Source organism: Cervus canadensis, chromosome 6 (assembly GCF_019320065.1).
Source record: "Cervus canadensis isolate Bull #8, Minnesota chromosome 6, ASM1932006v1, whole genome shotgun sequence".
NCBI lineage: Eukaryota > Metazoa > Chordata > Mammalia > Artiodactyla > Cervidae > Cervus > Cervus canadensis.
In genome coordinates this window covers 74,164,326-74,296,296 of record NC_057391.1, presented here as the reverse complement: position 1 = coordinate 74,296,296, position 131,971 = coordinate 74,164,326, and the positions used below count along the sequence as shown (strand labels likewise).

General features: G+C 47.7%; 3 protein-coding genes across 22 annotated transcripts; 2 read left to right on the top strand and 1 right to left on the bottom strand.

The window, feature by feature from the left end:
• The first annotated feature begins 12,713 nt into the window (after positions 1-12,713).
• PIGH (phosphatidylinositol glycan anchor biosynthesis class H) lies at positions 12,714-19,750 on the top strand. Of its 2 annotated transcripts, none has more exons than XM_043472359.1 (4): positions 12,714-12,983; positions 16,539-16,748; positions 17,202-17,282; positions 19,093-19,750. In XM_043472359.1, the coding sequence occupies exons 1-4, from the start codon at positions 12,774-12,776 to the stop codon at positions 19,183-19,185; spliced, it is 594 nt and encodes a 197-aa protein (XP_043328294.1). In that variant the 5' UTR covers positions 12,714-12,773; the 3' UTR covers positions 19,186-19,750. The 2 variants fall into 2 exon arrangements, with proteins under 2 accessions (XP_043328294.1, XP_043328293.1); XM_043472358.1 differs by having other exon boundaries at positions 12,717-12,983; positions 17,199-17,282.
• A 989-nt stretch (positions 19,751-20,739) lies between these two features.
• PLEKHH1 (pleckstrin homology, MyTH4 and FERM domain containing H1) lies at positions 20,740-73,982 on the bottom strand. 2 transcript variants are annotated; one of them, XM_043472352.1, is made up of 30 exons: positions 73,850-73,982; positions 73,510-73,685; positions 64,399-64,557; positions 50,887-50,949; positions 49,832-49,981; positions 45,546-45,629; positions 43,967-44,048; positions 43,092-43,834; positions 40,622-40,700; positions 39,907-39,998; positions 37,578-37,728; positions 37,265-37,407; positions 36,157-36,267; positions 35,129-35,215; positions 34,664-34,825; positions 33,501-33,581; positions 33,001-33,183; positions 32,490-32,598; positions 31,561-31,673; positions 30,790-30,966; positions 30,360-30,457; positions 29,714-29,891; positions 28,858-29,013; positions 27,700-27,800; positions 26,573-26,714; positions 25,335-25,477; positions 25,094-25,223; positions 23,443-23,529; positions 23,035-23,181; positions 20,740-22,129 (listed from the first exon to the last, which is right to left on the bottom strand). In XM_043472352.1, exons 3-30 carry the CDS (start codon positions 64,522-64,524, stop codon positions 22,019-22,021), a joined length of 4,029 nt encoding a protein of 1,342 aa, XP_043328287.1. In that variant the 5' UTR covers positions 64,525-64,557; positions 73,510-73,685; positions 73,850-73,982; the 3' UTR covers positions 20,740-22,018. The 2 variants fall into 2 exon arrangements, with proteins under 2 accessions (XP_043328287.1, XP_043328286.1); XM_043472351.1 differs by lacking the exons at positions 73,510-73,685; positions 73,850-73,982 and adding an exon at positions 72,806-73,292.
• A 17,646-nt stretch (positions 73,983-91,628) lies between these two features.
• Positions 91,629-131,716, top strand: TMEM229B (transmembrane protein 229B). 18 transcript variants are annotated; one of them, XM_043472338.1, is made up of 7 exons: positions 112,271-113,309; positions 115,943-116,064; positions 117,602-117,825; positions 118,009-118,190; positions 122,453-122,538; positions 122,751-122,906; positions 127,873-131,716. In XM_043472338.1, exon 7 carries the CDS (start codon positions 127,898-127,900, stop codon positions 128,399-128,401), a length of 504 nt encoding a protein of 167 aa, XP_043328273.1. In that variant the 5' UTR covers positions 112,271-113,309; positions 115,943-116,064; positions 117,602-117,825; positions 118,009-118,190; positions 122,453-122,538; positions 122,751-122,906; positions 127,873-127,897; the 3' UTR covers positions 128,402-131,716. The 18 variants fall into 18 exon arrangements, with proteins under 18 accessions (XP_043328275.1, XP_043328278.1, XP_043328274.1 ...); XM_043472343.1 differs by lacking the exons at positions 112,271-113,309; positions 115,943-116,064 and adding an exon at positions 91,780-92,108; XM_043472339.1 differs by lacking the exons at positions 112,271-113,309; positions 117,602-117,825 and adding an exon at positions 91,780-92,108.
• The last annotated feature ends 255 nt before the right edge of the window (positions 131,717-131,971 follow it).

Here is a 131,971-nt window from a genome sequence, read left to right as displayed (position 1 = left end):
TTTAGTACTATAAGGCAGGTTTTGTTTCTTTGTTTTTTGGCTGCGCTGCGGGGGCTTGTGAGGGATCGTAGTTCCCCCGACCAGGGGACCAGGGATCCAACCGGTTGTTGGCAGTGAAAACACGGAATCTTTCCCACTGGACCACCAGGGTATTCCTAAGGCGGTTTTATTTTTAAAGGATAAAAAATATACCTGTCTCCCCCTGCTGGTTTAGAAGAGGTGTCTTTGAAGCCTTAGCAAAATAAGCAGAGTATTACTGTGAGGCAGTGGTTTTGAAAGTGTGGTCCCAGATCAGCAGGGTCAATATTTGCATGCTTGGCAGAAATGCAAATTACTGAGTCTGACCGCCGACCGCCCCCCGCCCCCAAACGTTATTGGCTAAGTAACTCTGGGGGTAGGGAGCCAACGGCCTGGGTTTTAAACAAGTTCTCCAGGGTGGGGGAGTGCGGAGAGCCTGGATGGGGCTGTGGTCAGGGAGTCACTGATTTGTCACACTTGAGCAGATCCTTGTAATTATCTAAGTGCATTTTTCTTGCCCATTGACCCATCCATTTTTCCCCCCTTGCTATGTTTTCAGAAGTTGATACTGTCACAGATTACCTCAGGTTTTCCTGGAAACCTCAGCTCATGAGCACCTACTGTGAGTCACCAGATTGATTTTCTAAAGTATTACATGAATCCTGCATGTCACTTTCACTGGTCTTCCACCACCTACAGTTTACTCACAGGTAAATTACTAGTTTCACAATACTATACCTCAGGGGAGTGAATAGTAGATTTTTATATCACTATTATACTTTAAAATTATTAATTTTATATATCTGAAATATTTTATAATTCATTTCTTTAAAACCCAAAGTTCAAATAACAGGTCTGCTTTTATTTCCAAAATAGGTATTTATTTGCAAAATAAGTAATTAAAGATAATATTCTAACTTTACATAAAAGAATGAATTAAATTTTAGAAATTTATTTTAAGACTTGTAGTACTCTTTTATAGCATAGCTCTTGGACCTTTCCTCAGGTCCAAATCAGCTGGTTCTCTTTTTCTTCTTCCTTTGTAGGAGGACCTAGAGATTCTGCCTCTGCAATTCACTGGCTGCCAACACATACTCTATCCCTTGATAGGTTGCTGGGAGTGTGTGCTGGGGGTGATAGGTGGGGGCTGGTCAGTAGGTAAGACCTGATGATGGTGTTGAGAGATCTCTCTGGTGTAAATACTCCACAGGGGCTATCATTTCAAGCTACCATTGTGATGTCACTGAACATGAAACTGGGAAAATGTGCTGCTTATAAAATATTTTCACCATATGTATACAATCACCATAAATAACCTCAAGAGCATAAAAAAGTAAGATATAGTAAAATAATTAGGCATAAAGTTTTGAGTATATCTTTGTTTTTATCATGATTTACTTGTAAGTTTATATAATTTGACTTTTAATGATGGCAATGTTTAACAACTGGCTTGCAAAATTCCTGAAAATTTGACAATAGGGTCTTGTGTGTGCTTAGTCGCTCAGTCATGTCCAATTCTCTGCAGCCCCATGGGAACTGTGCCCCATGGGGACTGTAGCCCGCCAGGCTCCTCTGGCCATGGAATTTTCCAAGCAACAATACTGGAGCAGGTCGCCATTTCCGGCTCCAGCAGATCTTTCCGACAGGTGGCTAAAAGCGGTGTCCAGCACACCACTGTTTGCTACAAATCTAAGGGCACTCCAATGTTCTTGCCTGGAGAATCTCAGGGATGGGGGAGCCTGGTGGGCTGCCGTCTATGGGGTCTCACAGAGTCGGACACGACTGAAGCGACTTAGCAGCAGCAGCAGCAGAAAGGGAACTCAGAGAGGACTAAATTGCAGATTCTCAAAGGCAGGACCCATGACTCTTTCTGTTCATCATTTGATCCTTTCCAGAGTACAGTGCTTGGCACATAACAGAAGCTTGGTAATGAACAAAACTTATACTTTTATGAAGCCCTTATTCATGGTCTTTGGTCTAGGGCTCTGATGTGGTAAGTGGAAATTTCCAAAGGCTGAGCTCATTGACCACACCTTTTGACTCTAAAGTCTGTGTGTATACTCACTCAGTTGTGTCTGACTCTTTGCGACCCCATGGACTATAATCCACCAGGCTCCTCTGTCCATGGGGATTTTCCAGGCAAGCATACTGGAGTGTGTTACCATTACCTCTTCCAAGGAATCTTCCAAACCCAGGGATCAAACCCGAGTCTCCTGCATTTCCTGCACTGGCAGGCAGATTCTTTACCACTGAGCCACCTGCGAAGCCCGACTCTAAAGTTTAGAGCCTCTTAGTTAAACTATTCATGTATTCATTTATTGTCAATATTTAACACATTTAAATATTGTCAATATTTAAAGTGCAAAAAAAATTGTCTATGTGTTGTTGACAATTACAGATAAAATCTCATCACTCCCAGTACTAACATTCTAGTGGGGAAAACAGTTAAGTAGATACATAATTGAGCAAGCTCCTGGGAGATAGTGAAGGACAGGAAAGCCTGGTGTGCTGCAGTCCATGGGATTGCAAAGAGTCGGTCATGACTTAGTGACTGAACGCACACACACAGATACATAATTTCAGATGGCAGTAAATGGTATGGAGAAAATAATGTAGAGTAATGGAACCAGATGTACTGTTTTAGAGAGAAGGGTCAAGAAAGGCCTCTCCAAACTGACATTTGAGCCAAAGACCTGAATGATAAGGAGCTACCATAACAAGTTCTAGGAAAAGAGCCTTTCAGACTTATAGGAACAGCAAGATCAACAGCCCTAAGTTGAAACCGGCTTGTGGGTCAGAAGAACAAGAATGCCTATATAGCCCAAATGTCCAGAGCAGAGGAAACACGGTGACTTGGGTCATGTTGGTAGGTGGGGGTCAGATGTCAGGGGCATCGGTGAAGAACATAAACTTCAGAAAAAGAATTTTTACAGAAAGGCAGAAGATTAATGTTTCTGAATCTGCATTAGGGAAAATCTGCAGTTGGGAAAATGTGGTCCCTTCTTTCTTTGCTTTTCCATCCTGGAGCTGGGAGAATTCATACAATAAAGGTAAGGAAGCCAAGGATGAGTTCTAAGGAGGGTAAGACATAACAGTCTGTTTACCATACAGTGGGGATTCCTGGGTTCAGTAGAAAGCCTGAAGTGAGGGGAACAGAAGAGGGGAAGTAGGAGTAAATGACTGGTCTCACTGCCTGCCCAACCAGCAGTCCTGTGTGGAGGGAGGTGCCTGAGCCCCTCACATACTCATCACTCCCCCCACCCTCACCCCCACAACACAGAGGGGGATTTTATTTTTAGCCTTGATCAGTGATAAAGAAGTAAAAACAGACCAACAGCTACCATCAAAGGCCAAATGAAATTTAGGTGTGAAATTTCTTTTAGTGCCAGCAGAGGCTGGGGCTGCAAAGGACACCAGAACACTTTGTCCTTTGTCCAGGTCTACACTACAAACAACCTTCAAGCCCTTTGCACCTTACTGTTCTTTCTGTTTAGGACTTTACTTCCATTCCCTCCCTCCCTCCCTTCCTTCCCTTACTTAATTCCTTCTCATTCTTCAGGTTTTCAGTTTGAAGTCACTTCTTCAAGGAAGCCTTTCCAGACCCTCCAATGCTGAGTTAGACATGATAGTACTAGCTAACATTATTGAATGATTACTATAAACTAGATACCCGCCCAACGTGTTGCAAGTGTTATTTAAATCTTCGTCACAATGTAGTGAGGTAGGCACTGGTATTACCTCCATTTAAGATATGGAAACCAAGATTTGGTAAGGTGAAGTCATTTGCTCAGAGTCACAGAGTAAGTGGTCAAAAGGAGAATCCAAAACCAAGTCAGATCAAGAGTGTTGATTACCCCTCCCATGGTTCACTGCAGCCTCTGACTTACAATCATCCGTTAAGAGGATTCTCTCTTTCTCCTGCAGAGCAACTTCTCTGAGAGCCTGAATAGTGTCTTACTATCATTTAACACAGTGCCTGGTACAGGAGGGGTGTTCAATAAATTTTTATTGAATAAATAGATACTAAATGACATATGTAAGTGTCTTTTTAAATTGAAGTATAATTAATTTACAATGTTGTGTTGGATTCTGGTGTACAGCAAAGTTATTCAGATTATATATTTATATATACTATATTACATATAGTATATATAATATATTTTAATATTCTTTCCCAGTATAGGTTATTATAAAATATTGAACATAGTTCCCTATGTTATCCAGTAGGACCTTGTTAATTATCATAAGTGAGTTTTAAAAGAAGTCATGTCTCTGTACAGACTGCTATGCTTAAAATGGATAACCAACAAGGACCAACTGTATAGCACATGGAACTCTTCTCAATGTTATATGGCAGCCTGGTTGGGAGGGGAGTTTGGGGGAGAATGGATACGTGTATATGTATGGCTGAGTCTCTTCATTGTTCACCCGAAACTATCACAACATTGTTAATTGACTATACCCCAATACAAAATAAAAAGCTTTAAAAGATTAAAAGAAATTATGTCTCTTTATACTGTGAAAGTTCTGAGGATGTAATTACCACTCTTATATGGGGCAGGGAAGAACTCATGGAACTGGCATTCAAGCTGAGCTTAAGGATTTTCCAGGAGGAATCTGTAGGGTGTTTGGAACTTCAGTGATGAAGGTAGAGGGAGAGAGTCAATAAATATTTGGGCTCCCACTTTATCAGATAGTGTTCTAGGATCTTGGGGGTACAGTGATAAAGAGTCCAAGCTCTCCTTGAGACAGAGAATTGTAGGTATTGATCTGCATGATAAATAAAACATGTGTGATAAATAATATAAGGTAATGTGGTAGAGAGTATGTATGGGGGAGAACTTTGTCAACCAATGCCGTCAGGGAGGTGAGGGACAGAGGTTAAAAGTATGGAGCAACTGAAACACAGGGTACTGAGCTGCAGATTAGGAGAGGTTTTAAAGCCTGGGTGAGGAGGAGGATGGTGTACTAGAGTAACATGTATATAATATATATTATACAATATAGAGTAACAGAATGGTGGTGCTAGAATGACAGTTCTAAAAGAATGAATAGGGACTTCCCTGGTGGTCCAGTGGTTAAGAATCCGCCTGCCCACGTAGGGGACTCAGGTTCAGTCCCTGTTCCAGGAAGATTCCACATGCCATGCTGGAAGCATGCTAAGCCCTTATACCGGAACTACGGAGCCCACACCCTAGAGACTGGGCGCCACAACCAGACAAACCACCGCAGTGAGAAGCCTGCCTGCCACGACTAGAGAGGAGCTCCCGCTTGCCGCAAGAGCAGCAAGAAGACCCAGGGCAGCCAAATATAAATACAATTTAAAAGAGGGATTGTGTGGTCTTTTTAAAAAAAGATGAAGAGCCCACCAAAGTTGTATGAAAATTATTTTAATAATATCTGATATGAGCCATAAAAAGACATTAAAAAAAAAACTTAAGCAGAGCCTCCTGAAAACACAGTTGCCATTGACTCCCACCCCTCACTCCACTGAGGGATTTTCCTGATTGGGAAATGACTGACCTTTAACACCAAAGAGGGAACTGGCTGCCTATTGGCATCAAAAAGCCAAACAGAATTTTCCATACTTTGAAGTATGAAGTCCTCCCCTCTTCTCCTTTTGTTAAGTTGGTGTCTATAGCTTTACTCTGGCTATTCAGTGAGTTACTCTTACTAACTTCCTTTCCTCCTGTTAATCTCTTGTCAGTTAATTTGCAAGCCACGCCCCCCCCCCGCGCCCCGAGTCACTTGAACCTAAAATGGCAGGGGAAAATATTTCTCCCAACAGTTTTCGACCCTGGCAGCTGATAAAAAGAACCTAGGGTTCTTGCCTGGAGAATCCCAGGGATGGGGAGCCTGGTGGGCTGCTGTCTATGGGGTCGCACAGAGTCGGCCACGACTGAAGTGACTTAGCAGCAGCAGCAGCAGCGGCCTTTTTAAGAAATACTCAAGTCCCTATCCTCCCTCCCCCACCACTGATTAGTTATCAGAGATGGACTCAGACAACAGCTTTGAAAGCTCCCCAGGTGGTTCTAATATGCAGTCAAGATAGAGAATCAAGTATGAGGAGTTAGATCTTTCAGCGCTTCTCAAACTTTAATGTGTAAGCAGATCACCTTAGAATCTTGTTAAGCTCAGATTCTGAGTCTGCAGGCCTATGGGCAGGGATGGGGGATGCTTCCCAGGTAGCGCAGTGGTAAAGAATCAGCTGGCCGATAAGGAGATGCAGGAGACATGGGTTCAATCCCTAGGTTGGGAAGATCCCCTGGAGGAGGAAAAGGCAACCCACTCTAGTATTTTTGCCTGGAGAATTCTATGGACAGAGGAGCATGGAGGGCTACAGTCCATGGGGTCATAAAAGAGTGGGACACAACTGAGCACACACGCGTGCACACACATGTGTGCGCACACACACACATACAGATCTATTGTGAGACCCAAGAATCTGCACTTCTAACACGCTCTTAGGTGATGTCCATGCACCTGCTCTAACTACCACACTTTGAATGGTAAGGCTTTCTTTAACCAGGCTTTTTTTTTTTTTTTCCACTTTTCCTTTTAAATCTTCAGAATCATTTTCACATGAAGCTAACAACTTCCTAGGCTACATAGTTGTGGCTTCATCAATGACTTAAGTCATTGATACCCATCACTTGAAATGGAGCTGAGAATATAATGGTCTATCTGAACCTGTTTCTCAAGCCCTTGTGCTTCAAACTAGATCCATCATTTTAACTAAACTTTTCCACATTTGGTTTATTCCATTTAAAACTTTAGTGTTCAAGGATATATAGTCGCTTGATGTTTTAGGGGTGAAAGAAACCTCCCACACACACACAAAAAGGCCATTGTGTTCTTTGATTTAAATCAAAAACATCAAGCATTACTATCCTAAAGTGCCACAAGGTGGAGATATGACTCCAAGGAAAAAACCCCTCTGCTTCCTATGCTGTATCCGTTTCTGCAGGTTTCCTTCTATTTCTGTGTGTCTATTTTCCCTTTCTAGCTGTCTATATTTCCCCACTGTCTTCCTTATTTGAAATAGTTACTAGCCATTTTCACTGAGCAGGAAAACAACAGGGGGGTATGAAGTAAGTTATGGTTGATTAACAGGCTGGAACTCTATGTAGCTATTTTAAATGTATTCATAAATTCTATAGAAGTATGGAAAATGTTTGCCAAAACATTCATTTTTAATTCTTGTTAATTACACTGAGGTGATTCTAATACTTTTGCTGCCTACATAAGCAAACCAAAAAAACCTATAAATGCCTTAAGGTTAAGAAATCGAAACCTAAGGACAACCAATCACACATGGCTGACCAGGCTTTCCAAACACTGCAACCTTATGATATGGCCAATCAGATGATTTCCTTGTTTTGCTCCCACATTTTCTCTATAAGGGCTTCCCTGGTGGCTCAGTGGCAAAGAATCCATCTGCAATGCAGGAGACGTGGGTTGGATCCCTGCGTCAGGAAGATCCCTTGGCGAAGGAAATGGCAACCCACTCCAGTATTCTTGCCTGGGAAATCCCATTGACAGAGGAGCCTGGCAGGCTGTAGTTCACGGGGTCGCAAAAGAGTCAGACACTACTTAACAACTAAACAGCAAAAACAATTTCTCTGTAAAAGTCTTTCCCCTCGCACCTGTCAGTGGAATGACAGCTCTTACTTCTGGCTTGCTACTGCCCTATTTGAATTGATTTTTTCTCAAATAAACTCTTATTTTTTTTTAATGCTTCAGTTTATATTTTAACATTACAAAATGGTGTGTATTCTATCACTATGATATTTTAAAGTGCAGAAACTAAGAGAGAATGATGGAAAAGTGATATATAAAACTGAAAGGTCTTTAGGATTTGTGTAATTTTTTTCTCATTCACAAATTTTCTATATTACATCATTTTTTCAATACTTAAAAACATTAAAACAAAAGGACTCACATGCTTGAGAAATGAAGAGTGTTTGGGTGACAGGGTTAGGAATATATTTTCTTTTATAAAATTTCAACTTGATGTTTTTGGGAAAATAATGAACATATCTTATTAAAAGAAACAGGTAATACAATTTTTAAAATATATATTATTTGTAAGAGTATCAAAAAGCACCAAATACCTAGAAATAAGTGTGATGAAAGATGTACAAGACAACTGCAGAAGACCACTAAGAGAAAGTAGAGAAGACCTAAATAAACAGAGATATACAGTACCAGGTTCATGACCTAGAAATCTTAACATAAGTAAGATGTTAAAAAATAAATAAGCAAAACAAAAGTGAAAAAAAAACCAAAGCAAAAAAAAAATAAGCTACAAGAATATATTGTACAGTACAGGGAATATAGCCAATACTTTATAATAACTATAAATAGAGTATAATCTTGAAAAACTGTGAATTACTATGTTGTATACAAAGAACCTAGAACAGCCAACAACAGTCTTGAAGTAAAATATTTCAACAGTCTTGAAGTAAAATATCACAGTTGAAAGACTTAACACTATGAGAAATCAATGCCTACTGTAAAGTAACGAGACAGGTTGATGCTGGCATAAGGAGAAACAAAAGAGAACAACAGAACATAATGGAGTGTGAAAACTGGTGTCACAGAGAATTATTGTCCTTGGTGTGGGACCCCCTTCCTCAGCATTTGGTGTCAGAAGTATTGTGAGTGTGGTAGTAGTGTAAGAGTAAAGAAGAAATACAGTAGATCAAGTTTTTTCTAAAACAGTTTCATATACGTAATGTAGTACCAAAAGAAATCACAGTAAAAAAAGCTATATAAAGAGGCATATCCACACTACATAGATAAACCAAAATGAAATCCTGAACAAGATGAAGTGTGTTATATTTACCTTTTTTTTATGCAAAGTAAATTCTTTCTTGATCAATTTCACAAAATTGCAACAAGCTTTTTAAGTCCTTTTAGTTGGCTTTTTAAAAATTGAGGTATAATTTCAATATTTATCTTTTTAAAACCCTATTTCTTTGGAATTTCTTTTCGCTTAGATGGGCCTCTACTTTTTCTCCCCTATGAGTACGTGGTCCTAAATAAAGTCTACTGTGAGTTAACACAGTAGCAACAATCATTAATGTTATATCATAAGAAAAAAAAACAATAAAAACTATAGAATAAGACAGTATTCTTAGAAAAACTACGCCATCAATGAGTGTAAATACTAAGAGAAAGATCTATAGAAAGGTTTTAAGAATCTAGCATGGGGATTTCCCTGGTGGTCCAGTGGTTGGGAATCCGCTTTCCAATGCAGAGGATGCAGGTTTAATCTCTGATAACGGAACTAAGAGCCCACGTGCTACAACAACTGCGTCCACACACTTGAGAGCCTGTTCTCCACAACTAGAGAGCGCCCCAGTGTCACAATGAAGACCCATCGTAGCCACAAAAAAAAAAAAAAAAAGAAGGAATCTAGCATAGGCCATAAAAATAAAAAGTTATCTGAATTCTTTGGCTAGCTATTTTTCTTACCATTCATAAATACTCAGCTTCCAAGAACAACTTCAGCAGTTGAAGTAAGTACCTGTTTTATCAAAAGTAGGTCAGATTATTCCTGTTTATTGTCACCACAATGCTCAAATCACTCAAATATATTTTCTAGTTCTTGTAGCCAGAACTCTTTGGAAAGTGTAGCGAAGACTGGCCAGTCGTTCACCAAATCATTTTTCTTTCACCACTTGGCATACTGATAGACAGTGTTTCCCGGCCTCCTTTGAAGTTCCGTATATCCATGTTTATGAGTTCTGCGGGTCGAAGACTTGGCCATAAAACCCTCCCAGGAATGATCCTCTATGCTTGCCCCCTCATCTGTTAGATGCAGAAGATCCAATGGAAGGAAACATGAGGAAGCCCCAAGGGATTGGAAGCCGCTAAATAGAAGGTGTCTGGGTCTCTGAGTTACCACTAGGCAGAATGACGAGTCATTTGACCAGAAGCACTTAAATGAACTATAGACAGACAATAAACCAACATTTATTGTTATGCTACTGACATTTTATTTTCATAGCAGTTTTTGACATACACAGGGTATGTGTTTCTCATACTTCCTTTCTCTGCTTCTCCACAACTAAATTCACTAGGGAATTAGTTTGAGACTCTTTTAGTGACACTGCAAAAAGATATCATTAATAAAACTCCATGGAGAAACTTGCCAATTGCTAAGTTTGAATTCTTTTTGTCAGCCCGCCCTTCCTTGCTGTTATATTCCATCGACCTTTTTTTAAAAAAATTTTATTTATTTAGTTCTATTTATTTATTTGGCTGCATCAGATCTTAGTTATGGCACATAAACTCTTAGTGGCAGCATGTGGGTTCTAGATCTCCAACCAGGGATTGAACCTGGACCCGCTGCATTCGGAGCACAGTCTCAGCCTCTGGACTGCCAGGGAAGTCCCCTCCACCGAACTTTTGAGGCTGATGAATACTTTGAAGTCCAAAATTGAGAGCTAAAAAATATATATATAAATATATATATATATAAATATATATATCACTCCTTGCTGTCTTTACAGGGTTATGGTCGTGAGAACTTGTCACTTTATATCCCAGGCAGCATCTAAGCAAATGGCAAATACACAGATTTCAATTTCTACTGCAGATAAGCAAGTTAAGAATACGATCTAACAGAGCAAAGTGATTATAAAGATTGTGGAATTACATTACCATATTATTTGTCCCTAGAATTTAATATTTAATATAATAATTTAATATTCAAAAATTTAAGTACTTTAAATACATTTAGGTGTCTTAGGTGTCTTTTTTCTATGACTCTAGAGTGGTGAAACTTCTGAGCCTACACAGGTTCTTCACATTTTTTGTTGTCACAGATACACAATAATGTTTGTAAATGAACACATAGAATTTCAAACAAAAGTGAATTAAAATAGTTATCAGAATATTTTTTTAAATGTTTTATGGTAATATGTGTCTCTGTTGACACATTAAATAAGGAGATCTAGTAATTGGTCTAATAATTACTGCAGAAATTTTGAAGTAATGAGTGGAAATGACATTTTGAGAATATTATGAGATGAAAATATCTGTGGTTTCTATCAGTGACAAAAATCACAAGTATTACTAATACTAATTGGTTTGTTGCCGAATTCACAATCAAAAGAAATGCTAAATTTCAATCAGAAGTTAAGAAAATAAAGATAAAACTTTGATTTTATCTATGGTGTGCAAGTTAAGAACTCTAGGACTAGTGGTTCCCCAAAAACACTGACCGTGTTTATCTCTGAGTAGTGGAAATATGGATGGTTTAAATTTTTCTTATTTTTTATAACCATGTATGGTGACAATGTTTTTTTTTAATTTAATGGACTAAACTGGGTCTTAATTGTACACGTACATAATCTTCAATCCGTTGCGACATGCAGGATCTTTAGCTGTGGCATGTGGGATCTAGTTCCCTGATCAGGGATGGAAGCCAGGCCCTCTGCATTGGGATCACAGAGTCTTAGCCACTGGACTACCAGGGAAGCCTCTCTTCTTCTGTATTGTTCAAATTTTCCATAATAAGCAAACATCACTTTTACCATTATAAAAGACATAACATGATATTTACAAAAATGAAAGCGGTGTATTGCTTGGTAAGCTTAACTATACAGAGATAAAATTGGAAAAACAAAATAATGCTTGAAGAAAAAGGAAAACAAAATCCTGGATGAAGATGGAGAAACTGAAACCGACTTTCATCAGGACACAAGTTCATGAGACCTTTATACCATTCATCTTTATACACAAATTCTTTAATACACGATGGTGCCCCAGGGCTGAAGCGCCATAATTCTTTTAATGGGCCACACAGGCACTCTTGGGCCACATCCCAAGTAAAAAAGAAAAGGGAATCCACACCACAGGTCTCTATTACTCATGAGTTTAGTAATTTTATTATCCATACCTTCTGCATCCTCCACTCTTGCTAACCCTTCCAGCCAGGACTTGTCTGCCTACTCACTGCTCCACTTAGTGGTCTGGGAGAGAAAACTAGGCAATGAAACCCAATCTCCTTACCAGACTCTCCTGGTTCTGACCCCTTCCTACTTCCCCAACTTTCAACTGCATTTCCAAAGCATTCGCCTCTCTGACCTATTGATTCCTCCAATAGCCAATCCTGTTTCAGCCTCGGGGGCTTTGTCTTTTCTGGTCCTCCTTCCTGGCAAATTCCTCTTCCCGAGTTCCCAGAGACTAGTCTGGCTCCATATCCTTGCAGCTCTGGTATATTTTCTCTGAGACTTTCCTGACTCCCAAGCCACCCCTGCAGGTCATATTACTGCAACAGCACTCTCTGGAATTATTTCTATATTGTTTCTCAATAGGAAGGAAGCTGCTTGAAGCCAGGGACCTTGTCGATCCTGTTCACCTCTGTACCTTCAGCACTTAAAATGGCCTGGCACCGAAATGAATGAATAAATGAATGGTATGAACGAATACCTGCTGACTGCCTCCTGGGGGGCATACTCTAGTTTGTAAATAAAAATCAGTTTGTCGAGTGGAAAGCACGTTAATAGCGGTTTTCATCTGTCCGCTCAGGCACTGGCACCCCCTACGAATCTCGGTGGTATATACACTTAGAATCCCGGCCGCGCAGCGCGTGAAAAGACAACCCCTCAAGAGCCTTCGCCGCTGTCCGCGCCGAACTGCGGCTGCGCGCCGCCAGAGGAGGGGCGTGGCCAACCCCGCGGTGGGGAAGTGAGTCCAGAACCAGCGAGAGGACGCTGGAGGGCGCGCTAGAGCGGCGCGGCATGGCTGGGCCTGGGGCCGGCGAACCGGCCATGGAGGACGAGCGGAGCTTCTCAGATATCTGCGGCGGCCGTCTGGCCTTGCACCGCCGATACTACTCCCCTTCCTGCCTAGAGTTCTGCCTCAGCTGCCCTCGGATCTCGTTGCGCTCGCTCACCGCTGTCACCTGCACCGTGTGGCTGGCGGCCTACGGACTCTTCACCCTCTGTGAGGTAAGGCCGGCCTTGGAGTCGGGGGCTCGGGTTTGGAAGGATCTTTGGGGTCTTAGGCTCGAGCCCAGAGCTCTCGCCGGACCCTCCTGCAGGCGTGCGGCCTGGAGGGCAGAAACTCGCTGGTTCAGGGGACGCCATTCCGCTGCTGGACAGCTCTCTTCTTTCCTTAACGTTGAGTGAACTTTGCGCTCTTGTACTTTATCCCTGCTCTGGAGTCGCTGCTCTCTGCCCTGTGGTTCCACTCAGCATACATCTCGTCCTTGCTCGACAGCCTAAAACGTTAACTTCCGTGTGCTCTGTGTAGTACACGCTCACGGTAGTTCAGTTCCAAGAGTTCAGAGAACTAGGTGGATGATGGATCGTCCTTACCCATCACTTCCACTCGTCACAGGAATCACTGCTGACAATACCTTTTACAGTCTTCGAGAAACTGTCTTTGCCTCCGCAGTTCTCACACGCAGGTTAAGAATCTCTCTCTTTCAGGGCGGTCTAACCTCCCCCACCCCACAATCACTACCCCACTTCCAAGTATTTTCTAAAGCACTGTGAGATTTCAGAGATGGGTGGTTTCTGTGCTTAACTTCCAGATTCATTCCCACCAGTGTTTTCTCAGGTTCCGTTTTCACACCTCTAAAATGGAATTGATACCTTCTATACCAGCGTCACAGCATTGTGAGGGGTAGCAAAGAGTCGGACACGACTGAGAGACTGAACTGAAAGTAACCTTATCTTCCTTTAAACTCCATTGCAGTACTTCTTAAGGGCTCTGTGTACCAGAATTTCTATTTTTCCGCCTACTCAAAACTATTAATCAGAGTAATGAATCTCAGCTAAGATAAGAAGAAATCTGTTGGAGGAATTCATTAAGACATGTGGTTTTACTTCAATCCAAACCAATATTGAATTTTTAGAATTTCAGAAAGAAAAATTAAGTATAAAACATGCAGGGATAATAAAGTTTTGGGCAGTGATTATAGGAAAGCTGATATGGGTCAGACCCCCCTACGTAAGCAAATGAACTTACCTACAAAATAGACTCACAGACTTAGAAAACAAACTTATGGTTACCATAGGGGAAAGAAGGGGGGAGGGATAAATTGGAAGTTTGGGATTGATATATACACACTACTATATTTAAAATAGGTAACTAACAAGGACCTACTGTGTAGCACAGGGAACTCTACTTAATATTTTGTAATAACCTCAATAGGAAAAGAATTTCAAAATGTGAAGATAAATGAATATGTATAAATGAATCACTCTGCTCTATACCTGAAACTAACACATTATAAATCAACTATACTCCAAAATAAAATAAAAAATTTAAAAATAATATTAAAATCCCCTAAGTATATACTGTTCTTCATTCCTTCTTTCCTCCCAGTTTTTGAATTCACAGTTCTATTAAGATTCTAGGTTTTTACCTTACTTATTCCAACCTAGAATGTTCTTCCTCTGTCCTAAGTATATCTGACAGCTAAGTATATCTGTCAGTAATCACCACCTCCTCAGCACCAGTTTAATCCTGCTTCCTTAGAAGTCTTCATAGGATATTCCTGTGTGCTTTAATTAAACTCTCTCTTTCTTGCTTTTTCTCTTTCTCTGTTAATCCTGTTTTAGTCACTTCTATATTATAGTATTCTCCAAAAATATTTTATATATTTTAATCTTGCCTCTAATAAGTCTGTAAGGGCCAGAACTAAAGTTTATCTCTCTCCATTCTTCCATAATGCTTATTCAGTTCACACTATATACAAGACACTGTACTAGGTACTAGACATTTAATTAACTCAATGTAGGTATTTCTGGGCCCACCAAAGACCCAGCACATAGATTTCTCCATCCTCCATTTGTTAACTAATAAATAATTATCTAGTGCAGAGGTCAGCAAACTTTTTCTTGAAAAGGCCAAATAGTAAATATTTTCGGCTTTGCAGGTCTCTGTCTCATATTCTTCTGTTTCATTTTCTTTATCAACCCTTCAAAAATTGTAAAAAAAACCCCACAAAAACAGTCTTAGCTTAATGTGGACCAGACAAAAGCAGATCACAGGTCCAAATAGTTTCTAGATCTCTTATCTAACTCTTAACTATGTGTTATGTAGAAAGAAGTACCAGAGCTGGTCAGTAGTTAAAGCAATAAAAACAGATTTCATTCAGAAACTATTGCAGTGGGAGAAGAGAGACCTCAGTATTGAAGGTTGGGTTCAATTCTGAATACAGCAGGGACCAGTAGAAATTCATAGCCAAAGAGCAGGGTCAGTGGTCAACGGATGCAAAATTACTAAAAGGAAACATGAGTAAATGGGGGATTCTGGCTAAATTGATTCGACAGGATTCTTGCTGAAGGCAGGCCAGGGTGATCAGATAACCAAGGTGAGCGTCTTCTCTAAACTCACTTAGCAAGAGTCTTGCTACAACTTCGCCAACAAGGCCTGCATTGTTCAACAAGAGTCTGACAAGAGTTAGGTCAAAGAGGGTATCTTTTCAGTAACAAAGATTAGTAATAAAACACCTCCTGCCCTCAAGGAATGACAGCCATAAATTAGTGAATCTCTTGTGATTCTAGGTCACCAATGATTTTTTTCCCTGTGCCTTCCTTCTAAATAGCTTTTTTGGGAAAAAAAAAAAAAAAAGGAAAACAAAAAAACATACCTCGATAGAAAAACACACTTCAACTTCAGAAATATTAAAAGGTTGTAAATGTGTCTTAGAGTCAAAGAAATAATACCATTTTGGAGGCCCTTAACACAGTTATTTCAGCTAGTCAGTCAGCCTTAACACATCAGTCAGTCATAACCCAAAGCAACCAAAAGAGCCCTGAATAGTAAGATCTTTATTATTTAACAAAACCAGAGGGTATAAGAAGCTCTAGAGGGCATAAGAAGCTCAGTTGATTTAGGTTTTTTATCTTACCAATCTTCTAGTCTTTACCTGTCCTCAACCTAGCTTTCCACATAGCAGAGGCCATGTAGTTCTGGGCATCAAAACTTCAGGATGAAGGGGCCTTCTCTTCCTTGGATCTCTTTCTTGAGATGGACTTAGTTTTCTAGAAAGCCCTCCAGCAGACTTCCCCTTATATGTTATTGGCTAGAGTTGTGTCATTGGTCCATTTCTGAACCAGTTGTTGGCGGGAGTATTAGGAAGCAGGAGTGGCTGTTGAGTATTATCTGCTGCACTGTGCTAAGCATTTTATTACTGTTCAGTCTGAGATTTTGCTACATATTTTACTGATGAAAGGTGAGAAGAAAAAATCTGAGTCCTTAAGTTGCAATTTTGGAAGAAAAATCTCGGAAAGTAGTGTGATGGATATCCTGCTGAGGGAGGGTCTCCTCCCCAGACCTGTCCATTTGTTGTCTGGATGTGTTTTATCATGTGCTTCCCTAGCACTGCAGAGCCCAAATAAAAGTAGCTTCCTCTTCCTTCACGCACGTTCTTCCTATTCATTCACCTCACAGGAAAACAAAGGTTTTTTCCCACATTGTCTGGAGTTAACTTATTAACCAGCAGAGAAACACTTGTTAACCTTACCGCCTGTGTCTGGCTTTCTCTTCAGAACAGCATGATCCTCTCTGCTGCCATCTTCATCACTCTCTTAGGCCTGCTTGGTTACCTCCATTTTGTAAAGATTGATCACGAGACTCTGTTAATCATTGATTCCCTGGGCATCCAGATGACCTCATCCTATGCCTCAGGCAAAGAAAGCACCACCTTCATTGAGATGGGCAAGGTGAAGGATGTCATCATTAATGAGGCTATTTACATGGTAAGTATTTAAAGTGGTAAATGTTACAGGCCTCCCTAGAGGAGGCAGCCCATGGGGTGTGTCTGGATCTAAACTGAGTCTTAATACCTAAAGTCAGTGATGTCACAGAATTAAACTTGAGGGCTCCGTGTACTAGTACTTAGAGTGTTTTCTTTTTGGCTGGCATGTCTTTAAACCATAAAAGTAAACTTGTATTGAAAACAACACCCTTTATTCTTAAAGAGATGCAGTAGGTTTTCATGGATAGGGAGTTAGCATTTCAACTTTATTGTCTAGCCCAGCCTCAGAATCATCTCTGGTTGTTGTTGTTGTCTTTTTTCCTCTAAAGAATGAGAATATACCTCTCTCTCAGTTCAGAAGCTATCAAGTGTTATTTCATTTATGAAATGTTTTGAGGAAGAAAACTGAGTTTCACCTAGATCTCTCCTATTTGGTTTATTTTTCTTACAGCAGAAGGTGATTTACTACCTCTGCATTTTATTGAAGGATCCAGTGGAACCACATGGGATATCCCAAGTAGTACCCCTCTTCCAGGTGAGCACAGAAGACTTTTCTTAAGTTTTTTCTCCAGAGAAATCCTTTACCTTACTCCTTCTCTAAGCAGATCCACTGCTTCTTAGGTTCAGTAGGAATGTAATCTTCTGTTGTCAAGAATATTTGAGGATTCCTGAGGGCTATTTTTACTAAGAATTAGAATGTTATTTCAGAAATTCCTTTCTGAGGCAGATAAAACTTTCAGAAATATTAGGAACCTATACAAATTTTAGAGATAATAACACATGTGTAGCAGCTTCTGCATATATATCATCATTCACCTGCTTCGACTCTGTCAGTCTGCCAGGATGTGATTTTTGTTGTTGTTTAGTCACTAAGTCGTGTCTAACTCTTTGAGACTCCATGGACTGTAGCCCTTTAGGCTCCTCTGTCCATGGGATTACCCAGGCAAAGATACTGGAGTGGTTGCCTAGTTCCTTCTCCAGGGGATCTTCCCGACCCAGGGGTGGAGCCTGGGTCTCCTGCACTGGCAGGATTCTTTACCACTGAGTGACCAGGGAAGCCCAATATATGATTTTACACAGATGCTACTGATCTATACAGACTGCTGCACACTGTTGTGGTATCTTGCTTGTTTTCTTCAGTTGACTCTTTTTTTTACATCTTTTTTTTTTTTAATTGAAGGATAATTGTTTTACAGTGTTGTATTGGTTTCTGCCATACAACAATGTGAATCAGCCATAATTGGTTTTTTAATATATATTTTTTCATGTATCTACAAAAGCCATTATACTTAATTATTTTAAATAATTATATCATCATGTCAAATATCAGTTTATTTAGCCACATCATTTGCTAGCTTTTAAAACCACATCCAGATTATTTTTTATTTTGCTCTTAGAAAAAACATACAAACATAATTACAATAAACTATTTTATAGGTATATAAAGTTATATATGCAGTTAATTCTGCCTCACTGCCTTTTTCACAAAGGATTTAAGGCAGCTAAGCTAAAATTCTTTTGCATTATATCTCAAAATTTTATTAAAGCTTATGAATACTTTCATAGATTTTAATATAATAGTGTTTGAGATTTGGCTCTAGAGATTAGACAACTTTACTATACTTTTGGGAATTTGTGCTTGTTTTTATGTAGTCTTGTCTTAACAGTAGTTTTAGCTATTTTTTAGTTTAGTATATAGTTAAAGGAATTTAGAGTTACTAAATTTGTATCTCTTTAAATAACAGACTTTTATATTTCCTTGTAAGTATTACCTATCAGTATTTTCTCTTGTTTTAAGCTATCCATCTCCTCTATTAGTCAAGCAGATACTACATATTGATTATGCATTGTAACAATTTATTTTAGGTAGCCAACTTTTATTAAATATGCTTTCCACATACATTTTTCTCATTCTGTGGCTTTTCTTTTGATTGTATTCATTATACAAAATAATTTGAAATATTTACATATTAAAGTGCCCTTCTTGTCTCTGAGAGCTGCTTCACAGCTTGTGACACTTCCCAAGAGGGCCTGTCCTTGTTACTCCCCTTTCTTGCTCTTAAGCGGAGGTCATGAAATTTAGACAGATTAAAAACTGTCTTTTGAGCTCCTGCTTCCTACAGTTCACAGGCTGGGCTGTGGGCCTGGTTAGGGATTACTCTCAGCAAAGTCCTGTGAGGCCTGAACTTCTGCCTCTCTGAGCCCACACCTGTGCCGTTTAGACGTCCCCCCCGCCGCCGGCCCGGGTTGTGGGTGAAAGATCAAGGTTGCACATGGACGCAACACCACTAATCAGTCTCTTAACGTTCATCTTGACTCTGCATTTCTCCCCCTTTGGAATTCAGAGTGCCAAGCCCCGGCTGGACTGCTTGATTGAAGTATACAGAAGCTGCCAGGAGATCCTGGCACACCAGAAAGCCACATCAACAAACCCATGAGTCCCAGCATTCAGAAAGCCAGTAATGTCTTCAAAAGGAGATGACTCCTAAGCCACAGTGGCTGGCTTATTTTCTGTATTTTAAACCTTCAAGTGGACATAGTCTGAGAAACCAGTATGGATGTGGTGGATCTCAGAGTCATAGAGCAGGTGACTGGAAACCTAACTTATTGTGTGATATTGAGCAAAGTATTAATGTATATTTTAGTGTTCCTCTTGTAAGGTTTTATTTATTTTACCAATTGAGGGGAGACCTCGAAACTCTATATTAGGAGTAATGTTGACTAAACGCACTTTGTGAGCATACTTGGGCTTACTTTTTGTTGGAATTTATAGAAAATGGGAAACTGACATCAACTCTTTTGATAAAGATAATTTTTCCAACTTTGCAGTATCCCTGTATAAAAGTTAAGAAAGAAAAAAAGGCAAGCCCTTCAGGACTGGTTACTGGGAAGCAATATCCTACAAAAGACTAGTCTCTGTCCACCTAGCTCCTGGGTTCTGTACAGGGTTACTTTATGATGATTCTCTTAATAAACAGAACTTCTTCCGAAACATACACCACTGCTTGCTTCAGACAGCTGCTTTTTATTGACAAACATGATCGTGGCATTTCAGTCAAGGGTGTCAAGCACATTAATACTCTTGTTACTCAGCATTGTCTATGGCTCCAAAAACTTCTTTTGCCAAGAGGGATGAAACAAAAAGCCAGACAGAAATTTGACTTTGGTTCCCAGACATGTTGAAGAAGGATAAACATACATACTGTAGAAGCCTTTGTTTATAAGGCAGTTTCTTTTGTATAAAATCAACAAACTAGGGAGGATTCCTGAAGGGCGGGGAAGAAGACAGGGCAGGGGAAACAGCTTGACCCTCTAAACTCACTATAAACACAGCTCCATCCCTGCTTGCTTTTTCTTTGGGATTTTTTTTTTTTTTAACTCCTGAATCAGCTCTTTTGATAAAAGATAATTTTTCCAACTGTGCAGTATTCCTGTATAAAAGTTAAGAAAGAAAAAAGCAATCCCTTCAGGGACTGGTTAGTAGGAAGCAATGTCCTACAAAGGACTAGTCTCTGTCCACCTAGCTCCTGTGTTCTGTGCAGAGTAGTTCTGTACAGGGTCCTGGAGATGATAATATCCTTATTTGCCTTAGAGATACTCACGATATTACAAAACCAGAGCTGTAACTTCTGCCTTTTACACCAGCCCTGGAAGGGTTATCAGGAGCCTGTGGGACATGTGACATGTGACTTGTTCGAGGTAGAAATGTCTCAGCTAAATCCCAAATCCTGGGGGAAAGGGAGAAACCAAAATGGGAGGCAGCTATAAAATTGCCAGCCTGGCAAAGTCCAGTTCATTTAAAAGAGGCAGACACGCTGATGTGCTGCCTTTCTCATCATGCTCCTCAGTGTAAAGCGTGAGAGAGGGGAAGCGTACGGCAGCTGAGGTGTTCAGATAAATGAGTTCCAGCCTTGCAGTTTCAGCAGTGTGCCCCCACGACACACTTTGTTGGGGTTAAAGGCTTGGTTCATGGATGCTACTGCTAAACCATATAGTTTGTTCAGCACTTTATTGAAAAATGATAAGGCTGTCTTAGAGTTATGAAATAAAACTCAGTTTCTCCAGTGTTGGAAAATCAGAGTATAAATGAACTCTTTCGTCTTTTTTTTTTTTCCTGTCAGGGGAGGGCGGAGACAAGATCTTCTCTGCACTCAACAGCAGGTCTCACTTGGGGGGGTTGGGGAGATATTGGTATCATTGGGAAGACAAAAGGTGAAAGAAACTTTGAATTTCTTTCACCAGATGCTCTCAGGCATCAGATAACACATGTGTGTGCTCTGCCCTCAAACTAATTCCCAGTGCAAGTTCACCAGAAGTCTTAAGCAAATCCAGGCTCACAAGCCTGGAGGGGGGATCTTCTGTTTCTGAGTCATTTTTAGCAAAGAGCAGGATGCATTTGCTCAGTCTTTCAATGAGCAGGGGAATAAGTGACGCCCACCTTCTACAGTAGTAAGCACAGCCTTCACTGAGCCCTGTCCAGTCGTTAAAATGAGACAGGGAGAGGTCAGGGTGGACCCATCCCTGCCCTTGCTTGTACTCAGCTGGGCTGACGGTCCAGTGTGAGGAGAACAGCCTCACTCTCGGGGTAAAGCACCTTGTCCTGCAGGGACAGGGGCCTCTGCCCTGGAAGGGCGCCATTGATGCCTCGTGTGTAGCAGGGGAAGGGGAAAGGTGGGTCGACTCCTCTGTCTCCAGCCCCGCCAACACCTCTCCCATGTGGGAAAGGAAGTCTAGCCTGAGTGAGTTCCAGGCTTTTGCTGAAGTTCAAGTGAATTAGAAATTCTAGTCCTCTCCCGTTCAGGGATGTCAGAAAAACTTCAAGTATAAATCCCTGCGTGAGGACCATAGACAATATAAAAAACACTAGTCTCCCTGAGAACAGCAGTGCAGGGAAACTGACGTACAGCACTGATGCCCTCAGTAGTCAGGGACGGCGGGCCAACCCTGTGTCTGGAACCGAACAGCGTCCACAGCTCAGTATTTTTGTGGGGGGAAAAGTGGTTTTTACACTGGGTCTGGATTTCTAAAGGTTGGCCCTGGAACATGATAAGGCACCTGGAGAGTAAAGGCTTCATGGACACCGAAGTACACATTTCACAGAACAACCGGGGCGGGTTGCAGGGGGCTATCGGAGCCATCACAGTAGTATCACACCCAAGGATGCGTGTCTCTCATCCCAGAGGGACCAGGTGGTGGTGGGGAAAAGGACAGGAGGAATATTCACAGCAACGTTGGCCCCTTGGCAGCACAGGGAACAGAAGCAAAGAACTGTCATCCATGCAGTTCCCATGGCTGGCAGGCAGCAGTGGGGGTGGTGGGTGGGTTCACAGTTGTGGAGCAGTGGTTCATGTAGCTGGCCAAGATGAAGGTCATCTCTGCAATCTAAGGAGACAACAGAGAAATGAAGGAATGGAACTAGCTTTGGCTTGAATCCTGGCTCGCTCTCTCATTAGCTGTTGCACTGGGTACATAAGCTTCTTGGGCTTCGGTTTGTCTCTTAGATACCCACCCAGGGTGGAAATGTCCAAGGCGGGGGATCATTACTGGTGAGGGTCAGACAACCAGTGAAATGGGCGTCTGGAGTCCACAGTACCTCCTGAAAACAGGAGGACCAACGTTCTGCTCTGGTTGTCTCCAAGCTGGGGCAAGCGGCCTCCCTGGAGGAAGGGACCTGTGTGTCCTCTCCTTCGGCAGGGGCAGTATTAAAGGAGGAGGTTTGTCAAACTCCAGCTTTAGGATTAAAACAACAGGGTTTCCAGCTGCTCAGAAGGGAACCAGGAACTATAAATCAGAACTTCGGTTTCAGAGTCTCTGGAATTGTTATTTTTCCCAATCAACATTTCCTGTACTGAGTAGGAACAAAGCCCTTAAAGTGAAACAGGTCTTTGGGCCTTCTTCAAAACCCCAGGGAAAGGGGGGCCCGTGCTGACTGGCCCACTTGTGACCAGTGCTGGGACAGCAGAACCCAAGGCAAGGCGAGAGCGCCTGGAGGAGGAAGCCGCCCTGGGCCTGGGCCTGCTGCAAGGACGAGCAGCGAGAGGCCCCCCAGCTCAAGCTGCCCGGCGCGGTGGCTGACAGAATGGAAGTAGCGTGAGGAGTGCCCCCACCAGCCCCTCTACCTACCAGCCCAGCATCCTCAGGGGTACTGATGAGAGACAAGCCCAAACGTTTTTGTTCGGGCGGGGCCCTTCTGGAGTATTATCACAACCTCAGTTTCCTTTCTATGCTCCAAGCCCACCTCATCATACCCGATCAGAGTCAAATGTTTTAGCAGCTTTCAGGCCCACCTTGGGAGCAGCCATCCGGAAGATCAACTTCTCAATGTGACCTTTCCCAGAGCTCTGGTCCGGAAGGGATCTGATCACAAGCATGAAGTCATCTCGGCAGCCACCAAAGGTCGTCACCCAAGAGTAGGGATACGTGATGTGCACTTGCTGTCAGAAGCGATCCAGTTAGTTCCTGGGCAGCCTTCCCCCTGCCTCCTGAGCTGGGAGTCTCGTCAGACCAGGAAAGAGAAGTCTGAAGTGGCCACACTTTGGAGAGCTCCATTCAAATGTCTATAGCTGTGTCTAGACTAGAGGACAGTAGTGCTTCGGGGGGCGGGGGGAGTGGGGGCAGCGCAACCACGGTCACTCAGCTCAGGACTCTGAGTGCAGACAGGAGGAGCCAGGGAGCCAGCCCTCACCCTCCCATACCATAGTGTTGTGGTCCAAGATGCTGACTCCATCCTCATTCACAGCAATCCACACCAGAGTTCTCTCCTTGGAAGACAGCTGTGCAGGCTGGGGGAACAGGAAAATCCCATCAGACCGAGTCACAGCTAGGATTCTGAACCACTAGAGCTTTCTGAGGTAGAAGGCACATCCAGGGATCTCCTAGGCAGTGATTTCCAACTTTTTTCTCCTTTTGGAAAACACAGATGATGGTATTTGTGCAGCATGCTGGATAAACAGACTGCTCGTGGCGGGAGGCATCTGGCTTGGAGCTCTGGCCACTTACGAACTAGGCTGAGTGGGGAAGGGTACCACTTTCTTGCAGTACCCACAGCCCACCCTGCTACGGTACAGAGCAAGGCACACTGTTCCTGCTGCAGAGGCCAGCCCTGGCTGTTCCGTCACAGGCATGGAGAAGAGGCTGTCTTCTGGCTCTCAGAAACTGAAAGCATTCCACCCAGTTTTTCCCAGCACCAGTGCATCCTGCTTCAACCAATTTTCTAGGGACTATTTTTTTAAAAATCAGGAAAACAGTAATGCAACCTTAAAGGCTTTAGGCCCTACCAGGGAGAAAAGTGACTATTTGGTGGACAAGTTCTAGAATGACTAATTTTCCCTGCCAGGGTTGCATGAGGGCAATCTAGATTTTCTATCTCTTCTACCCAGAAGTCTGGGGGCAGAGATGGACATGTCTCTTTCATCAGGAGCTTTCCCCAACCTTCCAGGCCAAGAGGGTCCCCATGTTATATGCCTTTATAACACCCCTGTACTTTTCCTTCATGGCACTGTGACAACTTGTAAAAAAAATTATATATGTATTTAGAGAGAGAATTATTATTTGATTAATGTGGCCCTCCCCTACTAGATAGAAAGCTCCATGAAGGCAAGGACTGTGTCAGATTTGCTTATGTCTTATAACCGCAAACAACCAGCACAATGCCTGAGACATAACAGGAGCTCAACAGTTCTTCGTTGAATGAATGAGTGACTGTCTATTGTCTGATCTGTGTCCTCAGTGAACAGGGCCACAATCCACCATCGAGGACAGGACACTCTGTGTGGTTATGTACAAAGTTCACACATACCAGATACCCAGTGAAGAAAAGTTCCAACTGAAATTACTGTTGGCCACCTGGCCTTCATGCAGGAGAAATGAACTGTTGCCTGAGTAGTCACATCCCCCAGGGCCACTCCAGGTCAGTGGAGATGTGTTTGTTTAGGTTATTATACTAATACGTCCTTTCAAACTTCTTTTCAAATGAAAGCACTCTTGAGAGGGACGTCCACATCAAGTCTGAACCCTGCTGAGAATTAGTTGACCCTATCTTTTTTTTTTCTCCAGGGGTAGGATTGGGAAAGAAGTCAATAAGGAAAGTTGAGGGTCACCCAGAAATAATCCTGGTCCAAAAGCAGTAAGTCACAATTGCCCTGGATCAGGGAAAGCTTGCAGCAGGCAAGAAATGGGTGGAGAGATTGCGACCCCTAGTGGTTGCTAGTGTGCAGGCGGGCGCTACGGACTGAACTGGCTCAAACCTGATGGAATCCACGAGGAACTTAGGGGAGTTTCTGATGGGATGGGGGGCTTCCAGATGGGATGGTACCCACTCCTCCCACTGGAAACGCTCACACTCACCTGAGCAGCAAAGAGCTTAGCACCAAAGAGGGGCCATTTCCGGGCCACTGCCAGGTAGATGCGGACGCACTCAGGAGAGGAGCAGCCGTGCAGGGCCGCCCACTTCGTGGTCAGCTGGTCTGCCAGGAGCCTGGTTTGGACGGATGGAGAGACAGGGCGCCACGTTTCTGTCGCAGCTCTGAGGTCTCCCCAGCTCTGCAGCCCTCCCCACAGTGACTCCCTGCAAGACCCTGCAGCCTACCTCAGCTGTTCAGCGGGAGCCCCGTGTCTGTAGCGCCTTGGGTAGAACCTGTCCAGGACCTGCTGGAGGTGATGCTGAGCCTTGGCAGAGAGTGTACCCCCAGGTCCCGGCAGGATGGTCCTCTCCAAGTCCCCGTACTCTACCTGCAGTAGAAGCACGCGGAGGGACAAGTCAGGAAATTGGATGTGCATAAGTATGGGTGCAGGCCTGCTGAGAGGTACAATAAACCATCATTTCATTCCTTTATTCGTGAGGAGGGAATGGATGGGAAAAAAAAAAAACCAAAACATTTCTTGTGAACAGACCCTTTATCTCAAGTTTTACAGACACCAGAGAAAAAAATCTTAGGGTCCAAGAATATTAAAGATTGTCAAGTTCAACTTTCATTTTGCAGCTGAAGTCATGTGCCTTATCCAAAGACACAGCTAATCAGTGGCAGACAACACTACAGAAATTCTGACTTCTAATCCCAAACTATGGGATACAGGGCTGAAGATGCTACAGATCCTACAGTATAACAGTGTTCCAAATGTGGCCATGAGAGTCAGATGCTTGACTTAAATCCCAGTCCTGCCATTTACCAGCTTTGAAAGCACAATCAAGTTAAACTCTGTTTAGTTTACTCTCCTACAAAGTAAGAATGAGAACTAAACAGGGTAATGCATATAAAACACTCAGCACAGGGCCCTCTCTAGCATATTCAGTACATGTTTATTAAAGATCTACTATTATTACATCTCCTTCTTCTCCAGCATATAAATCCAGGCTCTTTCTTAGGGGAACCATGAAGGCATCCCAGATGCCTTTGGCAAGACAGCCTCCTAAAGGCAACAGGGAGAAGAGTCAAAGCCAGAATGCACGTTCCTTTTCCCAGTTCTCACTGCAGTGTTTGACAGCTGGTAAGTACACATTTTACAACATACATTACCTAAGAATCATAGTACAACACTGTAAGGATTTTTGCTTTCAAAATGCAAAAGAGAACTAAAGTATAGATAAGAAAAGTAAATTGGCCAAGATCTCACAGCAGTTAGGTGACTGGACTCAAACCTAGGCCCCTGGGTTCCGGCTCTCAGTATGTGTCTGCAGGGAGACGCTCTACTAGGTAAGGAGCCAGCAAGGCCACCCTCTCTGGCAGTTCAGATCCTGCAGAATCCTCTGTGTCCCCCGTGTGGTGCATTCCGCCTGCGAGTCCAAGACGGCCCCCTGACCCTCCTGACTCCTGGAAAGAGCCTCACCTGAGCCATCAAGGCAGCCATCTCCAGGGCCAGCTCCTTGTTGACAGGAAACCTCCCTGCCACGATCTCTCTGTTAGTTTGCGAGGCGAGCAGCAGACGCTCTCGCTCTGTCTCCCCTTTGACTTGACTCCGAAAATACAGCCTACGGGAGAGAGAAAGAGAAGCCAGGAATCAACTGGAATCCTGAACAGATGAGGCTGTCTCTGCATCTGTTTCTCTTGATTTCCAAAGAAAAAAACTACTCTTCTTATACCATTTGTGAGTCTGTTTTCCACTGCCTCCAGAAAATTTAACCAAGCAGGACACAGAGAAAATACAGGGCCACCAGATCTCACAGCAACAGTAGCGTGTGGTTAATTCTGAATTCACCTGTAGACTTACTGGATTAGGTGAGGGGAAGCTGGTACCTGGTGCATGCACGGTAAGTCACTTCAGTCATGCCCAACTCTTTGCAACCCTATGGACTGTAGCCTGCCAGGCTCCTCTGTCCATGGGGTTCTTCAAGCAAGAATTCTGGATTGGGTTGCCTTGCCCTCCTCCAGGGGGTCTTCCCAACCCAGGGAGTGAACCCATGGTGCTTTGCATTGGCAGGCAGGTTCTTTACCATAGCGCCACCTGGGAAACTCCTTTTTCACAGTTTACTAGGGAACTGGATAAATTAAGATGCCAAGAGACTAATGGAAATTATTTGCCTAGAGACATATCTGAGATGAAATTTTCTTACTCAAAGTGATATGGCTCAAAGTCAGGATGGCTCCTGTATTTCCTGGAATTGGTATAGGAGCAATTTATTCTTTAGCCTTAAATATCTAGTGCTCAAAATCTTCCTCTCTTAATGTAGCACATGTAGCCACCTGAGGAAGCTGGCTGGGGTTCAGGGGTGTGTGTGTGTGTGTGTGTTTGCATGCATGGGTGAGTGTGCAGATACAGTACAGGAACCGAGAGCCTGAGCTGTCCAGGGTCTCACAGAAACCAGCAGGGCCAGCCTGGGCCCCCAGCTCATGACCAGTAGGCAGTGTTATATCTGTGGGCCTGTCTGTGAAGGACAGGCCTCCAGTGAAAAGGTGAAGAGCTGCACCCCAGCAGCAGCCCTCTTGCTCGGTCCCGCCTTGGGCAGCCCTCAGGACCTGTTCTTGTACATCAGCTTCACAACACGTGTGCCACCCTCAGACTTTCCGGCATGCAGCTCCTTCAGGGCTTGTTCCCACTTGGAGATGGCATCACAGATCTGCAAGATGCAAAAGAGCAAAGTCAGAAAAGCCCCCGATGAGGGGAAGAAGGTCCAGTCATGCCTGCACCCAGGCAGAGCAGAATGGTCATTCTCCATCCAGAGGCTGACCTGAGGGGGCTTCATGCTCCTGGGACCCAGGGTGCCAGCGACTTCCTTACAGACAGAGGTGGAGCTCTGAGTGTGGTGTGGGCAGCAAACCACGGAACCCTGCCCCCCACTGCCTTAACATCTGAGACGGCCTCCCAAGGCTGGGCAGGCCCCAGTCAAAAACCATGGCCCCTTATCACCAGCTCCACTTTCCTTCCACCAGCCGCCATTCTCCTCCTCAACAAGTATTACCAGAGGCCTACTGTGTAACAAAGCCTTACAGATGCCAGGCATTTACAAAGAAGGTACATGGCATAGTTTTTCCAGGCAATGGTAAGAGACTATAGAAGCCTTTGTCCTGTCACCATAAAGAAAGCAGGCACCGAAGCCAAACCCTCATCCTTAGCAACTGCTCCAGCACATTCCCACAAACAGCCAGCATGCCCTGCAGTTCTAACCCCAGACCCTAATGCAACACAGGGCTCGAATCCCACTCAAAAGTCCATACAGAAGTACTATAAGGATCTACCTCCTTATGATGGAACTTGTAAGCACAGTAGGGGCCTTGGCAGTTGAGGTAAGAGCAAGTGGCCAGTGTGCAACACAACATCCGCTGGGTCCAGCATACAGTTGTCTGTCTACGCGTTTGTGTGCGTATAGAACTGGCAGGGGGCTCTGCCCAGGTGGGGCTGATGCTGACAAGCACCTCCCTGTCCTTCCAACACTGAGCTGACAGGCAGCTTTTCCCCCAGAAGCTGAAGAGTCTCTCAAGGGAGGGCGGGATGTGGAGATCTCTCCAGAGACAAGAGCAGAGACAATTCTGCCTGTATGGGCTCATTTTAGGATGGCACAGAAATGCTGGCCTGGGGGAACACCTCGGGCTAGTCTCCAACAGGCTGGGAACACAATCCTGATGGCCGAGGTGGAGCAGGAGGGACTCAGTTGGCTAGGGGGTGGGGGTAATCACCTTGACGCTCCCCTGCAGGCAGTGTTCCAGGTCCCTGCCAGCAGGGTCGTCCGTGAAGAGGGCAAAGCCGGAATGGGAGGCCTTTCTCATGCCTGTCTCCTGGTTTAGCCGCTGGAGGAACTCGTCCACAGTGGAGGAGCCATCAAAACCCACCACCTGCCGGGAGAGGGGCCAGTGGAGGGGTCAGGGCCCAGGAGGTGGAGAGGCATGACTGAAAGAAGCAAGTGAAGTGAAAGTCGCTCAGTCGTGTCTGACTTTTCGTGGCCCCATGGACTGTAGCCCACCAGGCTCCTCTGTTCATGGAATTCTCCAGGCAAGAATGCTGGAGTGGGTTGCCATTTCCTTCTCCAGGGGATCTTTCCAACCCAGGGATCAAACCTAAGTCTCCTACATTGCAGGCAGACTCTTTACCAGCTGAGCCACCAGGGCAGTCTGAAAGGGCGATCGCAAAGGCCAAAGGGAGCTGGTTTCCACGTGGAGAGGTGCGTGCTTAAGGGAGGAGCCTGCCCACAGTGAACTGCAGTCCCACATGCTATACTCTACTCTCTTGGGGGGAACTTTCCCAGGCCGCTCTTTCGGTCAGTGTCTCAGCATCCCTGTTCGTGCAGTGGGTTCAAGAGATCCACCTCCCAGGCCCCGAAGAGTGAAGCACCTCTGCGATTCAAGCTCCTTCCTCCCTCCACACTGGTGCAAGTGGCCCTGCTCGCCCTCTAAACCCCAGGCCTGTCCTTCGGCTGGTCTGCCTGTTAAGACCTGCTGGGCCTACGGAGGCTCAGCACCCTCTGGCCCAAAGGGGTTCTCCTCTGGGTCGGTGACATGAGAAGACTCAGCTCAGGGAGCGCGGCAGCCTGGTCACCTGGTAGGTCCCGTTGGCGAAGTGCACGGGGATGCTGAAGGGCAGGGAGTGGTGGAAGGGGTTCCGCAGCAGGATGGACACCACCTCCATGCGCGACGGCCTGGCCTCCCGCTCCCCGGTCTGCAGCGTCCGCTCCACCGCCCGCTGGCAGTACGTGGCGTACTGGCCGGTTTCATTTCTAAAAAGACAGGTGAAGGGAAAAAGGAACACTGGGGAACCCACTCACCCCTGGCTCCCTACTGACACGTAACCTGTAGGACTGAACCCGCAGCTGGGAGGCTGTGATAGGAGGCCCAAAGACTGGTCTGGGGTGTTAATTTGTCTTTTGGGATCTATTTGCTGCAGGCTGCTGGCATGGCTGTTTTCTGCAGGAGCAGAAAGAAACATGGCAACAGAGAATGAAAATACGGGGATGATGTGGGGGCATTGTAGCTTCACATGAGAGCCCCTACAGAGTACCCGTGCCTACGTGGACTGGCGTGTAGAGGAGCCCAGCATGCCTGGATCGCCATCTGCCCATCGGTGTACGTGCTGACGGGCAAAGTCTCCATGGCCACCACACAAATCCCAGGGAGCAGGGGCGATCTGATCCATCCCAGTCTCCCTCAGCATCCCTCTCGATCATGCCAGAGGGGCACTATCTCACCTGGGATCCGCATGGCGCTGGAGCTGCTGCTTGACGTACCAGAGGAAGTGGTGCTGAGGCAGGAAGAGGGGGGCACACAGAGCCAGGAGCTGCCAGCACTGCGGGGGGAAGGAAGTGCGGGGTGAGTGCTGGGTCTGCGCGCCACCGCCCTCACGGTCCTGAGCTGCAGAGCCGTCAGCAGCCCCTCCAAACCACAGCCCCCAACCTCCTGTGGGCACCAGGAGGGCCAGCTTGGCCAGGCTCCGTCCAGAACCGCTGTCACGCAATCTGTGTGCGGACGTCCAGGAGGGGCACGGAGAAGACAGCGGGACAGTTTTGTGCCCCGAGGCCACCTGCTGGCCGCCAGGCTCGGAGAATATGTGCCTCCTTCCACCTCTCCCACCTCCTGGGCAGCCCTGGCCCGCGGCTGTTCTGCCCCAGGGACGCCCACCTGCATGAGGGAGGACTTCTGCGGCGGGCGGCAGCTGGCCTGCTTCACGAGCTGGCAGTAGATCTCGCTCTGTAGCTCGGGGTGAGTCAGGCAGACCTGCAGCGCCGTCTGCGCCAGGGACACGTGGTAGTCCACCGAGGCGGCTTCCACGGGCACGTTGATGAAGAGCTGGCAGGACTGCAGGGAGATGACAGTGGGCTTGGGCGGTTCCTTGATGACTGTCCCCTGTGGCTGGGACAGATTGGGCTGTCCCCCCCACCCCCTCAGAGCTCAAGGGAGGCCCCAGTTCACTGCAGACAGTGCTTTCTCGGAGCAAGCAGTGTTACTGCTTGAGAATATCTATGCTTACTGAGATGGCTACTTTGGGAGAGGATCTTTCCTTCTTTAAATATTCCCATTACAAGACATATTTATTTTTTTTAAAAAATAGAAGATTCAGAGGGGAACAAAGAACATCCTAAAATAGGCCAGAACCTCTCAGGTCCAGAAGCAATAGAAACCTGCCCCTTCCCGCTGTGCACTCCAGGAGGCCAGCTTTTCATTTCAAGGGCCCGGGGTGACGTCCCAGAGCTTCCAGTGTCTTCCCCATAAAGGACACGGTGGGAACCCTGAGGGACTGTCTCCCATCCCTTCAGATCCCTCCGTAAGCCACCCCCTAAACTGCCCGGGTCTTCATCACCACGGTGGGCAGAACTGCTCTGGACAGAGCCAAGATGCAGGGCAAGGGTGCCAACCGTCAGACTGTGGGCCTGGGCTCGGCTCCCACTTTACCTTGAAGAGCTTGACAGCCTCCGTCTGCAGGGCCTCGGACGGCAGGGTGGTGAGGGAGGTGTACAGCCCGTCTGTGGTATAGCACAGCATGGGGTGCCTCCAGAGCGGGGAGTCTGCCCGGGGCACAGCACCGGAAAGCAGGGGCAGTCAGCACTGCGGAGGGAACAGGGAACGCGCCCCCCCCCCACCCCCGCTCTGATCTGCAGGGAAGACAGGGCTTTCAGTCTGGATACACGGGTTGTGCTGCGTTTACACCCACAGAGCATGGGCTGGGCAGGTGTGCGCTGCATTTGTTCAGCACACTCAGAAGCACGGCTTACAGGAAGGCGGCTACTGCTTTGCTCGTGGGGATGCAGTAGGAGTGAGTGTGCAATGCATGGGCATCTAAATGTAGGCATGTGTGTGTGTGTGCACACGTGCAGGGGAGGCCCCCTCCTTGCAGTGTCAGGTCTGGATAGAGGAATGTGTGTCAGCCTGGAATGAAAAAGCCTTGGAGCAGCAGTGGAGCAGGGTGTGTGCTGGGAACCCTTGGATCCTTAGGGTCCTGAGAATCAGCAGCAAAATACAGACTTCTAAATGCGCCAGGCTCAGGTCAGCCTGATCCTAACTTCATTTATTAACCACCTCTAACTACAGATTAACCAGCTACCTTCTTTCCTCAACCCTCTGTCCGGCCAGCAAAGTTGCAGGGAACCAAGTAAAACATTGACCAAGTGTCTGCTCCCCAGACAACTCCCCCAGATACTGAGTGGTCTCCCCAGTATTCTCTCCAGAAATAAAGCCCTGGAGCATGGGACACGAATGCCCTTCTGTGGCTCAGATGGTTTCCCAACAGCTTCAGGGTATGGTTGTGCTTTCTTGGGGTTCCCAACCACCAATTACTCAGCCACTGCCCTCCAGCCCAGCAGTGATGGCCACCCTTGGCTTACCTGGGTCTCCCTCACCATCCATCAGCTTTCCAATGAGCTGCTCATAGGCCGTGCCCACCTTGGCACTGCTGCCACCCGCAGCCACCGTGAGGTGGTAAAGCCACGTATCCTGGAAGAGGACGGAAAGCCAGCTGATGGGGCTGGGCTGAGACAGAATGGAGGCAGGACCTCCAAGGGAGCTTCCCTGAAGGGGCCAAGTCCAGGGTGATGCTCAGCCTGCTTGGCTGGCACAAGCTGAGGCCATCGGTCTCTAAGAGGAAAGACTTGGGATCGAATGAATGTGAACCTAAGTTCCTAAGCTTGTGGTACCCTCCATCTCATGGCCCGAGTGAATAAATGTTGGTCGCTGGGAATGAACCCAGTACAAGGAACATTCCCAATCAGGAAATACGAGTTGTCAACATGTCTAGGAAGAAAATAAATTTGAATCTTGGGACTCTCAGGGAAGATGGAAGGAAGATGAGGATCAAAGGGCTGAGCTTTGCCATGGAGGCCCAGTCCCCTCCCTCACCTTTTCATGCTTGGTGCCAATGAGGAGGTAGGTGGGGCTGTGCTCCGGGGGGTGGATCACCAGGGTGTAGTGGGAGGACAGCAACCGCCGGGTTCCTCCAGCCTCATAGTCCTCGTCTGAGTCACAGGATCGATCCACTTCCTCTATGTGCGCGTCCCGCACAGGCAGACGGCCCAGGGGTCGCTGCAGACAGGAGCCGCGCATGAATGGGAGGGCCGGCAGGGACGGAGGAGTCTCCTCCCTCTGAACTGCAGGGCTTATAGGGCTGGGGATCAAGGAGGTGGATGGACAACAGGATGGGGAAGGGGAGACAGGCCTGGAGGAGCACAGACACACCACACAAAAACAACCTGTGGGCCTTGCACACTGGTCACACACTCAAGAAAGGGATCCAGTCACTAGCTTCTTACTGGTTATAGGGTTTGGGGTGGGGCCTTCCATCAGGACACGGAGCCACAGGAATGTGGATTGGGGGAAGCTATTGGGAGGCCAGGAAGTACCTTGTCTTCATGGCTTCGATAGTAGTAGAAGGTTCTCCCAACAAGAGCACACCAGACCAGCTTGGAGTGGCCATGCTTGACCTGCAGGTCAGAAGTGAACCAGCATTATCAGAATCAGATGACCCCAGAAGTAAATCTGGGACCGGCAAAGAGAAGCCACAAGGAGACACATCTCAAAACCCCTGGTTCAACTCAGACCCTTGGGTCAATTCCAGGTCAAACTCAGATGCCACCCAGATTCTTGACTAATGGAACCAGCCCTTTCACAGCAAGGGTCCATGGCCACGACACTCCCATTCATCCTCATATGAGCCACCATTAAAAGGTCGACCTAGCCAACCAGATGTCCTGTCCCAGGAAGATGACCACAAGAAGAACTTGCTAGTCAGCAAGGGCTAGAGTTGGGAGGGCAGGGCCACTGTGGGTCAAAGCCCCTGGGCAAATGTAATCTTGAAGTGTAAAAACACTGCACCTGGGCAGAGGAGAGGGCCGTGAACACAGACTGACCAGGAAGGCAGAGGGAGAGCCCCGAGCACAGGGCTTCTCACACATCACTCCTGACAGCATCCTAGCCTAGTTACTGCACTTCCCTGTTAACGTCCCCTTCCTTGGGGTCAACAAGTGCTTCTCAGCTCCCTGCAACCAGAAAGGCCCTAATTAAAATGTCTTTAGGGATTTCTCTGGTGGCCCAGTGGTTAAGACTCTGCACTTCAGCTGCAGAGGGCCCTGGGGTCGATCCCTGGTCAGGGAACCAGGATCTCCCATGCCAAATGGCACGGCTCAAAAACAAACAAATAAACAAAAAATGTCTTAAGGGCAGCCTGAGATATTATGAGTCTTTGGTCACGCCTGCCTCACCAAGGTCACAGCTTCCCTCTATTCATACTGAGCTGTGGTGGGTACAAGGCAGGGGTGGGGGCAACTTCTAATGATCTCAAACTGGGTCCAAGACATTCCTTTCCCTCCTCTTTCTTGAGAACAGCTGTTGTTCTAACAACCTTGATCCCTATTTTTCCAGAGTCATTCACCATCACCTTATGTGGCTCAGACCATAGGTAACCAGTGCGAGGAACCTTCTGCAGAAAGCTGTGTCAGGAGGGGACCCACCACCTCTGGGACTCACTCCTGGCTCCCCTGACTCTCCCCCATCCCCCCATCCATACCTTGGTCAGCCAGCCCTTCACGGTGGGCTTGGAGCCCCCCTGAGGCGGGGCTGGAGGCCCAATGGCCTGGACCTTCAGCAGGCTCTGCAGGACACGGATCCACTCCTCCAGCAGGCTGGGCGAGTCAGCCGTCAGGTAGTAGGTCTTCTTCTCAGAGATGAGCTGGGGGGAGAGGGGTGGGGAGAGGAGGATGGAATAACAGGGGCCCGGCTATGAGGTGGTACAGAACTCTGGCCCCCCGGGCCTTCCTTCTTCTCCTCATTTCCTCCATCTCTCTCCTACCTTCACTCCTTCTCACATCCTGCCTCCTCTTCCTTCCTTGAACCCACAAATGAGGATCGATGCAAATGTCAATGTAATGTCTTTCATACATGCTCATCGTGCCCCATCTTTGTTTTCATCGGAGCCATATCCAAACCCAGCACCTCTTCTATCTAAAACACGAACTGCCAGGAGCGTGCTCACCTGGAATGTCTGTGCACCTTCCCCTCGAACAATCTGGCAACGGGAGTTTAGTTCCACTTGGCCTTGAGGTTTCCGGATGACATCACTCTGTAAAGAAAGGAAGAAGAGGAAAGAGGTTGGAGCCTTCCCAGAGCACACCGTTTCCCCTCAGATCTTACTCCAGGTCACAAAGGGGAAAGTGACTCCCAAGCGTTCCTGGGCTGCGGTATGATGGGTAACTTGTTCTGGATCCTGGTTCTAAGTAAATGGAGCAATGATTAGAGACATGGGTCCTGCTGATCCAGGCCTCAAAAGTATAGCTTGAACCTTTTTAAAAATTGGGCAAGAAGCCACTAAGTTATTCCTGAGTTATAAAGCCCTTAAATTCTTTCTACTGTATATTTTATAGCAAGTGTCACAAACAGGTGGCCTGTATATCACCATTACCCTTTCCAGACATTATTAATCAATCAGAGCATGCCTACTCATTGAGTGGTGCAGGCCCAGAATCTTTAACATGGTGCTCAAGGCAGGCACTAACAATCAATTGGAATTCCACAAGAGACAGGCCTTTTCACCTTCTTTAAAACATTGACATTGAAAAAAATTAAAACATTAAAAAAAATTTAAAAAAACATTAACATTGGTCCTCCAGGGAGATCCTGCCAAACTAGGTCCCAGGATCTTAAGGCTTCCTAATTCCAAACAGCGTTGGAAGGAGATGGAGGAAGTAACAAGCTTCCCTGTTAGAACAGCCCCGATCACATGAGAGCAGCCTGGGAATAGTTTATTTATAGGACCAGGCATAAGAAGAACTTGGCTTCCAAAGGAAAAAGAAATCACCAAGCCAAGTGGTCTAGAAGTGCCCTTGACTGCTCAGGGCTTGATTTCACTCCTGGTCCCATATGGGGCTCAGAGCCTCAGGAACCTGCCCAGGCTGCCTCTTCCACCTGCCAGACCTTCGCCCTCTGCCTGGCTTCTGGTCCCTCATGCAGTTCTGGGGCTGAGGTGGGTCCTTTTGCCTATGGTCCAGGGAAGGAAGGTCTCACCGGAGACTTGTAGTACATGAGCTGTCCCTGTCTCAGCACAAACCAGCGCCTCTTCCACGTCTTCACCTGGCTCCCCATTTTCAGCAAGTATCCCGACTTCTCCAGTGACTCCTGCAGGAGTGGAGGGGTGCAGGGTGAGAAGGGGAAAAATCCCTGGGGTTCCTGGACATCACACAGGCCAAAAGGGCCCAGCAGAATCACTGCTTTGTCATCAATTAAAACAAATTATTGAGTATCTACTGTGTGTGTTGGACATGATTTAGCGACTGCAACAACAACAATGTGTGTTTTCAGGGAACTGCCCGGCTAAGGGTGCAGAGAAGAATCATAAAGCATGGGTGGTCCTGCTGGCAGGGGGACACAACACAGGACCATGAGGAGGTGGTGGATCAGGGGCTGTACAAGCGAGAGGCTGGCCAGCGGAGGCTTCCAGCAGGAGCCAAATCTGAACCAGCCTTGGAAGGAAATCAGCCTTTCCTTCGAGATGAGCCCGGAGGAGGAAGGAGGCCATCCCAGGCAGCAAGGAAGGGCAAGAGAAGAGTTTGGGGAACATGAGCTGAGTCGGGGAGCAGAGTCTGTGGAGGGGGAGGGAAAGACAAGACAGGGCAGCACAGCGGTGCGGAGCGAGGGATGGGGAATGAGCCACCTGGATTCACCGCTGGCTCTGGAGCGCAACAGCACACCTGAGCCTCAGACTTCTCATCCGCAAGAGGGGGTAATAAGCCTGAGATGACCGTGAGGACAAATGAGACACTGCATGCAAAGCCCTGAGCATGGTGCCCGGAACACTAAGAACTCAATAAATACATTGTTAGCGGTCAGCATCCCCGGGTCAGCGTGGAGCTAAAGAGGCAGCACATGTAAACTCCTCCTGCCCCACTAGGCCCCCTGGGCCATAGTGATGGGGTCTGTGTGCACCTGACCTCCTAACTGCACACCCCCAGCCCACTCCCTGAGGCCTCACATCATCAGTGGCAACCCCCAGGCCCCGCTGTCCCTTCACCAGTCCCAGGGACCCCACAGCTGCTGCCTGGGTCTCATGCTGGAGGTCCGTTCCCACCCAGCTCTGCCTCGGCCCCGTGGGGTGGGAGTGGAGCTCCCAGCTCACCCCGCCTGGGCCCAGCCCGTCCGTGGAATAGGATGAGGTGCGCTGCAGTTTGTGCTCAGGTTCAGAGTAGTCACTGTCCAAGGAGTAGGCATCCGGGGGAATGGCATAGTCACCCTCGGAGCTCAGCGAGGACATGGAGACGCCTGTCCAAGGGAGGAGGAGTCCAGGCCTGGGTCCACACCCTCCCGGCTAGCCCAGCCTGGGAACTGCAGGGCCTTCCTCACCCATCAGGGACCCCCAAGTAGGACCACCCATGGGAGGAGAGGAGGGGCCCCTCATTGTTTCATATCCCTCCCACCCCCCTCCTCCCTACCTCTCTTGATGGCCCGGGGACTGCCCAGTCCACTGGTCTTCCTGGACTCAGAGCAGGGGAGTGAAATTCGGAAGCTTGCCTGGGAGCTGCAGTCATCATCGGACCCAGAGGACTCATCCACAAAGGGCACCGAGCTGATCTGCGTGGCTTTCTGCAAGACAGGCCCCCCGCTGCAGCTCCTGCTGCAAAGCAAGCCCCCGCCCACCTGCACTTTCACTCCAGCTCCACGTGCCCCCGGTGTGGCCGACACAGCCTGTCTAGCGCATGGGGACGCCTCCACCCAGCTGCAACACCCAAAAGACAACTGTCCCCTCCCGACCTGACCACCCTACCACTGCATCCTCACCTCTCATCTCTCTCCCCTACACACCACGTGGTCCCCAGTGGAGCTGCCCCACTGGGGCTGAACACCTGGCCGCTGGGACCCGTGCTCCCTGCCACTAGCAGGCCAGAAAACCACACCACCGCCAAGTGTGAGACACGAGCTTTAAAAGTGGGTGGGGATGAGAAATTGAGAGATCATGGTAAAAATTTTAAAAGACCAATTACTTCAATGTTGGGGAAACTGTGCAGAAAAGGATACTCTAGAATGAGATAAAATCTTTTAGAAGGTTATTTGGCACTACCTGTCAAAATTTAAAACATACATATTATCTACCCATAAATTCCACCTCTAGAACTAGGTCCTACAGAAATATGTATATGTAAGTGCACAGAGAAGTACTTGCAAGGTGATGTTCATCGTAACATTGATTTTAGAGAAAGACAGAGATGACCCATGTTGCGAATCAGGGGAGGACAAGTTAAAGTCGTTATGGGGCATCTATACCAGGGATACTGGACAGCCCTAAAAAGGGAGGCAGAGCTGTGCTGCTTGTGGGGGCGGGGCAGGAAGACCTGACACATGGCTGGGTGCACAAGCAACGGGCAGACTGACATGTATGACATCATCCTCTCTGTGTGTGCGTGTAAGAGAGGGACAGAAAATTTGTCAATGCATCAGAGGGCATTACAGAATAAACCCCAAACCATTAGTGATAGTTGCCTCTAGGGTTAGGAAAAAGGGAAAAGCAATGTAAAAGGAAATTTCACTTTTGGCTTTTTATCCTTCTACAAACAAGTTTTACTAAGTATTACTGTTATGATCTCAAAAAACAGTAACAAAAGCAGACCAAAATATATGAAAACATCATGCTGCAGCAATATCTGGTTTTTGTTTAAATATATATATATTAAAAATATATAGAGGGATTTCCCTGATGGCCCAGTGGTTAAGAATTCATCTTACAATGCAGGTGACATGAGTTTGATCCCTGGTCAGGGAACTAAGACTTCACATTGCCGTGGAGCAACTAAGAGTCCACATGCCACAATGAAAGATGCCACACGATGCAGTGAAGATTCCATGTGCTGTAACTAAAACCGGAGGCAGCCAAATAAATAAATGCTTTTTTAAAATGTAGAAAAGTTATGGGAGTACATATGGGAATACATGTTTGAACACATAAAAAATTCAGGATGGAACCCCACTGGTCTCTGGGACAGACATGTGAAAGGATGAGGAGCAGAGGTGGAGCAGGCATTGGTTTAACCTCTAACTTTTTACTTTGCCCTCAATCATAATGATTCACATTTTTGCAAATGTAGAATTTTTCTAATAAAAACCTAATAAAGATATTGCTGTGCACCAGGAACTCATATAGTGTTGTAGGTCAATTATAAATTATACTTCAGAAACAAAGAAACTCATAGAAAAAGAGATCAGACTTGTGGATACTCATGGGGCAAGTGGGGGAATTGGATGAAGGTGATCAAAAGTACAAACTTCTAGCTATAAGTAAGAACTAAGTATGTAGTGCACAATATGACAAATATAATTAACACTGTTATATGTTAATACATGAAAGAGTAAATCCCAAAAGTCATTATCACAAGGGAAAGGTATTTTTTCTATTTCTTAAATTTTATATCTATATGAGATAATGGATGTTTATTAAACTTATCATTGTAACCATTTCGTGATGTAAGTCAAATTATTATGCTACACACCTTCAACTTATACAATGCTGTGTGTCAATTACACCTCAATAAAATTGGAAGAAAAATTAAAAATAGATTTTTAAAAAACCTAATAAAGATAAACAGAACAAAATGATACATGCGGGGGGTGGGCGGGCACTGAGCTGCCTGCCCAGAGTTACATGTGTGTTCAGGGCCTGACCCTAGAGCTCGACTCCAGCCTCTGCCTGCAGATGCGGGTGGTGGTCAGGGGGTGAAGGGAAGGGCTCTCTGGAGGAGGACAATCCCGCCTCCAACAGCGGCTTCTTACCCCCTTCAGGGCTGTGTAGACAGGCACGGTGACGTTCTTGTAGACAAGGCCAGAGAACGGCCCGGGTGATGCAAGGGCAGGAGGGCTTGAAGCTGGAGGGGCAGAAGAGAGGAATGAGATTCACTCCGGTGACATAACTCAGGAAGGGGTGGGAGGGAGGCAGAGACCTGAGCGGCGCCAGGACGAGAGAGATCTGCATCGACAGCATTCCCTGAAACAAACAGCCCTCTGGACAGACCGGACAGACCGGGTGACAGATACCAGGACGAGGGCCAAGGTCTTCCTCAGTCCCACTCTTGCCAAGGTGAGCTACAAGCCATGTGACTAGGCGGCGCTCGCATCACTGTGGGGACGCTGTGGCGGGTGACTCCGGAGCCACACACAGCAAGGGCTGGCGGCTCCTTCAGCCCACAGTCCTCGCACCGGCCGGGAAAGCCGGCGCAGGTGGACGGCTGCTGGAGGGCCCGCCTCCAAAACCCCTTCCATCTCTGTAATTGGCTAGCGCTCCGGTCACGCCCACTCCCACCCTGCACTTGATGAGCAGAACCCTGCAGCTTCCTTCTCCCTCCAAGGGAGCCCTGGCCACGTGCTTTCACCTGAACCTCGCCTGTTGTGGGAAGGAATGGGCTGCAGGTGACCTGGCCTGGGCGTAGCTCAGAGTCCTTTCCTCCGCGCATGCCCACCCTGCCCACCACAGGAGGCACTTGGGACTCACCGCAGCAGGTGACATTACTTCTGACAGACACTTCAGACAGCCTCATGCCCGACGTGGCCACTGCGTAGATCCGGCTCTCCTGTAACAGGGTGGTGGCAGGGGGTCACCACCCACCCCTGTGCCCATCCCGGCCCTTGGCTTTGGAGGCGGGCAGGTCTGGGTCCACATTCATGCTTAGTGTGCTCCAAGGGTAGGGGCGGGGGGATCTGGGGGCAAGTCAACATCATTTCTGGACCTCATTTTCCGCGGCTCTAAATGTGGGCTTCCCTGGTGGCTCAGTTGGTAAAGAATCTGCCTACAATGCAGAGACCCAGGTTCGATCCCTGGGTCAGGAAGACTCCCTGGAGGAAATAGCAACCCACTCCAGTATTCTTGCCTGGGAAATCCTATGGACAGAAGAGGCTGGCGGGCTATGGTCCATGGGGTCACAAGAGTTGGACACGATTTAGTGACTAAAACAACCAACCAAAATGGACGTAAATTTTAAATAATACCTTTCAGGCTGTTGTGACAAGCAAATAAAATTATCAACATCTAACGCCTGGAATACAGCCAGTGCTCATCAGCTGATATTTATTCCCTCCCTCGCTGCAGCCCTTCCCCTTGGGGCAAGAAGTTCAGGAGAAGAGGGGACTAGGACCTGTTTCTCTGCATCTCAGAGCCCTAGACGTTGGGGCACTGACAATGAGGAGGTCAGAGTCCCATGGCAAGGACGTGCCCTTTTGTAAGCCAGTTGTTAGAAAACTGAGACATCTTTTTTCCCTATGGTAACAATGTCATATCATGGTTAGGCTTCGAGCTCAAAGTTCTAGCTCACCCAGACTCCTGAATCCCACCACAGAAGACAACAGGAATGCCCACCCCAACTCTTCCCTTGCCCCTCCTCAGGGTTCCCTGGTTCTGAAGCAGGCCCACAGATCTGGGGAGCTTGCCTTAGGGTTTGGATCCCTCCCAAACAACCCAGAAGCCCCACCTATCCTTTTCCATATCTCTTTTCCACTCAAGGTAAAGGGAAAACAAAGGCCCCTTCAGGTGACATGTGAGGCACGGGGACTGGGAAAGGTTGTTGGCCTGGTTCTTGGGGTTGGGGCGGGAAGCAGGGTGCATGCTACATCAAGGCCACTCCAGAGAGGAGCGGCAGTGCTGGGGCACTTGGGGGAGGGAGGAATGGGCTGGCAAGGGCTGGGATGAGGGCCTGCGGTACCTGGAGGCAAGGGAAGGGAAGTGACGGGCAGCAAGGAGGGATTACGGAGCGGGGGTGGCACTGGGCTGGGGCAGGGAATTCTCTGCTTATGTAGGGCAGATAAACTGGGTACAAGTGGTAAAATCAGGCATAAAAAAAATTATTCCTGCCAGTAGTGGTTATGGAATTCAACTACGGATAGGCCTCTGACTTCATAGACAGAAAGTGAAACTTGTGGGATTTAGGTTAAACAAATGCAAGAGTGTTTTACAGAAGGTTACCTGATGCCTAACTCAGGCTTCCCAGATGGCACTAGTGGTAAAGAAGCCACCTGCCAATGCAGGAGACACAGGAGATGTGGGTTTGATTCCTGGGTCGGGAAGATCCCCTGGAGGAGAGCATAGCAACCCACTCCAGTAGTCCTGCCTGGAGAATCCCAGGGACGGCAGAGCCTGGTGGGCTGCCGTCTATGGGGTCGCACAGAGTCGGACATGACTGAAGTGACTTAGCAGCAGCAGCAGCAGCAGGGAAAGGAACTCTAAATCAGCAAGTAAGTCCATCTGACTCCCTCAGATTAAGAAACCGCCTTCCCCCCAATTTTCAGTCTCAATTTTTCCCATGAGGTTACTGCCCAGCTGGTCCCACCCAAGAAGAGACGTTGGGTTTTCTGGCCATTATGGTTCCTTAAAGTGACAAGAGTGATCCTGTCTCAGGGACGGAAGCAGTTGAGCCCTCTTGCCGAATGCTCCCTTACTGCCCACCTCTGCTTTAGGACTCCAAAGCATCTGGATTTACAAGCTGCCAGTGAACAAGAGGAGGGATGGTTCTGGTGGTGTTCTAACCTCTCTTGGCCCCTACCCTGTTTCCAACAACCTCTCCCCTTGCTGTGAACTACTGCTGCAACTACTCACCAAATATGTATTAATACACTTCATCCTCAGGGCAACCTTGTAAAGCAGGTACTGCTATCCCCATTTTACAGAGAGGGGAATTGAGGCACAGAGGTTCAGTAGCTCATGCTGACTCTCAGAGCTAGTGATTCAGCCCTTCTTGTTTGATCCTAGGTGCTCTTAGCCACCAGATTGCACCTCCTTGGAGAGTCACAAAGATCACACGAGAAAACAGGCATGCAGCTTGGCTGTGGCCCAAGCTCAGGAAACAGCCGGCCACCATCTGATCATCAGAAATCTTGGCTCCACCCCTTGTGGGTGGGGTGGTCTGGGCACCAAAAAATTGGTCATATCATCAGCCAGGCCCCTCTGTCCTGTCCCTGGGGGAGCTTCTTACCCAGGATGGAAAGCGGTGCAAGGGGGGTGGCGGTGGTTTGTTCTCCAAATCCACTTCCTTCAGCTCTGCTCCCGGGGCCTCCTTCTTCCCCGCAGGGGGTTGCTCCTCCATCTCCATCTTCTCTGGTTCCTCCCGGGGCTCGACTCTGACCGCCCCCTTGGGAAGGCCAAGGGGGTGGAAGGCTGAGAGGGTCCCCATCTCAATGCGCACCACGTGGCTGAAGTGCCCAGGGCCTGCCTGAGGCTGGCTGTGGTGCCGCTTGGCCAGCTGGATGCTGTCCCAGAGGGCACTGGGAGCCCGGGCCTTTGGCAGGGTCAGGCTGCAGCCAGGGCCACCTTCCTTGGCAGAAGTCTTCGTCCGAGGGAGCGTCCCTCCCTGAGCAGTGACCAGGCCCTCACCCCAGGAGGTCAGACCATGCCTGGGGGTGCGAGGCCTCAGGCACAGCTGGCCAGGAGAGCCCTGTCTTCCCAGATGAAGTGGAAGGGTCTTGGCCTCTGATGTTGCTCCAGGGTAGACTGTCTGGGAACTAGAATCCTCCACAGGGCTTCCTGCTTTAGGAACAGAGTCTTTGCTCTGCAGGGCACCTGGAGAAGGTGCGGGGATAGCTGCATTCAGGGCACCCTGGGCCGGAGGACCACTGTCCTGCCCCGCTGGCTGGGCCCCTGGTCCCGAAGGGACAGACTCCCGCTCTGTGGTTCCCTGGGGGGCCACCAGCAGCTTCCCCGAAGGTGCCATCTTCAGAGCTGTGGTTGGGGCAAATACAGGCATATTAAGAGCTCCCCCAATTCAGCCACTACCCACCACATACGCAAGCACCCCCGCCCCCTCCACACACCCCCCACGCCCCCAGTCCCCGAGCAGGCTGGCCCACTTACCTTCCAGTGCATGTTGAAGGGCTCCCACCTGCTCCACCAGATGCTGATTACAGCTTTTCAGGTGCTGATTCTCCATCTCAAGCTAGGCATAAAGAAAAATGAAGATTTAGAATACTCAAGCCTACAGGTTTAGACAAATAATTCAAAACGAGATTAAAATCCTTCTCAAAGATCAAATCCTCAAAACAGAACCCGTGCTGCCCTTCACCCAATCCACTGATGACTCTTCTGGGAGCCCTGACCTCTGCCTTCCCTCTGGGCTCCCTGGTTGTGGTTGGGGAGCCCTTGGGCTTTCTTTTCTAGGTTGTTTTAATCTTTCAAAAAGTGGTGAAATATAACACAAAAAATGCATTCCACACCAATGAATATCTTAACAAATGATTGTGATGAGAATAGTCATATGACCACGATGCAGGTTAAGAAAGAGGAATCTGCCAGCACCCCAGGCAACCAAGACTCATCCCTCCCCAGTCACACAGTCCTCCCTCCCCACCGAGAAGACAAATCTTCTGAGTCTCTTAAACTCATTTCCTTGCTTTCTGTGTTTTACTGTCTAAGTATGTATCCCTACACACATTCATGTAGTTGTACCCATTAGAAATTTATCTAAATAGAACTCTTCGCAGTGAACTTCTGTCTGGTTTCTTTTGCTCAACACACCATCCCATGAGATCCAGCCTCAGAAGGGCTGCATTTTCTTGGAAATGAAAGCCAACACACTTTTACTGAGCTTCTTTTAGCAAGAGGTCAGAGCTGTGGAAGATGGAGTAACAGGCGTCAGTTCTGTCCCCAAGGACTAGTAGTCTAGCAGGTGACCCGAGATGTGTACCCACAGATGGGACAGGAGGCAAAATGAGCAGTTACCTCCCGCAGGTGTGGGTCACTTGTGTCAGGAAAGAGGAAGCCACGATGAGTGTTTACTCCTCTCCAAACTTTAATTCCCTTTCCTTTTGTTTAGAGCTTTTTTTTTTTTTCCCCACAGTGCTATAGCTTCTAGTCCTGAGTTTCCTAAACAAAGCTATATAGCAAGTAATGAAACTATGAAAAGAGATGGACAGAGGTGGAAGTAGAATGGAGACAATGGGGAGTTAGTGATTAATGGTACAGCGTTTCTCTCTGGGGTGATGAAGAGTTTTGGAAATGATGGTGATGCGTACACATCACTGTGAATGTACTTAATTCCACTGCATTGTACACTTTAAAGACAGCTCAAATGGTACACTCTGTATATCTGACCATCAAAAAAAAAAAAACAGTTAAAAAGAATGGTGAGGACAGAGGGTGGATGGTAAGGACCATGTGTGCTTCTCAGAGGGAAACTGATGGGACTTCTCAGAAGGGAAAATCCTTCCTTCTCCCCAGTCACAGAGCTAACCAGGAGCTCAAGGGAAACCCAACCCGGAAAACAGGAAGGGGAAAGTAAAGTGTCTCCGCATCTAAGCTGAGTGAGGGACAAATGGTTAACAACGTGAAAGGCAGGCAAGACCCTGAATACAGATGGAAGCAGAAAAACACAGGGGGACCAGAGCAACCCCACACAGGTTCCTCCCAGGTGTTCCCAGACCAGCTTTTAACTCACTTCTGTTAATTTCAGTGTTACCCATTCTTTGATCTTTGCAGCTTTTTCTTGAACAATTTTTGCCTCTTCAGCTCTCATCTGCTTCTGCAAGATGGAAAGGGCCTTTAGTTAGTCATGGCAGTCCCTGGTTTATTGAATAAATGGAGGTGGGAGGCCCTGAGAAGAAATATTACCAGACAGGATGGAGGTGGGCCAATATGGAAAATACATTCATTTATGAATTTTTAGAAAATATTCTTAAAGTGGGAAAGGCCTTCCTAAGCATAATACAAATCCCAAACAGCCATGAAGGAAAAGACTAAAAAATCTACATCATCACTATAAATTACTATACAACCAAAAAAAGATGCCCTTAAAATTAAAAGACTAACTGGAGGGCTTCCCTAGTGGCTCAGTGGTAGAGAATCCACCTGCCAATGCAGGAGACACAGGTTTGATCCCTGGTCTGAGAAGATCCCACATGCCATGGAACAACTAAGCTAAGCCAGTACACCACAACCATTAAGCCTGGACTCCATAGCCTGCGAGCTGCAACTACTGAAGCTCAGGTGGTCTACAGCCCATACCCTGCAACAAGAGAAGCCACTGCAATGAGAAGCCCGTGCATGTAACTAGAGAGGAGCCCCCACTCGCTGCCACCACTAGAGAAAAGCCTGCAAACTGCCACAACTGGAGAAAAGCAAGGAGGACCCAGCACAGCCCCTCTGAACAAAAAACCCAACTGGGGGATGATTTGCAACACAAATGATTTACATACAAAGGGGATAATTTGAAATGAACAAATGAATAAGTTATGCAAAGGATATGAATAGATCAACAGCAAAATAAAGGCCAGGAAACCCATGAAAAGCTGCTCAATCTTAATTATAATTTTAACAATGCAGATTAAAGTGACTAGACTAACACAACCTAAAAGTTTGACATAACCCCAAATTATCAAGGGTGTTGGAAAACAGCTCACTTCCTACAAACTGGAAAAGGCTTTTGGGGGAAACACTTGATAGTATTTGTCAACATTTTAAATGTCCATATCATTGATCTAACAAATCTACTGCTTAGGAATCATTAGTTCCATTATTATTTGATAAAGCAACAAAAACAAAAACCAAAAAACCCTAAAAACTGGAAATAACCTCTAAGAGTCTTTGTGGACTCCTAGGGTTTGGCTGAATAAACAAAATGAAAATGGAACACTGTGCTCTGATACACAGGAAATGGTCACAATGAACAGTGATTAGTGGCAAGGAATGGAAATGAAGGATGATGCCAGAGGGAAAAATGCTGTCATTTTATATCCTTCTGGTCCATTTGTATTTTTCACTATAAGCATATATTACCTTTATAGTTAAAAAGCAAAAAATAAAGGTAAATTAGCACATGAGTGCAATTCCCTAAAAATAATCAATAGTATACAGTGATCCCTCGATACGTACCAGGGTACTGGTTTCAGGACACCCTGCAGATACCAATATCCCTGGGTGCTCAAGTCATTAGATAAAAGGGTGGAGTACAGTCAGCTCTTCCTACTGGTGGGGTTGGCATCCACAGAGTCAACCAACTACAGACCTGATCCCACAGATGCGGAAGATCTGTATATACCCTTTTTTATATAAAAGGGCACTCCGCCCTTTTATATAATGAACTCCAGCATCCGTGGATCTTGTTATCTGTGGGGCGTCCTGCAACCAGTCCCTTGTGGATACAGAGGGGACCCTGTAAGGTAACTGAAAAGTGAGGTTTGCATGTAAAGAACAGCAGCCTAGGGAAGAACAAAATACAATCTGTGGGGATCTGCCTCTGCCTCTGCAGCTGATTTGCTGCTGGGCACTGCACAGGCTCCATCACCCCCTGGTGATGTCATCTCTAAACTAGGCAATGACACATCTCCCTTCCAGATCATCTTGAGGATGAAGGGACAGAACGTGTACAGCACAGCGCCTGAGGAGCAGGTAATCAACCCGTTCCGGAATGACTGCTAGTTCCCTGCTCTAAAGAACATGGAGGCAACTGGTATTCTCAGTTTGAAGACCACCTAGAACAACTTTGGTCACACTTCCAGGGGAAAACGGCCTCAAAACTGTAAGATGATGGATGTAAGCCCCAAACAAGAGGGTTGGTGGAAATGAGACGGGGCTATGAATATGTCTGACTCAGTATTTCAGAGCTGGAGAACTGGTAAGCTTTTCTAGTACAGTGGTCCCCAATCTTTTCGGCACCAGGGACCAGTTTCGTGGAAGACAACTTTTCCATGGACTGGGGTGAGTGGGTGGGAGGGATGGTTTGGGGATGATTCAAGTGCTTTATTGCGGGCTTTATTTCTATTACTATTACAGTAGCTCCACTTCAGATCATCAGGCACTAGATCCTGGAGGTCGGGGACCCCTGATCTAGCGGTTTGCAGACTGGCCACAGGCCAAATCTAGCCTTCCACCTGGGCCCTCCCCCAACAGCCCTGCCCATTCATTTCTGTGTTGTCCAAGGCTGCTTCCAGGCTATAGCAGCAGAGGTGGGTAGTTGCAACAATGTCACGTGGCCTGCAAAGCCAAAAATATTTACTACTTGGCCCTCTGCAGAAAAAATTTGCCAACCCGACCTAGTCTGATAACCTGATCTTTATGTGGCTATGGAAACTGAGGCCCAGAGGGTGAAATGAGTTGCCTCTGTTAGTTTATGGCCTGGCTGGGACTAAAACCAGGTCTCCTGACTTGCAGTACAGCATTTTTCCATTCTGATCTGGACCTAGTATCACCGTGAAAGGATTTTTTTCTTGACCTCAGCTTTAGCAGGAAGCATTTTGTCCACCCATGCCAGATGCTGCCACTTTTAACTACAGACCACTCAAAACAGAAATGTACATGAGTGCTAAGTTGCTTCAATTGTGACCCCATGGACTGTAGCCCACCAGGCTCCTCTGTCCATGGGATTCTCCAGGCAAGAATTTTAGAGTGGACTGCCATGCCCTCCTCCAGAAGTCTTCCCAACCCAGAGATTGAATCCATGTCTCTTATGTCTCCTGCATTGGCAGATGAGTTCTTTACCACCAGTGCCACCTGGCAAGCTCAGAAGAAGACAGGTACCTAAAATCAATGGGAAATTGATGAAAAATTCCATGTGTCAATATTGTATTTTCCCATGATTTTTCAGGAAGACATGGTACCCCACACTGTGGGAGGTACGCCCCACAAAGGAAATGTTCAGTGACTACTGGCAAATGGTTACGAATGCGCCTGCAACAGTGGGAAGGCATTAGCAGGATCAGCTGGGACTTCCATAGAGAGTACACATGTGGAAAATTGCAAGTTGTCTGGCCATGCTGTGAAGTTTTTTTTGTTGGAAACAATGAAGCTCTGGCACCAGGGAAAAGCTGGGTAGGTAAGACCAATGGCAGAAGGGACGGACAGAATTAGGATGAAGTCAATGAGATCGTGACGGGGAAGCTGGGTGTATGGGACTGTTGGCAGGGGGTGTCCTAGATGTCCTCTCTAGAACAAAGGTGCTGACTGTGGCTGCAACATTGGGCACTGGCCTCTCCTGAGTTCCATACGCTCTTCAGAGGAGGCAGCAACCTTGGGCTCTGCCTACTCAGGTGCATTGAGAAACTTTGGCCAACCGAGGCTGACGGTCCGGCTCTGTGCTGCTCCAAATACTACATGTCCCACAGGTTGGCAGGGCACGTGGTGGAGAAGGAAAAGTTCTCCTGACCAAACACCAACCTCGTGTCTGACACTCTACTCTGACTCCCTGAGTTTATTCTGCTGACAGCCCTATGACATATTACAACCCCCATTTTACAGATGTATAAAACGAGAATCAACAGGTTAAGTCATCTGCTCACAGGTGCTAAAGTGAAGGAAGGAAGTGAAAGTTGCTCAGTCGTGTACGACTCTCTGTGACCCCATGGACTGTAGCCTGCCAGGCTCCTCTGTCCATGGAATTCTCTAGGTCAGAGTACTGGAGTGGTAGCCTTCCCCTTCTTCAGGGGATCTTCCCGACCCAGGGATCGAACCCAGGTCTCCCACATTGCAGGCGAATTCTTTACCAGCTCAGCCACAAGGGAGCAGACAGGTGATACAGGTGGGATTCAACCCAGATGGGTCAGCCTCCAATTCCCTTTCCCACCACATCCCCTGCCTGGCTCCTCACTCCCCTTCCAATAAGTATATCTCCATGGGAATGAACAGTCTGGTGAGGGAGTGAGCCCCTGCCACCCGAGGCTGGAGAAGACGGGCTCAGCTCAGGGGCTGTAGGCAACTGTTCCAGCTGCTGCAAAGGGCGCTAGTACTTACCTGCTTCTCCAGCTGTGCCTCCAGTTCGCTGATGAGCTCATCTTTGCCCTGCATGGCTCTCAGCAACTCTTGGTACTTCCGGTGCAGGCTGCCTGCTGAGTCCCCGTTCATCAGATTGGACAATTTCACCTTCTCTTCCATCACACCCACCTGGAAAGTACCAATCGTGTCATACGGTAGGGATGTGACACCGCTGACATGGGATGGGATGCTTCCGGACGCCCCAGCCTGTGACTCCCAGGCAGAGTCCTTACCCAGGGCAATGGGAGCCAATTAATTCAGTGACCAATTATGAAGCCTCATCTGGGAAAAAGAAGGAATTGACGAGGAAGGAATAGCCAGGTGTAGGGCCATCTAACTCTGGGGGCCCCAGTAAGGACAAGCTGGGCAGGACAAAAAGCCCTGGAGAGGAAATGCTCCAACCTCATTGTGACAGAGACATCTGCTGCTCATTGAATGTTCATGAATTTCCTAATACTTCTCAGCCATCTTACAGTTAGGTGGCTGTGGAAGTCACTGAAGTCAATGGGTCGGAGTGGAATGATGCATTATTTCTGGGCTGAAGTATTTAAGAGCTACTGCACAAGCACCCAGCTCTCTTTCTCTGCCATGGCAACCAAGAAGACTGTATGTTCTAGCTGATTCAGCTGGAAGATGGGGGACTCTAGTCACCTGGATCCCCAAATCACTGTGTGAAGCAGAATCCCTGGCTGACCTCTCAGTGGACAGGTACCGTGAATGAGAACTAAATATGATAAACAGTGGACATGTCAGACTTCACTGGTTATCTCAGCATAACCCAGCCTATTTGGACTAAGCCATGTATCTGCTCACTGTACTGACCCTTACCCAAGATTCCCTCATGCCCATAGCAAGCCCCAGGCACCTTTATTTGTTCAGAAGGTCTAACACATGACTGCTGGTTTTCCTTGTCCCTGTAAGAAGCAGGTCTCTTTGGGTGGGACCACGTCGGTGTGATGTGTCCATGAGTGTTCAGGGGAAGCGTCAGGAAAGGTCATTCTCCCTGTACACTCCCACCATCTCCTTCCCGTTACCTGGGTCTCCGCGTTCTCTGCTCTCTGCTCTGCCTCCAGCAGCCTCTGCTCCAGCTCCTGCATCTGCTCAGCCAGAGAGGAAACGAGATATAAGTGCAGTGTCCCTGCTATGAACATGGAATCAAGGCAACACATGTGAATTTTGCAGACGCTACACACAGGCCGGGCTTAAACTACCCATTGCAAGAGGCTCAAGAATGTCAGGGTAAAGATGACCATGGCAGCCCTGGTTGTTGTTCAGTCACTCAGTCATGTCCGACTCTTTGTGACCCCATGGACTGTAGCAGGCCCGGCCTCCCTGTCCTTCACTGTTTCCCAGACTTTGCTCAAATTCATGTCTGTTGAGTCGGTGATGCTATCTCACCATCTCATCCTTCACCTCCCTCTTTTCCCTTTGCCTTCAACCTTTCCCAGCATCAGGGTCTTTTCTAATGAGTCAGCTCTTCACACCAAGTGGTCAAAGTATTGGAGCTTCAGCTTCAGCATCAGTCCCTCCAGTGAATATTCAGGGTTGGTTTCCTTTAGGATTGACTAGTTTGATCTCCTTGCTGTCCAAAGGACTCTCAAGAGGCTTCTCCAGCACCACAGTTCAAAAGCACCAATTCTTAGGTGTTCAGCCTTCATTATGGTCCAACTCCCACATCTGTACACGACTATAGGAAAAACCATGGCTTTGACTGGATGGACCTTTGTTGGCAAACCGGTGTCTCTGCTTTTTAATACACTATCTAGCTTTGTCATAGCTTTCCTTCTAAGGATCAAACATCTTTTAATTTCATGACTGCTGTCACCATCTGCAATGACTTTGGAGCCCAAGAAAATAAAATCTGCCACAATTTCCACTTTTTCCCCATCTATTTGCCATGAAGTGATGGGACCAGATGCCATGGTCTTTGTTTTTTGAATGTTGAGTGTTAAGCCATCTTTTTCACTCTCCTCTTTCACCCTCATCAAGAGGTAGCCCTGAAGCCTGGGGCATGTGAGGAGCCCAGAGGTGCCGCCCTCTCTACAGTGAGTGAGAAAACGTAAGGTCTTTCTCCCTCTGGGGGCACCGGGAAGGGGCAGCAGTACCACCATCTTTCTTCCTGGGGTGTCCTCGCCCCCACTCTTGCCTTCAGGCTCCTCTCCCAGGCCGTCCTCCTCGCAGCGGGCTGCAGGCAGTGCCCCGCCACTGCTCGCCACGTGTCTGACATGGAGCCTACTCCCACGTGAGCCGCCATCATCAGGATGAGGCTGTTCCTTCCCACTGGGAATGGCTGGGGACAAATACTTCCTCTCCTTCTCTCCAGACACCTCCAACTGCAAATGGCATTCATAGATATCCCCTTCTTGATTGTTTTAATCTTAAATAGAGGCTTAAGACACATTTCTTAAAAATTTCTCTTGCTTCCCATAGACGTCTGAGGATCACAGCAATTCTGGAATCTCATGCCAACCGGCCCAAGGAAAGGGGCCAATGCTCTTACACACAGAAGCTCATCAGGGAACAGATCTAAGCTAAAGCCTAAGGAGCAGCTCAGGAGCAGTGGGGGCATCTCTGCCACTTCTTGAGCATACAGCCTACCGAGTGGAGTGGATTTCAGCTCCCACCCTCCCCCTGGTCAGGGCTCAGAGAGCACTGCCAAAACCACACGCCATCACATAAAGGCCCTGCAGAAGCAGGGCACAGTCACACATTCCATTCTCCAACCAGATGCCACGGGCCATGGTCTGGTTGAGTCAATTCCTGCTTTCCCCACCATGCCTTGTCCCAGGGCAACAGGTATGCAGGAGAACCATACCAGAGGCGTCATGTCCCAGCTATGTCCTCCGTGAGACTGGACAGGCCTCACGTCCCAAGGTCCGGTCCAGTCCAGTCCTCGCCCACCTTATCTTTGCAGATTTGGCCTTTTCTCTAGCCACTCAACTTTCTCCATGTAGCATGGACCCTGGCTTGATATTTACCAGTGAACTGAGCAATTAATTTTCTATCTTTCCCAATCTCTCTTCTGCCTAGGTGAAATTCTGCTTTCAGGCCTTGATTAAAGGATGGAAAAGAAAAGAAGTCCCCCAGTCTGGTGCCAGGCAGTGAAAGCAGGGTTACCCAGAAGTGGTTCAAGTTAGAGAGCCTGGAGAAACTGCTCTCAGGACCGCCTTCCCTCATCTGTTTTTTCCTCCTTGGAGTTGGGGAGAGACAGATGTTTTCAGTACACATACCCTTTGAAAGGACAGAGGATACCAAATAAAACCTCAAGATTTACAACCCAGGGGACAAAAATGCTCCCTGGGCTCCCAACGGACAGGACCATCTTTGATGAGCATTCCTGTGCTCAGTCCAAGGATGTCTGCATCTCCTCTTTCCTTACTCTCCTGGGTTTAATAATCATGGTGGAACCTCTTGACTCAAGCCTGAGACACTGGGTTGGTTCTGGCCAGACTCAGGCATCAATTATAGCCAGATGGCCTTTCCAAAATCAAACAGTCCTCAGGCCATCATAGCTACGGGGGAGGCAACAGCATAGAATAAACCAATATTACAGTGATAGGCATGGTTGCATAGTGCAAAAAACATTCTACTTGGTGTTGGGGTGGGGTGGTGGTTGACACATAACCCAGTGACCAGGTTAGTACTATATAATCCTTCCCACTTGGGCACCAGAACCGACTCTTCCAGGAGCAAATCAGATTCTCTCTCCCCAGAAAGCCGAAATGTGGGATTAAGAGGCCAGAGATGAGAGTCAGGGGACTGCACCAGAGAACATGCACAAACTTTACCAAGTCATGATTATCAGGTAAGTCCCTCAGTTCTGTGATATGTCCCAGGTCTTTCCTAATAAATCCCCTGTCTGTTTAAGCTAGCCAGGGTTGAAATTTCTGCACACATCAGGAACATATCTAACTAATACAATTACTAGGAGCATTTAATTTTTAAGAACACAGTGAAACACTGAATGGGAAGGCTTTAGATTCTTGACAAGTTTCCTAGATTCACCTTCATTTAGATCTGACATCTGCTCTGTAGCTCAGAAGACATATGATTTCCATAAGAAATGATCATGCATATCTGTGATCTTACACAGTAAAGAAACCATGGTAGAGAGAAGAAGAGAATGCATTTGAGTCTTACCTCCCACTTGGGCATTTCCATTTGGGTCAAGAGTGGTCAATGACACTGGTCAGAGCCAGAAATCTGTTATTAACAATGTGGTGAGCATTCAACCCCCTAAATTTTTAATGTCAGATATCCTTTAGGGTAAGCTACCACTGAAGCAGATGGAAAGGAAGGCACCCCTTGGAACCTAGGGTCTCTTCCCAGCCTTGGCCTGACTGCCACGTGGTCCTTCCTGTCACCCATCCTCCAGCCATTCTTATCTACTGGGCAAGGGCACTTGAGACTCAAAGCTAAAAGCAGTCTGTAGTCACCTTTATGCTGGAGCACTCTCTTGTCTCTAAAACAAATTTCTGAACATTGAAACCATTTGGCACATCTGGTAGCTTTTTAAAAGAGAAGAGTATAAAAAACCATCTATGTATCCATGACTGTGCTCCAACAATTACCAACATCCTGCCATCCTTGTCTGAAGAGAATATCTTTAACATCATGTTTCCCTCCATTTTTATGAAAACACATTTTCTCCATTGCTGTGGGAACACTCCCAACTGTGCCTATACCTGAGTGTCGATTTTGGAGTTTTCAAACTCTTAATTCCAGGATCGACACAATTCATGATGGCAGATCATCCCCTGCACTCACTTAGAGGGCCACACTGGGAGATCTGAAAAGGTGAGCTACAGGCAGGCCCCCTTATTTGGGTTCTGTTTCTCCTTTCAGAGGGTTCCCTAGGACTGAGTCCTCAGCTATCCTTTCAGTCTGGGTGACACGCCAGCCAAGGTGGCGTCAGGTTTAGGCGGCTGACTTTTAGGCAGGATCCACTTTCACCAGCTTCGACTTACACATGAGACTCGTAAGCCATCCTAGAATGGGCTGCAGTGACCTGATGAAAGGCTCTTGGCACCAACCTGGTATTTAATCCCCATGTCCACAGCTCCTTGTGGTGCTGTGAAATACTGGCCCCAAGGCAGCAGGCACCCTCCTGTGCTCCCAGGACAGACCTGCGTGCTGAGCAGTGGTTCGAGCCCGGAGCCTCGCCAGGCTGGTCTCAGCTATCCCTCTGAAAAGGGCTCAACATCTTACCATTGCATCACACCCTCTGAAGAGAAAGGTACAGGTAAGCAATAAGGCTCTGGAGCCCGGCTGGCTCCATCACAGTGTGACTTAAGATAAATTCCTTAACCTCTCTGAGCCTCAGTTTTCTCACCAGTAGAAAAAACAGTAACGAATGTCCACCTCCTAGGGTTGTGGTGAAGATCACAGGAGATGCCAGCTCACATGCACAACCTGGCACTTACTGAGCAGTGTGCAGATATCAGCTACTTGCTGGATTTTCATTACCAAAGATGGTGCTTAGGACCAGGGAGACCAGTTTGCCTGGGACAGTCCTGTGGTCACCTGTCCTCCAGAATAATGAGTAATAGACCCTTCCTTTCTCTCTCCAAAGTCTCCTGGTTTAGATGATAAATTACCTGGTCATGCTGCTTACAATCCATCTACAGAAAGAATGGCTTTAAGTCAGGGCTATTAGCCTACAGAGCGTCATGTAAGACCTACCATGTTGTGGGCATTTAGCCAACACAGATATATCTAAACAAGGCCACTTGCTATGTGTCTGGCACTGGTTAAAGCACTTTACAAGTATCAACTCATTTCATCTTCATCCCAATCCTAGGAGGCAGGTCCTGTTATTATCCCTGTTGTACAGATAAACTGACACGGAGGGATGAGGCGATTTGCCTAAGGTCACACAGCCAGGAGGCAGAGCCAGGATTCAAACTCGGGAGGACTGGTTCCAGAGTCTATTTTACCCTATTATACCCTCTGGGCTTCCCCGGTGGCTCAGAGGTTAAAGTGTCTGCCCGCAATGCGGGAGACCCGGGTTCGATCCCTGGGTCGGGAAGATCCCCTGGAGAAGGAAATGGCAACCCCACTCCAGTATTCTTGCCTGGAGAATCCCATGGATGGAGGAGCCTGGTGGGCTACAGTCCATGGGGTCGCAAAGAGTCGGACATGACTAAGCGACTTCACACTGTGGCCCTCACATCCAAATTTCCTATCCTGCAAAAACCGATTCCAAAATGCAATCCCCAATTCCCAGCTTCTCCTGAAAACTCAGGAGACCTGGACACACGACACTTACCTTTTGGCAACACCTGGCTTCCTCCTCTAGCTATAGCACATTCCTTGAATCCTCCCCAAAACCCTCCCACTGCATTCATAGAAGATTAGTTAACTGCAAGCCTTTGAGATTGCAACCCCCAGTGTTAGCTATTAAATGGTTCTAACTCTGTTGTCATCAAAGACCTTGATTCTCAACTTTTTGTTTTTTAATATCAAATCTCGTGTTCAATTGAAATCATATTCTTATTCCCAAATATATAAAACACACAACTGTGGGGCTGCCCCGGTATCCGAGTGCAGAAGAGGCAGGAAAGAAGGGACTCCTAAGTCTTGTCTGTGGCTCCACTGGCCCCACCCAGCCCAAAAGTCCCTTGAAGGCGCACAGGGCTCAAGGCTAGAAGGATGGGTGGATGGGGCCCAGGGACATGTTCAGGGGAGGAGTTTGTAGCAGCAGATTTCGCACTCTCAGGGGCACAGTGATCCACACAGAGCTTGTTACAGATCCCTGGGTTGTGCCCACAGAGGATTTTATTTAGCACATCTGAGGCGTGAACCCAGGAATATGCTTGAAAAGAAAACCCCAGGTGATCCTGATACGGGTGGTCCACACACCACTCAAAAACGCTAGACCGGCTACAGAATGCAAAGCAAAGCTAACTGACTCCTTTGGGGATGCAAACATCCCAAGGTCAAGCCCGCATCAGTACAGGCCTCTTCTCAAATGACTTTATAGGAGTACAAAGGTCTAGCAAAGACTATGGTTCCTGGGAAATGTTATAGTGAGCCTTATTAAAAATGGGGATTAGGAGAATAAAAAAAAAATTCTCTACACACACACACACACACGTGCATGCACACCCTTAAACATAGTGAATAAAAGTTCTAGAAGGCAAATCGGATCTATCAGCAAGATCTGCTAAGGCCGATTCTGAGATGACTTTATGCAGACTTTCTTTATTTCCAACTAGTCCTAATTAGCCCTAGTGTTCTCTTTTTATATAACAGTATCGGCCTTCTCACAAATTCTGAAGTATATAAGGATGTTTTTCTGGGCTCTGTGAACCATCCTTGTGCTGTCAAGCTGGTGCCTAAACTGAATCGCCGCCTCTGTATAATCCTTGGTCAGAGTAGGGAAGAGCAATAGCCATTGTTCCTTTGTGTAACAGACTGAACTGAACCATTGATACACTCAAAAAAAAAATCCTGAAGTACAAATTTTTGGTATATAAACATAAAACTGAGTTACTGTATTTCAAAACCTTGGTTAGAGAAACTAGTAAAGGATTCTAGAAAAAGAGGAAGTGCGTACGGACCCACCAGAACAGGCCTCAGGAAGACCTGCCTCAATTAAAAATATTCAAGCTAAAAAATGAGGGGTGTTTTATTACATAAAGTCCTCTCTTTAACAGATCCACTCAAATACCCTTTGGAAGCAGAGAGGGAGTAAATAAATAAAAAAATATTAAACTCGTTTTAGTCCTCATATTGATGCCATGTACTCATCATGATAATTCCTACGAAGCTCTGTTGCAGATAGATGCTATACTCCCACTTTTCTGATGGGAAAACTGAGGCACAAGGTTAGCAAGAATGAACAAAGTCCAAGGGACTTTTAACACATCCAGCTCTTACGACAGCATCAACTTTTAGATTGAGCGGGGCGCCCCTGGTGGCTCAGAGGTTAAAGCATCTGCCCGCAAATGCGGGAGACTTTGGTTCAATCCCTGGGTTGGGAAGATTCCCTGGAGAAGGAAATGGCAACCCACTCCAGTATTCTTGCCTGGGAAATCCCATGGATGAAGGAGCCTAGTAGGCTCCACAGGGTCGCAAAGAGTCAGACACGACTGAGCGACAACTTCACTTCATTTCACTTTAGATTGACCAGACTAGCTGTGACTTCTTCAACACAACCAAGAAGACAGCCAGAAAAATGGCTCCTGGAAGCAGGACAGGATGCGACCTCCGAAACATGAGCCATTCCCTCGACTCCTGTGCCAGATGGAAAGTGAGTCCATGGCTCACCTGGCCTCCGAATGGGTGGCCCTGACAAGGGCACAGCAGACCATGAGAGGTGTCCCAGCAGAAACAAGGTCTAGAACCGTCTTCTCTCTCCCGCTTCCTCCCCTCGCTCACCCTTCAGTTCAGTTCAGTTCAGTCGCTCAGTCGTGTCCGACTCTTTGCGACCCCATGGACTGCAACACGCCAGGCCTCCCTGTCCATCATCAACTCCCAGAGTTTGCTCAAACTCATGTCCATAGAGTCAGTGATGCCATCCAACCATCTCATCCTCTGTCATCCCCTTCTCCTCCTGACTTCAATCTTTCCCAGCATCAGGGTCTTTTCAAATGAGTCAGCTCTTTGCATCAGGTGGCCAAAGTATTGGAGTTTCAGCTTCAGCATCAGTCCTTCCAATGAGGATTCAGGACTGATTTCCTTTAGGACTGACTGGTTGGATCTCTTTGCAGTCCAGGGGACTCTCAAGAGTCTTCTCCCAACACTACAGTTTGAAAGCATCAATTCTTCGGCGCTCAGCTTTCTTTATAGTCTAACTCTTACATCCATACATGACTACTGGAAAAACCATAGCTTTGACTAGACACACCTTTGTTGGCAAAGTAATGTCTCTGCTTTTTAACATGCTGTCTGGGTTGGTCATAACTGAGCAAGCGTCCTTTAATTTCATGGCTGCAGTGACCATCTGCAGTGATTTTGGAGCCCCCAAAAACAGGTGAGGAATTATCTGGCATCCTTGACATTTTTTCTTTTTTAAAAAAATTTGGTTTTCAGCATGACGATTCCATGTGTCGAATGACAATTCTGAAAAAGGGAGTCAGGTACGAGCAGGCTGTGTGATGGGGAAGGAGGAGGGATCGCTCCCAAGTCTTAGCAGCCAGCGGGTGGCATCTGATCACAGGCAGGGCCCGTCCCCTGGGTGACACGCAGGCTTGGCTTGCCCTGCACCACTGCCAGCGGCGAGTGAGTGGCCATCGGTCATCCAGGCAGTGCCATCTCCACGGGTGGTCAGGCCAGTGGGTGAGCTGTGTGCAACAGGGGCGGTGGAGGGGGCAGGCAGGTGAGGGGGTGGGGCAAAGGGACCCAGCTGACCTGGCTCACCTGGGTGCAGGTGGGTACTGATGATGACTAATAAGTAAGTTCTGGGAGCAGCGACAGAGATGGGGACCAGGGCCCAGCCCTGGCAGGAGCTCTCCTGAGAAATCTGGGTCCTCTCTTCCTATGACCTGAAACTTACCTTGATGTACTGGGGAAAACCTCTAATGAATTCTTGAATCTGGCCTACTGGTTTGGGGAATGACAGCAGATGACAAGAGCGGCCCCAACATTGAGCAACACCGTATTTATGGCCTTACGGTTTCCTGCCAAGAGGTCCGATGTCAAGCTAATGCCCCAGCCGTAGTCCCTGATTAAGTCTTCCAGCCCATGATTCCTAGTCAAAGTTTCTTTCCCTCCCTTCTCCATTCCTACACCCCCAGGCTCTTCTGCCCTGAGTCTATATGCTTCTCCTTTCTTTACTCAAGTCCCACCCTGAGCCCCCAACGTCTTTATGGGAGAGCGTTCTGGTTGCTTAGATGGTAAGTACTGGTACTTAGAGAGCATTCTGGTTACTTAGCAAATACAGTCTAGAAGAAAAGAAAGGGTTGATATTATACTGGGTTGGCCAGAGGGTTCGTTTGGGTTTTTCCACATCATCTTATGGAAAATGCTGAGTGAACTTTTTGGCCAACCCAATAGAAGTTCAACCTCCCCAGATCGAAGGGGCTATGGAAAAAGAACATGTTTGTTTATAATGTGTTTAAGGCTGCTGGGGAATAGGGGAGGAAAGCATTTTAAAACGCTTTACTTTTCTATCATGAAACGTTTCAGGCCAACAGAAATGTATAGAGAATAATTTTTTAAAAAACATGTATCCACTATTCATCTTTGTCAAATCTTAATTTTTGTCAGATCTGCTTCTGATTTTTTAAGAAATAAACCACTACAGACAGTTGACGCTTCCAGTGTTCCTCTCTCCAATGTTACTCCTCTCCTTTCGAATATATGTACCCTACACTTGAGTATGTTTACATTTTTACCTCATTTGTAAACACCCCTCAACAACAGAGATTACTGTTTTGTGCAGGTTTAATACTTTATATAAAGTGTATTTTTGTATATATATTCTTCTGATTCTTTTTGTTCAATGTTGGTTTTTGAGATTCATTGATCTTATACATATGGCTTTACTTGACTCATTTTTAACTGCAATGTAGTATTCTATTGTGCAAATACACTCAACATAGTTACCCAATCACACTGATAAACATTTAGAATATTTTCAACTTTTCATGCATCAATGCTGCAATAGACATTCTTGTATAGGTCTATTTATGACCAATATATTTGGATTTCTTGTTTTTTTTAATTGAAGTATAGTTGGTTACAATGTTGTATATGGATTTATTTCTACTGCTGCATTTTGTGCTTTGTATTTACTCCTTATTTTCTATATTCCTGTTTCTCTTCCCTGCCTGGATTTAATAGATTTTATTCCATTTCCAGTAGCTACTCTCCTGATTGGAAGGTTATACATTCTATTTGTTATTTCTATAACAGATGACATCACCCTTGTGGCAGAAAGTGAAGAGGAACTAAAGAGCCTCTTGATGAAAGTGAAAGAGGAGAGTGAAAAAGTTGACTTAAAATTCAACATTCAAAAAACTAAGAAAAAAAAAAACTAAGATCATGGCATCCAGTCCCATCACTCTATGGCAAATAGATGGAGAAATAATGGAAACAGTGACAGACTTTATTTTCTTGGGCTCCAAAATCACTGCAGATGGTGACTGCAGCCATGAAATTAAAGGACGCTTGCTCCTTGGAAGAAAAGTTATGACCAACCTAGACAGCATATTAAAAAGCAGAGACATTACTTTGCCAACAAAGGTGTGTCTAGTCAAAGCTATGGTTTTTCCAGTAGTCATGTATGGATGTAAGAGTTGGACTATAAAGAAAGCTGAGTGCCAAAGAATTGATGCTTTCAAACTGTAGTGTTGGGAGAAGACTCTTGAGAGTCCCCTGGACTGCAAAGAGATCCAACCAGTCAATCCTAAAGGAAATCAGTCCTGAATCTTCATTGGAAGGACTGATGCTGAAGCTGAAACTCCAATACTTTGGCCACCTGATGCAAAGAGCTGACTCATTTGAAAAGACCCTGATGCTGGGAAAGATTGAAGTCAGGAGGAGAAGGGGATGACAGAGGATGAGATGGTTGGATGGCATCACTGACTCTATGGACATGAGTTTGAGCAAGCTCTGGGAGTTGGTGATAGACAGGGAAGCCTGGTGTAGTGCAGTCCATGGGGTCGCAAAGAGTTGGACATGACTGAGCAACTGAAGTGACTTAGACTTAAAGACTTCTATTTGTTCCCCACATTCTCTTCTCCCCCTATTTGTCATATAGGTAGAAGCTCTGACTTTTAACAGAGCACATGGTTATCTAGAATAAAGACTACACTTTCCAATCTTCTCGGTGGCGGGATATAACCATGAATAAGTGGCCAATGGGATGTGAGTGGAAGGAATGAAGGCAGCCTTTGGGTCATGCTCTCAAAGGCAAGGGACTGGAATGTGGACATGAGGGTGAACCACCTTCAAACATGTGCAGACCTCCCTGCAGAGTTAGGCTGCTTATGTCTGGAATGTCACATGAAAAGGAATGGATTTTTTAAACACATGTACTGCCTGGCTCATCTTGTTTCCTAAATCTGAGGCTTCAGGTCTTTCATCAACTTTGGAAACTTTAAAGGCATTATCTCTTGAAGTCATGCTTCTCTTCTCCACTTCTGGAATCTTCAAAAAGGATCTTGTCATTCTGGCATCCACGTCTTAGCCTGTGTCTTCATCTCTCTGTGTTGCCCTCGAGTCTGGGTTATGTCCTCAGCTCCATCTTTCCATTCCTGAAGTCTTTCTCATGCGGCACCTTATCTGGTGTTAATCTAGCCACTGAGTATTTCATTTCAGTGCAAATATTTTTCATGTCTAGCTGTCCTATTTGGTTCTTTTTCTGATCTTTTTGGATGATGTCCTGTCTTCGTCTTATATTTTCAATTACTTTATTATGTCTTCAATAGTTTTATTTTTTGGGGGGGGCACATTGAGTGGCTTGTGGGATCTTAGTTCCCCGAGCAGGGACTGAACCTGGGTCCTCAGAAGTGAAAGTATGCAGTCCTAATCACTGGCTGCCAGGGAATTCCCTTAAGTAGTTTTGAATTCATGGACTTTATAGTGTCTTGCCAACAGTTCTTAGAACAGTTGGAACAACAGTTATTAGAAATTCTTGCGGGGGAGATTGAGTTCAGTTTGTTGCATACATGGACTCTCACTCACTGTGGGCTATTCTCTCAAGTATTTAGTCATTGTGGATCATATATTCATTTTCACTAAGGACTTTCCTTTTTCCTGCGTAGGCAGACATTTGAGTCCTTGCCTGAGAGGTAAAGGGACGTGCCATCAGTCACAAAGCTAAAAAGTGGCAGAGCCAGGTAGTCTGGATCCAAAGCCTGGGTCCTTGTCACCAGTAAGCAGGCTGCCTTCCATAGTTCACACTCTTAACAGAGGGTGAGCGGCAGGGTGGAGATATCCATTCTCCTCTCCTAAAATATCGGGGGGACCTTCAAGATGGCAGAGGAGTAACATGTGGCGAGCACCTTCCTCCCCACAAATATATCAAAAATACATCTGCGTGTGGAACAACTCTCCTAAAATATCTTCTTTCTCACACTGAGAAAGAAGTGTTAGGAGAATAATAGAACCCCCACTGCAGACACACATGACTCAAGAAGTGATGCAAGACCAGGAAGACTTGTAGCATTTCTTTGGTGTGTTATAGGGAGATACAGAGTGGGAAAGAATGCCAGATGACGGATTAGTAAATTGCTTAGATTTTGATCTTTGGGAAAAAAAAAAAACTACCCGGGTTTTATTTTATAAGTGTGGAAAGTACCTTATTAAAAGTTCACCTTCCTTGTATTACTAGTTTTGATTTGCATTTCTTTAATAATGAGTAATTTGAGCATCTTTTCATGTGTTTATTAGCTGTCTGTATGTCTTCTTTGGAGAAATGTCTGTTTAGGTCTTCTGCCCGCTTTTTGACTGGGTTGTTTTTCTGGTATTGAGCTGCATGAGCTGCCTGCATATTTTGGAGAGGGGTGGGATGGGGTGGGAAGTGGGAGGGAAATTCAAGAGGGAAAGTGAAAGTCGCTCAGTCATGTTCGATTCTTGGAGACCCCATGGACTATACAGTCCATGGAATTCTCCAGGCCAGAATACTGGAGTGGGTAGCCATTCCCTTCTCCAGGGGATCTTCCCAACCCAGGGATCAAACCCAAGCCTCCCGCATTGCAGGCAGATTCGTTACCAGCTGAGCCAAAAGGGAAACCCAAGAATGCTGGAGTGGGTAGCCTATCCCTTCTCCAGTGGATCTTCCCGACTGTAACTGAACCGGGGTCTCCCGCATTGAAGGCAAATTTTTTACCAACTGAACTACTGGGGAAGCCCTTTCAAGAGGGAGGGGACATATGTATACCTATGATTGATTCACGGTGATGTTGGCAGAAACCAACACAATGTTGTAAAGCAATTATCTTCCAATTAGAAATAAATATATATTTTTTAAAGTTCACCTTACTGCAACAGGTACTAAATAAGCCCTAGAGATCAAATGCACAGTATAATGAATATAGACAACAATATTGTACCCTAGGGCTTCCCTGGGAGCTCAAATGGTAAAGAATACACCTGCAATGCAGGAGCCCCGGGTTCGATCCCTGGGTTAAGATCCCTTGGAGAAGGGAATGGCTACCCACTTGAGTATTCTTGCGTGGAAAATTCCATGGACAGAGGAGCCTGGTGGGTTACAGTCCATGGGGTCTCAAAGAGTTGGACATGACTGAGTGACTAACACTTTCGCTTTTCACTGTACTATAATCATCAAACTTGCTGAGACTAGAACACAATTATTCCAACCACTAAAAAGAAATGATAATTATGTAATATGATAGACAAGCTAATTATTGCTGCAATGGTGTCATATTATAATATATAAATGGATCAAATTAACATGTTGTACACCTTGAACTACACAATGTTATATGTCAAATATATTTCAGTCAATCAACCAATCAATCAAACCTCTACAAAACAAAAAATGAAAAGAAAAAGAAAGTTGGCCTTCTCCAGCTCTCCTCTCGGACAGTGATTTCTGCAGGGACCGTAGAGACTACCTGCTCCCCAGGACTCACCTTGTCGGCCAGCAGCTCTCTGATCTTGCTGGCCTGCAGTCGGAACCGGAAAAGTTGGGTTTCTAGAGCCAGGTAGCGCTTCTGCCAGTCCACACTGGTCCGCGTCTCCACCGTGAGTTCTGCCATGATGGGAGCAACTTGTGGGGATTCCAGGGAGCCCTGAGGACCAGCATACAGAGAGGGAAAAAGATAAGTGTGTGAGGAGGAGTTCGGTGGGGAAAGGAGGAGACGGACGCAAAGCAGAGGAAACAGGGCGGGGAAGGTAAGCGAGCCTGGCTCTCCCTCTGTTGCACCGGCAAGCTCTGAGCCCAGCTGGTCCTGTTTCATCATAAGGCAGCTGTGCAACCTTTGTGAGGAATCACAAAACCTGAGAAACCGCGAGGAGAACCTTGTCTCCTATTACAGAAGTGAAAAGCAGGGCTCATTGGTTTTTCATTCAATTATCCATTTAACAAAAAATGTGTTCATTCAACAAAACATTCAGTGCCAGACACTGTTCTAGACATTGGAGATGCAAAGGGAAATGAAAGAGGTCCCCGTGTCTTTTCAAACAACTCTTTGGAAAAGTCTAATTGCAAAATTACAATGTAGTCACAATTACTAATCAATAAAAGGAAGTAGAGAAATGGAGAGGACTGCTAGGGGGAGGGTGTTTAGGGAAAGCTTAAACTGGATAACGGATTCATCCATGATCACAAGGCTAACTGGAGATAGAATCGTGGTTCCCAGGTGGGTACTGATTTTTCACAACTAAAAAGATTTCAGATGGGAAAAAAAATTGGAGTGAAAATGTAATGCTTCAAATTTCCTTGACAAGTTTCTATTCAGTTGGGATTTCATATGTTGTCATCAAATCATCCTGTTTCAGAACAGATTCTCACTTTCCTTTAAGTTATAAAATGCAAACCAGAAAATTGGTAGATACTTTGCTGTAGCCTCTGGAGGAAACCGTGGGCTTCCCAGGTAGCTCAGCTGTAAAGAACCCGCCTGCCAATGCAGGAGACACAGGAGGCACGGGTTCGATCCCTGGGTTGGGAAGATCCCCTGAAGGAGGAAATGGCAACCCATTCCAGTATTCTTGCCATGGAAAATCCCATGCGCAGAGAAGCCTAGCAGGCTACGGTCCACAGGGTTGCAAAGAGCTGGACACAACTGAGCGACTAGGCATGCACACACACTGGAGGAAACCACAGATCTTTAGAAAACACTTCAGTCAGATTCAGAACAAGCCAAGTAGACACCTAGAATATCCCCAGCCAGGGGAATTTACCCAGATGTCTCCTGAACATATTTTAGAGAAACAAACTTGGGTCAGGGATGAGAAAATGAAGAAGAATGTGTAAGTGTGCATGAGAAGGGAGATACAGGCGCAGAGGGGGCACAGAGAAGAGAAGGGCTGGAGACATATCCATCACCAGGCCTTTTTAAATCCCCTTTCTAGGGAGCTTTTAATAATTATGCTTGACAATAAGCATAAATTTTGTCGGTCCCAAACCATGACATATGGTCTCCCTACTATCAGGTGATTTTAAAGAATGATTATTAATTTTCTAGGTTGATAATTTTTTTTTTTTCATTAAAAAGTTGGGGGCGGGGACGGTGCTGTGTAGCATGTGGTATCTTAGTTCCCTGACCAGGGACTGAACTTGTGCCCTCTGCAGTGGAAGCAGGAGTCTTAGGTTGATAATATATTTTAATGTTATCTTTTAGAGATGGATATGGCTTACAGGTGAAATGATGTAATGCCTGGGGTTTGCTTTAAAACACTTCACAATAAGAGGTGAGAAGCTGGGGTGGAGAGAGATATATGCAATGAGACTTGTCAAAACACTGATAATTTCTGAAACTGGGTGATGGGTATACTGGTCTCTCTACTTGAATACATGCCTGGAATTTCCCATAATAAAAATTTGTCTTTAGAGAACAGACTTGTGGTTGTCAAGGGGTGTGGGGGAGAGATGGACTGGGAATTTGGGATAAGCAGATGGAAACTATTACATTTAGAATGGATAAACAACAAGGTCCTACTGTATAGCACAGGGAACTATATCCAATCTCCTGGGACAAACCGTAATGGAAAATGACATTAAAAAAGAAATGTATATATGTGTATAGCGGAGTCACTTTGTTGTAGAGCAGAAATTAGTACAACACTGTAAATCAACTATACTTCAATAAAAAAAGAGAGATGAAAAAATTTGTCATTTTAAAAAAATCTCTTTTCCCTTCTTCAGGAGACACATGGTCTCAGAAAACCCAGCCACCTCCTGTATGTCACTAAATACTACCCTGGGGCACCAGTGAGCCTGTCCTTGGTAGGTTCACCACCCGTATTGCCTCCCACCTGACATGTGACCTCTACAATATCTTTCTCCCATTATACACCACAAAGAGCTATTACCTACTGGGTCCTTACTGTACTCCAGGCACAAGTGGCCTCTTTCATTTTCACAAGAACCCATGAGACAAGGAGTGGGCATTAGTCCACACTCTCAGGTGAGGACTCTGAGGAACAGAGTCTGTGGCCGGCAAGCCGTAGGGCTGAGATTCTCATTCTAAAGTGCCTACTCTTAGCTACTGAGCTCCTTATCCATCCAAAAACTGCAAGTATTGATTTCACAAAGAGTGGAATGGAGAAGACTTCCCTGGTGGTCAGTGGTTAAGACTCCAGGTTCCCAATGCAGGGGGCCGGGATTCTAGCCCTGGTCAGGGAACTAGATCCCACATGCCACAGCCAAAGATCCCGCATGCTGCAACTAAACCCTGGCACCACCAACTAAACAAAAATAAGTATTAAAGAATTAATAAAAGTGTTCACTGTTTTTCAAAAAAAGAGTGGAGCAGACTGTTAAGAATGAAACATTTTATAGGCTCTCTCAAGATTTTCAGTGCAAACCTGAACCTACACCCTAGACTTCCCAGGGCACCCTGGTCTCAAATATTCTGACCCTTTAACCTCCATAAGCAAGGATATTTGTCATGTGCCCTTTCTGTTTAAAAAACAGGGTCAGTAGACCTGTAGAGAAAGGCTCAACAATGAAACCACTGATAGGTCAGGTGATGGAGTCTTTTGGTTCTGGGCGGCTCAGAACACTGGACACATGACCTCAGTCCTGCGCTCCCAGAACTGTCATCCCAAACAATTCGACATTGTGACCTCCCAGCGATCCCCACCTCAAAAGACTGGGACCAACTGGAACGGGCAGGAAGACAAAAGACAAAAACAAAACATGACCTTCTCTGAGCTAAGATCACAGCTGAAAAGACACAACAGAACCTTGTGGGGCCTCCATAGAAGGCCCGGAGGCTTCATGTTTAGTTTTCTTTGTCCTTTAAAGGGGATTTCACTTTCCCTGCCTAAGTACAAAAAGTGGCAGACCCAAAGTTAGGACCTTGGAGTCTTGCAACCTAGCCTGGGGCTAAGAATTAGCAGTAAAAGCACCCAAGTAAAACCAAAGGGCAGCAGAAACTCAATTCTTTTGTGTTGTTTAAAAAAAGTTTGGCGAATGTTAATCCCCTCTTACTGATTGCCAAAGCTGCAGCTCAGATTCTGTTGGAGGGCAGAAACCCAAATTATCAAAATCTCCAGGGATTTTGGAAATAAACTACGTCATTGGTCTCTGCCTCACGGTGATACCTGAGATTATACCTAGTCTGGAAGGAGTTCTTTCCCCAATCCAGCATCTTCATGTCATCCTGGTTTTTAGAAGTGCTCAGCTTAATCCTCTCCCTGCCTTGGGGATGCTGGTGAAGGAGCTGGCAATCTTGTTAAGCTTGTCTCAGCATGTGAGTGGAACTAAGAGGTTTCTAAATGGATCTGGAGCAAGGTGCCTGCTGTGAAACCAAGACCCAGAGGCTCTTTCGACACAGGCAGGTGGCTGGAGCTGCAGCTTGAGTATACAGGATGTTAGGGGGAGATACTAGTAAGATGAACCTCAGCTGCTAAGTCACCTTGCATTTGAACCGCCCATAAAGATGTGCAAGGATAAGAAGAAATGAACTTGCAGAATGGTCCTTAACTCTTCAAAGCATTGCGTTGTCAGGTGTTATTTCTCTCGTTACCCTCTCAATATCCCCGAGATGGAGGACAAGTGATATATAATTCACACTGAACAGGTGAGCAAACTTCCCACATCAGTGACTTGCTCAGGGACACAGAGGCAAGTAGTATCAGAGGTGGGCTAAGAATCCTGATCTCGCAACATCTAGAACTGTTCTCTTTCCATGAAGATGCTTCCATAGTGGCGGTACCAGGCTAGCCTAACGAAGATACAGCATTAATGTGCTGCGTTAGGTGGGGAAATGACAAAAGAGATGTGAGCTGGGGACAAACCCCAGCTCAATTGTTTGTTTCATGTTTTATCCTGGGAATCTTCAAACACACACAAGTCGGGAGGACAATACAATAAATCCCCATGTGCCATCCGGCCAGGTATAATGATCACCAACTCATAGTCGCTCTTGTGAAAGCTAGTTCTCGATTCCCACTAGCGCCCAGCATGCTGAATGACTTGGCAGGCAAGAGTCAAATGGTTGCCATGGCCTTGGCACCTGCTTTATAACTCCCTAAGGCTCCCAGCACCCTGGACTGACACAGCCACAGAGGTCAGCAGAGATATGCCTCAAGAGGCAGGGGCCATGGGTGGAAGGTGGTGAAAAGAGGCAAGAGGAAGTTGTTAGGTGACTTCAGTCTGTATTAGAGAAAACACAGACTTTACCTGGGATAGCTCTGGAAACTTTAGGGATATGGACCAGAAATGGACAAAATGTTGACAGTAAATTTAACTTAACCAACTTTTGTTAGGTGATTCCTATGTGTGAGGTTGGAGACACAAAGAACAAAGACCCTGCGGTTTGTGAGGTTTCAGGTCTATAGTCTGAATATCCTGGAACCTTCCTGCAAAGACGGCCAATCAGAGCAAGTGCCTAAAGGCACTGCAGGGGGCATCAGAAGATAACAGGGGCTACATTCTGGTGCAGTCTCCACTAGGCTCTCCTGGGTCACCACACTGTGGCTCACTCTCTGAGCGTGAGCACCTTCCATGATTCCCACTCACTAGCAGTGGGCTTCTGAAAGGGCTGTGCAGATGAGGCTGACCACCTGCCCAGCTCTCGGCAAGGAAAAGCTCTCTTTCTGGGGACGAAGCCGGAGGAAGGGTGAGTGCACACAGGGGCACAGCTCCCTCTGATCTGATCTCCCACTGTCATCTGATCAAGCCAACAACATGCATTTTTACCTCTTTTGGGTGCTGAGTGAGCATCCCATTTCACAATGGTGGGAGAGTCAGGAAAAGGTGAGCATGTTACAGACTTCTGGGACATAAATCCCAAAAGGGGCTAAGAGATCCAGGAATATAGCATCCCTCAGACAAAAACCAACAAAGAGAAATGGCAGAGTGTAGTACTTAAGATCCTGAGTTTTGGCACCAAACAGACCTGAGTTTGAATACTGACTCAAGAACGAACTGTGACCTTCAACCATCTGCTTGACTTCTCTGAACCTATTTGAAATTGAAGGCAATAATATTTGAAAGGAGCATAATAATATTTGTTCGAACCATGTGAAACTGTCAACACTTAACCATTTTTTTACTTTCAAAATTGGCAATTTCATAGGCCATACTATGTTGGATTTTTTTGAGAATCAAGGGAGAGATTATAATACAAAAGCCTGGCACACAGGAAGTACTCAATAAAAAACAGCTATTATCAACAAACAAGAGGCAAACCAACAGTGCCCTGGGCATACCTGGAGATGTGCTCACCACCATGATCAGAGAACAGGTCAGAAGATTTTTAAAAATTCTTTTATCTCAGGACTTCCCTGACAGTCCAGTGGGTAAGACTCTGGGTTTCCAATGCAAGGGGCATGGGTTCGATCTCTGGTCGGAGAACTAAGATCCCATATGCTGTGCATCGTGGCCAAATAAAAAAATTATTTACCTCTTTGTTTTTGAATACTAAGCAAAAGAGTATATGGTACAAAGTAAGGCTTCTTCCCACCCCTGAGCTCCAGGCATAGCTTTCCCCAGAGGCAACCACTGTTAGGAGGATTTGAGTCTTTCTGAGATGTTTCCTGCATATACAAGTGTCCATATGTATGTTGCACACACATACACACAAGCAAATGGTGGTACACTATACACACTGTACTTAATATAACTCAGAGAGCTTCCTATACGTGTGTATGTGTGTATGCATGCATGCTCACTCAGTCTGACTCTGCAACCCCATGGAATGCAGCCCACCAGGTTCCTCTGTCCATGGGATTTTCCCAGCAAGTACTGAGTGGATTGCCATTTCCTCCTCCAGGGGATCTTCCTGACTCAGGGATCAAACCCATGTCCCCTGCGTCTCCTGCATTGCAGGTGGATTCTTTACCACTGTGCCATCAGAGAAAAAGTGTGCATATATAATAATATATACCTGCCCCGTTCTTCCCTCATGCTTTTTAAGAGCTATATTGTATTCTCTTGTGTGGCTATTACATGATTTCATTTGAGTCCCCAATTGACAGACACTTGGGTTGTTATAAATCTTTCATAAAAACAATGCTGCAATGAATATTCAATGAATAGACATTATTTCATATTTCATTATTTCATACACATGTATGAAATACAGTTTATCTCAAAGATAAAGTCTCAGAAATGGAACTGGACCGCTGAGTGATGTACATTTTGCAATGGCCAAAGAGTTCCAACTGCTCTCCCCTGAGGCTATTCTAACTCATATTCCAGTCAGCAATAAGCACCAATTTCCCCACAGAGGTAGTCAGTTTTTAATTCGTTTTTGATGAAGGGTTTTTCATACATGTGTATAAAATAAGAGATCTGGGTTTGATCCCTGGGTCAGACAGATCCCCTGGAGAAGGAACTGGCAACCCACTCCAGTATTCTTGCCAGGAGAATCCCACGGACAGAGGAGCCTGGCAGGCTACAGTCCATGGGCTCCAAAAGAGTCAGACACGACGAAGCAATACACACACACACAGCCTCACAGAGAGAAGATGGGAACAGTATGGAGCACTCCTCTGCGAGCAGTGACCTCTTCCCATAGCTGATGCCTTCTGGAGAGGGCAGAAGGGGTGCCAGAGGCATTTTCTCAGCGCACTTGTTAGTTTCAATGAGTAACCCAGCTCTGAACAGGCCCCCTCAGCAGCCTGTGGAGAAGGAGAGCGGTGAACAGCGATGTAAATGCAGTTTAAGAGGCTTCCATTTGAGTCTTGCCTCCTCCACTTTTCAGTTATGTGACCTTGGGCAAGTCACTGTTTTTCTGAGTCCTAGTTTCCTCCTTTATAAAACGGAGATAATATCATGCAGAAACACTCAAAGTGATGTTCTATAAAGAGTTGAGTGAAGTTACCACAGACACAACGTCTGCAGCATAGAAGACAGTCCAAAAAGTTTAAGGAAGGAACAAACAACTTTTCCACTGAAATTGATATTAAAACGATCTTTCAAGCAGAAGTTTTAGCCAGAACTAAAGCTTTGTCCTGAAGTTTCATGAAGTGTATTCATAGTAAAAGCTTATTTATCCCCTGGCAGGAACAGATCCAGAGCTTCCCTGGTGGCCCAGTTGGTAAAGACTCTGCCTGGGATGCAGGAGACTTCCCGCAACACTTAGGTTCCATCCCTCGGTGGGTAAAGATTCCCCGGAGATGGAAATGGCAACCCAAACCAGTATTCTTGCCTGGGAAATCCTATGGACAGAAGAGCCTGGCAGGCTGCAGTCCATGGGGTCTCAAAAGAGTCGGACACGACTGAGCGACTAAACCACCAGAGACAGATCCAACAGAGAGCAGATCTACTCCCAAATGAGGGTCTTCATTGCCCCTGCCATGTCCATTAAGACCCCCTGCGCCCCGGTGACCGATTCCTCTCTAAGGCTCCTAGGACGCAAAGTTCCTGCTGTCATTTGGCGCCCGACTGGTTTTCTCTTCTGTTTGGCTGACCTGCCTCCATAAATCAAGCCTAATCCACCGGGACCCTAAGAGAACCACCCAGGAATCACAGAAGCGATAACCCGAGATGAGACCGGGAAGAAAGCGGGAGGACTTGAGAGCCTGCTAGAGCTCAGGCAACTCGGTGGAAAGCCTGCAGGTTCGCTCCGAGGGCCCTTCCCGGGGGCAACTGGATCGAGCCGGTCCCACACTCCGGATCCTCTCCAGGAACGCTACTCCTCTCCTGGCGGTGCCAGTTCCCCAAGCCCGACGCTCCGCTCCTAGCGCTCCTGGCTGCTAGGAGCTTGTTTCCAGGTAGGGAGGCACCTGCTCCGGAATCGCCCTCCGCCAGAGGCAGCGGATCCTGTCTCAGTCTAACCAAACACCCTCCCCGGCCAGCGAACCCTCACTTCCACCCCCGCGCCCACCCCATCTCTGCCCGCGGGGCTCCCGGGGGCCGCTCACCTCCAGCCAGATCCCGGGCGTCTCCGCTGCGCACCGGGCACACGGGCGCCCCCCGCGCGCGTCCGCCGCTGACCTTGCGTCGATCTCTCCCGAGTCCGCCGCCGCCGCCGGGTCTCCGCTCCCCGGCAGCAGGGGTCGGCGTGGGCGGGGCGGGCCGGGCTGGCCTGGGAGGTTTGCCCGCCCGCTGGCTGTACAAAAGCCGAGCCGACCTCGCAGCGCCCCATTCAATACTCCGCCGCGCCCCCTCCCCGCCCGCTCCTTAGAGGCAGAGCGCCAGGCTTGGCTCGCGGGGCGGCTCGCGGAGAGGCGCAGGAAATGACCTCAGCAGGCTCCAGCCTCCCTCCTCTCGGCACCGCCGGGCTCGTCCCTGGGGCGGCGGGGACGGCGGCGGGGTCCCGCGGGCCGAGACGTGTCCCGAGCTCCGGCCCCGAGCTCTCTGCAGAGGCCGAATCAGCGGCCACCTGGGGCGGCCGGGGCGCCCCAGCATCTCCTCAGCTCCCAACCAGCCTGAGACCCTCCCTGGATGGGGCTCAAGACCAGACCCTCCCCCGTCCCTCCCCAAAAGGAGATTCCCTCATTGGCCGAACAACTTGCAGGAACCGTCACGCCTGGATATTTGGAGCAGAAATCCTTATTTCAAAGAGTCTGTCCCATTGGGAGACCAAAGTTCTGATGTGTAATATGAAGGAAAAAACAAAACTCACCGCAGCCTAGAGGGTAACTTGCTTGCGTCCGTACGTCTGTATGTATGCATGCACGTATTATTTATTTTAAAGGAGCCGGCCGGCCGAGGAACCGGAAAGGCAAACAGGACGTCGCTTGCGCGGGCAGCTCACCGTGCACTCTTGCAGCCCCTGCACTCACCAACACAATCCTAAACCTGCGGGGGGGTGGGGGGGTGGAGTACTCAGTTTTTAGTTAGGTGGATATGGGGTAAAGACGATGAATATGAAGAATATTGCAGGGAAACTTCCACGTTTCAGAACAGCTTTCTTCCCCAATCCGGCAGGCTCTCAGGCTAGTTCTGAACACAGGCAGACTCACCAGAGTTTCTCCCAAGGGGCTTTGAAAGTTTCATTCCAGGTGGTGGTGCCCCCGGCTGCACCCCACGTTTGAATCTGAGTGTCTGGAGATTAGCCTGGAAAGTTGTGCAGTTAATAAGGCCTCCAAGTAAATCTCATGCACAACTTTGAGAGCCCAGATTCTGTGGAAAGCTGACTCATGTAGTTCAGGAGGCCAAGGGTGAAAGTTCAACAGGGTTACTGGGACTTCATGAGCTTACACATGGACTCATACCTCCTGAGGATTGGAGTAGATCAACCCCAAACTGTGTGTGGGAAACTGGCCTCTGTCCCCTTCAAGACTGGAAATATTGCTAAGGAAGCCCCAAAACAAGTCCTGTGGAGTTTGTCAAGGAGACTTCTTATGTTCATTCATGTGTGCATTCACTCACTTTGAATAGGTAATCATTCACATAGTATAAATTTGAATTATTAATAATACCAAAGGGCTAACAATGAATAGTAAGTCTCCTTCCTCACCTGTCCCTTGTCCCCTAGTCTGTGTGTATACGTGTGTGTGTGTACTCAGTCGTGTTTGACTCTTTGCAACCCCATGGACTGCAGCACACCAGGCTTCCCTGTCCTTGGCCATTTCCTGGAGCTTGCTCAAACTCATGTCCATTAAGTCGATGATGCCATCCAACCATCCCATCCTCTGTCATCCCCTTCTCCTCCTGCCTTCTGTCTTTCCCAGCATCAGAGTCTTTTCAAATGAGTTGGCTCTTCACATCAGGTGGCCAAAGTGTTGAAGCTTCAGATTCAGCCTCAGTCCTTCCAGTGAATATTCAGGATTGATTTCCTTTCGGATTGACTGGTTTGATCTCCTTTCAGTCCAGGGCACTCTCAAGAGTCTTCTGCAACACCACAGTTCAAAAGCATCAATTCTTCGGCGCTTAGCCTTTTTTATGGTCCAACTCTCTTATCCATACATGATTACTGGAAAAACCATAGCTTTGACTATACGGGCCTTTGTCGGTAAAGTCATGTCTCTGCTTTTTAATAGGCTGTCTAGGTTGGTCATAACTTTCCTTCCAAGGAGTAAGCGTCTTTTAATTTCATGGCTACAGTCACCATCCACAGTGATTTTGGAACCCCAAAAAATAAAGTCTGTCACTGTTTCCACTGTTTCCCCACCTATTTGCCATGAAGTAATGGGACCAGATGCCATGATCTTAGTTTTCTGAATGCTGAGTTTTAAGCCAACTTTTTCTTTCTCTTCTTTTACTTTCATCAAAGGCTTTTTAGTTCCTCTTCACTTTCAGCCATAAGGGTGGTGTCATCTGCATATCTGAGGTTATTGATATTTCTTCTGGGCAATCTTGATTCCAGCTTGTGCTTCATCCAGCCCAGCATTTCTCATGATGTACTCTGCATATAAGTTAAATAAGCAGGGTGACAATATACAGCCTTGACATACTCCTTTTTCAACTTTGAACCAGTCTGTTGTTCCATGTTAGGTTCTAACTACTGGTTATTATTATACATCACCATTAAAAGATATTACGTAATTATTAATTATATTCATCACACTGTACATTTCATACTCATGACTCATTTATTTTGCAACTGGAAGTTTGTACCTCTTTATCTCCCTCACCTATTTCTTTCCGCTCCCCAATCTCCTCCCTCTGATAACCACCTGTTTGTTCTCTGTACCTATAAATCTGTTTGTTTTTTGTTATGTTTGTTCATTTGCCTTACTTTTTAAATGGTTCCCTAGCACGCCTAATGATGGATATTTAGAACATTTCCAGTCTTTGGCTATTATATACCTTGCTGCAGTGAATATCTCTATACCTATTTCTTGGTCCACATATGTGACTATCTTTATGGTTTAACACTTAGAAGTGGAATTGCTGGATGTAAACACAATGTGAATTTTAAATTTCAATAGATGCTGCGCACTGCCCTCAAAGGAGACTGTACCAACCAACACTTCTGTCGATGCATTTGAGTGATCCTTTGTTCCCTCCCACCCATAATGATGAAGTGATTTATCACAAAGCACAAAGCTTTTAGGAAGGGAGGATGAAATGAGTTAAACACATGGACGATTTTAAAACACTGCCAGCACACAGAAAGGCTCAATAAAAGTGTTAGATGACAGAGTCCCAGCCACACTCCCCTGCAAGACCTCCCCTTCTCTGGGCTCTGTCTCAATCCCTGCTCTGTAAACTTGGGTGAGTTCCTTAGTCTCTCTGGGACTCAGTTTCCATATCTTTAATATGAGGATTGTAATGTCTCCCTCTGGAGTTGGTTTGAGGATTAAATCAGATATTAGAGTTACCTAAATTTTACAACAGTTAGAACTGGACAAGGAACAACAGACTGGTTCCAAATAGGAAAAGGAGTATGTCAAGGCTGTATATTGTCACCCTGCTTATTTAACTTATATGCAGAGTACATCATCAGAAACACTGGGCTGGAAGAAGCACAAGCTGGAATCAAGATTGCCGGGAGAAACGTCAATAATCTCAGATATGCAGATGACACCACCCTTATGGCTGAAAGTGAAGAGGGACTAAAAAGCCTCTTGATGAAAGTGAAAGAGGAGAGTGAAAAAGTTGGCTTAAAACTCAACATTCAGAAAACTAAGATCATGGCATCTGGTCCCATCACTTCATGGCAAATAGATGGGGAGACAGTGGAAACAGTGTCAGACTTCATTTTTTGGGCTCCAAAATCACTGCAGATGGTGACTGTAGCCATGAAAGTAAAAGACACTTACTCCTTGGAAGGAAAGTTATAACCAAACTAGACAGCATATTAAAAAGCAGAGACATTACTTTTGCCAACAAAGGTTCATCTAGTCAAGGCTGTGGTTTCTCCAGTGGTCATGTATGGATGTGAGAGTTGGACTGTGAAGAAAGCTGAGCGCCAAAAAACTGATGCTTTTGAACTGTGGTGTTGGAGAAGACTCTTGAGAGTCCCTTGGACTGCAAGGAGATCCAACCAGTCCATCCTAAAGGAGACCAGTCCTGGCTGTTCATTGGAAGGACTGATGCTGAAGCTGAAACTCCAGTATTTGGCCACCTCATGCGAAGAGTTGACTCATTGGAAAAGACCCTGATGCTGGGAGGGATTGGGGGCAGGAGGAGAAGGGGACGACAGAGGATGAGATGGCTGGATGGCATCACCAACTCGATGGACATGAGTTTGAGTAAACTCTGGGAGTTGGTGATGGGCAGGGAGGCCTGGCGTGCTGCGATTCATGGGGTCGCAAAGAGTCGGATATGACTGAGCGACTGAACTGAACTGAACTGAAATTTTGAGATCCAATCATTGTTTGATAAGTGATGGCTATTCTTCTTCTCTTAGTTCTGCTCCCCCCTCAACTTTTTATTATGAAAATTCCAGACCTAGAGAAGTTGCAAAAAACAGTATATTAAACACCCATATACTCTTCACTTAGACTTACCAATTGTTAACACACTGCTGTATTTACTTTCTCTCTCTCCATGTATATGTGTGTGTGTGTGTGTGTGTGTGTGTATTTTCCATTTGAGACTTAGTTGTACACATCATGACCTTTTGTCCCTGGATACTTCAGGATGTTCCTGCTAAGAACAAGCATGTTTTCCTAGTATCATCACACTTACAAAATTTAGCATCAACACAATACTATCATTGACTGTACAGGCCATAAATTTCCCCAATTGCCCCAATATTGCCCTTTATAGCTCAGTTTTATAGCTCTTCTATTTACTATTACTAATCCCTACCTAGTACTCCCCAGGGTGAATGGTTGCCTGGAGGAAGATGGGCCTGTCTCCTCCTCTGCTCCAGGGGAAAAAGTGACTCCCACAGCCTCAGACCCTGGCAGGTAATCAATAAGCAGGCCGGCAGGAATGCTCACAAGAAGAGCAGTTTCCCATCTGATGCTACAGGTTGTCCCACCAGCCTTTGCTGCAGTTGCCTCCTCTGCCTGACCCCAGCCACCTCCATGATAGCAGCCCAGAGAGGTCCTGCCCACTGTCCCCCAACTCTGGATGGGTTCCTGCACCAGCCCCCTCATTGGTCCCCAATCATCAGAGACAGACTGTTCGGGCTCCAGTGAGGCTGGCTCCCCAGTGGTGCCCTCAGCCATAGCTCCCTGTGCCACGCCTCCCCAAGGATGGATTCTTCTGGACCTTAAGGCTGGCCTACGCCTAACTCAACTCTGAGATTCAGGGTTGGAATGTCTGAGACACTGTCTTTTTCCCACAGTCTTTTTGTCTTAAAGCTCTTTCTGGGACTTCCCTGGAGGTCCGGTGATTGAGACTTGGCCTTCCAATGCAGGGGGTTTGGGAGGGGAGCTGAGATCCCACATGTCTCTTGGCCAAAAAACCAAAACAGAAGCAACAATGCAACAGATTCAATAAAGACTTTAAAAATGGTCCACGTTGAAATATTAGTAAAAAAAAAAAAATAAAAAGAAAAGCACTTTTTGTATAGCCCTCCATGGACTGAGACAAAGTCAAACCGTGGCTACCGCTGACTCAGTTGACAGTATCTGCTGATGCCTGTCCCTCTCTCCCACCCTTTCATTCATTCATTCATTTGCTCATTTGTGGTAGCTGACTTTCAAGTTGTTCCAGGGAATCTATTAGCTGCCCAGCTACAAGCTTGGATAAACTATCTCCTTGCTTCCTGCCTCAGTTTATCCTGTGATTTAGCAGCTGAATGACAACAAAGTGGGGAAATTATTTCCTCTGCTCAGCTACCCTCTGGATCATGATATTTGAGAGTCTGAAGAAAAGGCTGGATTATGAGGGAGTCCCCACAGAAGAGGGGAACCTTTGAAAAACTGAGGCAAAAAAAATAAGTTGCTTTGGGCCAGTGCCATTGTGGGAGAGGCAGGAGAGCAGGCAGGACTGGACGGAGCTGAGAGAGAGGCTCTGAGTTTCCAGGCCCCCTGAAGGGTCCAGGGAGAGACAGTACCCTCCACACCTAAAGCTTGTTTCTGCTTATCATTACAGGTGGCCTGACAGAACAGAGGAGGGGAGAAAGCCATCATGTTCCCCGAGATGAAGGCTCAGCCGGGCCACAGAAGCCAAAGGCCTCCTTTCACTTTTCTGAGAGGAGGATGAGGCCTGGATAAGCATCCACTGTGAACAGCTCTGAACCCATTTGGCCCTTTGGCAATAGTCAAGGTCTTCTGTTGGGTTGGATAAAAAATTTCATTCGAGTTTTTCCATATCATCTTACAGAAAACCTGAATGAACTTTTGGGCCAACCCAATATTTGCAGCCGCTGGAAATGAGAGGTGAGTGGAGGCCACGTGTCCCCTTTCCATTGCTTCCTGCAGGTGGGGCATTAAATGTGGCCAAGGCCAGAACCTACCAAATGTACAAACATCACATTTATCAGCAAGCAGGCACCAAAAGCCCCACAACCTGCTTCACAGGACTTGGGGAGTTGGCCTGGTTGTCTTCTCACATGTCTGTCACACGAGGGCCCGGATCATCTTTCTGACTACCTCCATATTTCGAAAGCCACTCATTTTACCAGTGAGAGATTATTTCTAGTATCCCTCAAGCACATCCAGCCCGCTTGTGTAGCGTTTAGTAGCATTTGAAGTGTTTATGTAACTGTGCTGTAGAGTGCGGATTCCTTATTCGGGCACTTCAGATTCTAACTGACCACTCTAGGGGTGAGAGGAGAGTCTGTTCATATACACACACCACACTGTTTGGACTGAAAGAGTTAAAAAAGAAATTCCTCCAGAGTCAATACAACAGCATCCCAGGCTGTGCCTGGTTCCCTGGGCAGCACTGTGGAAGGGAATGGGAACCTTGGAACCAGCCAGGCCACAGTTCGAGTCCCAGCTTCACTACCCATGTGCTGATGTAACCTTGGAATAATTGCTAAGCTTTCAGAGTTAATTTTTCATTTGTAAAATGGTGATGACAATTCTTGCAACTTAGGCTTTTTGAGAGGGTTCGGTGAGATAGTACATGTCTGGCACTTAGCAAGTTTCTGTCTAAATGATAGCTTTTATTATGCATTCTTGAACAAATATTTGCTGGAGGTCTAATGTTTACTAGTTACCCTCCCACACCCCTCCCCTACTAGGTCCAGGAGTGTTATCTGCTTCCAAAGAATTCTCTTTGTTGTAAGACTGCAGCGCAGTAGTTAAGCAAGATAGCTTGGGAGACAGCAATAACTCCAGGAGAACCGGTGAAATGCTTGACAGTTTGTCCTCCCCATGTCCTGGGCTTTCCAGAGACCTCACTTCCCAACCCCACTTGTTTTCTCTGAGCAGGGTTCTGGGCTCCAAAGAGAGCCCTCCTCCTTCCCAGAAACCTTATCAAATCAAAGCAACCCTTTTGCCTTCACAGCTTGATTCTCACTTGCTGTAAGGAGGAGAGTAAAGCGGGGGCAGAGGAGAACAAAGAGGAGAAGGGGGGAGGGGCCTCAGAGTCTCAGGAGCCCTGGGGCCAGTCCCCTGTCCAGCCTTTTGCTTCAGGAGCAGAGCTTGGTGGCTTTGGGGTTACAGAGAAATCAGGAGGCTATTTCTACTGATGAATCTCTGGGAGCAGCCAGAGCAATGATGGGCTGGGGTCACGGAGGCTCAGTCATCATCCAAATAGGGCTGGGAAGGCAGTGATGGGACATGCAGAGAGGTGCAGGGCAGAAAGGACTTGAGATGGCCCAGAGGCAGAATTTGTGTGTGTGTGTGTGTTGGGGGAGTATCCTAAGATCGAATGTGGCTCCTTGTCTCATTTATTCGTTCAGCTACTCCCTAACAAATATTTAGGGAGCACTTCCTGTTTTCCAGGCACTATACGAGGAGACAAAGTGTGGCAAGTGTGATGGATGAACGCAGGACACGGGCTTCAGAAGCAGACATACCTGCTGTTAATCCACGCTTTTCCCAGTGGGGACCATGGGGAAGAACTGATGCAGTTACCGCTTGTGTCTCTGCAAATGACCCATCTGTCCAGGGCAGCAGTGGGCTCTGAAGCCAGAGAAAGCCAGGTGGAGGATGGGGAGGGGAGGGGTTCTGCATTTGGAGGGCAGGGAGCAGGATTCTTACCTGCTCTGAGGAGTGGAGGTGAAGGTCTAGCCCCATCCTTGGCATATGATAGACACCTAATGAGTGTTGTTAAATGAGGAGTGAACATGAGGGTATAAAGGGGTAGAGGACTAGGAAGATATGCAAAAACTAAAGACCTGGTAACTATTAAGAGGACTAGGTGACAGGAGGTGTGGAGGAGAAGGATTCCAATAAGAAGGTAGGCAGTGATTCTCCATCTAGCCTCTGGTCACAAAATCCTGGGGGCACTTATTCAAAATATGCATTCGGGCCCTGACCTTTGGGATCAGCAGGCTCAGGGATATGTATTTTTCTGCTGCTTAGGCCCTGGATCCTGCTCAGTACTGACAGGTTTGTCACACATCATATTCCCACATTCCACTGATCTTCTCAGAGAGCAGCAACAGCCCCAGAGGGAACACAGGGTAAAACTGACGCAATGATGACATTTATCAGTGCAGAATGATCTGTCCAGTGCAGCTGAGGGCTCCCCAGGCAAGAAAGAGCCAGGAGGAGTGGGGCTAGGTAGGATGAAGGAGGAAATCAGGGAGAGGAGATGGCAGGGAAGGGGAAAGAGAAGCTAAATTTGGAGCTGATAGAGCTCAGGGCATGGAATCTGGTAAATCCAGCCATCTAACTGGGATTCTATTGATAGATCATTTCAGAACTTGGAACATTGTGGTTTGAAAGCAGCTGTCTTTTTTCTCCTTCAACTTTCATCACAGATGGAAACAATGGCCGCTCACATCAGTGGGCAGGAGGGCCTGGGCAGGGACCAAGTCCAAGTAGGTGGTAGGTGCTATGGCAGCTTGGTTTCCCTTCTAAGCAGCTGCTTCTGTCGACTGGAAGAGGCCTATGGACTGAGGTGGGGATGGCCAGACAAGGCTGAGAGTTCCCTCTGCTTCAGGAATACAGCATGACCCTGCAGGGCACCTTCCAGGATGTGGTTGCTGTTAAGAGTGGGCCAACACGCTCCTCAGAATTCACAGAGAAAGGAAGACCAGAAATACCTGAACGGATGAGAAGACATAGCCGTTGCAGCAGTTCCTCCGTTTCCGGGTGGTTTAGTGTGAAACCAGTAGGTCTCCCTTGATCAATCACACCTTTCTCTCCTGTGCTTCTGATCATCAGGCTCCGGCTCAGGGTTTTTTATGAGAAGCGTCAGGGCTTATATCCTATCAGAAGCTCTGACTGCCAACTCCTTTTTGCGAAGAGGGGTTAGTCCAGGCAACGTAACCTATCTTCCATCTCAAAGTCCTGGGTGTGAGTCGCTACCAGCTAGGACGTTGGAGGCTATCTCTCAGCGCCATCTAGTGGTGGGCTTGGCTTATTTCCCGAAAAGACCCTGAGCCCGCGCATTCCTGCTTCTGGCCACACCTAGGGCTATATCCCTTCTGATCAAACCATTGCGGGCTTTGGACACTTTGACAAGTGATTCATGAGGCTTTAAGCTCTGCCTAAAGTGGAAACTTTAAATTCCATATCCTTTATCCTTGTTCAGTTTTATATAGTTTTGGGGAAGGGGATTGGAGAATTTAGTGGTATTAAAAGACTAGGGTGAAGTAGGGATAGATAGAAAGAACGTTCTCCTTTTCCCCAGTTGCGTGGCTCCAGCATGCACACACAGACCATCAGCTTGGCATGTATTCCAGGCATCTCTCACCCAGCTGTGCCATAAGAGGAGGGCACAGGACAAGTCTCTTCTGCACAAAGTGCAAATTGAGCATTAAGAATCATCTCTGCTGTGCCACAGATAAAGAGATGGGACATGGAGCTGGAATCAGATGGCTTGACTCAGAATACTGATGAAATCCATGCATGAACTGGGCTTTTCTCATGTAAAAGTGACCTTTGGAGTTCTCAGAGAGGTCCTATGGACAGTGTACCTTTCCAAAAAGGAATATCCACACTTGCAGGTTCTCAATTTCCTGATCCGGTCCCAGAAGAGGGAGCACTAGTTCTTTCCCCCTTGCAGAATGGAGTCCACCCTAAGGAATCAGGTAGTACCTACAGACAGGTCTTGTACATATGAAGGGAGGTGAGTAAGGAGCAGAACACACAGGCTCCTAGGATGGGAAACCAACAGGCATTGCTCTAGGGGTGACATGTGACTGCTGCTCCTTCCAAACACTATGCATCGCCTCATTGGCCACTGGGGAAACATTCAGATAGCTTCTGGAATGGCCTGACCCTGCAAGAAGGAATCTCCCTGCAGGGCACAGAGAGTTGTGCTTACGTGGACGCAGGATCTCTGGAACAAAGCCTCTCCTGGGAAGAACACGGTTCTTTTGGGAAGCAAAGTTTTGTGTTGAAATAAATTCACTGGATATTCAGAATGAGAAATAACTCTAATAAACTTGCTACTTAAGGCAGTGCAATAGTCATGTACATATGTAGTAATGTACATAAGATTGGAAACCATTTATTCAGGTGAGGATCACTAAATATTTTCTAAAGCCTTTTCCTCCACTCCAAATTCCTGTTCTCACTGACAGGGTTTTATGATTCTTTTGCCCTTCCTCAAGCTACATCATTCAGTATTTTTGTCATTAGGAGAAAGATGTTTCAAAGGACTGTGTTGCCCCAAATATTTATAGCAGCAATAATAACAGAGTAAAGAAAAAAGGATACAACCTAAATGTTCATCACTTGGAACCTAGTAAATAAATGATTAAAATTCGTCTAGAAAATAAAATACTATGCGGCCATTAAAATTTATGTTGAAGAATTATTTTTATTGATATGGAACAAATTCATTATTAATGTCAAGTGAAACAATTTCCAGAAAAGTATGTATAATAGAATTTACTTTATGTAGAACTATATATATGCTGTGCTTAGTCACTCAGTCATGTCCGACTCTTTGCGACCCCATGAATTATAGCCTGCCAGGCTCCCCTGTCCATGGAATTGTCCAGGCAAGATTGTGGAGTGGGTAGCCAATTCCTTCTCCAGGGTATCTTCCTGACCCAGGGTTAGAACCTGCACCTCCTGTGTCTCCTGTGTTGGCAGGCAGATTGTTTACCACTGAGCCACCTGGGAAGCCTATATATATATACACACACACACACATATGGTTGTATATATTTATACACCTATGTATATGTAAATTTATATATATAATTATATATTTGTTTTATTTATTAAATTATATTTTATTAAATATATAAAATATTCTATTATATTTTAAATATATATATATACCTCTCTATATATATATAAAACTATATGTAAATAAATATAAGTAGATGGCTTTTCCCCCAAACATTAATGGTGATTATCTGATTATATTTGGGTGTAGAAATCTGGTGTAATATTTTTAGTTTTTGTTCTTTTATATTATGTGAATGTTTTACAAGGAGTATAGATTATTTTTCTAATAAAGCTATTAAAATGTTTAAAAAACATGGATCTCATCGGTAAAGTATAAAGTTGAGATTCAGGGAAGTTGACAATTAACTCAAGAAAGCTACAATCTACCAGTCAAAGAACTTGCCTCATAACCTCCCATCCTTCAAGTTTAATGCCAACTCACTGTCTCCAACTGGTGAAGATCCTGGGCAGGGGTACGACAGGGGAAGGAGCTGGGGACCAATGCTGAGATCAGAGGGGACTCACATGCTTTTGATATTGCCCGGATCCTGTTACCTCTTCAGAGCAATTAAGCTGTGCCCACAACAGCATTACTGGATTCCTCTTATACACTATGTTCTTGTGGTCTGGAAGTAGTCCAGGTCTTGAAGGAGCAGACACAAGTCTGAGGACAGAGTTAAGTTGGGTCTAGGTCTAACCCAAGCCCATTTTACATCCTACAAGGGAAATGATGCATTCAGCCGTGGTGTCCACTTGAGGGAAGAAGGAATGTGAAGCTAGTGGGGTGTGGTCCAGAGGGTAGACTTTGTGAGCCTCTGGCTGGGAGCAGCATGGTGCATGATCTCAGGAAGAAAGTCTAGAGCCCCTGTTCCTTCCTTCTACGCTTCTCATTCCACCACACCCACCTATGCTCATCCACGCTCCTTGACTGCAGCACCAGAGACACTCATGACCCTTCCTTCAACATTCTTAGAGTTTTAGGCCATCATTCAGCTCCTTTCAGTTAAGCTAGAGGGTGGGATTCACTGGGTCCAGTGTCTTCCTACAAGATGAATTTGGATTTCAATAGTAAAAATGCTAGGATATGGGGTAGTGTTAACCTCCCATCATACAACCGCCCATAAGGACACTTACTAGGTTAAGATGAGGCCTGGAGCAACTAGTTCCCTTCTTTGACGGTGCTAAGAACACACACGGAGGTCCATAACAAAGCACTCTTGTCCTCTGTGGTCTTTAAGTCATGGGGAACCTCACTCTTCTTCCTTCCCTGTCCCTAGACCCCTCTGCTGTATTCTCCAGGGAGGTCACAGCTCTATACCTGACATCATTACTGCTCATAAGTATGGAAAATTCCAGTAAAGATGACAATGTCCTGTCCCAAGTCTGTGTCTTGCTGAAGGGCATAAACAAAAGCAAACTTTGACCTAAGTCACAGGCAAGAAAGAAAGGCAGAGTCTTTGACAGAAAGAAATGTACAAATTTGCAAATACTAGTCAATATTGAGCCAGTGCCTGAAAGTTGCTTTACAAATCAAGTGTGGTAGGGATAAAGCTCTATCTTATTATTTTTTTTTTCCACCTTAGAACACTAATAATCACTGCCTTTCATCTCCAATTCAATGGACATGAGTTTAAGTAGACTCCGGGAGTTGGTGATGGACAGGGAGGCCTGGTGTGCTGCAGTAAGTACATGGGGTCGCAGAGTCGGACATGACTGAGTGACTGAACTGAACTGAACTGAGCTCCATGGGAGGGAGAAAATTTAAGTCCCTAGGAGCATGGGATCTCTGTTAGAGATGCTTGTGTAGTGTCCCCATATCCAAACACTTAGGTCGCAATCTTTTTACCTCCATGACCCTACTCCTCAACACAGCGCATGTACGTTAATAGTTGTTGAACTAAGTAACAATTTTCTTCAAATCAGGAGTCCAGTCCTCATGACAGCACAGTACCAGAGAAGAGATTAGATATAAAACTTATTAATTAGTGAGCATCTGAGACTAATGGGACACCTCACCTGAATTCATGTCTCAGACAAGATGGAATCTCTGAGATCATCCACCCCTCCTGCTCCTTGTGCAGCCCTTCCTGGAGGTGGCAGAGTTCTACACGGGGCAGGACAAAGAGGGTGAAAAGAATTGATACAGGTTATATCCTACCCTAGGTAGTATAGTCCCAACACCCCCACCCCTCTACCCCTACTCTCACCCCCAAGCTGGGCTGCCTCTCAGTCAGCTCCTATAGGACAACTTCTTTAACTCAAATCTTAAAAAAAAAAAAAAAAAGGACTATCCCACTCTAACCCATCTCAGGACCTAGTGGGACCAGGAACTGGGTCTTGGATGAGATGTTGTGATAGACATTCTTAACCTATTAATGCTGCCAAGTCCCAAGCTATCCTTCTGCAATCAAAAATTCCAGGCTGAAATTTCTCTTTGAACTGATCTAGTGAAGTTGGGACAGGCACACAGAGTCCCCCCCCCCCCCCCCCCCCCCGCCCCAGGCAGAAGGGCTTAGATAGCAGCATAAAAGCTTTTAGTTGCAAAGCCTTCTCTTAACCAGGCTTGCTTTAACAATACTCCTTTGTCCCTCCTCAGACGACTCAGCTCCTTGTATCCTGGCAGAGGGAGGCACGGAGGGGAGGTGACTAGCTTGGAGTTTGGTTTCTAATTTCCAGGGCAGAAATTCTTTCAAATTTGCCCAGCACCTGGGCTGACTGCTGAGTCGGAAATGAGAGCAGCTGGGGATGGGGACAGCTCTCCCCATGATTCCCAAGTTTCATAATCAACTCTAGCCTCCCCCCTCCTCCAGTTTACCACCGTCACAGTTAAACTCACACTTAACGACTATGAAGTTGTGTAGTTCCCATGTGTGTTCATATTCTCGCTTTGATTTCTTTGAGCGTTGGCCTTCCCCCACCCCTTAATTTACTGCTGGTTTCATGAACCTGCGTTCATTTTCTGGGCTATCTTAGTGCCCACACATTAATGTCTTAATGCTTTATGGATGAATTCACATTATCACAGAATATAGTAAGTTCCTCATTTTCAGGCTCTAGGTGTTCATGAATACTGCATAGTTCTTATCCACTGCATTTTCTTTTTGATGACTGAAAAAAAAAAAAGAGGACATGACTTTTAAAGATCCCTAAAGTAGGAACATACATTATTTTGAGAGCTCGGTGAAAGTACACAAACCCCTCTCCCACATGGACATGTGAATAGAAAACCTTCTGATAAACCTGTAGTCAACTTGACCATTTCCCTGGGGCCTGATGCCTCCCAGCCCTCCTCTGGTACCACTTTCCCACCCCTCAGAAGCATTTAACAAACATTCAAGGACATCCTTAATAACCCATTGCGCCTGCTTTCCTATCATAGTTCATCCATTTCTGAGCACAGCTCATAGCTGTGCAAAGTCCCGAAAATCTTGGCCTATCTCCAGCTCGATACCCACCCTAGAGCGAGCAGTGATTTTAGTCAGCAATCTAGGCCTCCCTGTCCCAGTACTTTTCTCCCTTCACCTTCTCTCCTAACTGAGAACTTAATGGGGCCCCGAGTCAAGTGCACAGTCCCTGTGCTGCTTCCCCCATATACCGTGGACATCTCCTTTTCTGGGACTGCCTACCAGCCTTTCTCTCCCTTGGGGTAACAGCACTTCAATTTCTCTGTCTTCCTCTGAATTGTGATGTGGGGCGTTGGTGGAGCTTACATCAGGGTATACTCCTGGCCTTTCTCTGGCCGAGCGGTAGATACAAGACTCAACTTAGGTAAACTTAACCAACTTAACCCTTACACTTGAGCAGATAAAAGTGATAAAAATAATTGAAGTCCCATTGTTCTGGCAGCAGAGCCCAGGAGGCTCTCAGTTTCTTCCAATTCCCTGGGCTCCCAAAGCTGTCCTGGTCCTAGCCTTTTCAAGTCTGTTTTGCCAGCATTCTTTCCAAATCTGTGAGCCATCTGATCGTATCCTGCTAATAAATTCCTTTTAGACAGCTAAAGTTGGGTTCTGTTACTTGCAACCAAAGAATCCTAAAAGTTCCAGCTTCATATTCCTTCCAGTTAGGCTCTTTATGCCTCTAAATTTTATGCCTCTTTCCTTCCTATTTGAAAAAAAGGCTGTTACAAACAGATTCCTCCTCCCACCCCATTTTCAGACTCCAGCAGATCTTGTCTTCCTCTCTTACTGCCTCGACCATGCCCGTATCTTCTGGTAAACAAGAAATTTTCTGCCCTTCCATTGCATACCATAAGCATACCATCCATAAAGCAGTAGCGCCTGTCTACCTCAAGTAATTTCATAATGACATTCAAAGAGAACAGGAAGGTTTCTGTATGCTTGTAAGGGAAGACTGGTTCCCTGGGGGGTTTCTCCAGGTCTCTCTCACCCAGATTATTTTCCTGTCGTGCGTGCCTGCTAAGTCACTTCAGCTGTGTCCGACTCTTTGTGACCCTATGAACAGTAGCCCTCCAGGCTCCTCTGTCCATGGGATTCTCCAGGCAAGAACACTGGAGTGGGTTGCCAGGCCCTCCTCCAGGGATCTTCCCCACCCAGGGATTTTCCCAATCTGTGTCTCTTGTGTCTCCTGCATTGACAGGTAGGTTCTTTATCACTAATGCCACCTGGGAAGCCCGTTTTCCTGCTAAGCTCTTCCAAATAACTCCAAACTCAAGATAGCCTTTGACTTCAGCGCTTCCTCCACCCTACCTCACTTCTCTTTTTCTTATCACAGCATTCTGTGACAGGCCATACACGGTTATCTCTTGGCCTCCAGTTTCCACGCCTCGGTCCCCTCCTAAGTCCTTCCTGCTCTGGCTGCTGGCCCAGCCCCTTCGCTGAAATCACCCTCTTGAGCAACATGTCTCCTGACTTGTGGTCAGAGGGCAACCCCCAGGAAACCAACCCTCTCTAACAAGTATGCAGAAGTTTTTCTGGTTCCCCTTGAAAGTCCTCAAGAAAATGTCTTATGGTGGACAAGAGCTACCACTTTATGGATGGTTTGCTTTGCAGAAGGGCGGAAAAGTTCTTGTCTTTCAGAATATATGGTTAAGGACCTAACATTTTCAAGGTACTTTAGAGACTACAAAGACACTTGTAAGACTCTCTTTTTCCCTACCCGGTGGTAGAAGAGAGATGTGAAAAGAACGATCATTAAATGCCTGTGATGGCAGGGACTTCAAACTCTGTATGTGTTCATCATCTTTATTTATGCTTGCAACAGCCATGGAGTTGAGTTTTATTGCCATTTCCATTTTGCAGATGAGGAAATAGGCTCAGAAAGGTTAAATAAACTGCCTTAAGATGCCTGACTAGGATGTGGAGTCTGAACTCAGGGCCAGGTTGCTCGGATAAGACAAGAAGTCAGAAAAGGGGCTGGTATCCTCTGGTGTGTGTGTTAGTGCCGTGGGGCTTGGTTTGTCCCATGGCCCTCCACCTTGAATCTGTACTTGAATCACTAGAACCATTATACAGTGCCTCCCTTCACCCAGGGTCACCCTCTCTACCCATTCTCACAACAATGAACGTATGTCTCAGCATTCCCTGGGTGAAAAGCCAGGGGACCCACTCACTATTACAGATGTTATTTTTAGGTCTGCTTCTGCAGCAGGCAGTTCTGTCCTATATACACCTGATCTTACTTGGCGTGTAGATGGAAAGGACTTTGGACAGAGTGCCAGAAGACTTGCGTTTGAATTGCATTCCACTTTTACTAGCGACATAACCTTGATCAAGCCATATAATCTCTCTGAGCCTTGGCTTCCTCATTTATAAGATGGGGATTAATAATAAATCCAAGAAACGAGATAAGTCAACTGTAAGGCATTGTATATATTTTTGTTAGGAACAGATGATTCCTAATTTCGGAATGAGGAAGACCCAGATGACGGAGTGAAGTCCGTGGGAGAGCTGGATAGAGACTGACGGACGCCAAATCTTGGGCTTTAGTTCCTAACTCTTCCTTCTTTTATTTTCTGTAACTGGTCCCTTGGCTTCCATACACTATGGCTTCTAAACTAAAATTATATAGGAAAACCTTTTCTTTGACCTCAAAGTTTATTTTTTGCCTCTGAGTTTAAAAGAAACTCAGAAAATTTTATGGGCCCTAAAAATATTGTGGATGCTCAGCCTTGCCCTGTACCTAAGGGATAAATCACCCCCAATTCAGATCCTCTGTCTGAACAGCCCGTTATGCTTTCTTCTGCACAATGCTGCCTCCCTGAGCCAGAAGGGAGTGGAATCAGCCACCAGCCAGAGATAGAAAACCAGAGCAGAGCCGGACTCCAAGGCAAGGGGGCGCCAAGGAGGTCCGTCTTCAGCAGGTGGGCTTTGCTGCCAGATTGACTGCAGGATCTTCTTGCAAGGTGTTCCTGAGAGGGGCCTGTCTCCTGCCTCTCTGACAGTGTCCTAGGACAACCCACGGCTTCACTGTAGCCCTGATCCCTTCTCCCCAGCCCTGCTTTACCCTCAGCAGAAAATACTCTCCTGTTATGGAAGGCCTCCTGTGCTGAGGACGCTACATGCATTTCGTTACTGGGTCATCACAATCTACTTATGACCCAGGCCTTACTACCTCCATCTCAGAGAGAAAACTAACTCAGGGAAGCCAAGAGCTCTGGCCATTGGCACCATGTGGCAGTGCACTTCCTCTGCCGGCTTGAGAAACCCACAGTTTCGGATTAGGACAGCAGCTCAGCTTCTCATCCAGAGTGGGGCGAGACTGGCTGGATGGTTCCTTTCCTTAGAAGACTCTGTGCTGCCTTGAACCTCCGAGAACTCTCTGTCACTGTGGCATGTGATTAAAAAGGGGGTGAGGGCTAGCAGGGAAGCAGCCATCAGACCTCTCTGATCAGGCCTTGGCACACATAGGGTCCCTGTGAGAATTAGCAAAGGGTGCCCCCTCCGGGCCGATAATTGACAAAGAGATATCCTAGTGGGCACTAGAAATCGTAAAAATGTCTTTTCCTCTTGGCTGTAGCTCCTGTACCAAACCCTGGCTTGATGTAGGGATTGGAGTTGCATTGCCTTCCTACTCCCTCCCAGCCTTTCTGCAGGACCTAGGGCCCACCTGAGGGGCCTGTCTCAAGTTCTGGCCCTCCTGTCAGGGATTTCCCACTGATCCACATACCAGAATCTCCAGGTTTTCTAGATGACATCCATTATTTTCCACCTTCCAATAGAAGGATCCCAACTGACTTAAGAAAGAACATCTGCTTAATCTTTGTGGTATAAACCAAATTGTCAACCTTGGAAATTCAGGCTCTGCATTAGGTAGATTCCTTAACTGCCACAGGCCTCAGTTTTTCCATCTTGAAAGTGGGGATAATAAAACCGACCTTGCAGGCCTATTTCAACGAATGGACAACACAAGACACAGTGCTGGCATCTAGTGGGTCTGCAGTGCCATGCGGACCGTGGCCCTCGGGGAACTGGTACCCACAGGATACCCACAGTGGAATTTGTACCCCCACAACTCCTACAAGCGGGGAGCTGAGGGGTGCTCTCCTCGGGGCTCCTTCAGACACCTTACATGCAGGCGGGGTGCAGGGGCCGGACGGGCGGAGGAGCTCTGCACTGCAGCCCGGCGCGCCGCGGTTGGAACCCGGGGGCGCATTTCCAGGCGCCCGGGGCGCAACCGACTCCCGGAGGCGGGGGAGGGGCTAAGGAGTTGGCCGGGCCGCGAACCCGGAGGGCGAGCCGGTGAACGGGCGAGCAAGGAGTTAAGCGGGGCCGGAGGCAGAGCGCCTGTCAGACGCGAGCATGTGCAGTTTGCACCGCATCCATACTATGGGTGAGTGCCGCCGCCGCCGCCGGGGGCTCCGCTCGGCCCGGGCAGCGGCGGCCGCTGCCCTCCGACCCCCGCGCCGCGGCGGACGCCTACACACGATGCGGGACTAGGCGCGGCGCGGGAGGGCCGGCGGCGTAGGGGAGGCACGGGCAGCGGCAACTCGGCGCGGGGGGAGCCCGAGCGCCGGGCGTGGGGGCGGGGAGCAGGCGGCGCAGGAGAGCGCCCCGAGTCCCGGCGCGGGAGGAGGAGCGGGAGCGAGCCCGGGAGACGGCGCTCCTGGCCGCACCTGCGCCCGGCAGGCGGCCGGCCCTGCCCTGCCCCGGCTCGCGATCCCGGCCCCGCACCGGTAGGTGCCCTCGATGCCCGCAGAGAGGCCTTTCCGCCGCCGGGAGAAGTGGCCGCGCGGGGCGGGCAGCGCCGAGTTGCGGGGGGCCCGGGCGATGGTGCGGTGATGGGGAAGACCCTGCGACCGGGTGACCAGGCTGGAGGCGCTGCCGGATCCCGCCTGCTCTTTGCTTTCGATTTCGTTGCGGTGCCCAGGATAGAGAGCGAGCCGCAGATTAGATGGTGCGCCCGGGCTTGGATTCGCTGCGGGGGATGGGCGCACAGGGGGGCGTGTTGGGGAAGGGGTGCACCTTGGCAACTTTCACCGCCAGAAACAAAGGGGGCATCCGGGAGATGCGAGGGGAAGGGGCCAGCCGGGGATCTCCGGCAGCGCAAGGTTGACACCCCCTCTTCCTCCGCGCGGAGAGCATCCCCGAAGCCTCGGGAGGGCGGAGGGGGCGTCAGTCTGGGTGGAAGCTAGAGAGGCTTGAATCACGGGCCCTCCTGAGTTTGAGGACTTTTCTGAAGGGGAGGAAACCGTGCCAAGATGAACCCTCTCTCCAGGGCGCATGGGAAAACGAGGCGATGGTGGACTGCACACCTAGTCCTCCCCTCCCCCGGTCCGGGCCCTGGGGCCCAGCCCAGCCCCCTGGCTGCTAGAGCTCCATCTGCCCACCCTGATCTCCGGTGCTCTGTTGGAGAGGCGGGGCTGGGATGGGGACCATTACCGCAAGGGGAGGGAGACGTTGGCCTTTTCCCCAGGTGTCTTCCTTTTCCTCTTTCTATGTCCAGTCGGAAACTGACCCCCTTCCTTCCCTCCCTGGACTATGTCTCCCTCTTTCTCCTCAGTTTCCTCGGGGGTATGTTTGTTTGGTTGCCTCGGGTACAACCTGCTGAGGGTGGCAGGTTGTTCTGATGCCACTGGGAGCCCTCCCAGAAGGAGAAGAACAGGACCCTGGGGAGCTGCGCCAGTGTAACCTTGGGGGCTCAGCTCACAAGTCTGCCTTCTCAGCACCCAGTAACAAATGAGCTGTTATTCTGGCCTTCCGACTTCAGTTGGGAGGCCTGGGGTTTTCTCTTTGCTGTAAGCAGGGAGAGTGGTCAAGGGGAGGGCGGAACACCCTCTGGGGATTGGGGGGTGGGGGGGGTGGTGGATAAAGTGTCTTTTTCTATAGAAAGCAAATGAGCCAGTTTCCAGGTCCCCAGTCCCCGACCTTGTGTCTCCAAGAAGAAGGTGCCTCCAGCCCTGAGCCTCTTGCATGTGACCCCCAGCTTCCATCCAGTGGCAGGACTGCCCATTGCCTTCTTAGAAAGGACAGCCCTTTGAGAATCAGGTTATCCACTGGTTGCAAGGCAGAGCTACATCTGCTTGCTTGTGGAGACAGAATGCGCTGGGTGGGACTGGGGGTGGCGTTGCGGGGAGTGGGGGCAGGCTGGCTGGGTGACTCTTCTGTCTGCTTCTGTAAATGAATTACTAATGCTTTAAGTGGTTGGGCCAGGGGTGGGCCTGGCCGGACACATGGAGGGGTGGGCTGAGATAAGGCTTGACCCTCCTCCCCAAGGCTTTAGTTTATATTTGGGGACAGAGTTGAGTAACTGGGGAAACAGTCGATGCTGGGTCAACTTATTTATCCAGTCCTTGGAGGGAAATAACAAGCTAATTTCGTGTTGACTTTGGCCACTTAAAGGTACAGGAGGGAGGGGGCAGTAAAGGATATCAGGAAAAATGAAGTCCCCTGAGCTATAGCTCTATATGGCCCTGGGACCTGTGGCTGAAGTCAGATGCAGGTGTGAGACTGGAGACCACCACCAACCCCGCTTTTAGGGCCCTTTCCCCTCCCAACAGGCAGGGTTGACTATGGCTCAATTCTCCTTTGGGTTTATCCCAAGCTTTTCCGAGCTGAGGATAATGATATAGAGGTTTGACCTCCCCACTTACAGTGGGGAGAGAGGGGCTTTTCCATGGACTGTTTCTCAAATGTACTGAACGTAAGATGGGGAAATGATACTCCCTCTGACTCCCCCTTTTAAAGTGATGAGGCATGAATTTTTACATTTATAAAATGACTTAAGTGCCTTGAAGTCTTGAATGAAAGATGTTTAATGAGCTAGGGAGTCTTATACTGTGTTTATTTCACTTGTATGAGATTCACACATTGTTTCTAAAGGGAAAGGTCTCCTTTGGCAGGAAAGGGCCACATCACAGCCTTTGTGATAGGGAAAGCTCAGTGTTGGTTTCAAAAGTGTAGTTTTTTCATCAGAAAGGTACTTGCGGGCAGCAAGTGCTATGCTTTCTGCCCCTGCTCTCCGGAAGCCTTTTGAGCTCCTTCCTAGTAGGATTTTTTTCTGGTAGATGTTGTCCAGCCTGGATGTCAGTGACAATCCCCCTCCATGCTCTCAGAAGGGTCTCTGATGATGTTTGGGAACACTGATGTTATAAATTGAGACCTGGATAAGGGCAGTAAAGTGAAGCTGCTTGGCCTTATCAGCAGCCGTATCAGATCTGGCTGTCCTTGAGGGAAGGGAAATCTAACCCTGGCTGTTTACAAATTTTTGTCTCTCTACTTTCCTTTGCGCTCCTCCCCCATCCCCAGTTTTACAGGCAAGGTGGTTTAGGTTTGTTTGTTTGTTTGTTTTTTTAATAATTATTCCAGGAACATTCCTTTTAAGGTGTGGACAACTTCTGCCTTGGCAAACTCTCAACTTCCTTTGTAGCAAGACCTGGGAATGTTGGAGGGACTCTGATGCTCTGAGCAGGAAGGAACTCAGCCTGACTGGCCAGGACTTCTGCTTCTTCCACCACTACCTCTCAGAAATCAAAGAGGCTTTATATTTGAAAAGTAAAGTCCAAGCTGATTTCTGGGGAAGGGCTAGGAGGTGGCATTCTTGACTATGGCTTCCGTGGAGGGAAACTGAGTCACACTGTGAGTTAGCATGCTGGCCATGGTATGTGTGTGAATGCCTGTGTTGGGGAAGTTTTCCTTGCCTGGGATTTAAAAGTGTTTAGAATCCAGTACCAGAGATCCACTGGTTACACTTTTTTGTTATGAGATAAACAGGCACTGATAGAATTTAGGTACCACATGTTTGATTTCAGATAAACATTTGTCTTAGACTTTGTGCTATGGCATGTGCCATGCTTCTGTGATTCAAGGGAATGGAAGGGGTTTTCACCCCTGCAGCTAACATCCATAGACAGAACTGAGGCTGGATAGGGCATCTATCCCGTTCGCAGATAAAAGGGAGAGCCTGCTCCCTACCCTTTGCTCACACCATTCTGCGGCTGTGGATTCCCACTCCCCTTTGCCCTAAGGCTGTCCCCAATGTTCATTTTAACATCCATCAGTTCCTTTAGGTATTTGGTGGGGTCAAAGCCCCAGAATGAGTAATAATGGCTCTCTGTTTCCTCAAAGGATGGTTCTGAAAGGTAACTTTCCACCCCCTACTGATGTTGGTGTTTCTGCCTTTGGGGTCGGTCACAATTAAGTCTGGCAGCTTGAAGAGTAACCAAAGTCATTGCCAGTTCCTGTTTCTGAACATTCAGCTCCCCATTGCCTTTTATTCTGCTTGCTCCCTAGCGGGGAGTTTGATATCCTTTCAGGGCTCTTGGCTCTCCATGTGGCTGGTATTGTAGACGGGACAGCATCCTTGGAATTAGGGCAGACAGTCTACGTGGCAGGACTTGGGTCCTCAGATTGCTCCTTTCTGCTGCTCCACCCTCTAGATGCATGGCAGTTAAAAAAAAATCAGGCATGGCATTGTCAAATCCTAACTTACCATTGGGAGATCTAATAGATCAGGGGGCGTAATCGCTGAGGGCTTTTTCTGCCACCGCTTTCCACTTCAGAAGCCCTGCATTCAGGGCACACTGGGACTGCTTTCTCAATGGGACTTGAATAATGAAAGCCTTCTAGCTGGTTCATTCATTCATTGTTTCCTTTCAGTTTTTAAGAGGCACTCCTGTCTCCTGAATTTCTGGAATGGTCTGTCTCCATCAGAAAGGACACTTACCCTGGGTTATCCTAAAGCCTTGACACCAGCCCTGAGGAGTGAGGGATGCCTGCCAAGAAGGAGAGTGAAGGGCCACAAAGAGAGGATTCTTTTCTGGAGTTCTGAGGGGGTGATTCATACTTCGAGATAAAGTGTGCTTCCTGGGGCCCCCCGGTCTTATCATTTGCACAGTCAGTGGAGAGACAGGTCCTGGTACAACAAGAAGCCCACCTTGAAGAAAATAACCGCAGTTCTTTGAATCAATGGTGGGACCTATTTTTAGCCCACTTCCAGCCCCCATCTTGTTTCTCATAGCAGTCCTTGGTCGGACCCATTTAGTCTTCAGTCCCTAGGACCACTCCCCTTCTCTTTCTCAATTGAAAAAGCCTCTCTAAAAGCCAGGAATGGGGCAGCCAGGGCATTGGTCTTCCTTTCATCTACCTTCTGAAAACAAGTATGGATGAGAAATATTATCACCACTGGGCAACACAAGCAGTGGCTCCAGACTTTTGTATTGTGATTGTGTTTTTGTCTGTCACAACAAGGGGATGGCCTTCCCGTGCTAATCTGTAGACGCCTCAGAGCTTTCATATAGTCTACCCAGTTTCCAGCACATGGTGAGTACCTATTTAATCATCAGCTGGAGTACCTGGGTATAATCAGATACCCAGATTTCGAGGTCGTTGGGCGATAATGCTGTTTGTGTAGAAGCTGATGGTTGGCAAAGGCTTCTGGGATTAGGAAGTCTGGGATCCCTCCCTGACTCACTTGTGTGACCTTGGACAGCCCACTTCAGCCCTCTGAGATTTCATCCCACCCATGGAGCTCCAGCTGGCTTCTGTGAACATAGCGATAATAACAATGACAGCCACTGTTTATTGACTACTCACTCTATGCCAGGCACTGGGCTGAGCACTTGATAAAGGATAAAATCACTGCACATGCCACACAGTTAGAAAGAGTCCAAACTGAGATTTGAACTGAGATCTATCCGAGTCCACTGTGTTCTATAGCCTCGGATCGCATGGTGGAACAAATGTCGGGGAGAAAGTCAAGTGGAGGTAGTGGCAGTTAAAGTGTAAGTAGGAGAGCTGGTGTGGGTTAAACACAGCTAGTTAAAAGGAGACGGAAATTGAGATTCTCCTTTGAAAAACAACATCCTGACGAGTGTTTGAATGTTCGGGAAGAGAGAGGTCAGTATTCTGCACTGGGGAAGCCTGGGAGTTACTATAAGAGGACAGACTTTCTGCTTAGCATAAGAATGTATCTCATAAACCCCATTACATTTGCATGCCAAATTTTTCTCTTGCTTAACCAGCTATTGGGGCAGCATTTTCCTTCTATCACCCTACCTCTTCTAGTCATAGTAGTTTATCTTTGCAGATTCTTTTTTAATCTTAAATTTTTGGTTGTGCTGGGTCCCTGTTGCTATGTGTGGGCTTTCTCTGGCTGCAGTGAGTGGGGTCTACTCTTCATTGCGGTGCACGGGCTTCTCATTGCAGGGGCTTCTCTTGTTGTGGCGCACAGGCTCTAGGCACATGGGGTGAGTAGTTATAGTGCACAAACTCAGTTGCCCGTGGCATGTGGAATCTTAGTTCCCGGACCAGGGATTGAACCCGGGTCCCCTGCATTGGCAGGTGGATTCCCATCCACTGCACCCCCAGGGAAGTCCTTTGCAGATTCTGGACTCCAGGCCTCATTTTCCAACCTAGTTTCTGGGCCTTCCCCTGCCCATCATTATAATCCAGCTGTGGAGACCCTGATTATGACTCTGGATCTCAGGTATACTCTCTAGGGTACAGAAAGCATTGGACCATCCTGTCCTTCTGAGAAAGTGTTTGTGGTCGCTGATTACTCCATTCAAAGTTGACCAGCTAGTTCACTGAGATGGTTCTCATCTCTTTTTTTTCTTGTTTGTTTCAGGCAAGTTAACTCTGGGGCTTTTCTACCATTTTTGAGATGCTTTTGGAAGAGGAGTGGAGGTTGAACTGGTGGCCTGGAGCAGGGGGGCTGACCCCCTTTTGAGAGTTGATGTGACAGTGTATAATGGAGCTGAGGTCGTGGGACTTCAGTTCTTGTTTCAGCTCAGTGACTCAGGGCATGTGACATAAATTCGTTTCCTTTCTGTAAAATAGGAGCGTCGGGAGAGATATTCTCTAACATCTCCCCTGGCAATAATGCTTGGGTCATCTAGTAGATTTCTGGGGCTTCCCTAGTGGCTCAGCAGTAAAGAATCTGCCTGCCAACACGAGACATGGGTTTAATCCCTGGGTCGGGAAGGTCCCCTGAAGAAGGGAATGTGTGCTTGCCTGGGAAATCCCATGGACAGAGGAACCTGGTGGGCTACAGTCCATGGGGTCGCGAAGAGTCAGATATGACTGGGCAACTAAGTGCACACAGACACGTTAGAATCTGGATAATTTGGTTCTTTCTCAGGCGATAACTCAGCTGGTCTGGAGTAGGAAGAAGTCACAGCTGAGAGAACAGAGGTAAGGTTGAAGGAGAAAGAAGCCCTATTACAAGTTAGGGGCCAAGTCTTGTGAAGGAGGCTTGGGTTGGGTCACTTCTCCTTGTTAAAATGGGGAGCCAAGAGGTGACTTCTGTTCACCCTTATTGTTGTCATCTCCCAATGATCTTGTCTTAAAACTTAATCTTCATCCCCCCCATCCTCCTACTCTCCCCAAGTGAAGACAGCAGGGAGGTCGTGCACTGGTGTATGTCTTACAGTCTGTGCTTGGATTTGGCAGATACAGGTTCTGGTTCAGCCCAGTATCCTCCCAAAGCCCCAGGACGTAGGGACCAGCCGATGTTTTCCCAGTGACTCAGAGTCAATGAGGATGTATCGCCTGCTGCAGCCCTTGTTATTGCTCAGTCGCTCAGTCACGTCCAACTCTCTGTGACCCCACGGACTGCAGCACGCCGGGTTTCCCTGTCCTTCACCATCTCCTGGAGTTTGCTCGAACTCGTGTCCATTGAGCCGGTGATGCCATCCAACCATTGCATCCTTTGTTGCCCCCTTCTTCTCCTGCTCTCAGTCTTTCCCTGCATCAGGGTCTTTTCCAATGCTGCAGCCCTAGTTCCTCCTAAAAGAACAAGATCATATGATAAGCTCAGCCTAGGGATCCAGAGAGTCACAGCTTTTCTGTTCATGGAATTGGGCTGCCTCGATTTCCTTTTAAACAAGCCACTCATCCAAGGATTCTGCTCTCCATTGGTACGTCTTTTAATTTCATCATATTCAAGGTTGGGGAGCAAATGAGTTGCCACTGAATCCACCAAACCAATCTTTTCTGTCCCTGCCTGCCTTGCTTTCTTCCTGAGTTCCTTATTGCCTTATTGCAGTGATTTCGAATGGTGGTTACCATACCACTGGGGATATTGAGAAATTATTTTAGTTGGTACAGAGACAAACATTTTATTTTAATAGCTATGTTTCTAATGAGTGTAAAGAAACATGAATCATTGGGATTCACTCATAATACGACTTGATTTTGTCTCCCGCTGTCCCTTTATTCAGTGGGATTGGTTGTTTCCCTGACCCGGCAGGAAAACTCCATCAGGCCTCATAACGAATGACCCGGGTCATTGTTAGGCAGTAGAAGGTCCTGTGGTCACTTTAAGTCACAAACTGTCTCAATTCAGTACTGAATACGTCCAGTCCTTTGTCCCTGGGCTGAGAGGGACAGGAAAGGGCTTGCTTGGCCAGCACTGTTGTCGGCCAGCTCCCAGCTTCCTGGGCTTGGCAGGTACCTAATGCTGAGTCTCTTCTTGTGGCCATGGTCATGGGTTTCTCAGAGACTCTTCCTCCATGAGTGGGGACTGTTTACTTCCAGTTGTCTTGAAAAGAGCAAATTATCCTCTATTCTAGATCACTGTTCTTTCCTCAGCCCCTGAAAATCCAGCAATTCACCTCTCGCCTCTTTCAGCTAAGGTCTTTCCATCTGTCCAAATGGCCCTCTTGGACAAGACCTGCTCTGATCTGGAGCCAGCCTCTCTTGCATGTGGCCCACATTAGCCCGGGAAGCAATCACACTGTCCTCTCCTGCAGCGAACCTGAGGACTCGGGCCCACCCCCACGCCCCCAGCTCAGCTGGCTCCCTCGGCTCCACCCACAGCAGATGGGCAGCTCACGTCTCACACCTTGTGTGTCTCAGGTACAGTCAGGTGCCAGTCCATCTTGTCCTCTCAGTTGCAGGCTCAGATATCAGATTCCCTGGATGGTTCTGTTGGAGGCCCTCGCACCAGCTGGGGAGCATCAGACCTGTTGTATTCAGTGCTTTAGTTAAGATTTTCAAGACTTTTGATTGAACCTCTTGTTTTATGTGTCATAAGAATTATAACGACAGGAGAAACCCAGGATTTCGTGAATATTATTGCTTAGGATAAGGCTACAATACATACATAACTACAAATTTAACTTAAATCAAGACGTTAGCAACAGCTAACATTTACTGAAAACGTATAAAAAATGCCAGGTGCTCTTTTTGGGATGGACATGAATTTGAGCAATTTCTGGGAGATGGTGAAGGACAGAGAAGCCTAGCGTGCTACAGTCCGTGGGGTCGCAAAGAGTCAGACATGACTGAGCAACCGAACAACCAAAAACACTCTTTCATGTAACTCTTACAAGGGAGATACTTGTGTTATTTTTTAATTTACAAATGAGTAAGCAGAGGCAAAGAGAGCTTCTCTAAGGTCACACAGTTGGCATCAGAGCCCAGATTCAGATGGAAAGAATGTGACCCCAGAGTGGGCTCTTTTTTTTTTTTCCTGGCTGTGCTGTGTCTTTGTTGCTTTCCATGGCCTTTCTGTAGGTGCAGAGAGCAGGGGCTATCCTCTAGTTGTGGTGCATGGGCTTCTCATTGAAGTGGCTTCTCTTGTTGCAGATCACAGGCTCTAGGGCACACAGGCTTCAGTAGTCATGGCTCCCGGGCCAGGCTCAGTAGTTGTGGCACACAGGCTTAGTTGCCCCAAGTCATCTGAGATCTTACTGGATCAGGGACCAAACCCTTAACCACTGGACCACCAGGGAAGTCCCAGAGTGGTCTCTCTTAAATCGCTCTATCTGCCTCTTCCTACAAGGGTAGTAGAAAGCCATAAGTCATGAAGGCAGAACTCAAATGATTGAGAAATGCTGCCTTAGGACCTAACTGCAGAGTCCTCACCCTGACATTTGAGCTCTCCATTCATCGCCTCTGCCTGCTTTCCCAACAACTCTGTCTATGCCTTTCACCAAAGCCTAATCCACATGCCCGCTCACCTGCCACATATCACCCATCCCATACCTCATTATTTCCCTGCCAGGAGGCCCCTCACCTCTTTGCTCCCTCCCTACATTACAGTCCTTTTAAGAGGACCCATCTTTGCTGCAAAGGTGTATTTGACCAAAGCCACTTCAGCTAGGATCTTCGACAACTCTTGCCATTTCCTCACTAAAATGGCAGTTATTATGTGCCTTTATGCAGAGCGTAGGGAAGGGCAGTTAGCACACCCCAGTATGAACTCTCCCTGACACTTCCTGTTGCTAATATATGAAAGGCCTTCACCCCCTATGAACTTTGGTTTCATCATTCCTAAAGTGTGGGTGTGGATTTGCTCCTTCTGATTTCCAAAATACAGTGGTTTATAGTTGCCTTCCAGTCTCCTCTAACTGTTCAGCTCTCAAGGGCTGGACCTGTGTCTTGGATGTCTCAGTACAGCCCAGGACTCTGCCCAAGCTTTTACACGCAGACGGTATTTAAGTGTCGGTTGGTTGGTCGGTGGGAGAGGCTGTAAGACTGCTTTGGGCTTGAGTGACTTCTAGAAATCACCTTCCTCAGGGTGGTCACTGCTGAGGACCTTTGGAGTTCTCTTTTTTGTACAAGTTGGTAACAGAAGTTTTGGATCCAATCTGCTGCCTTTTTTCTTTAAGAGACCTAATGTAATGCTATTCAGGCTCACACTCCTTTATCTGTGGTTTCAAAATCCAAAACATTCTAAAACCAAAAAGCTTTTTTAAACTTGTGTGATGGCAAAGCCTGACCTGGACAAACATGAGGCCAGTGGTGGTCTCTTTTATCCGCAGAGCGAGCATATTCATAAATTTGGCTGCAGAGATGTTCATGTATTTGGGATGTTGCCCCCAGACCTAGTTGTGGGGGTTATGTAATCTACTGGATGCGCTCTACATTACCTTAAAAAAAAAATCTAAACAATTCTGTATGTCAGGGGTTTGGGACCAGAGGTTGTGGTTCTGGGCAGTATTTCTCCAGAGGTGCTTTTGGCAGTAACGGGTAGAGAGGTCCTTTGGATGCAGGACAATGCCAGCATCACAGACCCTCACATGACCTTGCCTCCTTGACCTTGTCCTAATCTCGGCCCTAGTTCCAGTATGACAGCCCACGCCTTGGTTTACCAATTTGGTTTTTTAAAATATTGTATTGCATACAATGCCATTTATCTTGATTGCTAAGATTTTTTTTGGCACCTCCTTCAGTTCTGTGCCTTAGGTACATCGTCAGTCTTGCCTCACCCTAGAAAATCAAGAAGTTTCCTGGTTTGTCTCAATGATGAACTGGTGTGTCCTCCAGGTGGGAGTGCCTGCTGGGTGCTTGCATTTCACTCTAATCCTGGGGGTAGGGGTGGGGGGTAGGCTGTTGGCCCTTGACCGAGTCAGCTCTGAAGAGAGACTTATAAGCTGGTTCCTGGATGCAAGTCCTACACCTGGATGTTTCTTCAGAGCCCATGTGAGCCAAGTTCCTCTACCACCTTCTGAGAAGGGATGCAGTTACTCATTTGAGAATCACTCTTCTTGTTAATCCCGATAGCTGCTTCAACCTGACATTTTAAAATTAAAATATATGTATATACACAAATGCTCCTGGAAGAATAGCAGAACAGTAGAAAAATGTACAGTGATGGAATCTAAAGTGTTTTATTGTGTTTTCTTCACTTTTGGATGAGGGAATCGAGAGGAGAGGTAATAGAGTTGTGAGGGTTTGTGGAAGAGCCAGGTTCAGACAGCCCTGTTTCCAGGCCCTCCATTAGTATCCAAGCCAGCAGGCTGTGACTTTCCTTTTTTCCCATCCCCAGGTGACCTCAGATGGGGCGGACACATGAATCAGTTAGCTATCTCCTCTTGATTGAAGGACACTTTTAAAGAATTTTATTTATTTTTAATTGGAGGATGATTGCTTTACAATATTGTGTTGGTTTCTGCCACACATCAACATGAATCAGCCATAGGTATATACAGAAAGACACTTTTTTTGAACCCTTCATACCTATTTGGCAGTGATGGGCATGCCTATGGGAGTTGAGGCCACCTTTCCCCTACCATTAAGTAACCAGCCCCTCTTATATTCTGAGCCGTAAGTATTTCTGGCCTGCTTTTCTAACCTATTGGAGGTCCTCTGAGATCATTTCTCTATCCCTATTTCTGTTCACGATTCCTCGTGATATAGCATTTCCATAAATATCCTTAAGCATCCTCTTACATACTGTTTACTCATCTTCTCATCCATTAGGAAGATATTCACCAGACCAAGCCTGGCACCTCTTTCTTTGACTTCTAAACACACCTCTGCCTCCAGACATTCAACCATTTGTCGTTTCCCTGGGCCCTGCAGATGACATGCTGTCTTCTACCTATTATTATGTGCTGGAAAATGCTGCAGTATAGTATAGTTTAAATTAATTGTGGAGATGAAATTTCCCAAAGGCCCCCAGTTGTATAGTTGTCTTAAGCCCCAAGGTTTGATCACACCGTGTACCCATAATTCAGGAACTTCATGTCAATATCTGTAAGAGACCATTGAACTTACTGTCTGGGTTTGATCACACGAAGCCACCCTGATTCTACTCACCTCCATTTTCCTCAGCATTGCAGTTTCCCTTGCATTGCACAATCTAGGATGGTGTCCCTTTTTATTAGAACAATTATTTGTAATGCCTCCTGATTACCCCAATTAAAATTTATAGATAATATGACATACCTGTATACATAAATTAAAAAATCAACATGCCTAAATTGAAAAGAACTAAGGGGAAAATTAATTATAATACCATACCACAAAAAAAAAAAAAATACCATACCACATATTCTGATATGGATTGCTTGGGCACAACGACACAGAAAGCAGAAGGAAGGAGCCAGGTGCTTGAACCTGTGCGTAGAATCACCGAGAATGTAACAGCCACAAATACCCACAAGATACAGGTGTGTCGTGTGGGTGACTCAGATACCAAGAGAGGCGCCCCTGAAGTTGATGTGGTTTTCCCAGATGCTGAACCTCTCTTGGTAAAGTTCCAAACATAAAGTACCGTATCCCCTTGGTTTGCACTCCAGTGGTATTCCTGGTCAATTCAGTATATGTTAAAACTGTGCAAAAATCTCCTGTGTTTATTTCAGAAAGGAGTTTGGTTCTAGATGCTGATAACAAGGAATGAGCTTTTCCTCTGTGAATGCCCAGTGGCATGTTCTAAGTTATGTGGGAGGGTTCTTCTGTGGGTTGTTGTGGGAACAGCAGGGCGTCCGGCATTCCAGCTCCCCACTAATAAGTACCTGCAGCGCTCCCCACCCACTGTGGTGCTGACACAGGTCCCCCACCCCACCCCCACCATTTCCAGGAGTGGCCCCACTGAGACCTACTGGTCTGGAAGAACGACCAGGAGGACCAGGAACTGGGAGATCTGATTTCGGGTCAAGGCACCTTAGTACTTGTATGACCTTAACTCTGGCCGCCTGGGTCTCCTCTCTGAAAAGGGGTTATTAATATAATGACACACTTGTCCTTGGTCTTTGGGACTGTGGCTCACTGCTCCCTCCACGATCTCAGGTCAGCGCAGAGCATCCATATGTACCCCATAGTATATGTCCCAGCCACAGCTCTCCCCCACTGTGGTTTTCTCTTGAGCATTTTAACGTATTTATGTCTCTCTTAGGGCTTCCCTGGTGGCTCAGATGATGAAGAAACTGGCTGCAATGCAGGAGACCCAAGTTAGATACCCGGGTGGGGAAGATCCTCTGGAGAAGGGAATGGCAACCCACTCCAGTATTCTTGCTTGGAGAATTCCATGGACAGAGGAGCTTGGTAGGCTACAGTCCATGGAGTTAAGAGGCAGACATGACTGAGTGACTTACACACACACACACACACACACACACACACACACACACACGTCTCTCTTATCTGGGAGGAAGGAAGGAGGAAGGGGGAAAGGACACCTCCCCCTGCCCCCATCTCTACTTTCCAGCAGCTTTTTTCTCCCCTTCCCTTAATAAGCAAAATTCTCAAAAGAGTCACCTGTCCATACTGTCTCAGTCACAGCGGTCCCCAGGAACCTTCTTGCTGCTAACTCTCCTCAGTCCCTGTTTGGCTTGCCTCTGCAGTTGACTGTGACCCCTCACACTCTCCTGCCCCCACTTCCCCAGAAGGATCCCTTCCTGGGTGCCCTGCTCCCTCCCTGGCCCTTCCACAGGCTTCATCTTCCATCCTCTATGGGCCCTGGATGTCACCCATTGCACCTTCTCCCCAGCAGGCTTCTCCTCTCTACCACTGCATCCAGTGGGGGCTGAGACCTGCCTCCAGCCTAGAATGCTGTGGGCATCTCAAAATCAGAGCATCTGAAACACAGTTCACTGGGGATCACCTCTGATGCACACCTTTGCCTGCATCCTCTTCTCTCAGTGAATGAACCTACAATGATCCTACCATTGCCCACGTCAGAACTATGGGTGCCGTTCTCCTCTCTCTCTCACACCTCCTTCCTTCCCACCCCCTGCCCCACCTCCAATAAATCTCTCACTGAGTCCTTTCAGTCCTGCTTTCTTAATAGTTATGGAGTCTTTGCTAATTTGAGTTGGCTGCCTGACCCTTGTTGACATTTAGGATTGCAACCTGTACTTATTGTTTGGCTGGATTAAGGTCTCTAGGGGCTCTCGGCATGGAAGGGCTTAGAGTTTCCTAAGTAATTAAAAATAAATTAACCTCATTCTGAATTATAAAATAATGTTTTCAGAAACAAGAAAATTTATTTGTATACCAAAGCCACAGTAGCTTCTCTTTTTTTCTCTCTCATAGCTTCTTTTTTAATCTCTCTCATTTGATCTTCTTTAAAATATTTTCCTCTGGTGCCCTACTGTGGCTGGTAGGCCTAAGTGTGTGTCTAGTGGGCCGGTTTGGACAATCCAGGATCACTTAGAATGTCAGCCACCTGTGGCCTGAGATGTCTTTGCCTGTGGTTTTTGCCTCTTGGGTGTTTGTGTGTACCTAGTGGCATGACATAGATACTGAGTAATTGTTTAAGGAACATGTGAATGAGTGCATGAATAATGAGATGAACTTGAAGTAGGTTCATTTAAGTAAAAGGCACTGTTGAAAGTTATTATCATTACTAGGCTTCTGGTATTTGATGCTACAGTACAATTTCCAAGATTGTATATTTACAATGTTCTAAAGACAATCAGCGCCACTGTTGTGCTTCAGCTTTCATACTTCAAGCCACTTTGCACTGAGTAGTCTGTACATAAAAGATGCATCTGAGGATTTCTGAATTAATAAATAAATGAAGTTGCACAACATGATGGTTTGCTTGATTCCCTTTCCTGCAGTGAGGCTGCTTCAAGAGACTCCATCACCTGCCCCTTATTTAAAGAGGTGCGTTATTTAAAGTGGCCACACCCTGGGACATCCCTGGTGGTCCAGTGGTTAAGAGACCACGCTTCCGTGGCAGGGGGCACAGGTTCGATCCCTGGTAGGGGAACTGCCATGTGGTGTGGCCAGAAAATAGAAGAAAAAAACAAAGTGGCCACACTCAGCTGTGACAGACATGGTACTCGGGGGAGGGAGGCTGTGCCTGCATGAGATCTCAGAAGGGATGAACATGGTCTAAAGAACTAAAGTCAGGCAGTATGAATAGGACTAACCACAAATCTGGGCAGTGTAGGGGAAAGGAAATACCAGGTAATACCCAGAAGGCTGTGGTTTCACAAACATACCCTGACTCATTAGTATGGGCTTGTGGACAAAACAAGTGTCAAAATATCTCCAGCAAACATTAACTACATCCAAGAATAGGTCTAAATAATCCTGTCCTCTGGTCCTGATAGGGTGGTCTCCTGGAAGACTGCTGATCTTGGGGAGAGAGAGGAGTAAACGGGTGGAGAAGTAAGAGAAGGGGAAGGCCCCACTGGAGGGGAAATGTGTCTATGAGGGACCCATTGACAGGGCTGGAAGTTGGGGGCCCAGATAGACAGCCGATGACCAGTGTCCTTCCTGGGTTCACCCTCCGTGTCTGCTCTACTCCATCCCACTCCAAGTAGTGGCAGGGTTCCTTTGTTGTTGTCCTAATTTTTCTAACTTTTTACTTGGAAGTAATTTCAGACTTACTTCAGAAGTAACTTCAGAAAAGTTGGCAGAATAGTACAGAACACACATGCATGCATGCTAAGTCACTTCAGTTGTGTCTGACTCTGCTGTAGACCCCAGGCTCCTCTGTCCATGGGATTCTCCAGGCAAGAATACTGGAGTGGGTTGTCATGCTCTCCTCCAGGGGATCTTCCCCACCCAGGGATTGGGTTCTTTGCCACTAGTGCCACCTGGGAAGCCCACAGAATACACATATACTCTTTATCCAGATTCAATATTTTTTTTAACATTTTGCTTTATCATTTATGTTCTCTCTCCTTCTTTCTCTTTTTCCTGAGCCTTTTTAGAGTCAGTTGCCTACATGGTGGCCCTTTCTCTCTGGATAATTCATGTGTGGATTCCTAAGAATAAGGATACTGTTTTATAATCTCTGCGGTATGTTGAACTTTAATATGACACTTTATCTAATCTGCTGATTTTATTGCAGATTTGTTGATTAACTTAATAGCATCCTTTACAGCATTTTTCCCCAGTCAGGATCCAACATGGCATTTGTTATGTCTCTTTAGTCTCTTTTCATCCAGAACAGTTCCTCAGTCTTTCTTTGTCTTTCATGACAATGACATGTTCAAAGAAGACAGCCTCCTTTTCACCTTTAAAAAAAAAAATGGAATGCTTTTCCCTTTGGAGTGGTCTGCTGTTGGGTCATGTTTAGACTCCAAGTTACACATTCCCGGCTAGCATACACAGGAGTGATGTTGTGTCTTTTTCGGTGTGTTACACCCAGAGGCACCAAATGCCCTTCTGTCACTTTTATGTGATGTTACGTTTGATCACTTGGCCAAGGTGTCCCATTTCTTCACTGTGTGTTTACTAATTTTTCCTCCTACTAATAAGCAGTCTGTGGGGAGACAAGACCATATGAATGTCTTACTCCGAATCTACATTTTGCCCTAAGACTTAGCAATCATCCACACTGGGTTTGCAGGTATTTCTGGATCCCACCTGAGGGATGGGAGGTCGAGCTATCCGGGACCAGGTGACCTATTTATGAGGGCCTCACCCACATGGGAGGGCCTGGCTGTGCTACCCAGCCCTGTTGAGTAACCGCATCTCCATGATAATTTCCCTCTTCCTACTCCCACCAGAAACAGAAGCTCATTCGTCATTCACTCAACTGACACATAAGAATGTTCTTGCGAAAGCTTCACAGCTTTATTTGGGCACGGTAGGGTATAAAAAGAAAGCTCACTCGTTCGATGCCTTTAAGAAGCCTACCATTGAGTTGGGGAGACAAGACTTGGTCACTGAAAGGTAAAGAACATGTAAGTCTTTAGTACTGTGACCCCACAGGACAACTCAACAAGAGTTATCCTGTGACCCTGGAGAATTAGAGGCTCTTAGGAATTTGGGGGGAGAGGGATCAAAGTGGTTTAGGTAAGATTGATGCAGGGACCTTTCGTTAACAAGGGTCATCTCTGAGTGGGCATTGAAGGACAGGTAAATCTGGATAAACAGAAATAAGGGCACTCCAGAAGGGGAATGGTGTGCACAAAGGCCCAGAGATGAGAGTATGGATGGAGTGACTGTGGGATGGTGAGTTATGTACCAGCCTGGATGGGGCCAAGGGTTGCTGTAGGTGGCAGGATCTACACCTTACTGAACACCTACCTCATACCAGGCATTTAAAAAAAAAAAAAAACTTTTCTGATTCTACAAGTGATACATGTGTGGTATAAGACGTTTAGAAAAATAGAGCTATACAAAGAAAATTTTTAATGAAGTCACTCTGTTCTTTCATCCAGAGATAACCAGTTAACCGTAGTGTGGTTCCTTCATTTCTGAGATCTTTGACATTCTTCTGGCAGTGGCTCATTTGGGTTCATGGACTCAGGAGCCCTTCAGGTCCCTCAGAGGCTATTAATCATATTTTGACAAACGTTTCATTCTGTTGACTTTACTAATTTTGTTTTCTAGCTAGAACTTGTATTCTCTAATTTGGTGCTTCTTTGGCTGTTTTGGTTTTTGTCAAATGTTTGGTGAGTCTTGGTTGTGTTTCTCTCTCTGTATTTTGAGGTTTTTCGGTCACCTCTACATGAATCCCGATTACATGCTCTCAAGCCAGGATGCAGGAGCTGTCTAGGTGTCCCTTTGCCTCAATGCCCTAATGTCCCTGGTGGAGGGACAGCTGGGTGGAGACGTGGGCCAGGGGCTGCTTGCCTGGCTGCTCCAGATCCCATGACCAACCACTCAGGGCCTCTCCTGGACCCCTAATCTGCTTGCTCCAAACTGGAGCCCCCAGAGCCATTCCCCCAAATGTAGAATCCTTAGCCATACTGCCGGGGTTCAAATCCTAGCACCGGCACTTACTAGCACTATGACCTTGGGAAAGGTATGGAACTCTGGGTCTTATTGGTAAAGTGAGGAAAATAATAGTCTCTGTCTCAAAGGATTTTTGTGAGGGTTCAATATATGTGCTGTATGAATGTCAGTTATTATTATTTTTCATGGTTTTATTTGTGGGTGTTGTGGTTTCTCTATCAGTTTATTATCATTTACTTCCATCTTCAAGGATAGAATTCCCTCTTGTTTTTTGCTGTGATGGATTTATTCTTCTTAGAAAATGTCTTTTGTGTCACTTTCAAGGGCCTTGGGGGAGGTACACAGTTGACCCTGGTCTGCCATCTTGATACAGTGATACATTTCCTTCAAATCTTCTTCAGTGAGCTGTATGAGTCTTATTATTATCTGTAATACGTACACGAAGGCATCCATTGCCATCTCTCTCTGCTCACCCAGGAGCCTGGCCGAGGGCAGGACTTGCCACCTGGTCTGGGATCCTGGATGCTGACTCTGTCTTGTGCAGGCCTGGGAGGGGATGAGTCCTCTTCTGGGCCTTCCTCAGGCTGGTTTGAGGCTGTCCTAATGAATGTAATGGGTCCTCTGCTTCCTTTGTCAAAAGGAATGTTAATTATTTTCAGCAGTCTAATTATGTGGCTAATGAGAGCCTGGCTGAGATAACATTCCCTTTAATTACTCTTGCCTAAGTGCTGTTTGGAGCCATATCTGAACGTGTTGCAAAGCTTGGTACTTTCACAGTGGATGGAGCTGTCTGGGAGAAGCTGGTCCAGAGGGACCAGGGTTTCAGGACTTAAGGCCCACAGTGGAAGCGCCTGGCTGCAGTCAGTGCCCAGCCTCGGGTATGCTGGCCTGTCCTCTGGGCCGTTACCTAAAGGGATGATCAGATCAGGTCATGTATGGAGCAAACAGCAACCATCACAGCTCCTCCTGAACAACTCATTCAGTCCTCGCCCCTAGTGCACCTGGCCTTCAGGATCCTCTTGGCCAAGCCTCTCACTCTTGGGGGACCTGCCCCCTGCCTTTTCTCCCATTCAGTACTTGGATTTTGAGATCCTACTGTATGTCAAGTTTTATCCAGGACATGAGGATGCAAAGATAAGGAACCCATGGTCCAGATGGCTTTCCAAAACCAAAAATTTGATCACACCCTTCTCCTCTTTGCCCAGGAGCAATGTCACATGTCTGTGTTCTAACCCCTACCCCCTTCCAGGGTTTATCTTCTGTACCATGACCTTCCTTTGGTTCTAATGTGTTCTGAGGTGTCTTTCAGTAACTGGGCCTTCGTGGGCAGATCCATGGAAGGCATCACTCCCAAGCTCCTGGGTGGGCCTGAGTAGGCTGGAAGGGGCAGGTCATATGAGATTGTTTACTGTAAGAATGAAGGGGCAGCTGTAGGTGGGCTGTTGCCATAGGAGAATTAAGTGCCCTGACTCCTGTCCACACATCTGCATCTCTCATGAGTGATGGGAGGGGAAGTGCTGATGAAAACCTCGGTCCTCCCATTTTCCAGCTGTCATTAAGCCTCTGAGCCTCCCTTGCCTCCTGAGTCAATCCATGTCATGGGCTTATGGAGGGGACCCATGAGATGACCTGTGTGACACCTGCCCAGCATGTAGAGGGTGCTCAATAAATGGTTTGGAGTTGTTGTTTTTTTTTTTTTTTTTAAACACTCCAGGAAGCAGCCCCTATGCTGAGTTACAGCCAAACACACAGGGACGGGTCTCATTCACCAATGGCCAGGGCCCTCTCCTGGCCTCTTGGATAAAAGTCACTCTTCAGACAGTAGACAGTGACTCTCTTGGAACAAGGGTTCATTCTCCCCCATCTCACAATGGCAGCCGTGGTTGACTAGGCCTGAGCCTGTGGGAGAGGAGAGTAGGGTGTCTGTTCAGAACACAAAGATTTCCAAGAACAAGGAATGAAGCTCAGCCTTAGGTCTGTATGTTTGCCAGCCTTTTGGTCACCCTTGATAATTCCGAGAGCAATGTCCAGGGGAACTCTCTGTGATGATGGAAACGTTCTACCTCTGCACTGTCCAATATGGTGGACACTTGCCACATGTAGCTCTGCGCACTTGAAATGTGGCTCCAGTGACTAAGGAACTGGATTTTTAAATTCTATTCATTTTTAGTTAATTAAAGTTAAATTTTAAATAGCTATGTGTAGCTATCAGACTGGCTAGTGCAGTTGTGCAGTTATCAGAAAATTCATCTCTGAGTACTTCATATTCTTGGCTTGGGCTGCATCTCAAGGCTACTAGTTTTCACATGTCCTGTTTGGAGAAGATAGTTGAGTGTGCTGTTGGCAAAGGCCAAGTGAGTCAAGGGGCAATGACAAAAATCAGTGACCAGAAGGGCAATTTGGAACCCCCAGAGCTATAGCCATCCTGCTGAGATTCACTGACTGTGCTGGGCATCTGACCTTCTTATTCCACAGTTCTGCCCCCTTACAGTCTGCAGGGGGCAAAGCCACTGGTTTTCACAGCAACAGAGATGGGTAGGTGGTGCTCAGGTATGTAATTCTCATGCCAGCTAGGTATGTTCCAGATGACGGAAAAACTACCTGTGCTGGTCAGAATTTTCTTGATCACAAGTGACAGAAAATCTAACAAACTAGCTGGAGAAAAAAGGAATATCTACTTTCTCGTTAAGGTGAAACACCCGGACTAGAGAGGATTTGGTAAAGTTACTTAAATTCTTTTGATCAGAAGCAGGTGGAAATTCTAGGCCATCAGTCAAAGGATTTTATCTTCCCTTCATTGTTCAATACAATTGCCAACAACAGCTGAAGGTTTCACAATTTCCAGCCCCTGACCACAGAAAGAGTCTTCAGTGGGCTGGCTGTATTTACTTGGCACCTGAGCACTATGCCCTGACCTAGTAGACCCTGTAGGGATCACCAGAGGACTCTGGGGGCAGGGAATGTCAGACCCCTAATTACACAAAGCTTGTTTAGCTTGTTTCTGCCTCAGGATCTTTGCACTTCTGTTCCCTCTGCCTGGAATGCTTTTCCCGACACTCTTTGCAAAGCTTCTCTGCATCTTTCTGACCTATGCCCAATGCTAGCTCCTTAGAGAAGTTTAAGACTCGTCCTCCAGCATCTAGTTTCTTTCTGCCCCCTACCAGGCCTTTCCCCTTCTTCGTGGCCTGATATCAGACATTACAGCATGTGCTGGCTGGCTTCCTTATTGTCTGTCTCCCCATAGAGCTGCGAGCATCAAGGGGGCAGGAACCTCGCCTTGTTCACAGTGGGTGTAGTGCCTGGCCTTCAGCAGGTGCTTGGTCAATATTTGTTGACTTCTGGAATATGACACCTCAGATGAAGAAACCAGCCTCCACAGGACTTCCTGGACCCAGTCCCCTGTTGTTTAGAAATCTCCGGGGGTGGCTTGGCTGCAGAAGGCTGTGAAAAGTAGGGCATTGGGTGTCACGCTGTTGACAACGTCCAGACTTGTCCTCGCCCTGGGTTTCTTTCTGCCTTCCCTGGGAAGGCGACGAAGGGTCAGGGTCTCCATTGCTGCAAAGGTAAGGTGCGGTGGATTTACCTGTGGGACCTCCTAAGGATGTGAGCAGTAATAGGGAGAAACCAGATAGATGAATTCCTGCTCAGTGTGTGGGGGCGGCCGTGAGGCCACTGTCGTCTCTTCCTGTCCAGCTGGCAGCAGGAACCTGGCTGGGGTCACGTGATGAGGATCCCAGGGCCCCTCAGCTGCTGCCCGGTGGGATCTGCATAAGGGATTATTGGCCGAGGGGAGGGGAGCCGGCTCTGTACAGTAACACACGCCTCGCTCTGGGACGGCGGCCAGGCAGCTAATTAGAGAGCCCAGCAGCTGTCCAGCCTTTCAGACCGCGAGCAGCAGCCACCCAGGGCCAGGGGGTGGGATGGGAGGGAAGGCAAGGAGCGCAGGGTCAGAGACCACCCTCTAAGGTGTAGGGGGATGTGGGCAGGCCTTCAGGGTTGGTTCCGGGGGTAGGAGGGAAGCGGGGAGTTGGGGAGAGTGGGCTGGAGAGTGGGGAGGAGGAAGGAAGAAGAGGAGGTTATCAGGACAGGGTGGTCTGCAGGTGAGGCAGAAGACCCGGGGTCAGGGCGGGGGGGAGGGGGCGGGGCGGGGCGGTGAGATGTCCAACAGGCAGGGAAACCCACATTCCAAGCCCAGGGTGAGGGGAATGGAGTGGAAGAACATGGCCAGGTGGAGTGGGGAACCTATCCCCTATCTCCACCCTTTCTTCCGCATGCCGGTCAGGCCCCAGGGCTTGGGGCTCCTTGCTCCCCAGAGGGAGCTGACCACACTCAGCCTCCCTGCCCCCCCCACCCCACCCCACCCTGGGGTTCACACCTTGGTTTGGGAAGTTGGCAAATCCACTTGCGTTCAGGGTTGGTCTTACTACAGGACAAATAAAAGCAAAAGGGAAGAACTGGGGAGGATTTGCATAACCAGAGCACACCCCAGTGAGTCTCTGGGGCATCTTCTCTTTACTTTATGTGCACCTGGTTGGGGGAATCTGTGGAAGAGAATAGAAGAGAAAAAGGCATAGTGTTTGCCTGCTGCTTTCTGGTTTCAGTCTTAGGTTCCGAGCCATGGAGAAGGGTTAGGGGGGAGGGTATACTGGATTTTGAGGTTCTAGTCAGAGAAGCAGAGATTCAATCCTGCAAGCCCAGCTTACCCTAAATAGTTACAGGGGAGGAGAGAGAGCATTGCGGTGGGAATTTCCTGCCAGCAGCTGCTGGTTAAACCTCTTTGGGAGATGAATCCTACGTATATGAAAACTGGATGCGCCTTTTGAGAGTGCCAGCACATCGTAGAAATAACAGAATAGGCGTTGGTATTCTCTGACTTGAACCTGAGCTTGGCCTCTTGCCCACGTGAGAGCCTTCAGTGTCTCCCAGGATGCCCTGTTCTAGCCCCATCTCTCTTCTCATGTCTTCTGTATTGTCCAGACCCCAGGCACTCACCCCATCTCTCCTCACCTTAGGCTGGGTGATGGCTTTTGGAGGTAGGAGAAAGGATAGCAAGCACCCTTCTTTCTTTCCTCTGCAGAGACAGCCCTGGCCATTGTAAACCAATATTTACGTGCTTTGTGGGAAAGAACCCTTCTGTGATGGTGGCCTAAAAATTAGAGAAGATACGGGGCTTCCCTGGTGGTTCAGATGGTAAAGAATCTGCTTGCAATGCAGGAGACTCGGTTCAATCCCTAGGTTGGAAAGGGATTCCAACCCTGGAAAGGGATTCTTCATTCCCTGGAGAAGGGAATGGCTACCCACTCCAGTATTCTTGCCTGGAGAATTCCATGGACAGAGGAGCCTGGTGGGGTACATACAGTCCATGGGGTCACAAAGAGTCAGACAATGACTGAGTGACTTAACACTTTCAGGCATCATTATGTTTGATTAGTAACACTGGATGTTGCAATCACCCAGTAATTTAGCTGGAGCCTTCTCTACCTTGCCTGTCCCTCCATCCAACAGAAGTTCCATGGTTTCAAGGGATTCACCATATAAAGGGGGAAACAGACACTGAATCGTTTTAAGATGGGACCATATGTTTCAATGGGAAGATGTTCAGTGCCCTGTAGGAACATCAGTGATGGAATAACTGGGGGACTGTGGGAGGATGTCACACAAGAATGAAGAGGGGCAGGATCTCAAAGGAGGCGTGGGTGTGATGGGCTGTGGAGGAGGGCAGTTAGGGCTTGAACTTGAACGTGGTCTCCTTCAAGCTTCTGGGGCATCTGGTTGTGTTGAAGAAGAAGCTAGACGGACAGACTCAGCAGTATGTTTTCGAGTAAGCGGCTTACGGAACGGACTAAGTAGATTACACTCAACGAAGGACGAGCATGTGCGGACATGGGCCTTGAGAATGAAACTGGGATGGGAAGCAACTGGAAGGAATGCCGTGTGGAGAGAGGGGTGACTCTGGAGCCCTAGGACCAGGGCTTGAATCAAGTGTGTGGATTTGGCCTAATCGCTTAATGTCCTAAAACTCCGTGTTTTCATCTTTAAAATGCAGGAGGGTTGGGGACAGGGTGGGAGGTAGACTAATTCCTGCCTTCCCTGCAGGAGGTTGGGGAGAATCATGAGAGATGATACACTTGAAAAAGTGTAAGTTCTACCCCCATGTTAGTTGTCTAACGGCTCTTCGCCCATTCCTCTCTTCCAGAAACTTCTGGTTCAGGTCATGCTGTCCACAAGGGAGCATGCCCTCTATACCCTGGGACCCAGTTGAAGGGGCCAGGGAGTGTCGGAGGAGTCTGGGAACAGCTGGTACACTTGGAGGCAGAGGTGGGACCCCATCAAGTCCTTATCCAGCACCCCCACCTCCCCCTGGCTCCCTAGAGGGACAGCCTGCAGATGAGGAAGGAGGGGGGCTCCAACCTGAGGAGGAGCCCCAGATGGACCCCGTTTTGACTGCTGCACCTCATCTGCTGGGGCGGCCCCGCAGCCAGTGAGGGGCTCCCAGGGCTGACTGCAGGCAGGCTGTGCTGCCAGGATGTGGGCTTTGGTTTCTGTTTCTGTTTGGGTTTGACTTGTGCTATTAAGGAGGCCTGCTTAGGGCCCAGAGAAGGGGAAGTGCCTGTGAAGGGGAATCAAACTCCCCAGGCATTGGTGATGCTGGGGGTGGAGGGTGTGCTGGATATGCCGATGACAGGTACGTGCCAGGGTGACCCCTGCCCACGGTCTGGCAGGCTGGGAGAAGGGAGGGTGGGCTCCTGTTTGTGGAGGAGATGGGGAGGGGCTGAGGCCAGGACAGCATAGCAACCCACAGCCCCTCACCCACTCTGTCCTTCATCCAGAGGCTCCCGGGAGAGAGCTGGCGGTGCACAGCTTTCCTACCCTAAAGTACATGCGCACACAATGAATTTCAGTTCCTCAAGTCCTGCCCTTTCACTTCTCTTGGCTCCCCTGCTGCCTTGCAGGTTGTCAGCTTTGGAAGCAAAGGCCCAAGTCACCCCTGCTCAGAGAGCCTGGCAGGTAGAGGGAAGGAGGAGGGTGGCCATGGGTAGCAAGCAGCTCAGGTGATGCCTCTATGGCTCACCCTGCTTGATGTCCCCTGGGTATGGTGACAGCTCCCCCCGGTCACACACTGTTCTTGGTTTCTGAGCAGCTGGTCCCTCCTTCTGTAGGACTGGGCTGTCCTTGGGCTCATGCAGAAGGGGCAGTGTCCCAGGGATTTTCAGTGGAAGCTTCAGCACTTTCATATTAGAACAAAAATGTTGTTCAGTTGCTCAGTCGTGTCTGACTCTTTGTGACCCCATGGACTGCAGCACACCAGGCTTCCCTGTCCCTTCCCTGACTATCTCCCAGAGTTTGTTCAAGCTCATGTCCATTGAGTTGATGACGCCATCCAACCATCTCATCCTCTGCTTTCCCCTTCTCCTGCTGCCCTCACTCTCTCCCAGCATCAGGGTCTTTTCCAGTGAGTCAGCTCTTGGCATCACACGGCCAAAGTATTGGAGCTTCAACTTCAGCATCAGTTCTTCCAATGAATATTCAGGGTTGATTTCCTTTAGGAAACAAAAAGAAATGTTGAAATCTCTACCAAATGGTCAAGTCTTAGGGCTAAATTAAAAATATATATGTGGCAAGGGATGTCATAAAGTCAGATTTACATCAGCTTGTAGTCAGTCACTGATGTTAATAGGAACAGTCTGACAATAATAAAAAAAAAATAATAGAATGAATTAAATTTGATTGAGTGGGGTTGCGGGGATGGGGCTTTGGCGCACATTGTGTTGGTGTGCTTGTTTTTCCAGGTGTAATTGTGCTTGGCTCCCCAAATGCTAAAAACAAATGTCCTATGTTGTCTGTCTCCTGTGAGGTTCTTGACTGCCCTTGAGAACAGATGTACCCACTACAGGGTGAAGGTGAGAGTGTAATTTGAAGCTCAATTGAGAAGGGAACTGGATTCTAAAATTATATCGCCACTCGGATTTACAAATGTGCACACATTCACTCATGGCGCAAGAAGCGCTGCGTCCTAGCCCCCGCAGGAGTCCCCTGGGATCCTTGCCTGGTTCTCATCACCGGATTAACCAGACCTGGGTGAGCAGGATGGCCGGGAGGAGGTGGCCGGCTCCAGGAGAGGGCCCCGTGGCCTGGGTGTGATGCGTGTCTGGTGCTGAGCCAGTGCCTGGAGTTGTCATGTCTGCCTTGAGGTCGCCGCTCTGACCGGTAGCTCAGATCTGGGGCAGTTTAAGCTGATGAACTCCTCCTCTTTAATTCCAGGGATAAATGGAAGCCACCGGCCCAGTAGCCAAGGATCAGCTGAGCCCTGGGGCTAATGCTTGCTCACACTGTTGAGAGTGGCACTGCGGCCCAGCCAGGCACCGGGACAAAGGTTAACCCGGGACACTCGTGGCCAGTGATCCTGATGTCTGTTCAGAGCTGCGCACTCAAGGGTGTGATAAGTGAGTATGTTACTGGCTCCCAGGGGAATCACTGGCCCTTCCTGCCTCAGCGGCACAAGCACACGTCTGGAGATTCCACTTCTGAGCCTGCTTCCCATCCGAGGGCCTGTCACAGGGTTGTTTTGGAATGAGAGGGCGTTTTCCAGCAGTTTCAGGCCGTGTCACATGCCAGAGCCGTCTTACAGCTACATGGCTTCTAAAAACCAGGCCAGAGCCAGTTGAGCTGAGTGATGGGAGACACCCAGCCCCAAGGAGACGGCAACTTCCCCAATTCTTGTTCGCATCTGTAGGCTCATGGATGCGTTGGGCCCTGGGCTTCACCTCTGTGCAGTGGGAACTGGATCTTACCTAGGCTTCCAGACTCTGCCCAGAAGCCAGGAGTGGATCTTGTGGCTTGGGTAGGGCATCTGGGCCACTGGATGGGGAGGGATTTGTGGCGTCTTGGCTGCCATGAATGTCGTCAAGAGAAGCAAGTCCTCCACTGCTTCCAAGTGTCTCAGCCACGTCTCCTCCTCAGTCCAGAGGAGCGGCTCTAGGGCGAGGGCCCTCTGGCTGCGGAGTCTCCTCTGTCCTCACACAGCCTTTTTTTCCAGCCTCAGCCTCTGGCTTTTCCTTGAGGACACTTTAAAAAATGACAATTGGCTGCTTTACCCAGAGGCTGTCCAGCCTGAAGGCTCATCTGCCTGAACAGGGCAGTCAGCCCCACTGAGGGATTCAGAGCCAGCAGGTTTAGAGCTCCCCGGGAAGGCAGGTCAGGGAGGGCTGGTGCTTTTGCACTGCTGACTGGATAGGCTTCTAGGAGGTGTTGGACTGGTCCATGGGAGTGCGGAGCCCTTAGATTCTACTTAGGAGAGGGGCAAGGGCAACTGGGCACTTCTCAGCTTTAGGTAACTCTTGACTCCACTGCTAGTTGACAGTTTAACACTCAAGGCTAGAATTTACTTTTCAGTCAGCCAAGGCTTACAAAATCAGTTCGTGACTAGACAGTCTTTCAGGACATGTGTTACTGTATTGATTTATAGCCAAGGTGGTGTGAGCAAGCCTGGACCATGGGAGGGGGTTTGGGGTGGATGGATGGTCATGGAGGCCACTGTGGGAAACACGGCCACTCAGACAGAGATCTATTCCCTGCATTACACAGAATTCCCCAGAACAACCTAAATCCTCAGCCTTAAAATAGCTGTGCCCTGGACTTCCCTGGCAGTTCAGTGGTTAAGACTCCATGCTTCCACTACAGGGGGCATGGGTTTGATCCCTGGTTGGGGAACTAAGATCCCATATGCCATACGGAGTGGCCAAAAACAAAAACAAAATGGTTGTACCCTTTCGTCCAGTGATCCCACTTCTGGAATTGTTGAGAACTCTTTCATTAGGAAATAGTCCCAGCAAAGACAAGGGCTGAATTTTCCTGTTACGGGCATAAAAGAGATGTTTCTTGTGGTGTCATTGTCACAGTGGATATGGAAAACAGTTGTTCTCCCTTTGTTGAACATCTAGGTTAAGTAAATTATAGTTTCCCACTTGGTGGAATATTATGCAGCCATTATAATGAGGAGGACATGGGAAATATAACAACTTGAAATAATGATTATGATGTCATGAGTGAAGTGTCAGGTTACAGGATAGGTACATTATGGTAACTTGTAAAATAAACACAAGAGAAAAGACTGCAGAGGGGAAATGATAATGGCTGCTAGCTGCTGGAATTATGAATGCCTTTTCTTTCTATGATGCATTAACTTGTTTATATTAAAATGAAATTAAATCTGGATGTGTACACACCATACCTTTAAAAGTGATTTTCTCTAACTTGTGGGAAGATGGGGGACTTCTGCTTTCTACGTCATTCCTTTCTGTCATGTTTACATTTCAACTGTGAGCACATGTCATTTTTGTAATTGGGAAAATGACTTTAAAATGCTAGAAATAAAAAAATTTTAAAGGCTATATTTCCCAAGAAAGAGTTGAAGAGAAAGGCTGAGCTGGTTAGCTATTTATACCTGCTCCTATCAGTTTAAGGACCTGAACCTGTTTGGGCCCATTCATTCATCATCAACCCATTCATTCACAGGTATCAGTGGATTTCACTGCTGCTCACTGTTCTAGGCACTGATTACCCAGGCTCATTCTAACTGGGAGAGACAGACAGTGAACAAGTAGCAAAATGTCAGAAACTGAAAGTGCTGTGACTGAACAAGTAGCAAAATATCAGAAACTGAAAGTGCTGTGACTAAAATGGCATGATGTGAGTGATGGGGAGGCTGCTTTGCATCAGAGATCAGAGAATCCTCTGAGGGGTAATGGATGAGCTGAGATATGAATAACAACAGACAGGCAGCCTCGGGAGGTCTGGGAAGGGGGGGTCCTACAGCCTGCAGGCACCACCCGCAGGCTGTCCATTGCTGCCTGAGCCTCTGTGCCAACCTGACTCTATGCCCCAGGCCCACTTGCCCCCATGCACCTGCCAGCTGGGATTTGCTTAGCATCTAAGCGCATCTGAATCCTCCCCTGCCGGCCATCCTGCGTGGATCGGTTGCTTCTGATACTTTGGCTGCTGCTGCTCCAGGCACAAGGCTTCTCTGGGCAGCCTCCACTGCTCTTGGCTGGCACTGCCATGGCAGGGCTGGGGCATCTAAGATTCCCGGCAGCACTGGGGCAGGCTGGCAGTCAGGGAAGCTCTGGGTAATATATGTCCTGGTGAGAGGTCTTTGAGTGGCACGTGTTGCTGTGATGGTCCTGGGAGGGTCAGCTATGACCCAGGAGGACCTTCACGTAGTTCCTGCCAGAACGCAGCTTCAGAATAGAACCTGGCCTCTCAGGAGAGGCTGAGAGCCTTCAGCAGCTCTGACACCAGACCTGAGCTTCACTGATGATCTACCTAGAAGCTCCTGTCCTTGCTTTCCTGTTGTCTCTCCATATACCATCTCAGCCTGCCACAAGCAGAAACTCAGAAAATGTAGTGCCCTTAGAGGAGCCTGCAGTCAGGTTTAAGGGCAGTGAGGCGCGCTGATCAGGAGGGAAGGCTCTGGAGCTGGGTTTGAGTCCCAGCGGACAGCTGCCTTGTACAGCTGTACAAGGCTGTACTTAGCCAAGTCGGAACTTGGGCTAATTTTGCAGCCTTTCTCTGCCTCAAATTCCCCATCTGTGAAATGGGTTTGAAGATTATCTGAGTTAACACATGGAAAGTACTGTGAAGAGTGCCTGATTATTATTGTGACTTGGGAAGTGGCAGACAGACCATCCCTGGGAGCTTTCCTGGGGGACACCCACAGCAAGAGAGAGTGGGACTGTACAGCGTTCTGAGCAGCCAGTGACCACAGGTATTTTCCCCCACTTGCTTCCCTTCTGGCCCTGAAGGCCCTCCCCACCACAGTTTTCCTCTCATTCAACCTGATGACCACAGGGGAAGCTCAGGACTGCTTGAGAACTTGCATCTGGCGCCCAGCTGTCAGGGCACCCGCCCACCCTTCATTGACTCCACTCCCCTACCAGGAGACTAGACTCGGGGTCGCTCAAGCCATGCCCCAAATCCCTTGCCCTCAGGGGCCCCCGGAAGGCTTGTGCTTCTCCCTGGGGCAGTGGTATTAATTAACTCTAGTTGCTTTGTTGCCTGGGGATGGGGAGTGAAATTTGGGAAGTAAATGAAGTGAAAGAGGAAGGCCTGCCCAGCGTGTCTGCATGGAAGGGGACTCCCAGTTTTCTAGCAAGATGCTCCTCTGGATGAAAACTCCCAGAGTCTCTGTGTTGTAGCAGCTTAGCTTCCAGGAACAAGATGGGAGTTTTGGGCAAAACCAGGAGCAGTCACCCCATCTGGTTTTGCCTCCAGACCATCTTGGACTTTTATGGTATTCTCTTCACTTCTCTCAGCTACTTGCTCTGCTCTCTGCCACCTAAGGAACAGCTCAGCAGGTTCTGAGAATAGCGGGTGAGATTCTCCTAGGGAGCCAGGCTCAGAAAGCCGGCCTTCCCCCTGGCTCCCACCTGTTTCCTGGGAGGGGCGGCGCCCTGTCCTTAGGAGTCTCTTAAGCTCTGGTCCTTTGCGGGAACTCCTTGTGCCCAGATTCTTTCATCATACACGAGGGCTCTTGTACTTGTGTACTGTTCCCCCAAATCCTGCTCGTGAAACCATCCACTGCTCTCCAGATTGTTTTCTCTGCCCTCAGTCTTGCCCACGCTCTCCTCTCTACTCCACCCTGAGTTTTCTTTGCCGGGCTGTCCCATCTTTCTGTCACGGTCCTCAGGATGGTTATGTTTGTCAGCAGGAGAAAGGAGCAACGTCTCGTGAGCTGCTGGTTCCTCTTGATGCCAGTCTGACTGGGGCTCTGATCCCCGGGGCAGAACAGGAGAGGTACTAGAAGGGCCTGGGGCAAAGGGTTCAGGCGGAGGGAGGCCAGGCAGGGATGGGGGGCTGTTGGGCCTAGCAGAGTGAGGGAGAGCCTGTGCTAGCTCAAAGTTTAAGCACAGCTCCTGTGATGATTAGAAATGGGTTTGGGGAGTGGAGTTCTGAAAATCCACCCCGGCCACTGGCCGCCTCTAATTTTAGCATCTGTCCCATCACAGTGTGAGCTGCCATCCCGGCTGACGACACTTTCTCACATCCCTGTCCCTGTCCTCAGCCGTGCCTTCTGGCCCCAGCCAGGACTTCCAGTTTTCCCCATTCATCTTCCGTGGACCAGTCTTGGCACAACCTCTCAGACTCGGCCTGACTTCTCCTAGGTATGCTTCCCCCCACCCCTCACCCCCACCCCCTACCTGTGTTCTTCCAGGCTCAGAAGAGTCTAAAAATGGAATCCAGGTCTTGGGCTCTCCCTGTTCTCTCTCTGCCACCATCCTCTTACCCTGTGACAGCTACTCCTCTAATCTTGCTTCTGCTCTCTAGGGTTTGGGGGGGTCCATCTCTTCCACGTCACCTGCTCCAGGGTCGAGGTGGGGGCTGGAGCCTCTGATGTGTAACTGGCCAGGAAGCCATTCTTGGCCGCCACAAAAGATGAGACCAAGAGGCAATGAGAGCAGGGTTTTAAAATCAGCATCAAGATGGGGACTGAGCTGAGTGATGTCTCCACCAGTTACATGAGGCTGCTGAAGGACACTTCTGAAGAAGACCCTTCCTTGGAGTCCTGTGGGACAGAGGGGCCAGGGGTACAAGTGCTGGTCAGGTGGAGAAACCTGAGTTCAGGGGACCCTGAGTCAGGCGGGAGGCAGAGTGGTCTCCAGGCCACCTCTGTCCACCCCCCTCAGACCATGGACCCCTCCTCACTCCTCACTAGTTTCACTGCCCCGCTCTGCTCTGAGCAGAGCTTAGAACCTGTTAGGAGTTCAGGATAAAATCAGAGCTTGAGGAACTGTGCCCGGAATGCTGGCCTTTTCACTCATATTCTTTTAAAGCCTGGCCCTCACACGGCTGGTTCTGGGACCCCTCCCCACTCATCAAACCTCCTCAGCCACACAGGAGCTTCCAGCTCCCGTTGACCCTCCTCAGCTGGGTTTCTGTCCTTCTGTGGGCTATGGTGAGACTTTATTTTCATGAGTAGCTTGGCTGCCTGGATTGGGGCTCTGGGTGGAGGCGAAGACCTGACTTGCTTGGTATGGAAGGCTGCCCGGCTGCTAGCAAGGACAGGGGCAGAAAGACTCTGCCACAGGTAGGAGGGAGAAGCCGATCAGAAGCCTGGCTCTGTGCCAGAAATGAAAGCCACCTTTTTTTGAGCATTTGCTATATCCTTAGTAGTGGACTTCTCTTGGCTCATCCATTGGCCCTGTAACCCTTGGAGCAAGTTCCTCATTATTCTCCCATGTAAGGAAACTGGGGCTTCCCAGGTGGCTCAGTGGTAAAGAATCTACTTGCCAATGCACAAGATGCGAGAGACATGAGTTTAATCCCTGGGTCGGGAAGATCCCCTGGAGACAGGAATGGTTACCCACTCCAGTATTCTTTCCTGGAGAATTCCATGAACAGAGGAACCTGGCAGGCTACAGTCTATGGGGTCGCAAAGAGTCGGACACGACTGAGTGACTAACACACACTGCATGCCTTTGCAAAATCAAAATTGTACTAAGTATCCTGTTTTGAATTCTGCCTTTTTTCTCTTAATATTGTATTAAACAAACATTCATCAAGCAGCTACTAGTGCTGGCCTTCAAACAGATTGTAGCAAAGCCGAGTGCTAGCTGTCGTCACAGAAGCAAGTGGGGTGCAGAGGTAGACAGGGCAGTGGACAGCTCCGGAGCTGCAAGTGTTTAGGAAAATATTCACAAAGGAGGAGGTGGATCTTGAAGAAGGATTATGACTTCTCGGGCCATGGGCTGGACGGGTGGCAGGGGTAGGGGTGCATTGTGCAGCAGCAGCAGTTGGGAAGGGCACCCCAGGTAACAAAGTCAGCAATGGAGGGATCAGGAGGAGAGGCTCCAAAGCAGAAGTGGATCAGGAAGGGCTTTGCCAGTCATGCCTAGGAGTTGAGCCTAGGCTTTAAGTGGAGAGAAACATTGGGTTTGTATTTTAGAAAGACTGTTGTTTTTATACACTCTTTCACAGTGTGATGGGTGAATTGAAAGGAGCGAGGCAAGTCTGGGAGACTAAGAGACTATTGGAGTCATCCAGGTGAGAGATGATGAGGCTTGAACTAGAGCAGGAATGAGAAAGAGGAAAGAGGAGGAGGAGATGGATTTCAAAGATATTTAAAAATGAGGTAGAATGGATAGGAGTTAATGGCTGACTTGGTGGCTTTGCCATGTGACTTGCTTGGACCAATAAGATGTTAGTGGGCGTGACTTGAACATTTAACCAGTATTGAAAAGCACTGGTGCAGTTGGGTTGCTTGCTCTTGGGCCTCTGCCCTTGCCATGAGAAGAACTTGATGAGGCTCGTCTTCTGGGCCCAGGGAAGGGGCGAGAGGCAAGCGGAGCAGAGCCATCCCGTCCAAGCATAGGACAGACAGAGCCCGCAGATGACTCACAGTCTCGTGACTGAGGCCAGCCAAGATCTGCCATTCCACAGGCATGTGAGTGTAATAATAAATGAGAGTTTATTTAAGCCACCGAGTTTGGGGATGATTTGTTATGTAGCACTTGCTGAGTGATAAAAATGTCTTCATTCTTGAATTGAGTGTTTACTGTGTTCGAGGCACTATTCTTGGCATCTGGGGATGCAGTGCTGAATCAGACAAAGCCCTTAATTTCAGGGAGTTCAGGTTAAAGGGGCGATGTGGCAGAAGAAGCAAGAAGGACCTCTGTCTGCTAACTGGGTTCGTGGTGGTACCGTTAATCAAGATGGGGGTCATAGGAGGAAAACAGACTTTTGGAGAGAAGATAATGACTTTGATTGAGGAAAGGAATATGAGGTGCCCATAGGACACTTGGGTGGAGGTGTTCAGAAAGGAATAGGATAAATAGGTATAGAACACAGGAAAGATGTTTGGCTGGAGATTGAAAATTATCAACATAGTGAAACAAGATCATCTGTACCAAAGAGAGACAAAGTACTTGCTGTGGATATTCAGAGGAGGAAGAAAGGATTTGTGGTTGGGAGAATGCAAAAGATTTTGTACCGGAGGTAACCTGTAAGCTGGGTTTGTATTTGTGCGGGCAAGGAGATAAACACACATAAAACAATAAACCAGATGGTGGTAAGACAGGGAGAGCTGGAAATGTGAGAATTAGGCTGAAAAAGTAGATTGGAGTGAGATCCTGGAGAGTCTTAGATGCCAGGCCCCCTGCATTGGGAGCACAGAAACTTAGCCACTGGACCACCAGGGAAGTCCCTACAGATGTCATCTTGTTCACGTCTGTCCCCTCTACCACTTCGGAGAGAGGACTGCCAGAGGTGTCAGCCTAGAGTCTACTGGCAGCTGGCAGAGCTGTCGTTCATGTTCTCCTGCTTTATCTTCCCATTCTCGATTTAACCATGAACTCTCTCATCCCACCCTCCATATAAACTACATGTCATTTAGAGATGCCTGTTCGGGGGAGGTCTGTGCCAAGGCTTCAGGACAGAGGACTGGGAGGTAGTTGCTGCCCTTGAGGAGTACACAGGCTGGTGGGATCAAGAGGGCATGTGCCTCAAAATAGTAAATTGGGGTAGCACTGAATAAAGGACCAAATGAATGGTCCACACAGTCTCCAGTGCAGGGCCAGGCCAGTCTCTGGGGAAATGTGATGGGGCCTTGAAGATCAGTGGGGTTTAAAAGAGAGGAACGGAAGGGAATAAGAAGTACAAGGGAGGACTCTCTCCTCTGTCAGCCCACTGGTTTCCTTTCAACAAACTAAACATCAAAACCCCACTTAACGGAGCAGTTAAAGACAAATGAGACCACAACGAGCCACCACTTCACACTCATTAGAACAGCCATCATCACAAAACCAGAAAATAGCAAGTGCTGGCAGGGATATGGAGAAATTGGAACTCTTGTGCATTGCTGGTGGGTATGTAATATAGTATAGCTGCTGTGGAAAACAGAAAATGAAAATAAAATTGCCATATGATCCAGCAAGTCTACTTCTGGGTATGTACCCAAAAGAATTGAAACCAGAGACTGGAATACATATTTGTACACCCATGTTCAGAGCAGCCGTCTTCCCTGGTGGCTCAGCCTGCAATGCCGGAGATCTGGGTTCTACCTCTGAGTTGGGCAGATCTCCTGGGGGAGGGCATGGCAACCCACGCCAGGATTCTTGTCTGGAGAATCCCCATGGACAGATGAGCCTGGCAGGTTGCAATTCACCGGGTTGCAAAGAGCCAGACACGACTGAGTGACTAAGCACAGTTCAGAGCAGCATTATTCACAGTAACCAAAAACACCCATTAATGGATGAATTGATAAACAAAATATGATATATCTAGATAGATCAGCATAGAATATTATTTAGCCTTAAAAAGGGAAGAAAATTCTGACACATGCCACAACATGGATGAACCATGAAAATGTTATGCTTGGTGAAATAAGCCAGTCACAATAGGACAAATATTGTATGATTCCATTTAAATTATAAGATACCTATAGAAGTCAAATTCATAAAGACAAAGTAAAACAGTGGTTGCCATGGTCTGGGGAAGGGATGGGAGTCAGTGTTTAATGAGTGTGCAGTTTCAGTTTGGAATGGGGGAAATGTTTTGGAGCTGACTGGTGGTGATGGTAGCACAACAATGAGACCGAACTTAATACCATTGAGTGTACACTTAACACAAAGTAAAGTGGTAACTTTCATATGTTCACATACACACGCAAATGTTACTGGATCCTTGATCTCAGAAACATGAGTGATGTGGAGATGTTTGAGAAGTGGAGGAAGAGATGGGAACCCCAGTGGCAAAAGATCAGCAAGTAGATTGGAAATGGGGGTGATTCTGGGCCAGGATAGCTGACTATTTCACTGACCACGAATAAATCCTAAGAAGTTATGATGGGGAGTGTGCTGGCCACCTCCCTCTAAGTAGCACTTGCGTAGAGTTGGCTCAGAGGAAGCCAGTCGGGGCTGTTTGTATTCTCTTACTTCTCCTGCCTCCCTGGCTCAGGGAAGGAATATGAACTGAAGTAAGGAACATGGGATAGGCTTAGGAATATGATGGCTGACTAAAGAGAGGGGCAGAAGCAGGCTTGAAATCCCCTCCGGCCTGGCCTCGGCAGACCCCCGGGCCGGGCGGTGGCAGTCCCTCCGCGCCTGCCTCACCTGTGTGTCCTTTGGTCCCCAGCGGCCAGCCGGCCCCCGTCGGCACCATGGCTTCCGCCGAGCCCCTGACGGCGCTGTCCCGCTGGTACCTGTACGCCATCCACGGCTACTTCTGCGAGGTGATGTTCACGGCGGCCTGGGAGTTCGTGGTGAACTTTAACTGGAAGTTCCCGGGGGTCACGAGCGTGTGGGCGCTCTTCATCTACGGCACGTCCATCCTCATCGTGGAGCGCATGTACCTGCGCCTGCGCGGCCGCTGCCCGCTGCTGGTGCGCTGCCTCATCTACACGCTCTGGACATACCTGTGGGAGTTCACCACCGGCTTCATCCTGCGCCAGTTCAACGCCTGCCCCTGGGACTACTCCCAGTTCGACTTTGACTTCATGGGCCTCATCACCCTGGAGTACGCCGTGCCCTGGTTCTGCGGGGCCCTCATCGTGGAGCAGTTCATCATCCGCAACACCCTCCGCCTCCGCTTCGACAAGGACGCCGAGCCCGGGGAGCCCAGCGGCGCCCTGGCCCTGGCCAATGGCCACGTCAAGACTGACTGAGTTGGGGGCGGGGGCGGGGAGCTGCTGGGATGGGGGCCCCCGGGGGCTCTCATGGACCCTGTGGACACGGGTACCAAGCTGGTGGGGTTGCCCCCTCTGTACAGCACAAGCCCCGCCCCATGGGGGGCACACGGAGCACCCCAGGACCCTCCGCTGTGGGCGGGGTTGGAGGCGTGGTCAGGTGTTGGGGGCGACAAAGGAACTTGGGGTGGAGTGCGTGGATCTCAGCCCAGCTCAGGGGCTGGAGGCGGGAGGCCTGTGGCTATGCAGAGACTGGACTATGTGGGTGACCTTGGAAGCAGCAGGCCCTGTCCTGGCTAAGGTAGTCTAAGAAGGGGACAGAAGGTGGGAGGCAAGGCCTGCAGGGGCTGTGGGCGGCTGCAGCCGCCGCTGGCTCCCTCCCTCTCACCTAGTTTAGTTGGGCTTCGGCTGGTTCCATTAGGCAATATTCAGGTGCTTGCTTGCAACCAATACCTCCCCCCAAGGCCTGTTGAGCTGCAGCCTAAGAACAGACTGGGCAGCTAGGAGGCTGCTGGGCAGGAGTGCTGGTCTGCAAGGGCTGGGAGGCCTTCCCTTGGCTCCTCTCCCCTCCCCCAGGGCCCCACGCTGCTCCCTTGGCCTTCTGGGGCTCCCCCCTGGTGCTGGATTCCCACCAACCTTAGGCTTTGGGAGGTTTCAATCCCTGTGTGTTCGGTGGCGTTTCCCCCTTTTCTCTTATTTTCAGAGCCTTTACCACTAGCAGCCCCCTGTATCCAAGTCAACCACCCCAGCTGTCCCCACCCCCATCTCCCTAGCCAACACAACAGCTGCCAGAGATAGAACCCTGAGCAGACCCGTCCCACCCTCTTGCAGCCTGCCCTCCCCTGTTGCCACTGGCCTGATCCCCGGGAAGTTCCTTGTTATGGCTCCCCACCCCCTTATCTGGGGGACAGTGGCTAAAAACCGAATAATACCCCCAACGCACAGTCAGGCTAAGATGGGCCCCACAGATCCACAGTGGGGACCGAGAGACAAATCAGTTGAAGGGGGAGGGGGAGGTGGGCAGTAAAGGCACCCGGCTGGTTTATTTTCAAACCAGTTCGGGACAGTCCAGCTTTCCAGAGGGTGGAGGAGCAGGTATCCAGTGCTGAAGAGTCATGGAGACTGAGTGAGGGAGAAAAAGAGGGCTTTTCAGCTTTGGCAATGGCAACCCACTCCAGTATCTTTGCCTGGAGAATTCCATGGACAGATGAACCTGGCAGGCTATAGTTCGTGGGGTCGCAAAAAGTCAGACATGACTGATGGACTAACACTTTGGCTTTTGGAGGGTCCTCAAAGCATCCTCAGCGGGAATGAGTTAGTTCTGGTTCTGCCATAGCCCCAGCCCTGCAGCAAAACCTCCTCAGGTCTATCCTCTCCTTCCCCCTCCCAGAAAGACGAACACACTGAGTTTGCTCCTTAAACAGTATTAAGCCTGCCATGCTCACGGGCATTGTCATCTCAGTTGCCCCACCTTCCCCACTGACAGGTCCATTGCTGGCAGTGGACAGGTGAGATCCTAACTCCAGCCCATTTCCAGCTCTGCTGCCTCCCCCAGGGGAGGGCTCCATCAAATGCAACCTATCTGGCAGTACGTGGTCTCTTTTTGACCACCCTAGGACTCTTAGGTAGAAACTAGCCTTTCCCTTTTTATAGAACATTAAAAGTGGTAATACCACCTGTGGAGAGAATTTCCTCTTCTTGCTGTACTACTCCAAGTATACTGTGCAGATAGTACCAGCCAGGGTGCAAGCCAGGGTGGGGGTGCTGGGGGTGGGCAGAAGTGGTGTCTTGGTTTGGGAGAAAGGCTGAGAGACTCTGCCTTTGGCAGGGTTGAGTTCTGCAGTGACCCATCCAGGACAGGATAAAGGGTGATCCCCAGTCTCTCTGTCCTGGGCAGGCTCCTCAAGTCCAGGCACGACCTACATTCTGCAGGGATTAACTCTCCCTTTGATTTTATGTGGCTCCAATTCCAGGGCTTTGGGGCTCCCAGGGACTCAGCCTTCCAGTGGGGGCCAATTGCTTTCCATCTATAGGTGGAAGGGATTCCATAGGAAGAGTATTGCCTGGTCCCCATTCCGTGGTCATCTGCTACAACGGCCCTGTAGTCGTTCTGCCCTGTAGTCGTCTCCTTGGTCTTTTCCCCTTGCTCCATGTTATCTCGGTCTCCTGGACCCCCAACCCTGACCCCTCCAAGCCCCCTAGTGGACCCTTTGGCCACACCACTCACCTTTTGTTCTTTCCTTCATGACAGAAATCTGGTGGTCAGCTTGTTGATGTCTCCCAGCCCAAGGCCTCTGTGATTCTCTCCCAGAGCCAGTCCTTGGATGGCCCACTGGGTCTGTCTGCTCCAGAAGGTTGCCCTGTCCATGCTCCCTGGTACCATCTCTCCGGGCCCTATAAACTCCCAAGTGCGAAAGGTCCCCAAGTAAACCTGCCTGCCTGGCAGCATGCAGAGCATTATGCTTCTGCTTCATCCAGCTGCCCCAAGGCTCCTGTTCTCTCACTTTCACTCCAGGTGATGACCTGGAGCTTAACCATGGGATCTGCAGGTTCAGAGCTCACCAGAGGTCACCCAGACCTCAACTCTTGCTTTTTTTGGGTATCTTCAGGGCCCCAATCCATTAGTGCCCAAGGACTCAAAAGTTTGGAGTAATCCAGCCCTGCAAAGCAGGAGAGAATCTACTCACTGTTCATGAACCTCTGATGTCCTGGGCCTCTCCCCACTGGCCATGGCAGTGTCTCTGAGGCACAGGTCGCCATGTGCTGCCCTGCATGGTTGAATCGCTTCCAACATCTGCTAGGCATCCTGTCCCTTGTGCCGTGTTCCCTCGGATGTGCCAGTGAGTCACAACGGCCTATGCTTATTCACAGCAATAATACCTAGGGGGTGCCCGCAAAGTCCTTTTGTCCTGGTCCCTCGCCTTCTGCATGGGTCTCCTGGGGAGGCAGCCATTGAGTGGATGAGGTCATGAGAACCTGTATTTATGAAACTCTGGGCTATGCAGACATCGTCAAGGGGATGCAGAAAATTGGGAGGCCGAGGCCTGGGGGAGTTATGGCTCAAGCGAGGAAAGCAGCTTCTACTCCGAGGCCACCCCAGGCCTGGAGGACCTGCAGGTCCCTGCTCTGCAAAAGGGCCTTTTATGGGTGGGACTGTCCCCCAGTTATGGCAGCTCTTCCGAAGGACACATGACTGGTTTGTGCGCCCATTGCCTGCTCTGTCTTCATTGGTCTCATTGTCTCTTTCTTTTCACATTCGTGCACATAAAATATACTGGTGTTTGTGTTCCAGGACTGACTCTGGCCCATCTCTGTTTCTTATATTTTGGAGCCCCTTCCCTAGGGGCTGCTGGCCCTGCACACACTGGCGTCACGCTGCCCTGAAGCATGCTGGACAGGGCGGGCTGTAGGAAGGGCAGATGGCCCACTCCACCAGTCCTATCCACAATCTTTGTGCTGACCTGCTCTGGTAACCTGAATTCTCCACCCAGCCCCTCCCACTCCCTATCACAGTCTGGTCCAGTCCTGACTTTGGGCCCAGACTGCAAG

Coding starts and splice junctions, on each gene's coding strand:
- PIGH (XM_043472358.1), top strand. CDS start 12,774: ATGGCTGGGCCTGGGGCCGGCGAACCGGCCATGGAGGACGAGCGGAGC. Junction 16,749..17,198: donor TTAATGAGGCTATTTACATG/GTAAGTATTTAA, acceptor TTTTTCTTACAG/CAGAAGGTGATTTACTACCT. Junction 17,283..19,092: donor AAGTAGTACCCCTCTTCCAG/GTGAGCACAGAA, acceptor TTTGGAATTCAG/AGTGCCAAGCCCCGGCTGGA.
- PLEKHH1 (XM_043472352.1), bottom strand. CDS start 64,524: ATGGCAGAACTCACGGTGGAGACGCGGACCAGTGTGGACTGGCAGAAG. Junction 37,408..37,577: donor TCCCCGGGCCATCAAGAGAG/GTAGGGAGGAGG, acceptor TCCCTTGGACAG/GCGTCTCCATGTCCTCGCTG. Junction 34,826..35,128: donor AAGGTGCACAGACATTCCAG/GTGAGCACGCTC, acceptor CTCTCCCCCCAG/CTCATCTCTGAGAAGAAGAC.
- TMEM229B (XM_043472340.1), top strand. CDS start 127,898: ATGGCTTCCGCCGAGCCCCTGACGGCGCTGTCCCGCTGGTACCTGTAC.